Below are 144,179 nucleotides of genomic sequence, written 5' to 3' on the forward strand. Positions count from 1 at the left end.
TTCTTTACTGCTATGGCTACAATTTTATTAGAGGCAAGCATTCATCTAGCATTCATCTCAGAATAGCTACTGAAGAAAATCATAATTTCCAAACAAATGTCACTGTTTATTTGGAGTGAAAGAATTGTGCCTTAATAATAAAGTTTCTGGGCAGAGTAATAGGTAACAGTTTTTTTCTTTAAACAGATACTCTTAAGGAACTATCACTGTTAAATAAAAACTTTCTGAGATGTCTTCAGGATTTTTGTGAGGCAGCTTAAAGGACTGGTACGTTTCTATAATGATTGAGAATTTGTTATACGACTGCTAATTTACCTTCATTTACTTTATGCACCTGCTAATGGGATGGTAATATTTTGGGTATCCTTTGGAAATCATCAAGATTTTAATACTTTAGAGCAATCCTTTCTCGTCTTACAAAGCACAAATATTTTTAAGATGGCACCAAGCTCTTTAAAAGGGGAAAAGGGAAGGATTCCTAGCCAGCAACTTCTTGTGAAAGTTGATATTTCAAAATACAGGGTTGAAGAAAACTACCTGAAGCAAACAGTGCTAACAGTTTCTAAATGTCATGTGTTAGTTCTTTCTTTCATATTTTCTCTGGGCTTCTGACACTATTATTACTGTTGTATCATCACTTCATATGTCAGGTAGCAGGAAGTGTGGAAACTATGTAGCCTGGGGAGCAGTTCCTTGTTGACCTCCTGCTGCAGCACATAGGATGGACTGCTGTTCCCACCATCAGACTCTACGTCATCCCTGGCAAAAGCTGATGTAGTTTGAATATAATGTGTCTTGTCGTCTAGTCATGCCCTCTCCCTTCATGGCTTGGGTTTCCACATTTCCACTTTTCTCCCCACTTTGTTCACAAGCAAAATTCAAATGATGAGTTTGCAATGGTTGCTGTTGAGCTAGGCAGACGTCTCTCCAGATTTTAATGCAACGAGTTCAGAGTCATCTATGTATCTTCCATTTAACTGTTCGTTGTTGGAATCATGATGGTATAAGTAAACAGGGACCTCTGTGATTGATGTTGCCGTGTAGGAGGTAGACCGCGTGGAACAGTGCTCCCGGCGCCTTTGACCCCACTGGGTTTTATACTGCGTCCATTGTCTTTTCAAAGCTCCTTGGACCTGTAAAAGAAATGCATAGTTAGGGTGAGGCATAATTGTAACTCCTAAAGTTGCACTTGAGCCAGTTCTGTTTGCTGCAGTGACACTGCGCTTGTGCTTTGGAAAGCCATTGGCTGCAAGTTCCAGGACTAATCCCATCAGGCTAGCTCCAGAAGCAGGAGTATGTAGTTATTCAGCTCTCAGCCCTAGGTCCCTTCCTATCGACCCTATAGCAACCAGATTTTCTGCAGTCATTGATGCAGGCAAAGAGAGGGTATGGGCTAGCTGTTTCTATAGGAGGCAAATGTGAGCTAGATCGCTGTACAGGAATGCAGGATGCTGCTGCTGTGGAAGGGGGAGACGAAGGGAGGGATAGGGGTTAAAACTCAACTGATGCTGCAGCTGGATCCTTGCCCCTGGAATGGCTAATATATTATGAACTTCTGTCACGAAGAATCTTAACCTTGAGTAAAATTAGCCATGAATGGCAGAATATAAATACACTTTATGAGCTTGCCAGGACTACTTTTGTACAGAGAAAGAGTGGGAGGATTAGTACAGATGAACAGAGATCGTGTTCTGGTAATTTATGAACAGGGTTTGGTAGTTCTGTGTTGGCAAAAAGTTAGTGTTGGTCATAGCCCTCTGTGTAGCAGAGAATTTCAAACTTTGGACATGCATCTTTTGGGAAAAAAGTCTTTTATTCAATACGTATATTAAGCATAATGTTTTTTATGGAGCTAGGATATGATTTAAGCTATTGAGTTGTGCCAGGGAATAAGAGGAGTCCCTTCTCAGGTTGCACGTTCAGGCGTACTGGAACCTGCTAGCTCTTTCCCAAAGGAAGTGTTGAGACATGAGCAGGGGGTGGGCAAACCCTGACTCGACTCCTTCTGTTCAGCCATACTAGCCAATAAAACACAAGAAAGGAGTAGTTTGCCATAATAATCTGCTATAAATTGCTTCCTCCAGAGGAAGGGAGAAGCAGGTGAGGTGCTGGGACTTGCAGGAGTGTCCTGGAGTTACAGTACACCTGCTGAGGTGGATGTTGTATGACATTTTTGCTCAGGGAGTTTGCTCAGCAGTCACTCTCTGAATTTTGTGCAGAAAGGTATCTTTGATTCATGCAGAATTTGAATGACTGTAATATTTCCCATGTCTCCACAATTCCAATCGTTCTATTAATATGTATATAGTAAAATGCTATCTACTCACCACCCACAGCTGCCTTCAAGAAAGCTGTTTCATGTCACTTAAGGACAAGGCTACAGAAGGAATTGCTATAAATCTGAGATGCTTACTGAGTGTGCAGTGGGACTATGCAGCATGCCAAGAATAGATATTTCATTTGCTTAAGCTTTTTTATTTTCATGCCAAGGAGCAAGCCAAGGTATGAGGACTGATGCTATAAATCCTTACTCATGCAAGTGGTTGCACTGACTTCAATATGACTACTTTTTTCTGAGTAAACAGTCATTTGCTGGGGTAGTCATTTAAAACTCACTGAAAACTATATCCACGCCCAGTTTCCAATAGTAGTTGGTTTTTGCTATCATTTTCTCTAGACAATGTAGTTAGGGTTTTTTTCATCTAGAAAAATGTATTGCTATTCACCTTCTCATGGCAGATAAAGAGAAGAAACCAAATGGCTGAATGTAGGTTAATTAGATATCAAGCACAGGAAAAGCATATGCTTATGATGGAACTTTAATTACTGGCACTGTGAACAAAGCTTACTAAGCTAATGTTGAGATTCAAAGTTAAATGGCTGCATGTGGAGATGTTTCATGTCACACCATTGCCAAAATTTATTAGTGAGAAAGAATTATTGCATGAAGGAATGACACATTTATAGTACATTATAGGGAAGAATTATGCATAATGCAAATCCTGTATGGATTTTAGTCACTTAAAAAATGTTTTCTGACATGATAGTATTCCACATGAATACTGTAGCTTCATCACCCTAAAATCTATAGGAAGGAACTGGAATAAGCAATCTTCACAAGAATTAAGTTGGAGAATTTCCCCCAACATCATTCCAGGGCAACAGTTTCTGAAACCTGTTGGACCTGACAGAATGAGGGTAATGCAGGACCCTGATGTCTGCACATTGGCTCTGCTTGCCAGGAGCCAGTGCTCTCACGCTGCAACAGTGGTCTATGAGCCTCTCTAACCATGAACACCTTTGGCCATTGCTGCTCCCTGAGGCTAGTACTGAGTGTGTCTGTATTTCACAGGAATTCATCATTTCAGATTAATATCAGTCTTTAGTAAAGGAGAAGATATTCATGTAGCTCTCCTCTTCCTCTCCCAGCCCACTCTTTCTCCATACCCTACGCAGACCATAAGGTCTCAGTGCATGCTTTGATTGCTCTCACACGGTGAGCGTGGCTACTGCAGAGGCGATGCGCACCTGAGGAGCTCTCTGCTCTCAGCTCAGCTGCAGTTTGACAGGCTGTTGGGCAACCATGGGTCTGGGGATAACATGGGCAACTGAAGAGGGTGCAAGGGGTTTCCGATAGAGCTGTGTAAAAGCTGCAGTGAGGAGCTCATGGCTCTGTTTTTCAGACAGCAGTGACATACACATGGTTTGGGAGAGAACAGGCATATCCTTTCCAACACAGCCCACGATTAGAAGTGCTGGTTGTCAGGTTTAAAAAGCTCCCTGGATTGTGAGAGCATGAAGTCAAAGCAGCTGTATTTTTATTCTCCACTGAACTGCTGGCTTTACAAGAACCTGACCACAAATGAGTAACGGACAATACAAGCTGCTGAGCCTGAGTAAAGCAATGCGTTAATCTATATTTCTCTGCTAACTCCAAGGATCTCAGATGATCACAATTCAGTGCCAACTAAAACTGTTCATGTGTGGGTTTTAAATGTGTAAGCAGCATTACTGAAAATCACATGCACAACCATAATATATTAATAACGAAAGACACTAGTTGGGGCTGGGCAGTGCCTCCCATGCTGGTCTCTGTGATGGCAGATGGAAGAAAATAAAGCCTAAAGAAAGGAAGAGCCTAAGTTTGTTTACTCTGCTCTTCAAGACTTTAGAGTGTTTTCTGTTCTCTATTATACACTCACGCCTCTGGCACACAGGATATATAACTGTTTTTTTTTTTCCAAACAGACTTTCCATTTTATTGGCCAGCCTTCCAGCCTAGAAGTAATCTCAGGACTGGAAATATGGTCTGGAGAGCAGACTGTTGTAGAGACCCTATATCATCCGTGCAAGGCTATTTTTATTGGACAGAGAAACTACAGTGCTACTTGACACTGAAATTTTATAAGAAAATGCATGAGACGATCTATCATTTAAAAAGTCCTAAAAAGGACATTGTTTATGTGTTTTTCTACATTAATGCAGAGAGCATCTTATTCAGTATTTTGACATGTCTTTCTGTAGGTGGGTTTGTTGCGGTACTCAAGTGGGGTAGGTGAGGTAGCTTGCTGCAAACACCGATATAGAGCACTGTCAGGTGGCCCTGAGTTTAGCATTGTTTGTTCTGGATAACTTTCACGTGTTTCAGCCTTGAAGTTAAATATTCCAGCAGTAAAAAGTAAATCACTGAGTATGCAGCCTCCTATGTTATTAAAACTAATGTTGCCTCACACTGAATTTTCCCATGCTCTATGGCCCTGGCAGTGGATAGACACAGCAGCTAGCACAATTCCCTGCCATGACTGAAAACCAGAGTGTGGATTTGGTCTGCATCTATTCATACCACATTCAGCAAAAATGCTGGGGGAAATGAGTTTAATTCTCTTGGTCAACCTAATTCAGACTAGTACATGATGGGACACAGCTCCTTTCTCTCCCTTCAGGAGTTCCTAACACCATCTTGGTGTCTGTCTGTTTCTACTTCTCTAAAGGTTTTATGCCTTATATAGCTGTCCCTTGTGTATCTGCAAGAAAAAATGACACTTTGAAGAAAGGGGTCATAATTCTTTCATTCTCTTTTCTGGCATGGTCCATCAAAGCTGCTCTAGTACATGAACTGCACAGCAAGTTATTATGCTTTTTATTTATTGGTAAAATGCTAATGCAAGTACCACCAGATTGTCTTGAGTCCTTATGGTAGAGGTGTCACCTTGGGTTTCCATCCACATTAATGGGAATTACTAAAAAAGCTTCCCTTATCATCTGGTGAATATAACTTCTTGTAAGAAAATAATGAGAGGGTTTCTAAGCACCTCTGTCATTGGCTGTTGGACAATCTGCATGTCTGCAGCAGATACAACAATTTTGGAAGCTGGAGTAGTGGTGAAAAGCACCCATGTACCAACAAAAATCACACTTCACCTGACTGCAAAATCTGAAACCCCATAGCTGACAAACATTCCTGATCGGTCATGTCATGAAGGATTTGTTAATTCTCCATGCAATCTGTAACTACCTGGGAGTAGCCAAGGTATCTGCCTGATTACTTACGGGAGCAATACAGTAGAGATCTGGAAGACACATTTCAACATCAAATTCATTTTTTTTAACCGCATCTTGTGCCCTAACCTGTATAGGTAAGTGTCTATTGTTATAAATGCAGCGGGCCTCTGAGATGTCTCCTCAGTGATGCCGCATGGACAACTCAAGTATCAAAGGTAGACCTCCAGGTCAGAGTCTTTCACAGGGAGGAACTCTTTCTCCTGTGGGCTGCCAGATGTGTTAGAAAGGCTTTCAGAGGTGACTAGGTGCTGATGACTATTGCTATTATTCAGAGTTTCAGGCATCTTCAGTCTGTATATGGAGCCAGTTGCTACTATTGCAGATTCCTAACAGCATCTCAATCTGATACAGAAATCCACAAAATGTAGAGTGCATCTGGGATGGAACATCCGAGTGTTGTATGTGAATATGGTACATTTCCTTAAGACTTCCGTATGCTATATCAAATGCAATCTAATACTTAGTGAATAAAGAAAAGTTGTGTTATTTTAGACTCAGTTTCATTTCTGGAATATGGCTTTTGCTTTTCTGCCTAGAACACTATAGGCTGGTTAAGACAACAGGTAAACTCATTCATATCCTAGCAGCTAATTTTCAGTTAATTGATACATGTGGTCGTGATGTTGGCATCATTATTGGATACTTTATAGATCATATTAATGGAATTGTAAAGGTAGATATGTTTTTCTGACACTACAGCACTGACAACAACACTTTAAAATTAGAACTATCTGCTGAACTTTACCTAAAAATCAAGCAGCCTTTAAGAAGTTTTGTTTTCTGTGCATTTTCTTGATGCTTTTTTTCACTTTTAGCATTGTTACAGCCTTTAGTCTAGGCACAGATCCATATACTCTCATCACAGTTGGAGAATTACAGAAGAATTGATCTTTTACCCTGAAGTTGTAAAATACTAAACAAGTATGTTTCGCAAAAATTAATCTACAATATTTTTGAAGTGATGCTGGGGGAATAAAGGGGAAAGAAGGCAATGTTTAGGACCAGGATTTTGGGGCAACACATTCTTTGGAGGCAAGCAATGACATGCAGGAACATTGCCTGTACATAGCTATGTAGCTATTTCTAGGGGGAGAGAATGTTTCAAAAATTTCCTGGCTGGTTTCTTCTTACTGTGTGCCAATTCTTCCATACTAGAGAGAATCAGAACCCTTTACTCTCCATATTTCATGGGTATGGAGGTTGGACTGTGCCAATAAGCGATGAGTAAGGTAGTAGCCTGCAGATCCTGGGGATGGAAATGTGGTGTGAATAAGCTGTACACCTCTGGAACCTTGTTTAATTGGAGATGTCTCTAGAACCAGAGAGTGAACTACAATAATGTGATATTTAAGGTTATCATTTCATTTCAGGTTCTGGTGTCATTAACTGCTCATGGTTTGCCATTCTCTTTTATGTTTCCTGAGAAGCCATGCTGCGGAATTACAGTGGGAGGCATCTAATCCTTTGTAATATTGCATTTCTCTGTACTTTTACTCAGTGGGCAAGCCAGAAGGAAAGGTATAATGATGCGGTGGCAGAGTTTAATGCACTGTGTCCTCCTGAAAAATAGCAAACCAGTTGGTAGCACCTTATGAACAAAACTCACTTCAAGTCACTACAAAAAATCAGTGTGCTCACATCATTACTGGGAATTTGCTACTTACTGATAACACACGAGGATACATACAGGTACGAATATCTTTAGGGTGACACACTGAATGTTGGCATCACAAATCTTGCTCTAATAAAGGAAGATGTGAATCTAATTCATCTGCATTGGACTGAAAATTAGCTTTTTAAAGAGCTTTCTAGCTTTTTAAAGATATACAGTGTTTCTTTTCACTACAGTTAAATACTCCTGATGTATTGAAAAACATTTTCCTGCTAACCATGCTTGGAAAATTGCTTGTTGTAGGAATTTAAATGGCTCTTGAAATGCTTTAACCAGCTATTTTTATTAAAACAAGAAAAAGTAGTGAAGTGGACCTAAAACAAGTTGTAGGAATATAAAAAATTGATCCAGTTGTAAGAGAATGGGAGACATCTCCACTCAAGGGTTTTTATTTCTCAATTACTACTTGAGAAACACTGACCTTAAAAAGGCTGGTGCTAATCCTCAAAGGAGTGAAAGTAATTGCACTCCTTCAGACTCCTCTGATCTGACAGCACTACCAGTGCTGGCCTCTCTTTCTGCTCTCCGATGCTCAACCCAGCGCACCAGTTCTCCAGGCAAACCCCTCTCAAAGAGCCCTACTGCTTCTTTCAGGATATTGCAGTCATTTCCTGTCATTCACCCAGCTATTCTGGGGCTAGGGGTAAAGTTAAATAGTAGGAAAAGGAGGTGAAGTAGATTGCTTTTCTCCTTTTACCTTGACCTCTATTTTAGATGAAATTGCGGAGGGCAGAGGTGAAAATTTCCTGACGGTACCTCACTTAGTGTGGTCTGCTTTGTCAGGATAACACTCCCCATTTACCCCTCAGAGAAATTCAGGTCAGGCTCTGTAGGGAGCTTTGAAAAATGCACAGTACTGCTTGCATATGTAGACAAAAAAAAAAAAAAAAAAAAAAAAAAAGAAAGACTTCGTGTTGTTTTAAGGTTTGTAGCTGGATTTGTAGCTGGACAGGCTTTTTTTCTGTATTAACAACAAGCTGACAGTTTATCAAGAGTCTGAAGTTCTGTTCATTTACTGTATTTCACATACTTACCTCACCATTGAAGAAGCAGAATATAGTTGCAACAAGCAAGCCCTAAGAGGAAAAAAAATAAAAGAGTTTTACAATGCATCATTGTTACTGGGCTGTTTGGCAGTTTAGACTTGAGAGATGCAGAATTAAAAACGTTAGTCCACTTCCTCCCCGTCCGAGCTACTTCTTGTTCACAGTTACATTATTGTGTTGATTTCTCTCTTTTCACTGTATTTAACGTTTTCTTGCAGCTATACGGAGAACAACAGGTCAACATACCCACCGCTCCCCGACAAGCGCGAGGGCCATCACTGTGTCCCTGGGACCCCTGCCCACATCACCGTAGGGCTCCCATTTCTCTGCCTCTGCAGGGGCAGCTCAATGGCCTGACAAGAGGTACAGCCTGGGCACAAAGTCCTTCTTCTCCCTTTGCTTCCTGGCAGGACTACAGTAATATACAACAGAAGATAAATTGAGAGGGGGAAAAAGGACATCTGAGCATGCTTTCTGCCTTCCTATGTGCCATGGGATCATGCAGCCAGTCCACCTTGGTGGAAGAGACCTCTCATTTGCAAATGTCAAAGTGTTCTCATCTTTGTTGTTCGAGTGTCACTTAAGCACCTGTTGCCCTTCTTTGGGTTGAACGAATCTGAGGACCTCCATTGAAATGACAAATGGCCAGAATAAAATTTGTTTGGCTTCTCTGGGAAATTTTTTTCATTGTCATTTGCACAAATTTGGGCCAGTTGCCTTCGAAATTAGAATGCTTTGTTTAGCAGTAAAATCACTGAGAGGTCCCCTGGAATAAGGTTGGAGGTAAGTTTTTTTTTTTTATCTTGGACTCTGCTATATATCAGTATGTCTGTATTTAGGGTCCCTACATCATGTTCTGCAACAAAATCTTTTATCCAAAGAGCTCATGCCCATACACATAACCCAACTGAATGCTGGGAGAACACTAAGGACTGTAACCATGCAGCAGGTATGAGTGAACATTTTTTAAACTCTGATGAGGACTTATGGCAAATGGGAGTTGAATGAGGACGCGCTTGAAGGAGAACAATGAACAATCAATGTAGCATTTTCTGGTTTACAGATAACTGGCTATGGGATTGGCCAATCTGTTGTGGAAATGCAGAAGTGATGTTCAGGCAACTAGTGAACACTTAGGATGAGAGCAGGAGAACACATGCAGCAAATATTTGTCAGACTAAAATTGCATATAAACTGCTTGTTGTTTTTAATTAGAGTAAATACTAATCTGTATCTTGCCTGAATTTTAGCTCAGGTCTCAAGGCTTCAGGATGGTGATCTTGATTGAGAGTTGCCATCTCACTGGGCTTTGTCATATGCATGTTTCACTATACAAGGTGTAGCTCTGGCACTGCCAGATCCTTATTCGCCCCCATGACACCTTTACCATAACATCCAACATGCTTTCAATCACAGTCCCAAAGTGCTGCTACAGGAACAATTGCTGCTATTTGTATATCTATTTCTATTTGTTATGCTTTACATGTAAAATTCTGCCAATAGCTCAGTACTACGTGTACCTTCAGCTGTAAAGCTAGAGAGCTGCATCAGTAGCAGATATTAGCTTTGTCTTTTCTGAGCTAGAGGGCTGCTAACTTTACAAAATATCAAAACATATGAGCGACTGAATGTGGATTACATATTTCATGGTGGCTGACAGGTTAATTCTTACATTTCTTTTACATAAGTCTTCCTTTGTTCCTCCAGTTGTTGCTGTTTTTTTGCACAGGGTGCAATCCTTGTCGAGAATAGGATCTCTAGGTCAGTTATATCTCTCTGCCACTGTAGAGTTGTTAAACTGACCTGTGATATATTGGCCACCAATAATAGCCGCCAATAGACTGTGGGATCGAAGGCAAAGATGAGGAATACATTTACTTTGAAATTAAGGCCTTCTGGAATTCTTTATTTTATTTCTGGAGCTTTGTGAAGACCAGATGAACATGGCTTTCTTCTGAATCATGCCTTAGGGACTGTCCAGAGTCTGCAGCTCTGAGAACTTCATGTACTTTATTGACCAGTTAGTGTGTTTTTCCCTGCATTTAAATGCCAGGATTGGTCCAAGCACATTCTTTTTTTGACAGCTATTTTATTTGATATTCACTCTCTTACAAGATGTGTGTCTTGAAGCAACTTTCCAATAATTTGCTTAGTTAACCCCCCCCCCCTTTTTTTAGATTTAAAAATTTAAGAACAATTTTTTTAAAAAAAGATTATCCAATGCAGATGATACTGCAAATTTAGATAAGTTTTGGATACCTCTCTGATACCACATTTGGGTTTATTCTGTCTAACTAATGTCTCCATAAAATCGATAAAGATCATATGTATACTTATGACTAAATACCTGTATGGCCTTGATCTCTGTCCTATACACTAGTTACATACTCTGCTGCCCTATAGGCTTCAGAGGGATGCTGTATTCATGGTTGATGGTGGATCATGACTGATGGTAGAAGCTGAGAACAGAGATAATTATACCATAATATTTTATAAAATATTTTATATTACATTATAAAATTGTATATATTATAAAATACATTATAAAATATACATTAGAAAGTATTATGTGGCCATAATATAAAAAAAACAGTTTCTGATTTTCTGTGTGGGAGACTGGAGAAGGCTTTGGTCCATTAAAAATACTTAAATATGGCCATGGTGAAAAATTACTCAGTGAAGCACAGCCATTCTCCACAGCAACTTTTCGGCAAAGAAAGCACTTTGAGAAAAGCAATGCTGGGCTCCTGATCATCCTCTGAGGTAAATGATTGTGTAATAAAGCATTCGATCATGCTAGGTTAAAAAAGCAAAGCAAAGAGCGTGTCTGTGCCATTTCTATTGCTGCTGAAATGGCGAGATTGTCCTGAGAGGTCTGAAGATGACAGTTCACCTGTTGCAAAACGATGGAAACGTCCCATCATGAAGAGTTCATACTTTTGCTTCTTCTCCCTCTCTCTCTGCTGAAAGTTTCATTACTGCCATTTTGTACACTAATTTTTCTTAAAGAATGGCACTTTATAATATCTCACTTTCCGAAAACATTCTCCCCCAATTTTTATTGGCTCAAAATACTAGAAAGTTTTTAAATTATTAATAATTCAAAGAAAAAGAGAATAGGAAATGAAAGAAAGATTTTTGTTATAAAAAGCAGTCCTATGCCCTTAACTTTACACAGCTGGAAGAAAATTTCTGTCTGCTTTGGCATCAAGGAGGATATTCATTTCCCTTTAAATGAAGAAACACATTGAATGTAAAATGGATTGAAACATCTCAATATTTTGAGAGGTTATCTTTAATTAGGCTAATTTTTTTCTGCATAAAGCTGCACAAGAACTATCAGCTGGAGTTAAGTGTTAATGTTTAATGTAAAGCTTCGAGGTAGGGTAGATATATATATGTCTCAAACTCATGCCTAAAAAAGACATAATAACTTTTATACAAATCAGGCTCTTGTGAGCTGGATCTTCCTGCTCAGCAGGGCAAGTGCTGTAGTCCTGAGGGTATTTCCTGGAGGCTGCTGAATGACATAGGATTAATCTTATTTGAGGAGAAAGAGAACTTTATCATGCTCCATTTAATAGAAAATGTATTTTACTTGCCAAGGATAACAAAGCCCATATGCTGAATAGCATTATTATGTCTTCTTATGGACAGACTTGCACATTTAAGACCCTAGTCAGCAAAGAACTGAGAACATGAATAATTTTAAATGCATGCACGCTGCTGTTGATTCAGGGGCTACTTCTGCACTGCACCGAGCAGACCTCCATGGCTGTATCTTCTTTGGCATGGGAAGCTGTCCCACGCTGGGTGGTGTGATACTATCTCCAAACCCAAACGCATTGTGCTGGAGAGCGAAGTCCACGAGAGGGGAGAGCTGGTGGAATGAGCTTGGGAGCGGGAGTCAGGGGCTCCTCGGAGAGCATGGGGAACGAGCCACATCGGTGCTGCCCTCTCATCACAGAGACCCAGCAGGTCTCGATATTGTTATATTCTTCTTATACATAAGAAACAGAGCTGCTGCTGCTCCATTCCTTCACAGGAGGCAACTTATTTGTACCATTTTGTCTTTGCAAGGGAGCACAGTAGGACATTTCAGGCTTTTAAGCGAATCCAATGGAGATGTTGTTGTGGGAGAGGTGTGCAAGGAGCCGGTGCATCCCATGCTGTAATGTTTTACACCCCGAACAAAAGTGCATCTTTCATAAGCTTTCAGCATCATCTAATGGTCTTTTGAAAGTCAGGTCCTCTAGAGAAAATCTGCAAATCACTTACTGTTCTGTAATGCAAATGTTTGCTTTATGGTGCCCACTTTAGGCACTCTTTCTGTTTAATTAGCTAGCTGTGTGTTCATCAATCCATCAAAAGCATCTCACTCTGTGCATAAGTTATTCCACTTAAGGACTGAAGTATCTTTTTTTTGCCTGATGTAATCTTCATTTCAACACAGCCTGAGACTGAAGAACTCATCCCAGTGACGGTGAGGGGAGTTATAAACCTTTCTATGGATTACACCACAGGCTGCTGGGTATGGTGAAAAAGTATATGCTTTCATATTAGGAGCTCAAAAACCAATCTTCAATTTTTATAACTTACTTATTATAGATCCACTCTACGGATCTGTTAAGAGGAATCAGGTCTATGTGGAATAAACACCACAATCCGACGGAAGTGAGGCATTTGTGAATTGCTCATAGCCATATTTGAAAAAAAAAACCCTTCTGCTTAAAATGGTGAGCACTGAGAGTAATATTGCAAAGAGGGCAGAACAATTCAAAAGCAGAATCGACTTTAGCAGAGGAAGCCTAGCAGGTAACATCTCATTGCATTTTTTTTTTTCAGCTGGGAACATCACTTTCTAAAGGAAATACTATTACACAGATTCATCCAGGAACAAATTCTCTCTAATTCATTGTCTTCAATCATCTGATCATTACAATAGACTGCAGTGCTGCTTTGCACCTTTCCCTTGCGCATGGAAGAGGTAGGTAATATGTCAGATCACTGTGATCACTTAAAGCAGGAACACACTGTCGAAACGACTGCCTCTTTCTGGTCTAGGAAAGGTATAGAAAAAAATCATCGTTTAACCAGTCAAGAGATGAATGCAGAGTGTGCTACATTAGCTAGATGAAGAAATATCACAATTACACACCCAATGTCTGCTTGTGTATAACTGACACCACTGGATGCAGAGACCAACAGACTGCTGCTGCTTTATGGAGAGGCGGGCAGCAGTGCAGCTCCTGCGGGTGAAAGAGCCAGGGAGGAATCGAGCCATTACACACGCTACTACAGTATCTGCTAATTACAAAATCACTCCTAGGAGGAAATGAGCACCGGAGGAAGGATAATGTAGCTGGCTATTTTAAATATGCATGCAAGAAATGCTTGGGAAGGGAATAACAAAGTTTATTTTAGAATACAATTTTAAAAATCTGCTTTAAGTGGAAAAGGGGGAGTCACCGTTAGTTAGAGGTAGTGGGTTAGCTGCACAGCTCTCATGAAAGACCGGTTTTTACATGCTGGCAGGTAGCACACTAAGATTACTTTCCTGAGGTTTTAAGAGCTCCTCTGTTGGGTCAGGAGTTGGTCTGCACTGGGGTAACACAGATACAGCTCTGTGTCACCGCTCTCACTGGGACAGCTCTGGGTGGTGCCGTCGTGTCCACACTGGTGTCCCCAGCACGGATACTGCTGACAAAATGGCCCATGAGGAGTGCGCAGTTAGGTGTTCAGGGTCACTAAGCCTGGGACAGGCTGCCATCGACGGCTGGGACAAGAGTAGAAGGAGCCCCTAGACTGTCTTTACTTTAAGAACTGTAAAAAAAATATTGTGTAAAGCACAAAAATAGACAGGCCACTTACTTCAGTTATTCTATGCATGCAGGAGCATGTATGTCCACATTTTTGGAGGGGTAAGGGGAATTTTTATTGCAGCATGATGCAGCAAGATGATCCAAGGTGACAGGATGAATAGCTTCTGTTAGTATGATTTATCACTTAAATTCAGGAAACGAGCATGACTGATTTTTTGTAGTTGTTCACTTACTGCATTAAAACAATTTCTGCACTTATTTCCTGCATAAAAAAAACTAAGAAAGTGCATCACTGTGCCTGCCTATGTTGTCCACTCCTTGGAACTGCATCTGAAATCTGCCCTTCCTTGTAAACATTGGACTGGATATATTACAGACAGAAAACCAGATAAGCAAGCATTTAAAATCATTCAGTGTTAAAAAAAAAAAGAGAAATCAAAACTATCTATTGTCTATTGAATAATGCTGTATTTTCAAAGCATTTATAAAATCAAAATGTCAGTATTATATTTTAATTTAATCTCCCTAATGCCAGAATTTTAACTCTTAAATGAAATTTCACTGTCTTCACTGGACATTCCCTTCATACAACAGTTTTAATACACAACTAATTTTAATATTAACCTCATGGCAACAGTTTCATTCAGTTTGAATGCTCTGGCAAGAATAATGGTTTGAACATTATTTAAAGCCGTCTCTGATCACAAGTTTCTCAAATTAGAAATAGTGCTATCTGATCATTTTTGCTGCATTTTTCATTGTTTCCTCTATCTCGTGATTGTTCTTTATGCAACAATACTACTTTTTCAGAGGAAGATAATCCAATAATGTAAAAGAGACTGGGAAAGAAACACAAAACTACAATCGTCACACTCATTTTCATGGCAAAGCAGCTGGCAGCAGCATCTTTGCCTAAATTAACCTCAAGTACCTCATCTATATAATAGCCTAAACTGCTATTATATAACATACCTGGTAATGCATTAATATATGCATGATGTAATCATATATTTCTCCGGCAAGTCGGTTTTCTGGTCTCCAGGGAATAATAACAAACTGAATTCCTAGCAAGGGCACCAGGATTAAAGTAGCTCTGACAGCTTTCATATACATGTTGGACTCAGCACGGTGGGTATCTCTTAGCTTTGTCACCAATACCCGGACAATGTTAAGCAAAAAGAAAAAATTGACCTGCAAAAGAGAAAAACTTATTGGCAAATCATTCAAATTAAGCAGGCACTCAAGATAAAAATACAGAGCATATAAATGACAGTAAAGTATAACTTTCCAGCTTAACTGAAACTCATAATGGGCAGTTCCTTGATTGTCTGGCCTTGGTAAGTACCCTTCAGGGCTTTAAGACAGAAGGTGTTAAGCAGCTCTACATGCATCCCTCAGGACCTACCTGAATGGATGTGTCAGAGAGTTTGATCTTGCTTCTAGAAACACTGAGTATTTTGACACTGCTGTAGTCAAATTTAGGAATTTCAGGGCACAATTCACCTTATATCTACCCCAAAGTCTAATACAGTGCTGATGAATTGCCCCTAGGACTGGCTGTTTCCTGACTCTGAAGATGGCCTAGCTATCTTGCTTCGTTCTGCACTGAGGTCTACAGCCAGGTGAGACAAAGCCCTCACTGTGTTCCTGGGCACATGAGATGTATGCAGGCATATGTGTTCTCCAAGGAACTTGCGCAGGCACACATAGGCCAATATTTCAAGCTTGTGCCTGCCCAAAGGGGCAAAGGCTCTTGAGAAAAGTCTAGGCTTACCCTTACCTACACCAGGCATAAAAAGCCCATGGTATTTCATTCACAGGTTAAAGCTAAAACTGCTGGCTCAAGGCAGAAAGGCTGAATTTTTCAGAAAGTTTTGACTCTTTTGGTTGGGAATTCTGACTAGCTCAGTATCTTATTTCCTGAGTCATTTCTGGAAATTTGGGTTGAGTTGCAGACACTCAGTATATGAAAATCTGCTCTTGACTCTGGCTTCATGTGCTGGGAAGTCAGGGCAGGAATAAGTTTGGTGGGTGCATGATGAAAATGAGTCCAGTGGGTACTTGCTGGATGTAATAGATATCATAGGCTGCTTTTCTACTCTATTACAATAATTTATGCACATATGCTTCTGAACTTTAAAGGACTCTTTCCATATAATGTTTTAAATAAGTATTGCATAAGTTACATAGTTATTTTAATAGCCTATATTCCATAAATACATGAGAAACTTCATCTGGACCTTTCAGAGCAATAAAATATGAATCAGGAAGCTTCAATAAACCATTTCATAAATTCTTTGCCATTGAGAAATCTTTCAAATATTTTGCATTCATACTCTACTTGAAAAAAAGGAATAATAAATGACTTTTGAGTTCTTATTCAGCATTAAATCTAAAATTTACTTTCCATTCTCCTCTGTCTCTCTGACTTCACTCACTCAGCTTATCCTTCACTTTTAGAATTTCTTGAAATAATTATAAAAGGTGGAAAAAAGACTTTGCAAAGGTAAAAATCTTCAGCTCTTTTGAGTCAGTCTGTCACTATCAGATTCTTCTAGCAAATCATGTAGGTTGTTCTCTAAAAAATGTCATTTTGACCAGAAAAATCTGACTGGAAATGGCATAAGCACAAGCCAGAAATTATAAAGCTTTATTTTAAAAACAATTTAAGATTGTTCTTTATCCATAGAATATAGACTTTTTTTTTGTTTGTTTGTTTTTGTTTTGTTTTCATTGTGGTTGAGACGTACAAACTTGGAGCACGGTGATAAAAATAAAGGTTAAAGGGCCACCCCTATAAGCCAGCATTGTGACAGCAGAAGCAATCCATCTTGAACCAACAAACCCATAAAAAATGTAATTCTCAAAGAATGGCAGAGAGGTTTCTGCTTCTTGGTATTGCTGACTTACAAGATTGCTTCTCAAAAAAGGGTATAAAGGTTTCCAGACTTTTCAAATAATCTTACACAGAAGCTTGTTTCTCTATTTAGAGATGTTCCAAGTTTTCACCGCCTCACCATTTGCTCTCCAGAGTAATTATTACAAGTATATCCATGCAGATGTTTGCAAGCAAGTGGAAGCTAGAAAGCTGAAAGTGCATCTTAGGTGAGACCGAGATGGGCTTGGGGCTTGGCCTGAATAAAACTTTCCCGCATGTTTCAAGAAGTGCAACTCCACTGCACTAAACAGGGCACTGCTGGCATATATCATGCTATATATGCACATTAGCATGTTGTGCCTTTTCTTGTCTTGCTCCTACTCATACATCCCAGTCCAGGCTCTTTTCTGGTCTAGTTTAGCTTTGGACCTTTGGACCATATAGTGTAGAGACCAGTATAACCAGCGCTGATCAACTTGCTTGCATTCACTCACAGTCTATTGTTCAGTACTGTACGTTTGTCGCAAATAAGTTACCATGGAGGACAGCCACAGCTGTGATTTTCAGAAGCTGTTAGTGATTTTCTTTGCTTCAAGATCTCATTCCTTATTGGGAGGTCCCCTTACAGCGCTGATTTTTGAAGAATATTGAGAACCTGTTCTCTTAACAAATATGTCCTTTGCAAAACAGAAAATCACCAGCTACTTTTCAGTTTTTACCAGAATACTTAAGATACAGAAACTTCTATTCTATGCAGGCTACCGGCATTACTAAAATAATTATTAAACTGTTGAAAGAAAATAATATTCTTACCAATAAGGCTGCCATTACAGGTCCATGAACAATATAGAGCAAGTGAGTGTCAACACTCATCCAGCAGCTGGAGGGGAAATGCAACATTAAGCATATACCATTAATTCAAATGAATTGTGTTACACAGCTAATTAAAGCTAAGTAACTTAAAAAATTGATGTACTACTCACTTGTCGTTGAAGTATTTGGCTCTTGCAACGGCATGAATAGATGCTGGCACTAAAGGGAACCCTGAAACGATTAAAGGTGTAATTAAGTCTTGGTATCTTTTTGGCATAGATTTCATGTGACCCACACACATATAACCCTCTTCTCTTTTAAACCTATATATATACATATATGAAATTACAGCTTTTATGAAAAAATGGTAATCCCATTTCACTCAGGGCCTTGACTGTGAGATACAAGAGGGAACAACACTCAAGGCAGGCCGATGGGAGAAGCAAAGCATACGGGCAATGCTCTAACAGTGCTCCCCAAGCAGCTGCTGGACACCCCTGTTCTGATGTGGATCATACAGGAAGGGGTATGAGCAGGTACGTGGGAAGGAGGCAGGGAGCATTCAGTTCTCCATGGATCATTCCTTTGGGAAACCATGGATACTTGTTATATGTATATGTAAATCACCATTATGCAAACTGGAGGCAAATTAACTTGCACACCAGATCATGGAGCAATAACAACAGAGCAAAGAGCTGCTCTTTCTAAGCCTACGGCAACAGAGAACATGTGGAGCCAGGCGTTGCATGGGAATGGGATCTGGGATGTTTGCTCTCTGTGAGTCCTGCTGGTCCCCAGCACCCTCGCAGGCAGGTGGCCCATCCGTGTGCACTGGTCCCAGCGTCGGGGAGCTGCAGGTGCTCTGCTGCCATGTTTCCTGTCCTGGATGTGAGTCTCACCCTGCATGCGAGGGGAGGTCCCTATCCTGACGCACAGCTGGAGGGAGCATTGGGCCAAAGGCTTGGGCATGTGCCGTCCTACATGAGCGTTTCCAGCATGGGAGGCAATAGCAGCGTCTTGAGGAACAGGCTGCAGCCCGTGAAAAAAACAAGCCCTCAAATGCTGGTCTGCAAGCCCTCGGGGCCTGGCCCCTCTGGACCTTGAATCATCTCTGCCATGCAGTTTTCCCGCTGTAATGTTAAGTTTCTGCCTGCTTGTACGTTTTCTCCCTTTTCAATAGGCTAGAAATCTGAAATAAAGCATCTGTTCTGAAACACACCAGTTTGTACAACCCTGTACATACCAAGAGCTGGCCAACAGGCAGATGTTATACTGCCTAGTGCGCCCTTTGCAGAGTACTTTGTGGTCACATTTGGTGTAATTGCCGTTTGTTCCCTATAAATCATGCATGCTTGATCTGGGCTGTGGATATTTTATAGCTATAAATAAAAATGTGTGAAACTGTCCTGATGATGCTGTAATTAGTCACAGAGAGAGGAATGTTGTTCCCTGTTTTCTTGGGTGTTGGCAATTTCATAAATACTTTCAGAAGATGTAGAGAATTCTTAGCCAAATTCTCAGGAATTCTTACCTCAGGGCACAGGCCAGCTAACGCTAGAATGAGAATAAGGTCAAAAAAGTATGTAAATGGAGCACTTTTGTGTCCAGGTATTCTTACACAATAGCTTCTTACTCTGCTGCCAAAAGCTCTTACTCTGATTTACCTTGGGATGACAGATTGCCTTCCCCTTTGTATATTGTTAGTAAAATGAGTCCTTGGCGTCTGATTGCAGAATGCCTCTTCAGCGTGATGATGCATGGCAGGGAAAAAAAAAAAAAAAAAAAAAAAAGCTCAGAGCAGAAAGAAAGAAGCTTCCAGTCTTAGGGGGAGCCCATGGGACTGAGAAAATCCTTTGATTTGGAAATGGAGCAGGTCTGATACTGTTTTGTTGACAGACAACATAGATGGGAGAGCAATTTCTAAGGGGTCATTCTGTAAGAGCAAAATGTTTTCCTCTGAAAGCCCTGGCCTGTCGTATTGAAGTAGAGTGCTCCACATGATGAAGGGATTTTTTCTTCTGTTAAATGCATTAGCCTAGAATATTTGGCTCAAGAGATTCACATGCATATCTTAAGAACACTACGGAAAGTTTTCATTAGTCAGCTACAGGGCAAGAAGCTCATGACTGTCTGGAGCTCAAATTTCCGGCTGCAAGCCAGTCTGTAGGGCTGGACGTCGATTTTCCCTTGGGAAGGGCCAAAAGGTGGCAGCAATGAGAAGTAGAGCACCAAGAAGGCCTGTTGGGTCTTGGTTGCTTCACAAGGCAAAGCTCCCAGAAAAGGGTTGTGAAAAAGGGAGATAATAGTTCAGCTCTGCCTTTTCAGAGCAGAGTGAATTAGATGCAGCCTGGAGGAGAGGGAAAATTTGTATAATCCTTGGAAAAAAAACCCAGATGTTGCAGGCAACATGGTCATTGAAGAGACAGTGCACATCTTTAGGAACAACATATTTCACACCAGTCGTCCCACCTACGCATCAGGGGCGTGAGCCATGCAGAAAAGGTTTCACCCCAGCCATCACAGGAACAGGTAAGTCATATCCCTTTAAGTCATGCTGGATCCTCTATGGCATAGACTGGAAATTATACTTAATTGCATTTCCTTTTGAATCTAGAAGGCACTCTGTTTCAGCACTGTCCAAATAAACAATTCCCTTTTGAATTCTAGGTGGATGACGCTGGCTGAAGCAGCCAGACTGAATGGACTGTAACTGGATGAAGACATTTGGTACTATTTTCTGGCCCCATATGAGGATGACTTCCTAAGCAGAACCAATGACGACTGAAAAAGGACATCCCCAGCTGCATATGCCAGAGAAGGTGTCACCTGAATATATCAGGCTTGAAACATCTTGATACATCCATTCATCCATGTCAAATTATATTCAGACATCTGAAACTTTTGGGGAAGTGTTTGATATTTGCTTAGACTTTTATTTTCCTTATAAAGCTGTTTTTAAAATGTCATTAGAGATTTTTCCAAATAAAATAATGCAAATATTCTTGAATAGGGATCAGCCATAAAAGTGAATAATGACTATATTCATGTTGTGTTGTACATTTACCTTGATCCTTTCAATAATAATTGAGAGCACAGCCTGCTCTAGGTGCTCTGGATTGTCCTTTGGAGAAATGCATCTCTTTCTATTGATTAATAAAGGCAGCTGCCTAAAGTTAGACCATGTGACTTCCACTTCTGGAATCAATGGAATTACACTGATTTATGCTAACTGAAGGGACAGTCAGACAGTCTTAGATCATATTGCTCTTAGTGATTTCTACCTCAGAAGGTGTTAATGACTTCTTTTTTGTGTTAGGTATGGATTAATAAGGCTGCAAATCAAAGATCTGTGTTCATTTTTATTAACCTTTTCCCTGCCAAGATAGTGTCATCTTCTTCCCACAGCCACTCCCGTTTGCTTTTGGGGCAGTGCTGCAGAAACTAATCAGGATCTTATCAGGCATCTTTGCTGAATTATCTACCATGGTGCTGTTCCCAGCAATAATACAGCCACCTCATAAGCTTCCACTGCAGGCCAGCTGCACCTGTTGCATTAAACTGTACTGCCTAAACTGAATGTCACCTGAAGGATATATGTTTATGACCATTCTCACATGATTATTGGATAGGAAATGCCACAAACTTAGAATCGCTTACACTGCAAAACATGAAAATGGCAAAAGTTTTACCTAGAAAGAAATATTTTAAATGACCCTTAAGGTAGGGCTTCCACTTCAAAAGCAGGGCTTGTTCTCACTCTGTATATTCAAATATTCTGAACTATCAAAATTTTGTGATACTGCAGCTTCTTGCTCCAGAGAGGACTTGGCTATTTGGGTTGACAGAGGAATTCTGGAGAGATGAAGTCAACTTGGGGTTCTTTAGTAAGATTTTCTTCATTTAAGATCTCATGGTACACTTTTAATTCTAGAAGCACCACAGGTCCCTCTTTTCTCAGGAAAGACACCATTCTCCTACAAAAAATCAAGATGGCATTCTCATAGAAAAGGAGCTAAATTTCAAATGAACACAAGTGAACGTCCCTAAGTGCAGTGGGACGATGGATAAAGAACCACCACTTGCTGCTTTGCTGCTTGAGATATTGGGATGGGCTCACCATGAACTGGAACGACGCCATAAATTCATGTCATGTTGCCGAACTGGAAAAAAGCTACTGTTAGTAATGACTTAATATCAACACTGTTGTGGACTGGATTTCCAATGGTGATTTAAATGAGAAAGGGTCTGCACCTCACTGTCATATACCGGTTGTAGATACTTGGCCTTCTTTTGGGTCAAACCATCCAAAGGTTAAAGATCTGTTGTTGCTACTCCCTAGAAAGCAAGATCTCCCTTAGTGAAAAAAAGTAGAGGCCTGCATGTTTGGAAATGAAGGACCAGACTTAGTGAAGGGCAATCTGCATGGGAGCACATAGTTTGTATTCATAGTGTGTGGGTTTGTAACTTCTCCCCAAGAATATCATTGAGATTTGCTGAGACCAGACTTAGTGAAGGGCAATATGCATGGGAGCACATATAGTTTGTATTCATAGTGTGTGGGTTTGTAACTTCTCCCCAAGAATATCATTGAGATTTGCTTAATTGACACCTGCATGTTTCTCTGAAATGCTTTAGAGCATTACAGTTATTAGACAAACTCAGACCTTACAGCAAAGCCACAGCAGAGCAGAACTACTCCTATGTAGGTAACATGGTATCTTTAAAATAGTATCTGCTAAAGTATATCTGATAGTTTGATTCGGCTCCAGAAGGGCTCTGGTTCCTTTTGTATGTGTTGTGTTTTTTCATTCTGGGAGACAGATACTGATTTTCCTCCTCTCCATTCCAGAATAAATATAGTTTTATAGGTCCTGTGATGGATTAATATTTTTGCAAATAACATGATAAAAATAGAAAAGTTTTGCTCAGATGAAAGATGTTTTGGGATAGAAACCAATTTCTCGAAGTTTTGCTTATTAAACTTAAATATTTCTTTCAGCAAATCCCAAGATCCAGAAAATAATGGATAATAACTCCTGTTGATTTTTATGAGTCTCTGGTCCCATCCAAATAAATGCAGTTAAATCTAGGACTTAAGAGCTCAGTCTTAGGCTATGATCTAGCAGTAGAAATACAACATTTAGGAGTGTAAATACTAGAAGAATTCAAATGCTTTAAAGAAATGACCAAATTGCTACAAATTATAACATACGTACCCCAGCCCAAGAGGTAATACCAATGCAAACGCTGCTCTTCAGCAAACACCGCCACAACAATTAAAGTGTGAAGATAAATGCCTTCGCAGAGCATCCAGAAGTAGTTGCAGCCCAACATGTACTGGTGAAAGAACTGCAGCACTTTGCAGCTTACCTGTTAGACACATGAGATAATGTTATGCACTTGACCTGAATTTTTCATCTAAGCAGGCAAAGACAAATGCTAATGCTAAGCTATAAGAAAATAAAGTAAAATAAAACTTCCTAACTTTTGCCAAGTTTGTTCACCACATATCAGTGGTGGGGATTTTAAACTTTAATAAATGAGATCAATAGAAAAAATAAACCTCAAAAATAGTAAATATATATATATATATACATATATATAACAGCACTTCAAAAAGTACTATGTAAAAAAAATCAACTTCAAAATTTGGCAGTCTGATAGATTTTAAAACTGAAGCGAGGCACTTGTTCTGCAAGTACAAGAAAGGCTGCAAAAAGGAGACTTAGAACTCCAGTCTGGATGTTTTCATTTACTTTTAATCACAGTTTTCTAAGGTTTGCTCAGCTCCCCTATATGAGTCAGAGTCATTCACTCTTTAAACTGCAGCCAGCTCAGAGCTTGCTGCTTGGCAAAAGAGAGGTGCTATTGGCAGTGGAGATTTTTTTGGTAAGGTATCAGGAATACTGTCTTGGCCTCTTTGCAAGAAGACAGCTTTACTTTATTTTGTCCACATAGCAATAAGACACATGAAGATAAATGGAGTCAGTGAGGTAAAAATAGCCAGGCTGAGTCCAGCTTTGGTGTCACATTTTGAAAAGGCTCTTCTTGCCTTTGCAATCACTGTGCAGGAGCTGAACTTCATTTGCCAGCTTTGAAAACACCTGGGCTGCAATGCCCTTGGGTTACATCCAGGCACCCTCTGGGGATAGCCTTACCCTGCCCATCTGCTAAACGTGCACCCTGGGGACACAACTGGGATGTGTCGTTACTTCTTTTGGACTCCCTCTTGGGCTTCTTCCCCATGGAAACCAGGGGATGTGGGATGGGGACACCTGCTCCAACACAGACTCATGATGAAGTTCATGTGTGACAAAGTTCCTAGGTAAATCCAGGAGATGGGAAGCGGTTCCTGCCTGCAAATACACCTTGACAAGAGATTGTGGCTTTGACTTGCTGAGAAGTGGGCAGGTTGTGTGGGAAAATGTGTCATGTCCGTTACCTGCTTTTCTCCTAGAGAGCTAGTTGGTGTGGGACAACATCATTTGTCCTCCAGTGATGTCTACCCACTTCCTCACAGTAGGCAAGCCAGGCCTAGTGGCTCATTGATGGTAAACTTCACGGTGCGGTCTATGGGTACTGTACATGTGGACCTCCTGATCCCCAGTACCCCAGAGGCCCAGTATGAGGAGAGTTATTGCTGGGCCTGCAGAGGCCACGGTCCTTGGGGGGGACCACATGCTCATCAGAAATCTGGTCACTGCAGTGATGGTGGCATGGCAGCTGTCATCTGTGGCTGGGGGAAAATACTCCTTCTCCTTCATTTCTGAATTGACTACTTTGACTTAAAGAGATGGTTTTAGGTTTTTCTTGTCTCTTTAAAGGGATGTTTTGTCTGTTAAGCAAGTAGAATGCTGCACGTGTGTGGAGGACCCAGGCTGCTACTCTGGACCAGAAAAGCTTGCTTCATAGCCATTCAATGAACCATCTTTTTTGCTAATAAGCCCTCCAACCACAATTGCCAGAAGATGTGCATTTAGCTCTCTTTTGATATTTAAAGTGCAGTTTGGTGCCCATGAAAATTTAGGACTGATAGGATGAGCATGAAAGACCGATTTTTTTTATAATCTTTTGTTTTTTCCTACTCACTATACAGGGCAGAGTGGATGGTCACACTTATTTCCACAGTGTGTCTGAAAAGTATGCAGAAAGAAGGGTTGTATGCAAGTGGTCTTTAAAAAAAAAAAAAAGGGGGGGGGAAGAAAATGAATAAATATTTGCCTCTTTTGCTGTTGGCAAATGTATTCATTAAGGCTCTTAAATCATGCTTGGGCTGTTTTTCACAGATCTCGGTCAATATGCCTTGTGTGCTCGGTACAGGCTCCCAGCTGGCCGCCAGCCTTTCTCCATTCTCCCCTTATCGATCACCCATCCACCTGGACCAACAGATAACAAGGCACTTCAAAAAGGCTGAATCTAATTTGGGTAGCACTCTTCCTGACATAAGCCAGTTAATGGCAGTGTGTAAAAAGTCAATTAACTTTTTGGGTGAACATACTAGTTTGCCAGACAGGTTTGATAAAATCAGTCACATCTCAGGTTTGACCTGGGCCAGTCAAACACTCTCCTCTGAGGATTTCCTCGCAGAAGTCGCAGGTCGGGAAGTGGGTCCAAGGGCTCCAGCTATCATTTCCCCCAACAACAGCGGGGCAGGACAGCGACAGTCTGAGAGAGTAGCTATTCCCATGGGAACAACTTGGGGTGCCCACAACTTGCACATGCACAGATCCTACTTTCTTCCAGAGTCTGGGCAGCCTCAGCTTTCCATGCAGCTACATGGGCTTTGGAACAGCGCCGCACTGCAGCCCCGGCAACCCGAGGTGGGCAGAGCTGCACTGGTGAATTCTGCAACAAAATCTACAACATATTCTCACTTTCTTCATTTTAACTTAATGCTTCCGCTGTTTCATATTTCCTAGGTGAAAAGGAGATGAAAGATGAAAAGGAGATGATGTTTGCGATGTTCATCAATGCTCTGAACCAAGATTTACTGAACATGTAATTTGAACAAAATGAGTCCTTGCTGAATTTTTATCTGTAGCTTAAATATATATACATATAAAGCACATTTCCTGAACATGAACAATCTTTGTTTCTTGAAGAACTATATACCTAAGACTTAATTTCCTCAATATTTCTTTCTTTTCTGTGCCTTCCATGTGAACTATCAATTGTGGCTTTTAAAATAAAATTATGTATCTATCTTTCAAAGTAACGGCCATGCAGACAGTTCATGACTGCTTTGAGGAATGCACTCACTTGCCATGCAGTAAGTTAAAGAATACCCTTGACAAGGCATGAAGGATGGATGTGATTAGTACTTAGATCCACATCACATTAATTTGAGAATGGATGTGAAAAAGTTAGCATGAATAGCTGAAGTACGACAATGCATCAAGATGAATTATGTTAAATTCATATTAATCAAAGCACAGTGAAAATCAATCCTTGCTTAGGATGAGCTAACAAATGCAGCATGTTTTCATCTGTGGCTAAGTGGTGCAGTGGAAATATTTTCCTACGATCAAAACAGAGTGTTTTCCTTAGATCAGAGTATGTGAAAGAAAAGAACCTGCTACCGAAGAAGAAAATTTCCAACAAGTCCCAACCTGAAGCCATTCATAACACGAACACAATATGAGAAACGTTACAGCATATCTCAGTGTACGTTAGTCTGAGCAGGAGAACTGCAAAAAAACAGTAAGTTTTATTAAGTATTTAGTTTTTACTGAAAGAAGTAAAATGAAACTGCAAGATGATACAGAAGCAAATCTTCCATTATTCCTATGCTTGATAATGGACTGACTGTAAACTTTGAGACAAAAAAAAGTAGGTCTAGGGATTTTGTCTTCTGTTGAAGTCAAATATATTTTGCTGCCAGTTATTTGAGGCAGAGTATCTGGCCCTGCTGCATGTTGTAGACTATGCAGCACAGTCAAATCCAGGACTCAAAGGATTGGTATTACACATATTACATTGATATTACACAATATTGATACTATTACTTCTATACTGCAGCTACTGACACTGTAACTCATACTATGAAAGAAAGTAAAATATCCTTGGCCCTCAGTCTGCAGGTTTGCAGGTGACTTAAGCTTTAATTCACAATTCGTAATCAGGGAACTCTGATAGGAAATAGCTGGTCCTTTCCACTGCAGTTCAGTAACTGCTGCTTGGGCTGGTGTGTTTGTCTCCTAAATGGAGGAATAACAAAATGCTCCTTTCTTTAGAGAATGTGGAGACTGGCAGCACTGCGCTGCACCGGCTGGTGGCTCTGTGGGGAAGCGTGATACGGACAGTTATTAGGAAAACAACCAGAAAAGTCATGTAACTACCTAAGGCAGGAGCTTTTTGGTGGCTCTAGGAAGAAGACCAAGAACGAACCCTTTTCTGGCAGTGCTTCCTGGAAAGAAGCTTGGATCCATGAGCAAGGAGATTGCTGCTTGCTATTTGTTCCTACTGCACTGCTGCACCGTGCAAATCTTGCTAGAATTTGTGCAGTTCTTGGGAACACCTCAGCTGTGATACATAATGAAAACACTTCGAAAGGATGCTGGAGCTTTTTCACACAGAAGAAATAAAGTTTCCTTTTACAGGAAGGAGCTGGAACTGGGTGTCTGTGATGTGTTCCAGGATTTATTGACATATTGTAAATACTATTTAATGTTCTACCCCTTTCAAAGGCGTCTCAAAGGTTCATCTGCCAGTGCAGGACCCAGCAATTGCACTGTAATAGAGCGGGCATGACACTCTCTTCGGCTAATTTAACAGCCCTTCGTCACATATATTTACCACTTCTCTGTTAAGACTTTCCTTAGTCTTAAGCTAGTTAATAGCTTACGGACAGAGAGCAGCACTGTTAATTGTCATTACTAGCCATTATGGCAAATCAAACCAAAATACTCAGACAAAAATAACAGAATACTGTCCTCAATGGCAAAACCAAAATGTAATATTAAATAAATTACAAATTGTTATTGAGCAGGTTTTCTAGTAATTCAGTCAGAATAAAAAGACCAGCTCCATTTTGGGCTGGGAAAGGAAGATTCCTGTGTGCCCCTGTTCCCTTGCGTTTTCCCTGCTGAAGGGGCTCACGTTGCCAAGTTAGGAGGTCTGTGTTTTACACCAGTCTTTGACAACTCGGAAGATCTACAAAAAAGGAAAGCAGTGTAGTTTTTCAGTGTGCATAATAAAACCTCTTTTCAAATGTTCTGTAGTGGCTGAAATGCCCCATACTGACATTTGAAAGAAGTAAGTTGGTGAGAATAAGTGAAACAAGGTTAGTAATTTTAAACCAAGTCAGTTACATGGATCACCACTCTAGCTGTTCATTTCTTTGTTTAAAGGGAAATGAATATACTTGACCTCACCTAAGATCGACTAGGGTGGCTTTTCTTCACTTCTGTGAAAGTCCATGGTGCATAGCAGCAAAGGGCTCTCCTTATGGAGAGTTTGTACTGCTCACCACGGGGACCAGACATGATTTATTTGAATTCAGTTTGAAGGCAATAAAATATATGCACAGACATTCTTAACATTTAAAGGAGTAACTTGAAGTTTGATTACTGACCTGCCTTTTTTTCTGGTTATATTAGATCACTATTCTATGAAAATAGCTTTAAATTCCAAGTATCCATATGTTACACAAATAAGCAGTAAAAGGACTTTCCAAAGCAAGACCGTGCTAGGTAATGTAGCTGTAAATCAGTGATTATCAGAATGTCATAGCATTATACAATATATCTACTATGAGTCATCCATTAAAGTGTGTTCCAGTCATAAACCTGGCACACAGGAGCTCCGACTAAGATTAATGCTTTAATATACTTTTAAACCATTTACAGAACAAAATGTACAGTTGCTCAGAGGGACCCTAGGTTTTGGGTTACAAGAAAGCAAAATATGAATTTAAATGACGGGATATTTTTAACAGCGTCTGTGCCCATGTCTATGCTATAGAGAAGCAGTCACTGAGTCATCTCAGAATTAGGAGTTCTGGATGGGAATTACCACAGCTATATCCATACAGCCTTGAGTCCTGGCTACTGTGGCTATTGCTCTTCCGGGGTCCATGCTCTTAACTCTGCACGGTGCTTCCCGGGGCTGAGCTCTCTTGGGGTTTGGGGAGTACCTCCAGCAGTGCTGCTTCCCACTGCTAACACACCATGCTAACATTGGCAAGGAGTGTGCAAGGTGCTCACAAGGTCTGTTACTATCTTCTCAGATGAAGGGAGGTTAATCCCCAATGAAGGGGAATAAATCATTCCAGCCACATGCCCCAGGTACCTCTTCTCTGCAATCACACCTATACCACAGTCACTAGGCACAGGAGGATCGAGCAAGGCACAGGTTCCTCAAATATGCAGTGCTGATTTTGCAGCCCTGCCTGAGCTCTGCTCTACTCTGGATATGTTGTGATCACTTCCCAAGCCAGACTAATTAAAACTATGTGGAATGCATCTAATACCTGATGATACTCATGCTTAGATTTGAGATATAAGATATAGAACTGCAAAGGCATTTCCTGATGGCTACATAAGGGTACATAGATAATTTTGATGACATTGACATAATCAATCCATGATTCAGATAAACAGGCATTTTCTAATGGTAGGACTAGAATTTGTCATACTAAATATAGACACCTATACTGTCTTCCCCGTAGTCAAAAGTTATTAAATCTATGCAGCTGATGAAGATTACAGCATAAGTTAGCTCATCCTAAATGAGATATCTAAAATAAATCAGTTGGACTATGCCCTAGATGTGCCTGTGTCTATCATTAGCTGTAAAGGGAGCATAAGCATAACTCAGCTGTACATATCTACAGACAGGTGTCTAAATGCAGGTGAGATAAATCTGGCTTTAAATGACTATGGGTGTTTTAACGTCTATAAAACTTATAGATGCATTTAGACTCTGCTCTTTCTGGGGGTGACATGTTGCCAGGTGGAGCCATCAGCCCTTTGAAGGACATGGGGGTACTCCTAGTAGGTAGGGAGAGTGAGCACAAGGAAATTCAGAGACCAGCTAGTTAAGTGTAGGCTACTATAAGCAATTCAGAGGGGAAATGTTGAGGAAAAGAGCTTGATCCTCCAAATAACTTAGCCTCTAGCCTTTTTCCTCTTCCTCAAAGTCATTATTACTATTTGTTCTCACCTGCTTTTACCCCATCTGCCTGGCTGTCATCTATAAAGATACTCTGGTGCCCTTCCATTTGTTACTCTTCTGTTTCAGGCTACACTGTGTTTGGTTTTAAATACCTTTAAGCGGAGCTAGATGGCTGGGCCTTGATTTAAAATGAGCAGTAATACAGGTCTGCACAGCAGTCACCAAGGGCAGCTAACCAGTGTGGATGGCATTCACACCACCTAACTCAGATGCTTAACTTTGCAGTATAGATGTATAAACCAAGCTAGTCCCTGGACAGCACTCCTCATTTAATTTGTCTGACCTGTTTTCACCATTTACTTTAGAGTGAGATAAATCACCGCCTAGACTCAGATAAGGGTGCTTACACTGGTATCACTGTCATTTAATCAGACAAATCCCAATGAAGAAAATAGCTGCAGCAGCTATTTTTTTTCTGTTGGGAGGTCTGTATCAGAGAAGATACCTTGTTTTGGAAATAATCATGCATGCTACACTCCCTCAGAGAGGAATCCCTCTTGGAAATATCTGAGGATTTTTGAAAATAGTGTCTTCTGCCCAATTTAGGTTCAAATTTCTGAAGTTTTAGGTGGCTTCTTTTAAAGGACACTTAGAGGGGAACCTCAAGTTTAATTTGAACTATCTTGAATTAGGAGTTGTTTCTACCTCACCAAAGTTTCTAAACATACTTGCTTTATGTTCCCAGAATAATAACAAAACCTATGGTGCTTAAGTGTAGAAGTGTAGATTCATGTAGAAGGCATATGTGGAAGGCACAGGAGCAGGAGTTTTTTAGAGGATGTCAAGTCCATATAGCACAGCACAAAATTCACTAACAAGGCAACTGCTAGCATTTGAGCTTTTTGCTCTGACACTTAAGAATAAAAAGTTGTTAAATAACATTTTCATGCCTGAGTGTTCAGGGGCTAATGACATACCATCTATTTAGCTGTCTCCAAATGCAAAAGGAAACAGTACAATTGATAGAAATCTATGGTCACCTAGGTCTCAGCCTACATTTTTGTCTTCACTAAGTAGTTATAAACATCTCCAATCTGTTGAGGAAAGTCAGAGGAAAAAAATGATTAAAAAAAAAACCACAGTAAAGTATGGAGAATTGGCTTAGTGTCAGAATTTGGTCAACAACATCTCCAAAATATGAAATTCTTACAGTCTTTTAGGGACAGCTACTGCTCAAGTCTTAGGCTAACATAAGTATAGCTTCCTTGTGCAGCAGTTTGGAATGAACGTCATGAATTTTAGCAAAGCGGATGCGGTCATATTACATCTACAGCCAGCATGTGCTTTGCTGCAGCAACCTCATACAAAAACCCCAGTGGCTGCACATGCCCAGTGCTGCCAGAGATTAGGACTGCTGGTTCAGCTGACGATAAAATGGCTGGTTGGCACGAGTTATTAGAGAGCAGGCTTCTTATTCTGGCTTCTGGCCTAATTTCACAAGAGTTTAACGGATCTGCTAGCTATGAAGTATGTTAGGAAGGATTTCCCAGGAAATAACAGTGGGAAATAAAAAGAAAGCTCTTAAATGACAAGACCGGGATGCAATGACTTTGCTAATTTTGAAACGGCTGTCCTGGGAGTGCTTACTTCTCTCTGCCACAGTGGCAGCATCTTCAAGGTCAAACAGAGATCGTGGAGGTGTGTAATAATTAGGAAGAATGACAGGTTAAATCAGTCTTTTCAGGGAGAGAGTCAATGGACTGTGTGGTCCATTCAGCTGTCTCCACATCTGCAGCCTCCATCTACGCTGTGACTGAGAGTATGGTTCTTCCTTAGCCAAGCAGAAAAGATGCATCCCATGCTCTGAAAACCTGGAAACAATCCTCATGGCTCTGGGGACCACAACACATTTTGCAGTACAAGATCCTTTTCTGGAGTCACGCTTATGGAGGAAGTGGCACTCAGCCTACTAAACTATAGGGAAAACACTGCAGAAATACCATCCACACACGCTGATGTAATTTGTATTGTTTTGATATGAGATACTTTGGGATGTGGCTACCTGAAAGCTCTCCCTTCATGATGCTATAACAGTTTTGAGATGCTGAAGCTAACAACACTGCTTCAAAAGAGAAAGCAAACTGCAACGTAGATAGAATAATTCCTGAGGAAAGTAAGATGAGGAAAGCTGGCCCAAAATACATCCATACTTGGAGTCTTAAGTCATTTTTTCCTCCTTCCTATGGTAGCTCTTAACTTGATGGTGCTTCCCATTCGAGAAAGCAACTGTAATAACTTAGTTGAAAAAGTTCAGATCTTTCTCAGAGGTGATAACTGACTTCTATTCAGTCTGAATTCAGTACTTCTGTATGAACCACAAATGCTCTTCACCGAAATGACATTAACGAATGCTGTGAATGTCCTTTTAACATCCATGCTTTGCATCCAGGACATAGTATGCCATCCCAAAAGTAAATCTGATACCATTGGGATTACGTAGAAGTTTGTGTTTCCCTCATTTCCCCAAGAGTCTGGAAGATATAATCAAGAATATTGAAGACCTAGGTCACAGTCATTCACTTCCTCAAAGGAGAATCACACTCACTTGGAGAGAAATGTGCCTTTGCTCACAGGCCCTGAGCAGTGACTGTGCATTGGTGTACCTGGGTGCAGAAGAAGAGAGTGGAAGATCCTGCCTCAAGGCAGCCTACAGAGCTCTGCTCCAACTCACTTGCTCCTGTGGCTTAGCAGGGCTGGACAGGTCTGGACATTACTTAGCAAATGCTGTTAGGAAACAGAGTTATTTCCCAAGAAGTGCAGTTCTGTTGATATTAGAAAAATGCAATAGTAACAAGATGAATTATTCCACTTTATGTGTCAGTCCTGTTCTGTGGGTCAGGGCAGAGGAAAATAGAGCAGGAATTTCCTTCTTCCCATCACCTCCTGAGAATCATACGCAACGAATGACTCCTCTGTAGCCACATGCACAGCAGGAACGTCACTGGGGATTGTGCTGGCCTGAACCTCTCACAGTCTCAACCACCATAACAAAGAACCTCAAGGCTGTGATATGGGCGCTTTGTAGTCTAATTCATAAAAGTTCTATAGCTAGGCCAGTTTCATTCTAAACTTGAGCACTAGAGACTGGTCTTTCCTTCTCTCTCTTTCTATTGTTTTCCCCATAAGCAATGGGATCCTTTTCATGTAAAGAACATAGTCAGGCGTTATTAGAAGGATATTAGTGACAACACTGGTTTCTATTTCAAAAGATAGTTTGTGATTTCCCTGTCTATGGCATGGCATTTACTGTGTCAGGAAAGAACTTGTGCCTTGTGAGTGTCTGCTCCTCTTCTCTGCTTTACTGGTAAAATTAATTAACAGACAGGTAGCTGTCACGGGAAAGGAGAGTGATGGAAGACTTGAGTTCTGAATGCATCAGCCCAGCTTCAATGCTTGTTTGGATGTACCAGCTCATGGAAAGGAAAACTAATGGGATTTGGGTATTTATTTTTAGATGTCAAAAATGATTGTCCTGGGACATCTCCAAAGTTCAAAGCACAGCCTCACTGCTTTGCTTGATGGATTAAAGTGCATAGTTCACTAGCCCACAACAAATATCTGAGATCATCTGAGAGTCTGAGTTTCTTGGGTAACTGAATGATCTACAAGGGGCTGGCCAGTGTGACAGAAGAGTTAAGGGAGAACTCTGTCCATCTGGGGCAGAAGCTGGAGATCATCATCTCAAAAGGGATTACATCTTTGTATTCAGACCCAGAAGACTAGAGTGCTTTTCTGCTTGGTTACACAGAATCACAGAATCATAGAACGGGTAAGGTTGGAAGGGACCTGTGGAGATCATCCAGTCTAACCTCCCTGCTCAAGCAGGATCACACAGTACGCATTAGACAAGGTTGCGTCCAGGTGGCCTTTGAATACCTCCAGAGAAGGAGACTCCACAAACTCTCTGGGCAACCTGTTCTAGTGCTCTGTCATTCTCACAGTAAAGAAATTCCTCCTCATATTCAGGCAGAACTTTCTGTGGTTCCCATTAGGATGTGGTCCCATTAGGATGTGACAAAACTGGAATTGCAAAAGCACTGCTTTGATTATCAGCTGTTCAGAGAGTACAGTGAAAATACTTTGAGGCAAACACAGGGCTAGAAGTCATTCTGTAACAAGTCTTCTCTCTATTAACAAAAGGGATGAGAGCGCATGGGTTCCAAGGGCAGCCCCATTCATTTATCCTATGCTCACAGTTGGGAGAGATGCCGAAACTGTGGAAAGCAGACAGGCATGAAGCACATGTGCAAAGTGAAGAATCCAAGTCAGCAGAAGGTAGTGTGTATATGGTGGTGCTGTGCTTCACACAAATGGGGGGGTGTTGGCTTGTGAGCTCCTTGGCCCAGATAAAAAAATTCCATTTGACCATTTGTAGCTCACTGCATCTGGGGAGAAGCCATGGGAATTCCTGGAAGCAGTGAGGGACTGACAAAGTGATGTCCACTGTCTGACACACTCCTGTGCGAATGTCTTTGCTCAAGAGTAACAGAGGCAAACAAATACCCAGCTCTGGTATTTCCTTCCTCTCCTGAGCAGAGTGGAGTGGAATTGTGAAGGTTCATTCTAAATTCAGTGTTTAGCATGGAGTAGAGATGAGAGGATGCTTCCTAATATGTATGTTTCTGTCTCTGAGGCTCAGTTTCCTGTTTGCTCCTAGCTGTTTTTTAAGTGCATTCTGAGCTCCTCTCTATGTTGAGTTCCTTATGCTGTTAGAGGACACTCATTTGGTTTTGGATAGAAACTTGTAGTTGTTGATTAAAACAAAAATAGAAGCAAAACTATTTGCAGGCACTTTTGCTCTTTATTTTGGAGGTGAACAAAAAATGCTTTTTATTGTAGAACATAGTGAACAGAAACACACAACTGGTGGAAACACTTTGATTTCAGTAAGGCTTAAAATGGGTGCAATGGAGAATGACTTTGGCCCTCTTTGACTCACACAAAAGCAACTAATGTATATTTTTTTCTCCAAGTGAGGTAGACATCCTTGCTGAGCCAGTTAGTCCTAGTGAAGTCAATGAACAAATACAATTACAAACATTTGGCCCAGACTTGTCAAGCTCCTTCATTCCCGTGCTCAGACAGCAGCAGGACAGTGGTTTAGATGGCCATTTGGAGTCTTCATTAGGTAAATGGCCCAGTAGTAGGCAAGATAACACATAGCTTCATAAGAACACTCACCCTTTCCTAATGAAGAAGATGTGCTAGAAGATTTAGGAGATATGATCATTAGGCACTGGCTTGTAATTCTCTGCTAGTAGTTTTGTCTGTGATTACTTTTGAATCTGGAGTGTATGCTAGGATAACTTTGAGTCATCTCTGCGTCTAAACTGGTTACAGAGGCCCCTGCAAGTAAGTTACCTGGGATGAAGGAAAAAATATACTAAGGAGAGGATTTGGGGGTGCTTTGACAGTGACAGAAAAGTTCTGGAAATAGATACTTGAATAAAGAATCAATTTAATTTAACAAGAATGGGGCTCTTGAAGTTTTTTTCCCCAAACATAATACAGGAAACAACTCCCAGGATCAAAGTGCCCTTCTCCTTTCTGGAGCTCCCTCTTTGCTGCATCTAGTAGGGGTTGCACTATGGAAAAGGCCAAGCCTAGTGAGGCAACACAAGTCACAGGTGACAGCAGTTTCACCATTCAGTAGTCATTCTTTTTGAGAAAAATATATTTAAAAAAATCCCCAGACTCTGCCAGGCTACATAAGAAGGAACTAAAAATAACAAAACACAAAATTCTGTCATAAGGAAGATGATATATATATGGTAAAAGACCAAAATTAACATTGTTTCTGAAATGCTGTGAATCTTGGTTTTCTTGGCTTTCATTCTCTGTCTATTCTTCTGAGAACAGAGGAAGTCAACAGTATTGTAACCCCATAAATTATAGTAACTACCCTTTCTGCTCTTTGTTTTCACACTGCTCATCTTTTATTTGCTTTGTTTTAGTCTGATAGGGAGGAAAGCCTAATATGCTTGGAGAAGTCATGGTATTCATTTGAATTAGTCAATTGTGAGATTATTTATAGTGCTCTAGTGTGCATAAGGATATTAAATTCTCTAATATTACTTCTACCATGGCTTTGCTTTTAAAGACTCTAATTCTAGCGGACACCCCTTTTTGTGCTTTCCTTTTCACTTTCGATTGGTTTTACTAATACTACTCAGTTGGAAGTAGTTTGCTGTTTTCTTCTGAAAACTTGTTTCTTGCCAGGAGATGGGTTTTGTGCAGTACAGACAAACTGCGTGTGCTTCGTCATCCTACCTCACACCCACAGTCATAGAAACTTCAGCAAAATGTGTGAGAAGGAAAGGGACTACACACTGCTGGTCCTGGGTAGAGGGAGAAGGTACATGATGCACCATCAGTTAGGGCTGTAAAGAGCTCAGGCTCTTTAAAGTCTTTAACGTACAAGGAGGCAAGAACAGGCTTTGCCAGCGCCACTGGAGCTCAGCATCACACTATTCACACTCTGTTTGGCACCAGCTGAGCTACTGGCAATGCTGGTGGGAAGGACTGTACCATCCTCAGTCCAGCCTGTACCCAGTCTGTCCTGGCTGAGAAAATGGGTGTATGGTGCTCGTAATAAAACATGGACTGCTTTGGACTCCCACTTACCAGCTCTAGTGCTGTGCCCTTGCTTGCAGGTTACAGCTTTATTTACGCATTTGGGCATAAATAACGTGTGGCAGATGGATGGGACTTGACAGTGAGACTGGAGCATGCCTGAACTTACTCTCTAACCTACTGTGGCCATGCACGAGAGCCCACACAGGGCTCCCAGGAGCTCCCAGTGGAGCATTGGCCCCTATTATGGACTCTCTAACACTGCAGTACAAATCTAAATGTTCTTACCACACAGTGCCAGGTGCAGTAAGCAGCAAGGGGAAAACTACTGCTCCAAAGATGAAGAGACTACAGAATAGGCTGGAGAAAGAAGACGACAGATACCCTCTCCATTAGAAGGACAAAGTGATAAAAATACAGTAAGATTTATTAAAGGTTTTCTGGAAGAGTTTCAAATCAGCCAGCTATTACTAATTGGTGACTAAGCTTAGTCCCATCTACAAACATATTTATATTGGTGCTCATGGAGCACTCTGTGCTAGCTGATAAATTATTCAGTTTCTCATTAGCAGTTATCCCTCCAGTCATTAGCTGCATTTTCCTTTACCTCCATCAGTATTCAGTATTAAAATTACTAGGTTTGTGGAAAAAGAAAAAGGAAAAATACAGACCTGATGTGCAAGACTACGTTAAAAGATAAGGTAGTAAGTGTTTTATTTATATTTCCAGGCTTTTTAATGGAGAATATAATGTGTTATTCACAGATCATCCTTCTTTTGCAAGTCAGTCTCATTTAAGAAAGTGATAGAAGATACACCTTCCAATAATATCTGTAGTAATAGTATATTTAATGAAGTAGTTAGTTTAGATACAATATGCAAAAAATTGACTTACATAACATTTTTAATATACATATTATATATGTTCATTTATATCCTCCTGGGTTTTTTTGCCAAGTGTCTCTGGACATTTTGCTATGCTTCTTTGCTTCCTATACGGATACCTAGAGTCATAGCTTCTTTCTCTTCCATTACTTTGGGCCCACATCAATCCGAGAGAGAGAGTGAGAGAGAAAGAAAGAGAGAGAGAAAAGAATTATATAATCAGAAAAGCAGGAACAAACAAGAAAAAAAGGCAAATTAAGATATAAGGAAAAAGTGGTTTGACTTACCATTTTCTCATGAGTAGAATGATCATGACAACAAAATATATGTGAGTGAGGACAGGACCTCTCTTCACGTAACTGGTGCTTTGGATTGTCTCATATTTTTGTATCTTGACACAGAGAGAATCTGGGGTCTTGGTCTTAGGGATGAATTTCCTCTCTGTTCTTCCTGTCTTTCCTCTTGAATGTTCATTTTATAATAGAAATTTCTTTCTTCTTTCAAAATAATATGAATTTGGTTGATATCCTCATAAGTATGCCTACACAGTAAGCATTTTTTTGTCCTGTATTGCATATTTAAATTGTTTCTGAAATTAGGCAGGGAAAAAAGCTGGAGCTATTGGGGTGGAAAAACATTTATTATTGTGCAGAATAAATACCACCAACTTCATATCTGTATATTGTCATTAAATAAGGGGTAGGACTGTTTGAAATTCCTTCTACCCACTTCTGTATTTCTGTGTATTTCTGAGGTAGGAGCCCCACACTCACAAGCCTGTAAAGCTCTGAAGACACACAGGAGGAAAGAGGATAAATGCAGCAAACTACAAAAACTCAGAAGTAGTCATTTTCGAATGGACTTAATAGAATGGAAGATACAACATGGTTAGACAAAAGTAAACTAAAAAGCAAACTACAAAGCCTTCCTTTGCTCTGTTAAGCAGTGTTAGTAAGAAAATACTAAGGGAATCTGTCTGGTGGAATAAATAAAATTTAAACATAAATCCTTTAATTCTGCTTATAATCATATATAGCTAATATGTATTATCATAATGCATTAAGGACTTACCCCTGGTAATTCATTTTCTTTTTCTAACCATATATTTGCAAATTTATTATACTCTTAAAAGAGCAGAACATATTTTCTATTAAGAGTCTGTACACATATTAGGATATCACTTTTTCTTTTTTTAAGGAAGGAAAATACAGAAAGTAGGGTAAGATCAAGTAATGCACATACTCTCATCCCATACTTCATTGTAGATTAAAAATAGAAAATTCTAGGTCTTCTGGTCTCAGATTTTATATCTCAGCTTCTTAACAGGAGTTCACTGTCAAACATGCAAATTTTGTTTGGGAGAAGAAAATGCAAAATAAGATCTCTGTTCTTCAAAATAATTAAATATATTCCTAGATATTTTGCTAAAGTCAGGCTTGCTAATATGACTATATTCAGTATCAGCAGAAGTATACTGGTTTTGATGATTTCTGTGTGTTTCTTTTGGCTGAAGACTATGTTCAGTGTTAAGGGTCCTTTTTATCTTACGATCTGATATCTGAGAATAGTCTGCAAACAGAAACCTTCGCACTGCTGTGGGGCTTTGCTGGTTCCAAAGGCAAATACTTATGTAATTTCTATAGTGTCTGTTGCTGTAATAGGGGAGGTTGGGGTTTTAAGTGAGTGATGTTCAGCATCCTGCTTGCTGTCCTGTGGCTACACGGATCTACAGCAAGAAAGCTCGGTCCACTGAAGCCATGGGGAGCTTTGCCATTGACGTCACTGGGGTCAAGATTTCATTTCAAATAAGGATCTAGCCCAAAGGCACCACAACACAGCTTGTTTATGAAGTCTTGGAGTACAAGAGTCCTGGATGTGAACTTTTATTTTAAACCACTTCAGTTCAGCAAATTTACTTCTGCTATCAGGAAGTACCATTCTTAGCCTTGAGGTAAGATCTCACTTGAATTAATGTGCCAGCTTTTTATCTTCAAATATCAAGTGTATTTTCATCACACCTTTTGCACAAGTTAGGTAAACAGGATGCTATGCAATAAGGATGAAAAATGTGTGATTTTTTAAATTATTTTCTTGCTGTTCTATTTTTTTTAACCTCCAGATGGTCCCTGGAACTGGTGATATTTTCTTTAGTCTATACGTTTCCAGCCTTAATTAGCTTACTTACCTGGCAGCATATGCTTGAGAAACATATGAAACACCTGATAATATCAGGTGCTAATGCTTAATTGCTTTCACAAAATTAGAAGCAGACCAATGATTAAACCATAAGCAAATGATCTTACTAGAAGACAAGCTGATCAGTGTTGTGCTATAACTTCAGAGGTTCCCAGACTTGCATTAATTTCTTGTCAGCCTAGGATGCTCTGACAGCGTCAAGCACAATGTGATAGCTCCATTAGTGAGTCCGATCAGATTTACTTTACTGAGATCTACAGATGCAACACGTATTTACCAACTGAGGGGTTGGCACGATTTGCCAGACTAACAGCAATGAACTAGGCTACTGGTTTGATTTACCACTTCTGGAGAAAAAAAATGCCCTGAATAGATTTTTTTTGTTGGAATTTTGGAATCAGGGGCCAGATTCCCACCATCCCCACCCCTCCAGGGAGTACTTGCTTGGGAGAAAGGAGAGAGGGCCTGCGAGGGGATTTCTCTCTTCAGGGACTTTGTTGGCAAATGTCAGGTCACCACTGCTGAGGTCAATCGGGATCTGACACAAGTCCCTATGGACAAACAGACTGGAGCAAGTCTGAGTTTTTTTTCCTCCTGTGCCATATTCAAAGATTTCTTTTCTAATTGCTCAGTGAAGATTTGAGTAAGGCTGAGTGAGGTTGAGCCTCAAGGAAGGTTGAGGTTGAGCACCCTCGCTGGGGGGGGGGGGTCACCAGTTCCCTATCGTTCATTGATGAATGGTGATGGCTGTTTCTGGAGTAGCAGCAGTAATTTTACTTGGGTGTCAAGACAAAGAAGAGTCACGCAGTACTTACAGGATCCCTTTTTACAAGGCCCGGATTAGGCACAACAGCAATGAGGTGGGCAATTGTAAACATGGAGTTCATCACATAAGAAAAAAACAAATTCTTGTGCAGCGTTATCCTTTGACAGCTGAGGCTCCTGAAAAATATGTAGCACACGTTGTAAATTAGTATTTTCGTTCTGATGTCACTTTAACAAGCACATTCTGGCAGCAGTTTCTCAAGAATGCTTTTTGGCAAGGCATAGTCGGAAAATACATGCCTTGCATGGCAGCCATAACCCCTGACAATTTCTTTGTTTTTGTTTTTACACCTGTTTAGTACCGCATGCTTTTCAGAGCATGTTGTAAAGAGCCATCCAGTTACATTCTCAACCCTTGATGTCTTTCTTAATTTAATGGTAATCAAGATATTAAGCGGTGAAGCAGAACCCTGAGAATTATTACAGATGTGCATGATGCAAGTAATGAACCTCAGGAATACTGCTTCATAAGTAGCTGTTCCATGGAGACTCGATATCTCAAATATTCAGATGAAAGTTATTTGCTACTTCAGGAATTAGTGGTGAGACAGGATGGGAAATTTGGGCAGGAATTCCCTTAAATTTCAGGGAGATTTGGGTTGATATGATATTGGGTTGCATGTTTCTTAGTCCAGCTGAGATTCCAAACCAGAAGAGGTTGTTTTCCTGTTCAGAGGGAGCAGCAACCTTTTCCGAATTTTCTGATTTTTTTCAAGATTTCTGCTAATGTGGGTAGACAGAATTTCATAAGAGATGTTCAAAGAATTCTTGTCCAACTAAATCATGGCTGTAGTTTCAAACCTGAACTGTCTCCCTTTTCTAATTCATACTTGAATCCTAATGCCACCCCTTTGGCTGCTTCTGTGATACAGAGAACGCCTCTGCAGTGCTCCACGCCCGTGAGCTCATCCTGGGGCTGTCAGGAGGTGACTGCAGAAAAGCAATCACGGAGCTGTGAGATCATGTTGTGATGTCTACATTTAGCAATCACTGGGAGCAAGCAGGCAAAATGGCAGGTAAAAGAACAGCTGGGAAGAGCAAATATCACTGCCTCACTGAGAAAAACCTCACCCTGTGCACTTAGGAGTCTTTTACAGTCTGGAATTGGCTGCTGCTGTGACTTTCTGTGGCTGGGTGTATGCAGCTTAACGCAGAACGCACTCTCCATCTAAAAAAGCTACCAAAACTAATCTAACCAGCTACCTTCTTTTATGTTTGTTTATCCTTTTTTTTTTGTTTGTTTTGTTTTTTCTTTTCCTTTCTAGTTCCTTGGTCATCTGCCATTTATTCTTGGTTCTCCTCACACTTTTCTTCTGAGTCACTGAAGGCAGTTCTTCCTCTAGCTTTATACCATCCTGCTGGTCACATCTTGATCCTGCAATGCTTATCGTTTTTGTTGATCTCCTTAATTACCAAGAGTCCCTCTTTGGTTCAGGATGTCTGTGGGATGCTGGTCACTTCCTAGGAGGATGAATACTTTATACATGCACTGATTTTATGTTATTCCTTTAGCATCTGCTACTGGTAACTGTTGGGCACCAGATGTAGGGCTAGGTGCACCTTTACTCTGATCCATGTAGGATGGGATACCAGACTGAACAGACCTTTTTCTGGACTGACTGCTCCTACAGTGTTCTCATGCTTACTCCTGCTGCATTTCACCGCAGCACAAATCCATACTTATGTTCTTTTTCTGCTCTTTCTACTCTGCCTACACTACTTATCCCACCTGTCTTGGAACACTACTATGTGCCCATTGTCCTCCTGTCTTTTTCTTGCTCTTCTGGCAGCTCCCATGCATCTCTAAGAAATTAGAACTTCATCAATTACAGAGGTCTCTTCAGCTCCTGGCCACAGAGACAGACCCTTGACTCTCCAACTGCCTTTCCATGTGAGCATTGGTATAGTGAGACTGTATTTTGTGACAGTCATTACCATGTATGTGTGCTGCCTTACTCTTGTTATTCATCACTGCTCCTCCAGGCTCTTCTTAAACTTATTTCTCTATTAAATTGGACAGAGTTTTCCTATGTGTTGCCATCATCTGCTGTCCAGATTCCTTTCCCTGCCTGTCTTCCTCTCCTAGTGTTACTCCTGGATTGCTCGGCCGCTTTCGTCAGTATCTCCTACTTTTTTTCCCTGACTCAAGCTTTTATGTTAAGGACACATCAGACTCATTAAGTGCCTATTTCCGTATCTCGCTCTTTCATTTGACCCTCATTGTTTGTCATCAAAATGGCAAAGGCACCTGCCTGACTTGGTCCACACTGAGATAAGAGTCTTCCCTCTGCTCTGCCTGCTGCAGTTCCTTCTCTTACAGCCTCTCTTCTTTTCCGCGTATCTTCTTACTTGCCCCTCCCAGTCCATCAATTATGCTCAGACTAATCCTGCTGAGATGTTCGGTTGCTGATTCTCCTTCTGCTTTCTTCCCATTTATCCTTCCTCATTTTCCCACTTCAAAGTCTACCCTGCCAGCTCCCCAATTTCACTATCCTTCAATATTGACTGCTTTTGTCTGAGTTCTACTTTTCTGGTGGAAATCCTTTGGCAAATCTGAATTCTCCCATTATAAAATTATTCACTTTTCCCTCATTTCTGTTATCTCCCAGGTAAACAATTTTACCTCTTTAATCCCTTAGCTCCAGCCCAAGCTATCTTTACACCTACTTTTATTTCTCAGTCTAGCCTTTCCCTCTACCTCTCCATCTTTCTGGGCACAGGGTTGCACCTTTTTCATCCCCTGGAAAACCAACAATTAAAATTATTTTGACCTTCCCATGTCATTGACTTCTTTCTCCTCTCTATTTCTTTCTGCAAGTATATCTCTATTGCAGATATGGAATAGCCTACATGCACTCTCCTTGTCTAATCTTCCCACTTACTTTTGTGAGCCCATCTTACCCCATCCCCTTCAATGCCTCAGCCTTCTCTTTAACATCTCTCTCTCTCTTCTCAAGATGTCCCCTTATAATAGAAACTTACTTTACGTTTTCTAATTTTGTATCTACATCCACGGCCCAGCTTATCTCCAGTTTCCCTCCTTCCTTTTATGTTTCTTCTCCTGTTCCCCCCTTAGCTCATTCAACAAATTGCCTGCAACTGCTGCCTGGTGATCCTCTTCCCTGGTTCCAGTCTTTCCGGTCTCCCTTCTTCTTCTTGCTCTATACATGAAACTGCTCTTACGAGTTTGTGATACTCTCTTCCTTGCAAAAGTCAAACCTTTATTCAGTCCCTCTGCTACTTTTGACAATCAGCTGTGATTTTTTCCTTGTCCAACCTCTCTTGGCTCCCTTCTTGCCTCTTCCTGCCTCATTAATCACTCCTGCATCCTTGAAAGATCCTCCTCACTCTCTACCCATCTTTCTGTATGTTTTCTACGGTGCTTTATTAATCAGTATGCAACAAGACATCACCAAGCCCATTACCTGGGTCTAAAACACAGATTTCCCTTGTGGCTTTCTCTGTGTCACTATGCCACTATGTATTGTATCTCAGACTTTCAGAGACTCCTATGTCTTGTTTGAAAGATATAGCTCCTCCTATATATTTCCAGAATCTCCCTGCTTTTTTAATGCCTAACTTCATTTCTCTATTTCACATATATTGACTTCCAAGGAAATTTTGGCATTATTGGCAGTATTTTCTTCATATATCTGCTCTGTGAATCTGTCATCACTTCTCACTCATGAATATCCACAATACTGATTTTCACCCTCAGTCAGTTATTTTCCATCCTCTAGCCTTTTGTTTAGTTTTCAAACAATTATTTTCAGGCTTTCTACCATGCTCTTCCTTATCCCTGGGGAAAACTCACCCAAAACATCCAAAAAACTATCTTCATTATCCTTCTTCAAATGCCTTTATAAACTTTGGCAACAATTAGACTGGAGGTATGTTGACACCACCACCTATTACTCTGGCAAGTCTAGCTATATTGTACTCCCCATCTGTCTGCATCCAAATGTCTTTGTTTTAATAATTCAGTTGGAAATGAATTAGTGCCAGGAATCCTTTTTTAATTTTATGTTTTATCATATAAGATAATAGGATCTTAGATGGTAATTATAAAAATAAAAATTATAAAAAGATCACAATGATAATATGACGCATGTAACCATTAGAGACTCCACTTTACGAATATTCTGTCTCCTGTTACGAATTAGTATTGCTTAATACAGCTAGTCACTACTGATACAGTACTCACTTCTGAAAGTACTGCAACATCTGTGATACTAGATCATTATGAATCTTTATACTCAAAACTAAAAAGAAAATAAATCTCTGCCAGGAAAGACTTGTTATACGTGGGAAGAGTTTTCTCTCGCATTCTGAGGCAGCAGCCTCTGTAGCTCTTGCCTCTACAGTCAAAGGCTGTATTGTACAGCTCTGAAACCTGATGTTGCTATCTAATTGACCATCTGATTGACATCCTACCTTCTAATGAAGGTCATATAATCCATCACTGTCATATCCAGATGATAGAAAACAATTGAATGTATCATCAGGCTTGCTCCCATACGGCTTGATTCTCATTTTCTTATGATCTTAGTTTGGTTTCCTCTTCATCCTCCCATTTTGCAGTACTTTATTTTAATTCCTTTCTCTACTTCTTCCTGTAATCTTTGTGTCAGGGATTAGTCATGGAAGGGAAAGGAGAAGCGGAGCAGGAGAGAGAGGAGGAGAAATTGTGTGCCTGTCAGGAAGCCTGTTGCAGAGATGAGTCTTTTGGCACAGCTTGGGAATGGCCAGGCTTGTGAATTGCCCATGACTCGGGCCAAGGAGTGAGTCAGACACCTTGGTGCCCACCTGCCTAGCTGCAAGGTCTCAGTAGGATATAATCACCTGCTGGGATCATTCTGGATATCTGGCTTAACCAGATCCTGTCTCTCCTGTTCCATACAGCTCTTAATCGTGGGTATAAGATTTCAGATCAGATTAAACTCTTCCCAGGTTTCTTAAAACATTTCTCTGGCTGTGCTTTCATGCTCTTCACCTTCTACATAGATGGGAATGGAATTCAGTAGCCCATTGCCCTTGTGTAGAAGGTGCTCCCTCATCAAGGCTCGATCCGGTTGATGATCACGTAGGTGCTTAGTACTACTGCAATAGTCTGACTGCAATAATCTGACCTGCATTGGAGATAGTGAGAGGAGATAACACACACAAAGCACCTTCTTACAGGATCAGGCTGTGCCTGGAAATTAAAGCCTGCTATGGTGAATATAGCTTTCTCTAGAAAACAAAAACATTAAAACCACTTATTCTGGTTTCTGCACAATTTACTTTCTTTGTGTGAGGAAGAAATCCTGACCTGTAACAAAGTTTCTTCAGTGGTCTGTCATCCCTGAAGCACCAAACATTTTTCCATCCTTGGAGCACTTTGTTTTCTACCCTCTCAGCTTTCTTTATATCTGCTCTCTAATTTTAATTACTTAAGAAGTAAAAGTACCTCCACAGCCTCCGTGCTAATTAATTGAATCCCTCTAGTTTCGGATTATTTGGTTTCATGACCTGAAACTATTTAGTCATGTTACAGTGGAATAAGAAAATTCAGACCTAATTTTATTCGTGAATATGTGTATTTCTATTATTTTGCCCATTAAAGACACAAAGCCAAAATCTTAACTAGTGTAAATTAGCCTAACACCAAAGCAGTTAAGCAAGATGCTGATTTACATGGAGTATCTGTCTAAAAAAAATGAATCTTTAGCTCTCTGTAGCCATTATTCCTCTAATCAAAAGTTTCAAATGACTGCCACCAAGAGTGAGCTAGTCCCTGTTTAACTGAACTAACTTTCCTCTTATACTTGAAACTATTTTTATCATTACATTCCAAAATCACCTGTTGCCCACTTTATCCCTGATTAACTACTTTTTCTTCCTCAGCCCACTATTTTCTGCCTCACCTTTTTGAACAAATCTTTCACAACAACCTCCATGGCTGCTTTAAAATCATTTTCCAAACACTTTGCAGGACTAGGCATATTAAGAATGGCACAATAATTTGTCATCCGCAGGTGGGCATATCTGTATTCTGGCATAATCAACAATCTTAACTTGAAACAATTTCTTACAGGTAGGCTACATTACAATCTCCAAACCTCTACAGCTGGTGAGCATTTTCCCTGTCTTTGGTCATGAAGTGAATATCTGGCCCTCTGATTGCAGATAACTGATGTACCTTTGCTGAAATCAGCAAGACTACACCATCCCACCTGGGTCATTTTACCAGGTTTAAAAAAAATCCTGTCTTTGTCATTTGGTTGCATCAGAATATCTGTAAATGGATATGACAACACCAGTTTCTGAAGCTTGCTATCAGTCCTGGAAGTTTACAGTTTATAGTGGTGTAATGAAAGTGCAATGCCACAAAAAGATTACCTAAGAGCTACAAGGAGTATACACTTTATCCAAGTCCTCCTAGCTCTCTGTGTGCAATAGCTCAGGGCTTTGCCAAGTGGTTATTCTTGAATGTTTTTGCCATAGTAAACTCCCTCTTTCATCTAACATACAGATGTATTTACTGTGACTGGCACTGAGAAATCCTCTGTGGCTAGAGTATGATTTAAATATACGACTTTTTCATGTGATTTGAAAAAAAAAAATAAAGAAGTGATTAAGATTTAAGATCTGTTAGCAATGTGGTGCGTTGTTACTTTTTAGTACTTACTGTTTCCCTGAGCTGGAAACAGAAGGCCATTCCCTGAAAGCCCGTCACTACTAATTGCAATTGAACCTGTGATTATATGTCTGAAGGCAAAACTGGGCTCTTTCTGCTTCTTCACTGCAGACACATTCTGATAAATAGTGTGCAGCAGGCTCTCTAAGGTTAAGATTTAAATGCTCTCGTTCAGTTTTTGTACAGTAGTTGCAAATATTTTTGGTTAATATAGGAGAATTCACCCTCCTTTAAAGTTCTCATACAAAACATCATTTATTTCCCCCTAATGATGACAGTAGGCTACGTACTAGGTGTCACATTCAGCCCTTACTGCTGAATCTTGGACATGCCTCCTCAGTCTTTTGGTAATGGATGGGAATATTCCCATCCCACAATAGTCTTGTCTCACCCTCAGGGAGCAACGGGCTCCAAACTTCTGCCCTTACCATCATTTGACATTGCAGTAGCTGGCTGAACCCTCCCAGGATCTACAGGCAGCTGGTAAATGAAGGAAGCTTGCTGAATCCCCAGTCACACCATTTCTCACTTTTATGTTAGTCTTGATAAGTGTTACAGCACGCTCTTGGCGACACACCACAGAGAGATGTCCCTTTGGTGAGGTGACCCTGTGATAAGGCTATGTTACCAGGATTATATAAAAAAGTACTGAGAAGAGCTACTTCTCACTGCCATGTCCCCTTCCAAGCTTTTCTTCGCTTAACACTTAAGATCCCTCAGGGAAAGAGGAGTGTATATAAAAAACACTTACTTGAAATAGAAGAAAATTGCCAAGGAAATCAACAGGGATGTTATAGACAAAGCATGGCCAACGATTGCCATATAATAAAGTATGAACGCCATCTGCAATTTAACAGAAAGAAAAGGAAACATGAACAATTTGCAGGCATTCGTTTATGTCTCATTGAGGAACAGTCTACAAAATCAACTTTCTGTTTTGCATTTCTGTACTTTCAAAGGTTCTTTTGCAATACATTTGAAATGCCAGTAATATGTTAAATAGCATCAGTCGAGGTTTACAGATAAGTGTTTCTTATATAAGTTGATCTGTTTCTGCTGTCTTGTGCACTGAAGCCACTGACAAGATTCCCATTAACTCTGCGCCTCGCTAACTTTCCAGAGCTCTAAGACAGCACAGCGGACATAACTTATGTGGATTTTCAAAATAGCCCTTGATAAGATTCCACACCAAAAAAATATTAGAGAAAACAGGTTGTCAGGTCATTTTATGGTCTGAAAGCTGCTTAAGCAGGAAGAAATCTTAATGGTTATTTTGGGATGGAGATCAGTCAGCAGTGAGGTGCCTCTGTGACTGGCATTAAGGCTATTTTTTTTCAACATTTTAATGATAATCTTCCCCAATGACCCGTGAGAGGAGAATGCAGAGAAATCTTTGAGTTTCTTAGTTCTTCCAGATAATAGGGAAGGAATTCAGAAAGGCCTCAAAAAACTAAATGACCTTAAAGTGCCATATGAACTTCAAAATGGATGAATGTGGGGTAATACATCTAGGGACAAATAATTTAAACCAATGCTGACCTCAGAAATGACAGCTAAAACTCAGGAAGAGATTACATTGTCATCCTGGACAGTTTTGAATCATTGGCTCAACATATAGTGACAGCCAAAAGGTCAACAGGATGCTGGACATAATCAGGAAAGGTACTGAGAGTAGAACAACATTTTGCCACTATTTAAAACTTGGCACTCCCATATCACAAATGCTTGTGTATTTCTGATCTCTACACCTTAAGAAGGACAGAGTGAAGCTGGACAAAGTGCAAAGAAGATGACTAAATTAATTAGGGGGGTGGAGCAACTGCATTACGGTGAGTGCTATAAATGCTGGTATTCTCCCATTTGGAAAGCAGAAATTAGAGGGGGCTTGTGGCTGAGGCCCACAAACTCATGAAAACAACAGAGACTGAAAACTATTGTGCAGCTTCTACTACACTAGAACAACAGACCCTGTGACAAATTCTGTTTTTGAGACTAATCCAAATCTAGCTGGAGATATTCAAGGCCTGCCTGGATGCAACCCTGTCTAACACGCTCTAGGTGACCTTGCTGAGCGGGGAGGTTGGACTAGATGATCTCCAGAGGTCCCTTCCAACCTTACCGATTCTATAATTCTATGATTCTGTGGAGGGCAACTAGCTAATAAGTCTTACATTGCTGTAAAACTGTTATGCATAAACAGAGAATCAGACTTTAACTAATATCACTGAAATCCAAGATAAGCCTATCCATATTTTATATGCCAACACTGAAATAAAATCGCAGGACAGCACCTCGACTGCAGAATGCTGCGGGATTTAAATGTTGTATTTTGGCCTCAGCTGAGCTCTTAAGCATTATCCAGCTTCAGAAGACTGCAGGAGGCTAATGGCATGCCAGGCTTTGCCATTTTCTCCTTTTCTGAGAGTGCTAATATATTATCAGCCTGTAGTGAAGAGACTGCTAGATAGCAGGTCTTAGCTACCCTGCTGGATTTATTTTGTTAGCTCAATTTCATTCATTTTTCTTGTGTTATGCATGAGTAATTTTTCTTTTCAATGATCAGATGAATCCTTTTAGGATCACCCTCCTCCCCGAAAAGCTCACAAGTACCATTGCAGCATTTTAAGCACTGTTTCTATATTCCTCCTCCTTCACTTCTTTTGTGAGTCTTTAGCAAAGTGTGAAGAATAAAGGGAGAAGGCATGTTTCATGCAGTTCTTTCAGTTCAGACATCTTCAGTTAATATCTGGCTAACTTCTAATTGGCTTCTATAGTCCTGATTTTGCTGGTCACGCTCTTTTGCAGATTCCAGCTCATGTTAAACTTTCAGTTGGAAACAAGGATGAATAAAATTCAGAAAAGAAAACCATTCTTCTTAGCACAGATGTAAAGCTTCCAGTTTGTTCTTTTGCCATTTTACAACTTCGGAATCAGCTCCTGCTCTCATTAATGTAGATGATGTGGTGGCCTGATTCATATTTACACTGAAGTCACATTTACACCATTCTAGCTTGTAGAGTGGACACGAATATAAATACCATTCCCAAAGTTATGGAAATCCATGAATACCAGTTGGAAAAACTCTAAGGTTCCTAGTTTCCTTCTGCAGTGACTAACCATATCTCTGAGTGCAAATGCTTGACAAGCTGTTCTGACAGCACCAGCAGCTGCAGGAAGAGTCAACCAGACTGCAGGGAAGACAAGACAACTTTCCAAATACGGAGTAGCAGGAGAGGCTTATACACACGTGCACGTGACATTTCTTTCATTGCATAAAAAATGATTTCCATGTTTTTTCACTCTATTAAATTGAATAAAAATTCCAAGGCTGAATTTTATTTGGACACCAGTTGTTTATAATCTTTTTGCTTTGTGTTGCCTGAAACAGCTATAAAGTAGGAAAGGATTCTGGGTAGCTCCATGCAGGTGTATGTGTGTGTGCACCACAGACGACTTACAGCTATTCAAACTATCTGTCTTTCATCACGCAACTGCTAAATCATTTTAAATGGATACCTGGGGCTCAGCAACAGCATTTTTTTGACTACTCCATATAAACTTACTATTGTAAGCTTCAAAAAAGTTTTCCAAAAATAATAATGAAGGCAGATCAGAATGAACTGAAATGTCAGATAACAAAAAACATGGTGTATCATTGCACTTTTAAGAACTGGCTGCAATATGTTTTTTTAAATGATCTATCTCACAAATAGAGCATATTGATTTTTTATGCAGGAGCTGACATTATTACTTGTTTGAAGTTAGTAGGAAAAATCAATCTGTCATATCTCTTCTGCCATATAGGTTTTATAACATGCTGATTCACCAATTTTTTTACAATTTATGCAGCTTTTTTCATCTTGGACTCGGAAAATGTCTAAAAGAAACATTTAAATGTTCCTTTTTGCCCTCATATTCTTCACTTGAGAAAAGAGAATTCTCCAATAGAAATGCATCCTACTTAGTTAATTAAATTGTCTGTAGGTACATGGAAATACCCTAGAAATAAAGCATACTCCTGGTTTTTGAAAGCTTGAATTAAAGGTCATAGTCCAAGTTGGCATTACTGTAAAGTTAGATTCTTTCTGCTTTTTCCATTATTTTTTATTTCAGAAAAATCTCAATGTACGTATAATTTTCCCTTGTGTTCTATCTCCACTTTGCTTGAAAGATGTTCAAAATTCTTCTTCTGGAAGGCATGGATAATAGGTAACAGAACTACATTTTTTGCATCTCCACATGGGCCAACATCTGGAAAAAATATATTTTTATGGTGTTTCCATTTAATGCCTTTGTGATCTCAGATTGTTACTATTATTCTCTCCTGGTTACACAGGTGAGCCCTATTTTACCACAATAGCTTTCATGCCACAAAAACTTTTAGAATTTACCTCCCATCTAGTCCATTAGCCTTTTCCAAGGCACTTCAAGCTGGATCATTACTAAATATAACCATAGACTGCTTTTTGGCTGTGTAAATAAAGATCCTCCAACACAAACTCCAAATTAAATCACTTTCTTACTCTTTTCCTTTCACAATTCCAAAGAGCCACAAATTATTCTGTCATGAATCTGTAATCAGATTTTCCTGGAGCTCCATTCACATTTGAGAAATATGTTTATTTTCATAAGCTTCCATAACTTAATTTTTCAAAGCTTTTCTCAGATTTCTCTCTCCTTGTTTCTTTTGGTGCTTTTATACTTAGTTCTCCTCTTTCAGCTGAGCAATTTGATTTTGGAAATATCGATGCAAATACTTAATTTAGTAGTGTAAGTAACCTCATTGACTTCAATCAAACTGTTAAAGTTAAATGTGTTCAGGCTTGTACAATTTCTGCCATAATAGTATCTTCATAAATATTTTTTTTTCAAAGGGAGTGAAGATAGAGTGATACTATTTGCTTATAAAAAGTGATTTTAAAATGATATTAAAATCTGTAAACCTGCAGAGAAGGCATCAACAGCTTGGGAGATGCTTGTTATAGAAAGCCAAAATGAAATTGTAAAGGATCACTTTATAACTGTGGAACAATCAGGGAAAATGACAGTAATTAAAAATGCATTTGAAAAATCCTGCAACACTGGTCATATGAATTGCTACGAAATTACCTGCAGCAAACCCATATTTAGGTTTGAATATTCATCAAATAATTTTAATAAGTTAGCATCTCCAGGACAACGCTATTAAATTCTTGTGCAACAAAGAAAGCTGAATGCTAAGGACTATTCTGACCTCATTGATATGTATCCTGCTGCTAACCCAGCCCCAAACCATTCTCAGATGATCACTGTCTTCGTAACTGTAACATACCTTCAGTTTTTCAGAGGTGAAAGAGTTGCACAGAGTATAGTTGGACCAAGTTCGGTTGCTCTCAGGATGTCTGAACCAGTTTCCAGTTTCATCACAATATTTTGAAGCCCTTTCTGAAGATAAAATGCAATAATAGTTATTTTAGCATGTGCATATTATGCTTTTAAGCATTCATCAAAAATAAACAACATGTTTGGAAATAAAATGCCTGTGTAACAAAATCCAAAGGATTTTCAGCTTGTCCAATTAATATATATTTTCTGGTTTCTTTTTTTCCTCCCAGAGATTTATCTGTCAGTATCCTTGTTTTTTATCTGTCTCCTTTGGTCTTGAATGAATGCAGTGGAGCATAACTATCAGCCTTCAATCAGAAGCAATTATTTCTGTGATAATTAATTTAAAGCAGCTGTTAAAACTGTTTATGGAAGAAGTAATGGTAAGCTCAGACACAGAACCTGTACAAGGTGTACACGTGAAACACAGTGGTTTCTGCATATCTTCAGTTTTCATGGCAGTCTACAATATTAACATTGGAAAATGGATGCATGCACTTGCTAGCATGTAAATCAAAAGGTTTTGATTTCAAATGTTTTTTTTTTTTCACTCACAAGAAGACACTGCTATCACTACACAGACACAGATAGACTGAATCTTGTAGCAGGGTTTCATGTGTTACGGGGAATACCTGACCGAAGGAGAAGCCATAAGGGAAACTAGCTCTCACTAGTCCTGACGTGGTGCTCTGCCGCTCTCTGTGCAGAGGTGCCCTGGAAGACAGCTGGGGCAAACGTTATGTATCGTTGCAAAGTGCTTCAGCGGTTTGAAACAGTCTTTTGAATCAATAGTTAAAAATACTGTGTGGCAGAACTGTGGCAAGCAGTGGTATAAACTGGAGCCTAGGAATCAGAGAAATGGTGGTACAGTGGCACGGTAGCACTGCTTTAACGCAGATGGTGAAGCGTCCTGCCCAACCTCTGCGCTGGCTAAAGCCTGCCAGAGGCCAGCGGGAGCCCTTTTTCTTTGCTCTGAGACTGTAAAGCACGCAGACACACGGAGAAGTACACTCGCAATGGATGGACGCTTTGGCATAGGTCCCAAGTGTTCATTTGGCTCCGTTTAAATAATCTGATGAGTTCTTGGCCTCCCCAGGCGTGCATCGGGGGCTGACTTCTGCACCACAGGTAGCTGTGACAGCCTTTCCTAGAGCCGTGCAGTACAGATAGCTCATCAGGTTCGTGTTTCTTCACACGTGCCCCTTTCTTGTGGAAGAGGGACTCTAAGGATTTCAGAAACATGTAGCTCTGACTAGGCTGAGGGATGTCTGGAAGCACAGATGTGTGCTGTACATGTGTCCTCTCAGCCATGCACAAATTTCTGTCTGGGAAACCCTGGAAGCTGAAGTGCAGGCAGTCACTTCTAATCACCTGTCAAGATTTGGACTCATTCCTTTGGCCTTTGCTCAAACTTAGCCACATGGGAGTCCATGGAAAGTTTGCCTGAGTAACAAAAGCAGGAAATGCATAAGATCAGACACGTTAATTAGTTGATGTTTTCTTAGATAGTGGTACAGCTTTTTTTTTATGAAAAACAAAGTATTTCACATCTGACTTTTTATCTAAGAATACAAAAAGTCCACCTTGGCTTCCCTTCACCTATTTTATCTTTACAACTGCATTGGTTCTATACATACCATATTAGCATTTTTTTCTGTTCAAGATGTGCATTTATTTTTCTTAAACAACTCTGATGATTTATGATCCCATTAATTTGTAAGATTCATATTCCCTCTTTACACCATAATTAAGAAAATCTATTGATCATATGGGCAAGGTGAAGTTTATATAAGCTGTACTCTCTTCCTCTGACTTGAAATAAACTTTATACAGCACCATGGCAAAAAAGGACAATTCAGTCATCCAGAAAATAGCATGCTGTTGAAATTAGTGTGAGTTTCAAATCATTTTGGGGGGGAGGGGACTTGCTGAAAATCAATACGTGCATCAACAGCGAGAGGAACAGTACATGTTATCTCAGCCTTCCATCATTTCGGCTTGGAGATAATCTTATGCTGCCTGTGCAGCAATGTTCCCCTTGTTCTCTTTGCCAGATATTATCTGAAGATGGAAAAAGTTTTCAGTGACAGATAAAGATTAATGGTTACTCTAGCAAGGAACACGGTGTACAAACATTGTACCTACTATCCTATGTACTGTGCAATGCGCATGGCCTTTGTTAATATGCTATAGAACATAATGCTAATGCCATCTATCATCACTATTCTTTAACGTCTAGGTAGGCTTTCTGCCTCAGCTTAATACAGCCTCTGTAAATTAGAGGTAAATCTGTTGCCTCATACTTTTTCTTGAATCTAGACAGACATAGCTGAGCCTAGTTTGGAAGCTGCTTGTGTTGCCACAGCCCACTGATTTCTTACTATGATATTGTCACAATATGGGCTTGTGATAGACTTGCTAACCATGATGTATAACTTTTTAAACATTTTCTTCACAAGATGACAGTTAATTCTATGAACTTTATCAGGAAGAAGGATAGAATAAACTGTTCTCTGCTCTTGGAAGATTATAAATAAAGAGAGTCAGTCTCGGGTACCTGAGTCTCCTCTACCCAGGGTAACTCTGAGATGTGATGGGTTTAGTGAGTAGAACTGGCTTCTGAAAAAGTTTACAGAAGAAGCTGTAGTAAGCTCAGAAGAAATACACAGATGTGTAAGAATGGGAAAGACTATTACCAAGGCAGAATGGAAGTATGTGCTTTAAGATTATTAAAACATTATGTGGACACTAATCATCTAGGTTGTGACTATGCCCTATCAGCTTGGATCGCTTGTGTATCACATTATTCAGAGTGTAGGAATTGTGATGTTGGGTGGGATCCATCTCACCTGACTTTAGTTACTTTAAATTATACATTTATTTAAAGGTAGTTGCGCAGGCTCTCTGTAGTTCCCTGGAATGACAGACACTTCAAGAGATATCTTGGCATCAGATGAGAAAAATCTCCCCCACAATGGCAGTTTCTTGGGTGTACTAAAGTGTCTAAAAAGGTTATTACTAAAAAGTAATAATAATTTTGCATGGGGTTTGAGCTACTGATAGTACCTCTATGAATCATATTTTCATACACAACAACTCAGTCATTTATATTTCGCAAATATCTAAACCCAGTAAATATGAAACAAACATGACACTTCTATGAATCAGGTTGTTTTACAATTAGAACAACTCTATAGCTAGCAGATGCTAAAAGAGTCAACACCTTTTTTATTGTTGAGTTACATGTTGGTAGCTAACAGACGTCTTCCTCTGTTGTAGTGCATGCTCAGCACATACCTGACATTGGATTGTTTGCCATTCTTTGGATAGATCTAAATAGTACTTAGTTTTGCAGAAAAGGAATTGGAATTGCTAGTACTTCTGTAGCACATCTGATTTACTTATATCTTCAGTAAAATATTCTAGAAGAAATTATTTCAAAAACAAAAAACCCTCTGATATAACACAATGGAGCCCATAAAAGAACTTCAGCTCTGAGGTCTGTAACTGAAGAGTGATACTAATAAAATGCCTCAGTCAGCAGAACTGGAATCTGTATAATAGAGTCATGTGGTGTACCGTGGGAATAAGAAATGGTATTTAAAAGGTAGCTATTAAGCTGGCTAAGAAGCACGATAGAAATGCACAGAAGAGGAAGAGGAGAAAGAAGCAACTGGACAAAGAATCCAGCTGAAGAAACAGATTTGTTTTATTTATCACTGTCTAAATGATATCACTTCAAGATAGCCAAATAGGACCTGCAGAAATTCAGAGCTGACTGCTTTTTAGCATAGCAGATAAAATCTAATTTTGTGGCAGGAAGAGAAGGGCTCTCTGTGGCACACTCCTTCCTGCTAGCAGGTCCATGTGGCTCCAGGGCACCTGACACCGCTTCCTCCTGCCTCCAGCCCGGCTGCAAGCACAGACTCGTCACCGTGTGGAGGCATAGCGCGGGTGGAAGGAGCGCAGGATGTACTAGGCACATGGGAGTGGGCTCACTACCTGGGGGATCGCAGTTAGGATGATGGCTGAAGCAGGAGATACCTGCAAAAGTGGCCTTCCTAACTGCCCTGAGCCAGGAATGTCAGATGGAGCTGGCACCCAGACGGTCTCTCTCTGTCCGGTTTGTGTAAGGTCATGATTTCTTGTCTGAAATGACTGTGCCTGTCAGTTATGTATTTTACTCAGCTTTATACATTTTGCCAGCTGAGGAAAGGACTAGTCTATGTCCATCATATCCAGTCCCTTGTAGCCACAAGCCTTGGTGTCATAGCTGCTATGTCCAGAAGGATCCATAGAAACTATTCAGTGTGTTCCCCTTCTCCTGCATGGGACATCTGAAGATATTTTTTACAGAAGACACAAGGTTTCAGAGACTGCAAAATGGCACAAGAAGAGAACAGTAGTGAACAAAAATACTGCCTGGGCCTTTGCCATCTCTGCTGCCAGGATGGTCCTCAGATTGCAGTGACAGCAGGGAGTGAACCATGATCCATGCTGCAGAGTGAAGGGAGCTCATTCCCTCCAATCAGTGTCAGAGTAACAAGGTAAGGCTCTACTTCTGTGATTTTCAGCCATGAGAGATAACAAGATATCAATCCTCCTCTGATGTAATTGCTTATGCATACACATATAGATCTGTTTTTGAATTGTCATCATAAAAACTTTGCTCTTGGAGCCATGTGGAGAATTGCGAGCAATTAGTTTGTAATAGACATTAAAGACATAAATAAACTAATCAGTGAACTGAATGGAGCTTTGGTAAGAGCAGCCTTGGATCATTGGGTGAGTCAGTTGCCTGTTAGCCAGCCAGGCTTGCTCCACGTTGGATGGTTACTGCTCTTAACCATACGCTTTTCTAAAAGAAGAAAGGGAATGAAAATGAAGTGAAAATCATGTGACTATCATAATGCATTTTGTACATTAGACTGTATTGCTATATGAGGTTGGGCCAAATTCATCCTGACCAGGAGCAGAAAGCTTGCGTAGTGAGGTGGGTAATATAACATTCCCCTGCCATAAAGCAAACTGCCTGTGCATCGTGTGAGGCACTGATCTGCACCTCATAATACCCCCAGCAAATCCATCTCGGTAGAAGGCTATAACATCCATGATATATTTTCATTCTATTTTATTAGCAAGAATATTACCAGAATGAATTATGTACTATAGTCCTATCAAATGCAATTCCTATCAATTTCAGCATGACTGAGAGTTATTCCAAGGAATTACACCAAAGATTAACTTGGATAAAATATGAATATAAAATATAATTCAAGGGAAACTGTATATGATGTCTGAATGTGGGAATATAAAACCCAGCCCTGCTCAGAGATTCACAGACTGGGATAGATGAGACAACGAAGTTCCTGCTGTCACTGGAATTAACCCAGTAGGTCTCCTTATGTTCTTCCACAACATTGATTTGTTTTTATGCATTATCACATTGCACATGCTGGTCATTGTGAGAAAGAGATTGCTACAAAAGGCAACAGTTGTCCCAACTTGCAGAGAGGGATTTCTGTATGTTTATTTGCTTTAAGATACTAATTTCCTTTCATGGAATAGATCTGCATCCAGGTGGGAAAAAGAAGTGTAGGAAACCCTAGTTAATTAAGCAGACTAGATTTTTACAGTGGTCCTTTCCTGTTTCAGAACTCAGATTTCTGTCTTGTATGAACTAATGTAAGCTCAGTGAAATAAGTGGAATTACGTCAAGTTGAGCTGGTTGTGAACCTGTCAGGCAGAAAATGGACCGAGCACTAAGCCCACTGGAGCTGTCTTTCTCATCTTACTTCTGGGCCATTTTTGCCAGAATATGATTTCACCTTATTTACTTTCTAACATACTGTAAGAATTTCCTCTCGGCATCGATGCTGAATGTTATCAGGGGTTTGGATATGGAGATCTGTTATATAATATTCACAGGTGCAGATGGCTAGGAGGATCAGACCTTATGTTGCCTGATACCGTTTCACTTTTCCAGTTATGAATGAAGTAAGTATCAAAGTGCAAAAAGAAAGCTTCACAATGACTTTTTTCTAGGACTCAAAGTTATACATGTCCCCAAGCAAAAGCAGTTTAGATGTCAGTGGTCTGATACGCACTAGTTCTGCAGATAGTGCAGTTCAAAGCAGACTTGTTTTTGAAGTCCATTTAGACATTGCGTGTCTAAAACGTACGTTGAGGTGGTTTGATACCATGGAGCCTTAGTGAGAAGGAAATCTGACCAGCACTGCAGTTTACATCTTGTAAAACTATTGTTCTTTAGGATTAAATTTCTCTTTCTTAAAATGGAAATCTAGCTGTATTTTGCTTAACAAGCATAAGTTACCAAATAAAATAATGACTTGTGATAAAAAAATCTGACATACTTTCCACGGGATGGCTGAACTTGTGCTTCTGGTCACCTCTAAGTGGCAGCCACTTCCATTAGCAGTTGAAAGATTTCTAGTCACCACACAATTTTGTCTCCTCCTACTTTATTAAGTCCCCATGTGACGATCAGGCACCTAAAAGCAAAGGCCGACTAACCGCTGTCTTTATGCAGTAGCTGTAATACGTGTTGAGGTACCTGACAGATACTCTAGGAAAGTGACTCTGGCTGAAGCAGGAGCCGCCATCGTGTCACGGAAACAGCGTCAGTCGGCTAGGACGGAGGCAAGGAGGCAGACAGAGGCGCTGACAAAGCAGCAGAGACATGTCGGGTTGGGGAGGCCGTATTTGTCAGTGTGTCAATATGACAAATGAAGACACCGTTCTTAAATAGGACAGTGGCAAAAATAGCAAGAAATTGCCAGAGACTCCCCCCCCCGCCCCACCCCAACACAGTGGCTCTGTAGAGATAACAGGAATTAAAAGAAAAAAATTAAAAATAGATAAGCTTTAAAACGGAAGAAAGAATAACAAGAATGCCTGCACAGTGAAGAGCAGATTCTGCAGCATACGTATAAGTACCTAAAGGAGCCATCAGCAATCAGCAGACCTCAACATTAATAAGCATTAATAGGAAGAGTGAGGTGCTTCTCTATGGATGGTTTAAAGTGTTACTTTGAAGAGTGTTGTTGTAATGGAGAGACTGGCTCAGAACAAGGCTTTGGAGATAAGAAGGTGGGGAGAAGAACTGGTAAAAGGTGTCCTGAGAACGAGGAGGAGAGCTGCTCTATGATTACCCTCATTCATCCTGGGATGATGGTCTAGAAGCTGTGGAGAGAGTTCTGGGACTTCATAGCTGCCCAGTTCTTACTTGTGCTACGAGCTAAACACAAACCAGGACTGTTAGCACCACTCTTTTTCTTTTCTTTTTTTTTTTTTTTTTTTTTAATGAAAACCTTGGAAGCAGGGAAGGCAGATGACTTGTACTGAATTGTCCTATTCCTCGGAGGAGTGGTTGCCACCTAGAACTGCTTGTTTTGAGACAACATGAGGATGACATAATGAGTGAAATGGGGAAAATAAACTGAAATGGAAGGTGTAGACTTCATCCAAGAGGCATCTCCGCCAGGAATGTAAGCAGACCTTTATAACTTCGGAGCCTCTTTGAACTCTTTACTGAACGTGGGCACCTCTGTCAGAGAAGTGAATGAAATTTGTCCAATTCTTTTAAAATACTATTACTAGCATCTTTTGTGCAAATAGTCTAACAGTTAAAGCATTTGTTTGTGGAGTGGAGACACAGGTGGAAGGCTCCCCTTAGCTCGAAGGGTCTCAGCTCTCATCAGGGTGCCCCAGGGATTAGCGTGTGAAGTTGACCCCATGGCAAGACTCTCCAACCTGCTTTTGAAACTATGGTACTGTATAGAAAAAAGTTCAAGACTGAGTGTGTCAGTTACTAAATCAGGACACAAAAGACAAGAATTTGTGATTCATTGCTCATGAAGTATGCCAGGAATGTTAGTTATCGTAAGAATTGTGCTGTAGGTTTCAGAGTATTCCCATACGAGCATATTCCCACGCAGCCTTGCTCACTCGCTTTCTGGGGCAATGAATCCTTTCCTGTCCAGTGCCCATTTTCAATGAAAAGGGGAAGGTTCCTTCATCCAGGTGAAGATGGGGATTTGAGTCCTTGAAAACTGGGACTGATACTGAAGTATCCCACCTGCTGCATGAAGTCTCTAACCATGGCTTGATTTTTTAAAGATCAGAAAAACTGACAAATCTGGCTGCTACTACAAACAGCATTCAACTAAATACATATTGGGTCTTATTCAACATGGAAACTCCTCTGTTTCTAAACAGGCAAAAAACTCACCAAAACCTTTAACTATTGGACTCAGTAATCAAGACATTAATTTACAGCTCTGCAGTAGTCTATTTACTTTCCAATTAGGCACATAAATTTTGTTTTAACCTTGTTGAAAATGTTTAGATTTATATGTCCCCTCCAATATTTTTTATTAGCAATTGACACACAGTATCTGTGCTTGATCTAGCACATTGTAGCATGAAACATTTCCATAAGCAATATGTCCTGGGTTTGGAACATACAACTATATCTTTCATCAGGTAATATGCTTTGTGGTGTTTTAACAGTATCTAATATTTCCTCATACTTATTTATTAGTATTTCTGTCCCCCTTTTCCCTTTCCTTTTAAATGAATTTTTAAATGACCTTTTAAATATTCTTGATTTATTTCTCTTAGTCTGAAAGACTGCAAGTATCTGCATGAAGATTTCAATGAATAACAGAAATTGTGGCTGAAAGAGCATTATTTCTGCTTGCTTTCTTCCATAAAGCTGTATTTTCAAATAAAAATAGAAGACAGAAAATGCTGATATACATTTCATGCATAGAATAATATTTTCAGCATTTTTCTCTTCATTAGAAAAATTTAGAATTGTTTTAAAAAACGTTTTGATAGCAATATCAATATAAATAACAGTCATTGACTAAACAGTCAATATTTTCATAAAATAGATCTCAGAAATCCAAGAGTAAAATTTATACAAAAACAAATACATTTAAAATGTTTTAAAAATTCAAATATATAAATTTTGCAACCCTATAAATGTATATGTTTTCATCTCAGACAAACTCTCTGAGATTTCACAATGTCATAAAAATGCCTTTATAAACTTGCTTCCATTTAATGGCATGAATGTTCTGAAGGGCTTCCTTCAAAACATAATATTATGAAAAGTAATACTCTACCAGTTGGATCAAAGTCTGGAAAATAATCTGGACAATTCTGAGCAGTAATTCTTCCAGCAGGTGTGTCATCCCAGCACAACCATCCGTCCCAGGTTCGGTTACAGAACAGACCTAGACGTTCAAGAGGAATTCAGCAATTAATTTAACAAATAGTCACTCTGAACACATTCTGCTCTACTCTCCCAAGGAATAGTGGCATCTGCAGTTAATAAAGTGTTTTGTTTTTGCAATAAATAACCTTATTATCGCTACACTTTGAGTGTCCTTCAGATGCTACAGAGTTCTTCTGGTTGCTGACCAATTGATGACAATCAATGGTGTTAGTTTTACCGGAAAGAAATGTTTTAAAGCCAGTTGAATTGAACTTCAAACGTAGATCTAATCCTATAGATTCATAGTCCTGATTCCAGTACCTTTTTAGCCCTAGTTACATGCACTAGTGGTAAAGGGGGCCTGAATTGCCTGGATCCTTACAGACATCCATGCTTCATTTCCCCTTCTGCTCTTCAGCAGGTCTGAAGACCAAGTCTTTGAAATGCAAAGCTGGAAGAGCTTTCAGGGCTGTCCCAGGTAAAGACAACATTTGCAGAGACTGGTCCCTGTAAGCTTGTTGCATTGCCCAACACTAAAGATTAGTGTGTGTCTTTAAAGCTGTAGCTTGTGACGCCAAGACTGCAGTAGCTGTGAAAACCTGTAGATCCAGTGAAGTGAGGTGTAAGATCAAAGGGTGTTTGCAGCTGTCTACAGCAGGCTAACTCTGCCCCCTGAGGTTGCCCGGGGAAGGCATGTAAATCCTGTCCTCGTCCTGCCCCTTCACGGAAGGCAGCGCTGTCCAGGCTATGTCCCTTACTAGCGTTGTTCCCAGCCCCTGAAAAGATGAAGAGAGGAAAAAAAAAAAAAAAAATCCTTGATTTCGTTTTTCCCTGCCATGCTAGAAATACATTATATAGCTCATTCTTGATTCCCATTACAGAGAAGTTACATACTGCTTAACTGAAATTGTACGGCAAGACTGTTTGCTGTAACGCATTTTCCCCACTCATTGAAGATTTAGTCAAGTAACACATTAAAATAATTGTACTTTGTTATTTCCCATTTTAAATCAGTTTATGCTGGAGAAAAGATATTTATCATCATGACTGTCAGGTCAAAGGGAAATACAAGGAGAAAACACATCTTGCATTTTATGCTCTGGTCCCAAGGAAGTTTTAGAATTGCTGTTATGATCATGTAAGTTGTTTTTGAAAGACTCATAAGGAAGTTAGGCTCTAAATAGCCACTGAAAGTTAATAAAACATAACCATCTAATCTCTCCTGGTGCCTTTAAATTATCCTCAGATAAGCTTCTTCTTTAAGCTTTCCTTAGAAACAACATTTACAACAGATTTAGAAAGCTGTAAAAAGATACCTGTTATTTTAAGTCAAAAGAGTTTTGAATTAAAAATTGAAAGCATAAAACATTCTAAACTAATGTTTTCCAGGTTAGTATATAACAAAAAAGATATTTTTATGAAGACTTTTTCCTTATTAGCTAAGATTTTATGCAGATACCTTTTCCCGTTGTCAAGTTAAAAGTGCTAATGCTACATGCTCAGTTCATTAACAAATCGTGATATCAGCAGTTTGTTATCTATCTTTCAGGCACTCTCATATTCTTCTCTGGCTTTGAGATATAGTTTGATGACTTTTAGGGATTATTTTGTAATGTTAAAGAAAAAGACAGGTAGAAAATGGATGCAACTTGAGCGTTGTATCTGAGAGACACTGCAGAGTGAGCTTGTCAGGAATTTCTCCCTTTTGTTTTAAATCCTTTGCTTTGCCGTATAAGGAAAAAAAAATTCATTGGTGTTGATCTATACATTGTAGAATGTGTATTTCAAGGTAGATAAATGGATATAGATATGTATTTTCAGAACTGGTGCAGGAAATAAGCCAGTGTAAGCAATAAAACAGAAAAGGATGAGGAGCAGGATACTGGTGCGCAACTGGCTGAAAAGATTACAATTTTGGATGGCTAGGGAGGGAGGGAATGCAGCAGTGCCCCCGAAGGATGCGACTTCAGGGGCTACAGAGGTCACAGGAAAAATTTGGACACATCTGGGCAGGGTGTCTCAAAGCAGTGCAAGCCTTTCTGGGAGCTTCAGTTAGAGATAAACTTCATAACTGTTTGCGCTAGAACCTTGTAATTGGTACATCCCTTCAACCAATGTCTCTTCTCAGGAGCTGTCCCACAGTTGTCCTTTGCATCAGAATTTCCCGTCTCATCCCATCTTCTCTTTCAAATTTGCAGGCAAGACATTTAGACCCTTGATCAGTTCCAACACTTTAGGAGGTATAAATGTTGGAGGATGAGTAAGGATTTAGTTGTGACTTATAGAAACTACAGTGAAAAGATGTCTTCAGTAGTGTCATTCCCTAACCACCCATTATCTCCATTCTGAGACAGAAATTAATTAAGAGCATGTTGCCATGCACACAACAGTCCCGAATGGCATCACTTAAATCTAGCTGCTAATCAAAGAATGCAAGAATTGCTGCGCTGTGTCAGGTTCCCGCTGACCTACAATAACTGCTCTCCTGCGACAAAGCCTCCCTTGAGAAAACTACCTGGAATTCGTGTCTAACGAGAATTAGTTCATGCAGGGCAAATGCTTCAGGAACTAATCACACGATTAAGGGGCAAAAGAAAGGGGAATCCAGTGGAACTATCCATGAACGCAACAATTACGTACTTATAGACTGAAAGAGCAATCTGAGCAACTTTTTCCTTATCAAGTCCAGCAGCTAAAGGCGTGTTTATGTCTGAAATATGAAGGTTTCTATCCCATAACGTACCTGTGGTTCTATTCATTCCAAAACATCAAATCCTGAGCATCTTAACATCTAATCATTCTTTTAGCCTTACAGAAATTGGTAAAGTCTTTGTGGTAATGAGTTATAGAAATGTCTTTATTCTTGTATTATGAAAAAAAAACATGATTTCTCCACCCCATTCATTATGTTGGGTACCTTTATCATGTGCCTTTAGTATATCTTCTCTTTAAACTGTTACCTCAAACTTTCTGTTCTTTGCTTGCATAAATTCTTGCAATACCTCCAAACTTTTTTTTCTCTAGTTTCTCGTAACTCTTTCATATTTTCTGTGAGAAAAACTGACCAGAACAGAACACTCAGTCCCAGCTAGGAACGCTTCTTGATTTATACTGTGCCACTGTAACACCACTGTTATTTGCCATTTCCCTTCTTATTAATCTTATTATGTACCTCATATTCAGTAAAGATATGTCCTCAGTGGCTTATAAACTTCTTTTTTACCAGTGTTATTACTGAATGTGAAATATATAGACCATCTGTGATAGTACAGAGCACAGACAGGTATCAGTCAATACACAAATGAGAGCAAAATGAAACAGCGAAGGTAGCAAATAAAATGACACTTGTGTTCGAAAGACCATTCATCAGAATTAGATCTTTGTGTGAGCTTAGCAAAAGGAATCGAACTGGTAGTTCTGGAGAATCATATTCCCTAAGTGGGAACAATGGATATTCAAGCTGCAAAACGCTGAGCCAGAAGGGTACTTCATCTACGGGAGGGAGGTAGGGAAAGGGGAGGAAGGGAAAGCTGTTCATTCCCTCTGCTCATTTTAGGCTTTTTCCTTCTGTGGCTAATAAGAGGATGCTAACTTAGTGTGACTTTGACTACTGTTTACTTGGAAGACATCATACCTAGGAAGACCATGTATTAATATACAGAAGAAAATGTTTCTTTGTGGTAACGAATATAAACAAACATGGCAATATCCAAACAGATTTCTTTTTGCTTTTTACCTTTTTTCCTGTATGGAGGAGCTCTGTTCATCCTCTCATAGCACTTGAACTGCGAATCTATTATCTTTTGTCGTATGACTGAATTTTCAGTTACTACAGGCTCTAATGTAGGATCAGTGTAATTTACAGTAGAAGTAAGACTTGGAACCATTCTCTGTACAGAAAGGAAAAACTGTTAGAACAACTGAATAAACAAGTAGGATAAACAAAGTGACGATCATAAATCTCTATCATGCATTATCAAGCACATATGTTTAGCATTATGATAGGCCTTTTACTGCTTGCAAAGGAAATGCTGAATTTTTACTAGTTTACCTCATTATAAACTCAAGATTTTAACCAAGCCCTTTTAAAATCTTTAAAATCTTTTCATATGGCATAAAGGTCTGCAAAAAAATGTTGTATGTATCTCACCAAAGTTACATGCACCTATTTCCTCTTACTGGTACTGATTTCTCTTTAGACTACCCAGACAAAATACTTCAGTGACACAGTCTAGAAACTATCTGGTTGTTTCATATTTTATGCCATTTGCTTTGAGCTCCTTCAACTGTGAAGGTAATAGAAATATAAGGCAAAGTTTAAACCTCACTGTCTGACCTTAGCTCTTGGATAGTCATCCAAGTGAAGTGTTCCTAAATTTGAGCCTGAAAGGAAAAGTTCCCTTCAATCAACTGGTATCTTCCAAGCTTTTCCACTTGGAGCTCCCTTCAGGCATACAGAAGGATTATTGCCTCTGGTAGGCAAACTGAGGGCCTCAGGTAGATGGGTCAGTTAGATGAGAGTTGACCTTTTTCCATCCCTACATGCAGGCTTGGTCTCTCTGGTGCACAGTTCAGGTCTACCAGCCAGGGAAGCTTCAGTTCAATTCTGTTCTGCCTCAGTCCTGTATCAGGACACTTGTCCACATGAGGGTGGTAGGAAAGAATTAGTCCCTCTGCTTCCACAACCAAAAGCAAAGCTGCTGTGGCACTTTTCCTGCCTGAGCCACTACTTTTTTTTTCCTGTAAAGCTGAACTAAAGCCATCAGAAATGCATACAGAGTCATCTGTAGGCTGCTTCAAAACCTGAGATTCATGTAAACACACAGGTTTGACGTTCTGGGGACTTTTTCTCACTCAAAGCCTAGATTTCTCTAGACAACAGTCATGTAAACAGGCTTATTAACATTATTATTTTTGCAATATTTTTTTAGTGTAAAAGGGATGTCTGGGATTTCTAGAAGTATATTTCATATTATATTGATCACCTTCAGAGCACATTCAAATTAGTGTTACACTGGCACTGAATACGAGTACCCAGTTCTTCAAGTAAGCACTTGTTCAAACTGAAAACATGACAGGTTTCAAAGCACAAAGAGCATTTTATTTCTCAGATTGGTACTTTTCCTTTTATCCTATTCCACTAGCAATTCCATTAATAATACATTACTTTTCTATTAGCACAACTAATAAGTCTTGGTAAAATCCATAACAAAGACAGTATGTTTGACTTAGACAAAATAAAGTAATTACTTTATCATTATATTTCTGTTCCAAATCATCACAGTTTAACCTTTTTATGCTTTTAAATTTAACCAGTGTTTTCTGGAATCTAATCTAATCTCATCTCATCTGACACTAATATTTTCATTTCCACCTGCATGTTATTTGAATACCATGGAGGATAGCGAAGGCAGCTGACATCATTGCATTTAAATAATTACTTGATATAAAATGGGAGGAATAAGAAGGAAGATACTTTCTAGTAGATACAGTTTTATTTATATATAACTATATATTACTGTATATATCTATATAACTATATTAACCATATATAAACTATATTAACCATATATAACTATATATATGTATATATATATATTACTATATAAAACTATATCCATAACATGGACTGAGAAGCTATTTGGATCATTTCATCCGGCCACTAAAGTGAAAAATCAAACATTTAGAAAGCCAGAGCAATTCAACAGAAGCAAAATCAAGCATATCTGCAATCCATGATTTATGAAAAATAATGGAGTCCATAAAGATCATTTAAAGACCAAATGAGCAATGTCCCATATCCAACAAGTGGTGTGGGAAAGTGTAGATGAGTTTCACAGGATGCCCTTTAGAGGACCTCAGACCTGGGGTCTACGGGTCCCTATACCTCTATGGGCTTTAGTGCTTCCCTGAAATGATCCATAGATATTTCATGCTTATTTTGGATAATGCCTATTTCAAGCTGTTTGGATTCAAAAATGGAATAACAGTATCACCCAAGAAAGCTAGGGCTTCTGTGGGATTGCCTCTGTCATTCTGAGTGAGTTTGGGAAGACATCTGTATTTTGAAAGCATAACCATCTGATTATTCTGGGAAAACTGCAAGTTTCTTTCAATTGAAATAATGTTTTCATCTGATTTTTGTTTTCTTCTAGGAAGGAGTTTATTTGTCCTTCAGATATGTTTGACCAAAAAAAGGTCAACATTTCACATTGACAAAGGGACAGAAAGGTCAGGGTCCTTGCTCATAAACACTGTTGCAGTTTCATTTGCTTTATCTATACAGAATAAAGCTCAACACACATATGAAATAAATGCAAATTATAGACACATAGATGGAAAGTGTAAGTATTTGTTAAGTATTTCAGAACATCCCTCTCTTACTCTGATTTTTGGATCCTCTTTTAAAAATATATTTTTTTAAATGACAGTGCATTCCCACAAGATTGCACAGTATAGAAACATATAAACTGACATCAAAAGTTACATTGCCAGTGGAAAAGAAATGGTCTAATTCTATATTTTAACTGGTGACGGTGTAACAATTTGTTACTGGGGTTGGTAATTTTTTAGGGTGTGATATAATTCAGTGAGTGAAGACACCTTACTCTTAAAAGCCAGTTCCATGACTTGCTTGCTATATGTAAGAGACTAATCCAATTCCTGAAGAAGTCATCTCTCATTGAGTATAGATTGAGGAGTATATTTTAATATTTGGTGGCAGAAGGTTTATGTGGAGGTGGATGGGATAAGTATTTTGTATTTTGCACAAAATTATTTAAAGTACTCAACCATGTAATGAAGATGATTCTATGGTCTCTGAGGAAAGCAATGTTTGCTTTATTGAAACTACTAGCAAAATTTCTATTGCCCACATTTCAGTCAGGAATTCAGTTAGAGAGATTAAAAAGGCAGAAGAGACTATGTCACCAAAGCTCTATGGAAATTACTTCACCAGTGGAAATTACTTAAATATAAAGCATGTTTGATAAAGACTAGAATATTTAATACTAGGTTACAGCTACCTCTTAAATTAACAATTTTTTCTTATTACCAAACACAAAGAGTCAGATTTTTTAAGTTAGTCACATACAAATATTTACATGCACTTTTGATGTAATCAAATATCTTGTGCTTGAAGTCAAATAAAGAGTTATACATAAGTGTCTTACTAGTACTGTTCATACACATATGCCCTTGAATTTGAATACGCCACTTGATATCTATCACTCTTTTCTATTTGCCTATGTTTGAAAAGCTGGCCCATGGAAGTCTGAATAATATTTTCTCTGTGTTAAAATCTGATGAGCATTTCAGCTAACTAATGAAAAGTAAATATGGTGGCTGGCTGGAGTCTCCATTTGCAATGTTCGTGGTTTCCAAAGTACACAGGAGAATAACGTCCACCACCACTTTGATGTAGGGAGCTTAAAACCTAATCTCCCTGAAGCTTGTGACAGTCTTCCCACTCATTTCAGTGGGCTTAAGATCCAACTTTGAATATCTAGGACTTAATCAGCCAAAAATATTAGTATGGTTTGTGTTGTTAGATATTAATATTAATTTTTCTTCAGCTCCTTACCTTAGGAGTCTGGAAAGGGCAAATAGTGCAGAAATAAATATCTGTGTTATTATTCTCTTATCAGAACTAGAAGAGGCCTGGGCACGACGGCACGGAGGGAAAAGCTTAATGCATAGCATGCTCATGTGAGACATTGGGAATGTCCCTGTGCCCCCACACACACGAGAGGAAAAAATGATTACGAACCACCTCTTTATTACATTTTGATGATTACACCTAGATATTTGGGAAACAAAGTTTTAAAACATATGTTTTTACCATAAAAATGCCAAGACTAAGCCATTTTCAACTGGTTAGTATCTACAGTATTGGAAGAAATTCTAAATTTTCACAGCCCATTAAGGCAAGGTAAAAACCTTTCCCATTCTTCCATCTGTTATTTCAGATGGAAGTATAAACACTGTTGATACAATAAAGTAGAATGCCTCATTCATTTAAAATATTCTTTATTAAAGAGAAATAAATAAATTACAACTTGTGTGGCATAGCCTAATAATAATTAGTGTCATTTCTTCTGAAGAAAACTAAGTGATGTCTCATGCAGCAGTTTAGCAGCCGTACATATGATGTCACTCCTAAAAGTCCAAGTAAATGACGTCATACATACGACCACCAAGCCACCGCGTGACAAGTGACTGTTATAAGATGAATTATCACTACAAAGAGAAAGAACAGACTGCTTGGAATGCTGAAGATCACTTTGCACCTAGAATTGATGAAGCAAAACAATTTGGATTTGTTATTAATCTATATTAGAAATTAACCAATTAGTGCACCAATTTCTGTAAGACAGACACTTCTTTTTAACTCATGAAAGATTTTCCCCATTGCTGAAAGACATAATCCAGATAAAGCAAGCATAAAATTCAGTTGTTTCACAAAACATCGGACATGATGAACAAGTATTCCCAAATGTTTTTCTTCCACTACAAAGAACTTTAAAGTGTACAAACTGTTAACCGTATGTAACCTTTAGGATACTAAGGTATCTTTCTGTAGCTTTTTTTCCTTCTTTTTTTCCTGCTTCCATTAAATGTTTTGCAACACTTATTGTTGAGCTCAGTCAAAACATACTTCAAATTTGGATGCTGCAACTATTCATTACTGATTTTGAGCACTCAAAAATATATTTTGCTTTAAAAATGCCATAACCACCTTATGCCCTTCAAAACATCATCTCCCTGAGTGAGAGCTCAGCATGACTAAGCTTAGTTGCAGAGCCCTGTTGCACCTTGATTGTGTTTGAACTGCTTTTCACAGCTACTAGCATTAGGACGGTGAAAAAAAACCCACTATGATGTTTTAGGAAGGTCATTAGTGCATGGTAATCAGTAAACATAACAATAATTTTCTATCCATCAAAAATGTGCTTGAAAAAGGCAGACAATTTCTTTGGGGAAATACCTCAATGCAGTATGTTTTGTTTAACCATTGAATGTTAAAATCTTTTCGTACTCAATTGCTGTTGAAGCAGGATGGAAAGTTATCTCATACTGAGATTCCATCCAACTTAGTGCAGATTTTGGCAGCTGTTTAAACAAGCAAGACATTATCACGAGCAGAGGAAGACAAGGCCCATTTAATTAAAAACAACTCATGAATCTCTTCTAGTTCTTTTCCAGTGCTGCAGTATTTGTGCACACAAGGAAGCTTTACTCCCAGGGTAACTTGATGGAAAATATGGGCTTAAAGGAAGGCTGCAGAAGGCTTCAAATCTTTTGGCTGCAGCTCTATTATCTTCTTTTAAGAGTCCTTTTTAGGGTAATCAGATGCATAGCAACTTTAACTTCTTCTTTTTTTTTTTTTTTTTTTTTTTTTTTTTTAAAAAAAAAAAGCAAAGATGGAGACAAAAGTCCTGATCACCTCTGAATCTTTTGTGCTAACTTTTAGAAGTTGCCATTCCTCTCCCTGATGGAAAACCATCACCAGTTTGGTTCTGAAAGTAAATCTCACCAACTGTAAAGTATCAGCAACATATTTACTTTCACTAATTTTCCTTGTGTGAGAAGAGCTCTTGAATTTGTAAATTCACTTCCTTACAGCTGGCAGCAATCCACAGTTACAAAGGGAAATATGCACTTCAGAATATCCCTCTCAAAGGCAATGTCACAGAAAATGAGGCTCTGCCCCTGCAGATATGAGTTGGGAGGGCAACAAGTCAATGAGTAAAAGTGTTACCCGTAGGCCACAAGAAGCTGATGATCTGATGATGCTGGCAGAGATGTGCCATCAGGAGTTTCAGCATACTGAACAACCAGACTGTCAGCTGGGCATGTCCTGAGGAGCTGGAGAAGCCTCTGGGCTCCAGAAAATTCAGAAGGGAGGGTAGATGTTTCACGAAGCTGGGGAGACGGTGACAAAACTGTGATGCTCTTTCTGGCCAGTGACGGGTGAGACCTGCTCTGGGCTAGCTGCTGGAAGAGCTGCTGTCTAGGTAGGGAAAGGCTTATGGTGTGATTAATAATTATCTGCTGTGTGCCTCATAGCATCTACCCAGATGCTGTTTTTAGAGACTCATGAGTTTTAGAAACTTTATGTAAACTGTTGATCTGAGAAGATGGCAGGAGCCCAGTGGAGCACACAGGTGGACTGCCATCTCTAGGGCCTCTGTCCTACTCATGGCTGCCAACAGCAGCGATCACATGGACACACCATGAGCAGTGCCCTCATTCAATGGCAAATGCTTTACTAATTGGCTTCTGGGGATCTAAACCTTTTGTAATCATGTTCCAAAATATACCAGTTTTTGCAGTTGCATAAAATTACAAACTGATTTTTAGGCTTTCACTTAACTATTTTTCCCTGTTTTGTGAATGAAAATTATTTCAAGAGTTCATAAGCCTTTCAGGATCTGACATCATGTAAAAAATTGCATAGTGGCTGAGGCTTGGTACTGATTACCCAGATTTGGACTTAACGAACCTATGCAATTTGTTTCTTGCTTAAAATGAATCTATTTTAAAATACAGTCTTGGTATAATGGATCTAATGGAATAACAGTGTGACCTTCATCTGGAACATTCATTTTGTCTTTCCAAAGCACTTTGTGGTTGGCCTAGGATGACAAAATTAGACTATGTGAGAAAATCTGCTTCATTAATCCTCTTTTACAAGATAAGATTACATCCTCAGTCAGATTCTTTGGCTTTGAATACTTACTGAAAATTTGACAATATCAGGAATAGAGTGAACTAAGAAATATTCCCTGAGAAGAATTGTTGAAATTTCTAATGGAATTCACTTTATCTGAAATGCAGCAGAATACCTGGTGATGGTGGCACACTGACATTACTCTGCATCTAAAACAAGGGAAGTCATCAAAGAGGAAGGCAGTAAGAAATTAGTTTTATATCTAATACATGAGTTTTGGAGCAACTGCTGCTCCAGAACTAATAGCTTCTGTTAATAGCTTTTAAATAGCTTTTGTTTGGCAAAGGAGCGTTATTATGACCTTTACACAGAAGAGTAAAGTGCTATTTATTCTACACAAAAATGAATCGTGTAAGAGAGATGGCTTCTATCAGAAAGCACCAAAAAGACTTGGTGATCAGTCTAAGGCTGGAGATGGTGGGGAAAAGGTCTAAGGACACTCTATAACTGGGGTCTAGGATAAAGCTGTCAATGAGAGACATGGGAGAGAGTCTTTGCAAAGTACTGACCCTGTGCACAGGGCGAAGTGCTCCAGCACTGAGGGTGTGCTACCGAGTCCCAGCTACTGGGGCACGAGGAGCTAACAAACACAGCACAGCTGACAAGAGCAGGTATTCAAAGCTTTCTTTAGGAACATGAAGGTTAGTTGAAGAATAAGGTGGCACCAAGTAGCCAAGTAACTCAGACAACACTGAGGCAGAGAGGTGCTTAGTCCCAGTGGCATCATTACACATACCTATTGCTCTGTAACTGAGGCTGATAATTACTAATTGCTTGAAGTTTATCAAGCAGAGACCAGAGAAAGCATTCCGCTTACAGGAGAGGTATTCAGTTAAATAGAAACTAATTTGCTACATATTTAGAACAGCAGCTATTCAGCCACGTTGCACATGCTGGAATAAAAGAACTATTGAGATTAAACAGTTGAAAATAGAGTTTGAAGTGAATAAGTAATCTTTATACTGTTATTTTCCCCTTTGGTTGCTTTCCTCGGAGCAGAATAACTACAAACAGGGAAAACCCACAATTAATTAGGTCAGTCTGTCTCACACAACAATGTTATGCAAGTTTTCAAAAGTATAAGTTTCCATGTCACTGATACTATATAGTCTGTAAAGCATGTGCATACCTCTTCAGTCTTCCATTTCTGTATCACCAAAAAATACTGATTTCAAGTTAAAACTTTTATGAGATATCTTATTTATGAACTTTATTAACTTTATTACCAAATTTATCAGTAGCAGAACTCATTCCTTGACCTGTAATGTACAAGAAATATAACTCAGTACCCCTTATTTTTCTGAACATCACTAGAGGTCTAAATTTGGCAGGATGCATGAGCAGTTCATTTTTCTCATACTTACAATTAGAAGGATAATCAGTAAGAAGCAACTGTGGGTTGTTCTTTTCATTGTGGATTCTTTCTGGAGAGACACGTTGTAGCTGACACTTCTGGGAATCAATCAACAACAAAAAACAGTATTAGACTTTATTCTGATAATCTTTTCTTTATGTGTGGGCATCTTTTTAAAGTGTACTCTGTGTGTATGTATGCGTGTGTGTGTGCTTGTGCCTGATTTCACTGGAGACTGGTGTGCTTTTACTTCTGCCTCCTCTGTGGATGTCCTGGCCGTAAGCTCAGCTATTTAGGGTACGGTTCCATGTTACTATTCCCTCAGCAGATACGGTTTAAGTTCTTTCTTCACACTTGTTGGAGGCTACCTTAATTGTCTTGATTCAGAAGCTCCTAACCTACACATACAGCTGCAGACTTTTGTAAAAATTTTTGTAGAATGTGGATATTTAAAAAGGGACCTAAAAAAAAAAAAAAAAAAAAGAGGAAAGCTTTGGTCCACAGTGAAGCATAATAGCAGCAGAAAAGGCATATTTATGGGGCATATTATGTTCATCTGCGGTGAGATGAACAACCAAGTTGGGCAGAAAATGAGAGAGAAATAGGGACAAAGGAATGCTGCAGTGGGGTCTCACCCTCCTTGATGCGTCTGGCTCAGCCTGACTACAGACAGACACACTGCATATAACCCTCAAGCCAAAAAAAGTGACTGATTCAGACGCACAAATGACAGGAGAAGAAGAGCATGGCCAAAGCTCCACAGGCTTGAATGGGACTGCATCGGCAACCTTTTTCTTTTTTTTTTCTTTTTTCTTTCTTTTCCTTTAATCAACATTCCTCTGGCCTTTCTGGGAGCAATATCCATGGTTCACCTTATATCAACATATTGTGCGGCAGTTGTGGGCGTTTAAGCAAGTCAAGCCCTTTGCATTAGCACATCCTTTCCAGTTTCACAAAAATCAAACTTTCATATTAAAGTCAGAAAACCACTTTTGTTGAAGGCACGGCACCTTCTGGTAGCTTATGAACCATCAATGGTGCTTAGGCCACAAGTTGAGCAACACGACTATACAGCATCTTCTGCCACAGCAAGAAACTAAGCAGCCTGTCATACCTTAGCTATTCAGACAACTTAGAAAACAACAGTGAGATGTTTTATACCTGGGCAAATAATCCAGTGAGCACTCTAAGTATCTGAAACCCAGGAATTTAATGGAAAAAAAGGCACACGAACTTGCATGCTCAGTCCGGTTTACATATAGTGAGAAATACAAACACTCATACAACATTTGTCTCAACAATAACACTGGAACAGCATTTCTCATGCTGAAATGGTCTGGAAAGTCACCCATTTACAGAGCAGAAGTAAAATATGAGATCAGTTGTAGTCCTTCTCATCTGAAGAAGAAATATCTCAAGATGTTAAAGTACTTTTATTGCAATGTAATTTAACTGGATGTAACCTCCTACCAGATGAGAATGTTAGTGCTGCGGTCATATGCCACTGAGATTACATGAAAAACAAACTGATGAAGAAGAGAATTCAAAGGATTTGCCTCTCTGTAGGCAAATCTGTCTGACAGTGACAAGTAGCTTTATCACTGTCTGCGCCTTGCCAGAACCATTCTGGTGTGCCAGACGTAATGGGACAGGCTTATGACACAGAAATAATATGCAATTACAGTCAGCTGCATATTTGCGCCTGGTCTGAAATAATAGGCAACTGAATTGAAGTAAAAAATGGACATCTGTATCAGAGGAAAATGCTTGGAATTGTTTGCATCTTCTTCAGAATATTCACTGCAATGGGTATCAGTTCAAAATTGTAAAAAAAGACTCATAAGCGGATAAGATATGGGAGTTGGTCAGCTGCCTGATCAGCAGATACACATGCATGTATGTATGTGTCCACGTGGTTTTACAGTGTAATGTAATGATTCTGTAGTGCATTGCAAAGACCCCAGTCTTGTAGGTGACTTTATATTATTCTTTCTTGTCTCACGTACTTCTGCTGCACCTAGGGGAGGCGAGAAATTGTGGGCAAAGAACTCCTCCTTACAAGCTGCTGATTCATAGATAGTTTTAAAATATGCATCATTTGCTACAAATAGCACAATGACACTATTGACTAATTACTAGAGATCAACACTACATTGTGATCTAGAAAGCATGTGCAAAATCAATAGCAGTTGAAGTGATAGATCTACTTCTCCCATACTCTGTGTTGGAAGAACTTGTAGCATTATTTTGTGTTTTAACTGTTGTTGCAGGTAAATCTTCTCCTAGTGAGAGAGTGATCCTAGTGAACATTTGTTATTATATGCCAAAAGAGCTATTTAAAATGCTTCTTGTTCCCATCTCTCCTCCCAATTAAAAAAAAGCCATCTGTAAAATATTTCACACATTATTTTTCCCCTCTGTTAACCGCAATGGCTGTGCCATACGCTACTATATTTGAGGAAATGAGTAAGAATTATTTCCCACACTAAATCTTACATGGTCTTGATATTTCTAGTCTTTCTTGTTTTAGCCAACTTTAACCACAGGAATGACTGACATGCTACATAAAATCCAGTACCTCTTTTTTCTTCTTCTTCCACTGAAGTCTTTTCCAGTGACAACAATTAGGATAGACTCTAACTATACAAGTTAAAAAGCTTCTGACTGAGAGTCAAGACTGGGTGACTTTTCATTACTTTATGGGTCATGAGAATGGCCCTAGTACTGCAACACTCTTGGTTTAGCATCAGTATTGGACAAAGGATGATGATCATATTGAAATGAAGAGGCATGTGCAGGCAAAAAGCGTTGATGAAAGGACAGGGCAGAAGCAATGGGCAGGCAGAAAGGTTCACAGAAAGCGAAGTCTCTTTGACAGGCCCTGTCAATCTCTAGATGGAGAACCAGAAGATCAGCACCACCACAGCTCTGCTTCCATCTCCTGCCACCCATGTTCAAGTCTGACATGACAGATGGACTTGGATGTGCAAAGCAGTACACTCAAGTGCACTGGGGTAAGAGATCTTGTGTTACACAAATCACTTTTCTATAGAAACTTGCACTACTACCTGTGGATAATCTGGACATGGAGATCTGATAGAGACTAGGTAGCCTAGAGGAGCCTCAGGCAGAGCGTAGCTGTGCACAGCAGAGTCTCTGATGTCCCAAACACAGGGATAAATCAGGAATGAATCTGGTCCCTACCATGATTAGCCACATACTGCCTTTGATGGCAGCCATCTTAAAATAAGTGAGAGCTCATCTCCACTTCTTATTGACACCTTTGCAGCAGCATCTCTTGATGTGCTGCATCCTGACTTCTGGTACTCCGACAGCTGTTTAGGGCAATGTTATGAAGCAGATCAGGAAATTAATTTTAAAATGCATATTTTTTTAAGCAGAACACATATTTGTTACCAACACAGAAGGTGGAACAACAAGTTCTAATCTTTCAAGTTGTTTTATGCTTTGGTATTTTAGAGGGCTCCACATTGCAGATGTTTCTAGGTGTGCATGAGGTTTTCCTCACATGATGCTTATTGCAGGAAAACACAGGAGATATAAATACCAAACTGCTAGTTCTTACAATCAATGGAGTGAAAATAAGAATGGAGATTTTTCTTTAATATGGTTCATAGAGACACAAAAATTTGTTCCAAATGCTGAAGTTCACAAGTAGATTTTATGTATTGTTCTGATTCCTATTTCTATACTCTTTATCCTATTTTCCATAAGTCTAGCAATGTCCTTGCTTGAGGCTAATATAATGTGCTTCACATATTTAACTTTCATAACATCTATATTTAGTGATTAATCATAAGCACGTTGTTAAAGTCCAGTACTTTTTCATGATCATATTAACTTCATCCTCTGTTGATTATAATAGCTATGTATGAAATAGTCTGTTTTTTAAACTGGAACATTGTTCTTTATTTTTTTGCTAATGTAGCATGGCTTATTATGTGCTGAGATATTCCTCCTGTTTCAGTTATTATAATAACATCATTGACCCCTTTGTATTGGTCCTGAAGCTCGTCTGAGGGCCATCCTATTTAGTAGTGGCATCTCTTTTGGCCCCACCCTCATTTCTAAACTCGCAATACTAAACCAATCAGAGCTTTAATTACAGTTATCATAGGACTACTCAAAAGGTGGGACAACCCTATCCCCTTAGCCATTTGCACAAGCAATCTGAGCTGGCCAATAAGGAGGTCAAATTCAGTCAAAGAAAGAGAGATGTAAGGAAGAAGATTTAAGGAAGAGCAGTAAAGCAATATATTTTTTTGCTGAGGTCTGAGGAAATACAAGAAAGACCTTTTGGAGGAAGAACTGGAGAAACTTCTCATTTAACTATTCTGCCATGCCATACTTCACAATATTGTTGGCATACCTTTGGAGGAAGAAAAGAAAACAGAATTGGGGGTTGTGTGATTACATACAGAAGTGTGATGCAAAAATATCCTTTCTTCTGTATTTGCCTTACCCCCAGGAGCTTTTACAACTCACTTGCTACCTCCTCATTTGGCCTGCAAGTTCCTTCCACACCTTCATTTCCAGCTCAGGGCAGTTTTCTCATTATGAATAGCTGTGTATCCCCCTCCAATCTCAAGGTGTCTAGAATTTTTAAGCTCATAGGAAGTCTTGCAGATCCTCTTTAGGTGCATCTTGCCACTCAGCACAGACAGGGTACCAACCCTGGAGCAGAAATGCAAGGCAGAGGCTCCTGGGCAAGACACAGGGAAGCCAGTAGGCCCTACTACTAAATGTTTAAGAAACTTGGGTCCAAGTTGCAGGTTGGGGGTTGCAGGTCTATTTGCATCTGTTTTGCCAAATGCAAAAACAGTTTGGGGGAAAGGATTAAAATCATCTCCTTGTTCCCAGCTGTACATCTTACTTCTGGGTTCCTAAATCAGGCTTCTGCTTAGTGGTTCACCCTCTGGGCTAAGAATCAGCTGTGTAATCACACTCCTAGAGACCTAAGAGCATTGGCCCCTTCCATTTCCTAAGCACATGCTCTAGCCATTAGCCTACAACAGTCTGCGAAAAGTTTAACTGGCACCATGATCTTCAGGCAGTCACATTTCCAGTGAAAATGGTGAACTCTGCTCAGCTACTTCATATACATGGGAAGGCTGGTGAGTGTCAATATCAGGAGATATCTTAAGAAATAGAGGCTCCAGATTCTCAGTTTCAGGTGTCAGGCACATAAAGGCACTGCTCTGTGTAATTTATAGACGTCCAGGTCAATTGTGGGATCTTATCTTATTCCTTGTGGTTGTCTTGGAGACGATTTCACTGTCAGGGAGAAAAATGCTCGGTTTCTTGATGATTAACTAGTTGTTACTGAAGCAGATTACCTTTAATTTCCATTAGTTTGCCTGGCTCAGATGGTAATGTGTCTGTAGTGCTGAGTAGGTGCAAATGGAAACTATTAGCTTTGGCAAATAGGCAATTTCAGAGCTACACAGATCAAGTGACAAAATAAAACTACTTTATCGATTCATTTGGATTACATAGAAGCTGCAACGTTTGATGCTTCATTTTCCTAATGAAAACTATTTAACAAGAAGGGGCTATTTTACCTTAGGCTTCTCTTTTTTTGCAAATCCTTGTCAATAAGTCAGACAAAAATTGAAAGAAACAGAAAAGCAGCTACAGACTTGGCTGGTATTTACTTTTAAGATAATCACAGAGTTTTGAAAAGCCCCCACACGACACATCTGAGCAGCCTATGGTGATCATAAAAACTCCAGAGAAAACTGAAGGTGATTATTGCTAGATGGAGTCACATGACAGAGATGATTATACTTTGAAAGAGCAAAAATTACAGAGGCCACATTACAAGAATGTGCTTTGAATGAGAATTATTTACCTGAAACTAATAATATGCAAGACAAATTACGCAGAAGATTTTCAGAAAAGATTGAACCTTTTCATTAGGCAAAAGACACTGAAGCATTAAATGAAGCTGGTTTTACTGTCTACCTGTCACAGACACCTGCCGAAAGCTGGGGTGAGGGACCCTTGGGAGGTTTCCATTAACTAAGAGTGGCGGTGACATAACTAGTGACATAACTAGCTCAGTACAGGCACCTCATTTTTAGGTCCCTGAAGTTAGATTAACTCCATTTGTATTTTATGTTGATCTGGGTATAGTATTTTTTTTATCCTCTAGCAACTAGTCCTACCATACTAGTAGCCAGAAAATTACAACTTTTTCAGTACTTAGGAAGGCATCGCTAATCCCCCTTCTGGCTGCTGGCCAAGAGGCTTTAGGTGTCTTAAAAGAAAGCAAAAGGAAAGAAAACACCAGGACTAAACTGACAAGTATTTTAATGAATTTGATGGTAGCAAAAGTTTGCAGTATTTGTAAGGATTAAACTGTATGGTTTCTTATAAAAGAATTTATTTTTTAACTTTTGCAAATGCACTCTGGGAAGGTATAAGGCATAAAATATTTTAGCAAGTGTTAACAGGAGAATCTGAACATAGGAATTCCTAGCATTTCTGGGTTTTAGGTTACTCAGGAACCTTCTCTGAAGCTTGTAAAACCATTCTGTTTTACCTAGGAATAAGTGTCTAAACAATGCCTAAGAACCCATTTTGTAATAATACTAATGAGTCTTCAGATTAACCCGGACATCAATTTATCCCAGGTAAACAAATAAATAACACATCTTGTGCTTTCTGGGGTGCTCTGGCCTTGGCTACACGTTTCTAGCTGTCCCTTGGGGTGGTGGTGTGAAAATGTGGCCCAAACAGCTATCCCAGCAGAAACTGAGCACTGCCCTATACAAGTGACTGGTTTTCTGCCTCTGCAACTCTCTGAACTGGCTGCAGGCTCAGGTGATACATGCACCAGTTAAGGGAAGGCGACACACAAACTTAGCTGGCAGGAGAGGAAGAGTAACCAGAATGTAACAGCCCTCCTATAGATCAATTTAAGCTGTTGTGGAATTTGAACTAAAAAAACCTGGACTTCTGTACTTTCACAACGAAAGAAGCAACCGTGTTTGCAGTGTGCAATTGAGCAACATGTGAGATTACACTTTGTACTCAGGATCACACTGTCTCTCTTGAAAATGAGTTCACTCTCCTCAGTCACTATTCAAGGATATGCTCTTAATATTATCTTATGTAACAAAATAATGATAGTTCATATGAGAATTAAGTCAGGCTCTCAGCACCACCACCCATATCAGGTGCAGAGGGCTTTCTTTTTTTATATACTCAGATTTGCATTGGCAATGTTCAATAAAAAACTGAAAATCAGATTTTAGTGGCTCTATTTTCAGTGATGGATAATAAGATAAAAACTTCAATTAAAAAGAAAATCCAACTATTAAATGCCAGTAAACATGTTATCATGTTAAAGTCAAATATTGTTAAGCTATAGAACAAAGTAGTAGAAAGCTATGTAACACAGGAGAGGAGTAAATTCTGTAGCAGAGCGTTTCTGCTACTCTAAGAGTAGTTGAATAAAGTTGAAGAAGTTTTGGCTAGTGGTCTACCACATGATGGATGAAAGCAACCGCATTTACTTGGCATAAATGCCAAGTTCATCACTAAGCATTCCTCAAAGCAGAATGTTTCCATGCCACTTAGTCACACTATGAAGCTGTGGTTTAGGATCTCACATAGAAAGACAATATAATTTTAGTCTTTTAGGCATAGTTGTGAAAGATCTTTTAGAAAGTGCTTACAATTTTTTGAGGTCTCTGCAGCAGTACCTGTAAAACAAGTAGGTATACAATTACCTAAGTGTGGTCACACTTCAGCTTGCACACATCCAGAAGCCTGGCATGAGTACCAGCCAGGTACCATGAGTACCAGTGCAGAAGTAGAGCAGTGACTTCAAGAGTCACACACATTTATGTCAGATCATAATCTTTTGCATAGCCTGCAAAATTAAAGTAGATTTTTGGAATGTATAGTCATCTGTATCTGTAATTTGCTTGGAGATTTCAGAGTATTTATCATCTCCAAAATAATCTTTGTGACTAGTATTAATAATGTTAATATAATTTACAACAAGAATTGTAAGGAAGAGAGATAAATAAACTGAAAGTGATTACAAGAGGTTAAGTCAAAGCTATCTGAGTTAAAGAAAGAGTCACTTCCATGGTTGCCTTATGACTTTAATCTGACTTGCATCATGACTGTACTGTACATTAGACCTCGGTTGTATGTACAGTACAGTCTATGCCAGTGAATTCATTTAGAAATATTTTAACAAGTAACCGAGTTCATACGGTGACAATGCCGTTGTAGATGGACTTTGGAAGCACAAGTGAAGAGTTCATAGGAGGCAAGAAAAACTGCAGGATAAGAGTTGAACTTAAGGGTATTCCTCTTCCCAGCTCCCACATTTTCTCTCCGACACATTATAAAAATCTTCTTTTAATTGGAGATGAATGTAAGCTCATATGTGACAGTCTCCCCTCTTGGGTCAATACCTCTTTGATTCTATATATTGGGATTTTTGTTAAAAAATTTCTTTCAGCTGTAGCATATATGTACAAGATCAAATACTGGAAAGAAAAATAGTTATTTAATATTCACTTGGGCCAATTCCTTCTCAACTTTCCATTCTACTCTTCTTCAGGCAAACTCCCACTGGTCCTTTTTTTGTAACCATACATTCCTGTAGATTATTTAAAGTAAGTGAATATTTTATGGCGTGGGCAAAAGAACAAGAAAAATATTATACTCCCTTATTATGTCACTGTTTTATATAAATCATATAAAGTGTGAAAAATCATGTGAGTGGATTGTTATAAATCAAATACACATGACACACTTTTTAAAGAGTTTTGTTCCCTTTTGGCAACAGAATAACCTATGCTATAGCTGGATGCAGGTTTCATTTCTATCCTGACAAAAAGGAGCCTGTGTCAAAACACTAACACTTCTTTCTGGAGTCTGGTTCTAATTTTATAGGTCTGCTAATAAGGAATAGAAATTCTGATTATGATTTGAAGTGAGGGTAAACGTGTTACCACTGATCCAGAAAGGCTGTATCTAGCATATTAAATGGCCCAGTAGAGACAGACAAGCTTTTGAGCACGCAAACCATTTTGGGACAGTGTGAAGATGTCTTTGTGTGTCTGAGAGCTTGGAAAGTGCTACAGATACACCAGCTGGCCTACTGAAATAGGTATTATCTCTACTGGCAAATCTTGCCTATGTTCTTAAGCTAATACAGCTACTGCAACACTGATATTTCTATTACCATATCTACACTACAAAGTAAGATAAACAGCAAGTTATCCAAAGATGCCTTTGTATTTTATACACATTTTATACACGATCTAATGATGTCCCTAAAGAATCAGAAATAAAGAAGCACAGGTAAGTCAGTAACAATAAGATTATCCCCATGAGTTATAGATTAATTAAATATTGCACCTGTAGTGCTTGTTTATTGTTATGCCCCTGTCAGGAATTACAGCACTGTAGACTGAATGCAACAGTTTAAATTCCCAGTTTCAGTTAAGGTAAAAGCAGCACATTACTCACTATGGCATTGCACATTCATTACAGAAGTTTAACAGGGTGATTTACATATGATAAATTACTACATTACTACTAAATTACTACTGATATTTTAATTCTGAAAGCACCAAGAGGTAGCCATTAGCCACTTAAATTAAAATTCTGTGAAGCCTTACACTGGAGAATTTCTACTGGGAACCTGCATTGAAAGATTGTCTCTCACTGATAACCAGGCAGGCAATGCTTGTTATGAATACACACGTGTTTAGGTTAGAGTAAATGGGGAAAATGGGTCCTATCATATGGACAGAAGGATAGTATTTTCTTTAAGTAGTTTCTTCTGCAAATTAGAGAGGATTAGCCAGGGATACAAAGGAAGGGGTGGGAATCACTGGAACAGTCAGGTAATCATTACTTGTGTAAGTAACTCACACATTCCTAGAAAAAAATATAGAGAAATCCTGGTCCTTCATCCCATATACCCTTTCAGGCCTGCAGTCTGGAGTCCAGAGTTTCATCCAGGTGTCCCAGTGGGATAGGTCGACCCAGATGAGACAAAAACTATTCACAAGTAAACAAGGCCCAGAGATGGCTAAAACAGATGGCTGAACCATGTACACAAGCCTTGTGAATTGAAAGGTTCGTCATGACTTACTACTAACTTCAACTTTGACCTCCCAAGGAAATCAGCTGCTTGTCCACATGCCATGCAAACAACAGATCTGTCCTGTTGCTCTTATATATTTGTAAACTGAGGAATTAACCTATCCACTTGTAGGGTTTAGAGTCTCTTCAGACACCTTTCACAGATCCTGAATACACTTGGATATCAATGGCCGTACACCTCTTATGGAAGTTGTACTGGCACATGAGTATTCAGGTCCATGGAAAAAAGCTTGGTTTTCTGGTGAATCAGAGGCAGATGTAGTGTTACCCCCAAAAAATCACAAAGCAGGCATGAGGAACATGCAGTACAGCAAGGAAATAAGACTTGCACCAGAACCATGCCAGATGATGAAGATGCTGGATCCTGAAATTGGAAAAGTACAAGTTTTGGACGTGTGAGTCTTTGCATCTTTCTACTAGGTGGACGTAATTTACGCAGTGTTCTCCAGGGCGAGTTACTGTTCCTAAGGAGTTGGTGAAGCCTTGCTTGTATTAAACCATAGTTATTGAAGATCTCTTCCTATCCTGCATTCTGAGGACAACAGGAGCTCAGGATTACTATGAAAATTTGGGCAATCTCTCAGATTACAGACAGACACTTTGTTCTTCCTGCCCACCATGCCAGGGGCAATCTCAGTAACAGATGCTGCAAAGTGCTAAGATTTTCACTGCCTTCAATAGTGTGTCTGAAACACAGACACAAAACAGAAAGATGCTTTTCTATGAGCCCTGGGTTTTCTTTCCTCCTTTATACATGTTAAGTAGAGCTGTGGGACAGCACTGTGGAGCTAATCTACCCCAAATAGGAAAATGGCACAGTATAGGAATATTTACTGTCACCAATACTCGCAAAAGTGGCTCCTCAGAACCTATCAATTTTAATATGGATAAGTTTTTAGCCTCTTGGCTTTGCCACTGTCCCGTTTGCTACACCTGTGATTATTTCAATTCTTTCTCTGATTTTACTCTCTTTTCATGCATAAATTCCTTACATGAGATTCTAGTGTGACAAGTAAATACATAGCATAATTTTGTCCTAGTCAGGGCACCAGAAGGGAGCAGAGAACTGGCCTGAAGCATCCTATTAGCCAGGAACAATAAGACAGCAACATCTGCTCTAGATAGTACCTGCAAGTACCTACTCCACTCTTACGTCTGTGAAAGCCTCTTGGGCCACTGAAATTCTCAAGTAGTTCAGTCAATCAAAGCTCATTTATGATCTCTTCCAACATAATATTTTTCTTACAGCTGCCAAAACTAACTCTGAATGCTTCCTTATGCCAAAATTTGCTTTTGGTAAAATCTTGATATATACTGGCTACAGTTTGTCCTTAGCAGGGATTTATTTTGCTGGGGCCGCAAAACTGAATTTCTGGCTCTAATACACAAGGAATTCAGAACTAACCCTGAAGTGTCTGCTGAAGTCACTAATGAGGATTAACCTCCAAGTTTTGAGTCAGCTGAAAGTATTGAATCAATTTTGCTTTTCTGACCACAGTCCAGATCTGTGCAGGTGCCATGGGGCTGTTCTTCAGTCTAGCCTATAGAGCATGCAGACATTTTTGTAACCGTTATGCTTAGGGTTGCCCCAATATCTTTTTTCCAAATCCAGCTGCAGAGACAAAGAATAATCTGGACTACAAATGATACAGTTAAATAGGAAAAGAAATCCCTCCAGTACAGCAGTCTATTTGTAAAGCTTTTCAAAATAAAAACCTGGAAGAAATCTGTAATTCTCCACAAGATCTTTCTTGTTGCCAAAGTTAGTATTTATTTCACTGGGAATGAGTAAAAAGACCTGAAACTTTAGCCTCTTGGTGCCGTTAATGACTTCAAATATCTATCCATGATCAAAAGCTTCATGTGGAAAAACAATAGATGGTCTCTTCCATAAAATACGTTGCCAGATAAGGTGTCTTCATATGGAAAGTACTTTATATAGCACATAGAGGACAAAAGGAAAGCCCATTCAGATGAGCACTGAGATTCATAAAAATCTTCTAAGGACTTTGGAAAGAAGTTAGATTAATCTATTCAGCAGCAGCTAAGGCTGACCTTGCTTGACACCCAGACTATCTTACTGAATCCAAGTGTGCGTGTGTATGTGTGTGTGTGTGCGCATATGTGTAAGCTTCTGCAGGACTGTGCAAAATCTCAAGATGTAGGGAATGTAACACAGTTTTGTTCATATAGGCTATGCAGTGGCTGTCTGGGGGCTTTTTGCCCTTTGTCTGGGGTTGATTAGGCCTTTTGGTGATCCAAAGAATTCAGGTTTTTATTTGCTTACAAGTAATTTTTAGCTTTTGCCTAAAGCATGCCATGTATGCCTCCTGGTGAAGCATCTGACCTTTCTATGCAGCACGTTTTTCACATACAACCTGTTTAAAAAGCCATGTAAAGTTTTCTCAAATAATCTAAATATTTCTAATTTTGGAAGGCAGGTATCTTCTGCACCACACTTACAGAGCCAGCTTCACTAAGACATTAAGAGGCCTAACTCTCACTGGTGTCTTGGAGTAAGATCTAGCTTTACATATTATATAGCTCACATATCACACATACACAGGCAGAAATGCAATGTAAAAGCCACATGTTTTACTTGAAATGACCATGAACATCAACTGATATTTTTTTTGTTTTGTCTTTTTTTAACTGAGATAAAAATACTTTTTTCTGTAAACTCATTTGATATCTGTATGCACAAGGTAATATCAGTTGCATAGCTTCATACTCTGACCCCATTTGAGTATTTTTTTTTTTTTTTTTTTTTTTTTGTAGAGCTATAAGGAAAAGAGAAAGTAATGCTTTAATAGAGGAAAATATCACTGTAAAGCTACAGATGATGTCAGGAGCGGGGTTAGCATTGGCAAATGAAGTTGTATGTCAATAGTGTTTGCCAGCATCTGATATTGAATGGGTGATCTTGTTTGGGAAGGAAAGAATGGAGGGATCTACAAAAGCAATGTTTCCCTACAGAACAATTCTTACACAAGAAGTTAATATTTTAGCTGTGGAGAAACATCTTACACATTCTTATTCAGGAATCCAACTGACAGCAATGAAGCAAGTAGCAAAACTTGGTTTTCCATGGATACACTAAAACCTCTTCTTCCAGACCTTACAGTCATAGTTCCTGCCCCCACATTTAGCACTTTCTCACTATCCTTTTCAGGTGCATTCTTCCCAGAAGATCCTGCTGCCACCTTATTTATATATATTCATAAAGCAGTCCTATACTGACAACATAAAAGTTCCATAGCATTTGGAAATAGAAAATCTGGTACATTACGTCAATTCCACCTGATGTCAATTAATGTTGTGCTAATTGCTTTCCATATTAATTCTGTAAATCTCTCATGTGGAATGTGTTTCAAAAGTTTACAGCTTATATAGCTGGCTATATTATGTGTCTGCAAAATCCCCAGCCCTTTGCTATAGAATTAGGCTGACTTATTGGACTCTAGTTACAGAGTTTTGCTCCAGGGATCTCATTACGCTTAAGTCAATAGAATGTACTTCCTCCGCTAACAAATGGAATCAGTAATGCAGATTCAATTGCAGTCAATGAGGAATCTTAAAATCCATTTGAAATCAGTTCAGATGAAACACTGAAAATACTAACACCAAAAAACCAAGCAAATGAACAACTCTGCAAATCCTATTTTGGCAAGTGAGTTCTGAAAGATCTGCTATACAAGGGATTAAAGACATTAAAACTGTACAGCTGTAACAACTGTTATAGAAGGAGTAGCAAAATAGATACATCTTTCTTTGACAGTCTAGTTAGCTACAGAATCCCCAAATCACAGTATGGTTGAGGTTGGAAGGGACTTCTGGAGATCATCTAGTCCAACCCCCTTGCTCAAGCAGAGTCACCTAAATCATGTTGCCCAGGATCACGTTCAGGTGGGTTTTGAATACCTCCAGAGAAGGAGACTCCACAGACTCTCTGTTCCACTGCTCTGTCACTTCAAGATCATCAGATAATTAGCTTCCAGTTAGGGAAACTAGCATAACACCATTACATGAGAGAAAGCTAGTGTACTACATGTTCTGGTGTTGAGTTTGCCAGTGTCAATGCTCAGCTCATGGTCAAGAACAGGGTACACAAAGTCAATGGCTACCTTTTCCCCTCTCTGCTGTGCATGGAAATAATCTATGAGAATTTCATCCCTGTTACATCTATTTCTGCCTTGAGCTGTGTAGCAAGTTGACCAAAAATTTATTGAAGTTTCAAGTGTGTAGTGAGAACAACTGGCAAGGAGTCAGTGACTGGCAGAGTACATGGAAGCAGGCCCAGCAGGTGAAACTACACACTGACCAAATTCCCACCAGGGCAAGAAATGCATATTCCACTTGGTCAACAATGTCTAGCTGCTTCCTGGATAGCAGGTACTCCAGGTTAGCCCAAGAAGATAAAGAGAGATAAAGAAACAGTTCTAGTAGATTTAAGGGGCCCTTAGAATACAATGACTCAAGTCCTGCCTGGGCATCTGACCTGTGCGTCTGACCCGTGCCTCCAGCAGCCTCCCATTAGCAATCCCTCTGTGTGGCTCCTGGGGCTCTCTGTGCAGCTTGGGAGTGCAAGGCCTTTATCAAATCTATCATGTTTAACTCCTTGTGAACTCTGAGTGTTTCTCTCTGCTGGTATCCAACCCTTTCTTGCCCACCTGGTGGTCACAGGTGCCTCACTAACAACTGAGTTGACAGAAAGAGGGTGTCAGGGAACACTCAGAGTCTGACAATTTCACCACACAAGAAAGAGAATCAATACCAGCAGCATGATATAGATACAGCAGAGGTTTCATTTGGCTATATTGGAGGTACAGAAGTGCAGAAATGTGGAAATGAGGTTGGAAGGGACCCTGGGAGAGGCTGTGCATTCATAGAATCATAGAATCATAGAATCAGTAAGGTTGGAAGGGACCTCTGGAGATCATCTAGTCCAACCTCCCTCCTCAAGCAGGGTCATCTAGAGCATGTTAGACAGGCTTGCGTCCAGACGGGCCTTGAAGATCTCCAGAGAAGGAGACTCCACAACCTCTCTGGGCAACCTGGTCCAGTGCTCTGTCACTCTCACAGGGAAGAAATTCCCCCTCACACTCAGGCGAAACTTCCTGTGCTTCAATTTCTGCCCATTGCCTCTTGTCCTGTCACATGGGACAACTGAAAAGAGTTTGTCCCCGTCCCCTTGACACCCTCCCTTCAGGTATTTGTACACACTGGTAAGATCCCCCCTCAGTCTTCTCTTCCCCAGGCTGAAGAGGCCCAGCTCTCGCAGCCGTTCCTCATAGGGCAGATGCTCCAGCCCTCTGATCATCTTCGTAGCCCTATGCTGGACTCTCTCCAGTAGCTCCATGTCTCTCTTGTCCTGGGGAGCCCAGAACTGGACACAGGACTAGAGATGAGGCCTCCCCAGGGCAGAGTAGAGGGTCAGGATCACCTCCCTCGACCTGCTGGCAACAGTCTTCCTAATGCACCCCAGGAGACCATTGGCTTTCTTGGTCACAAGGGCACATTGCTGGCTCATGGTCAACTCGTCATCCACCAGCACTCCCAGGTCCTTCTCTGCAGAGCTGCTCTCCAGCAGGTCAGTGCCCAGCTTGCACTGGTGCCTAGGGTTATTTCTCCCTAGATGCAGGACTCTGCACTTGCCCTTGTTGAACCTCATGAAGTTCCTCTCCGCCCAACTCTCCAGCCTGCCCAGGTCTCTCTGAAGGGCAGCGCAGCCCTCAGCTGTATCAGCCACTCCTCCCAGCTTGGCATCATCAGCAAACTTGCTGAGGAGGCCCTCTGTCCCCTCATCCAGGTCATTGATGGGACAGGATGGGACCCAGTACTGAGCCCAGGGGGACTCCACTAGCCACAGGCCTCCAACTGGACTCCACACCACTGATGACAACCCCCTGAGCTCTGCCTTTCAGCCCGTTCTCAATCCACCTCACTGTCCACTTGTCTAACCCACACTTCCTGAACTTATGTAGGAGGATGTTACGGGAGACAGTGTCAAAAGCCTTGCTGAAGTCAAGGTACACAATGTCCACTGCTCTGCCCTCATCTACCCAGCCAGTCATTCCATCACAGAAGGCTATCAGATTGGCTAAGCAGGATTTCCCTGTGGTGAATCCATGCTGGCTACTCCTGATCACCTTCTTTTCCTCCATATGTCTGGAGATGACATCCAGAATGAGCTGTTCCATCACCTTTCCAGGGATGGAGATGAGGATTCAGACTGACAACTGCAAAAATCAAGAGATTTTCTTCATGCTGAATGAGAATCCTTGGCAGGAGCTGCTTTAGTATCATCAAAAAAGATTGAGTTGAAGCCAGATAACAACAGACCAGACTTTCACAGGGAAATTCAAGTGCATGTCTCGGAAGAAGACAGGAAGACAGATGCTTGGAGCTCTTGTCACTAGACAAGGTCCATAGTGGCTGTGACCTCCCAGCGACTACAAAGTTTCTGGTAACAGATACTGAATTAACTCCTGAAGTAACTCCTTAAGCTGATGGCTCAGCTAAACAGATACATAGACTGGTATCCTGATACTGCCTATGTTCCTGTCTTCGAGAGGAATATAAAGGTTTAACCTAGTTTACAATGGTCATAATTACGGAGATGTACGCATGGCTGTTGTATCTTATACTAGCTTTCTGAAGCTTTCTGCCTGGCCCACCAGACACAGCATTATGAGCACTATCCCTTTCTACTTATGCAGCTCTAGACCTTCTATGGGGCAGCAGCAGCAGCAGATCAGCAGCTGAATGCTGTCTACAAAACTGAACAGCAGGCAGCCTCCATCACATGCAGATGCTATCTGTTTTTGATAACATCTGATGTCACTTGCAAGAAATCAGAGGATATTGCCTGACTGTGGGTACATTGCACCTTCACTGCTGTTACTGGATGGAAGACTTCCCCGCTTTAAACTCTTTGCTTGCTAAGGGGTAGGACATATAACTGACCCACAAGCTAGAGGACTGTGGTTGCTTGTCTAGGTATCAGGATGTGCATGCTTCGATATTGTTCAGTAGGATGTTTAAGTGAAGGTACTCTATTGCATACGAAACACATCTGCTGTTACTGACTTGACATAAAAGGTGGTGGTCCTGTCTTTCAAAAGAGTTCTTAGTGAAAGCTTCAAGTATACTTTACAATATGCAAATGCATCAAAGCTTTGAATATTAATCCTATGCAATCATATATCCAGTCCCTGAGTTGCAAGAAGAATATTAGTCCTCAACCAAATTCCATAGAAAATTAACTGCTTTTACCTTTCCTATTTTATTTAATATAATTTAGACTAAAAGTACGACACATATCAAATAAATTTTAACTTAAATTTAACTGAAGGCAGAAAATGTCTGGTTTTATGAGACCGAGCACTGTTGATTAAAACAAAAAACACGAAACAAAGCTTACATGAAGACAAAGATTCAGCCTGGAAGACTATAAACTTTTCAGATTCTTTTTGAAACAGAGTAATGATACTATTTTTTTTTATTTTCTGTAAAATAAAGAGCAAGACAAATATATAACTCAGTTCAGCTAAGATTATTACACTCTGAACTTCTAGAAACTGAAACACAATTGGGCTATAGGATTTGATAACAAATGACTGGGGAAAATCTTTTAGACTTATGTCCATCTTGAAAATAAATTCTGGTATTTATTTAATTTCAGAAATTAAATAAATGCAAAACTCAAATAAGTGAAATAAAGTTTAGAGACAATTACAAGTTTCCATTATAGACTAGCTTTTACATTTTCGTTTGGTCCTGTACTGTAGCTTGAGCAACATTCCATAGTTTTAAAGTAATACAGCACTGAACCTATTTCTTTTCAGACAGAAGTAGATGAGTTTAATCCCTTTGAAATGGAAGGAGTAAATTTCAGCAAAAAAAGTGTGAGACTTTATGGAATACTATTCCTTTATGACTAAGACTTATTTCTTTACTCAGGTGGGTATGACTGAGAGTGTTAATTTGGATGTGACCAAGCAATTCTGCATTATGCAACACTCAGCAGAGACAATTTGAGCAAGATATTTCATGAATAGACTGGTTTAAATATTTGTGCTGATAACCTCCAACCAACGCACTTACTGAATGCTTCAGTTAAATGTTACTGGTTTGATTTGGACTTAGATATTCCTTTCTCCATTTAGGGTAATTCCTCTGAAATTAATGATATTAAGCTGGTACAAAACTGGTGTTCAGACTATATATGAACTGGTATTAGCTTGTGGTGCATTTGTTAGCTTTCTGTATTTCTGTACTGGTTAGCTGAGAGCTGTAAACACTGTCCTCTAACAGCACCTACTGCTATGAGACCTGACGTTTGTGGTATTGCCAGATGAATAATTAAGCCTAAATGTGTTATTTTCCTATCAGCAGTCTCATATTGTTTTGACGTATTAATAACATAAAAGACTATTAAAAACAGTGAATTAGAAACAGGTTAGTAGGAGATGCTAATCGCTATTGATTTGATGTATTGAAAGATGTGTATCTGATCAGTCTTCTCACTTCTGTCATGGATAGAGTTATTTAAAGGGTCCAGTTATTGCACCTTCCTACATGCTGAATTTTATTTTAATTTTGTTTTTATAGCTATTGATTAAAAAGCCATCAAATTTCTCTGCTATTGTGAGATACTTTAGGAGCTACTGACAATTGGACAAAAGCAGCAAAATAATCCTTTTGTCTATCAAGGAACTTTGAAATTTTTCTAGAAAACTTCCTTTGGGATGTGTAAGCAACCTATGGTGTATATTGAATGTTGCTAATTTTAGCTAACATTAAACTGCTCTTGCATTTCATTTTTATTTTCAAAGGAGAGGCAATGAATACGTATCCCTCACAGGGGTTAATGCTATTGTGCAGTGATGATGCATGCTGGACGCTGAACGCGAGGGAATGTAAGCTTCTTCTTAGCAGATTCCCCCAGTGTTGTATCTTTATTAAACACTGAGTCCGTTTTGAAATGTTTGCTGTGACAGCTCTTTGGGAAAAAGGTGTATCCGGTAGGACTCATTTTTTGAAGGGCAGGACTGTGCTCTTTGGGGGAACAAGTCTGTATCTGTTTGAACAGGAGCTATTAACCATTGCAAGATAAGTATTGCTGACAGGACAACATTTACTAGGGTCTTACTGTGATTTTTTGTGCCAGGACAGAGGTCACTATTTCAAGCAGATGTTTATAGCTCTATAAATATCTTATATGACATTTTAATTATAGAAATAATGATCTTAGGCAAGACTGGCAACTTCAATTTTAATGTCAAGTTCTTCAAGAAAGTATCAGTATGGGATTTTACACACTGCATGGCAGCATGAACTTTTGATTCTTGGTTTGTGAAGGAGGAATAAAAACACCAAGAGATGTAAAATATCTGAAACATTGCCAATTTTCTGGCATACATTATTTTTCATTTTCCAAATGACTGAACATATGCACTTAATTAAATTGTTTTTTAATTGAAAAATATTTCAAAACAGATTAATTTCTAAGTGACTTTGATTGCATTGTTGTTTCAGGATCTAATCCCAGGTGTCAGTCTTTAATGATATCACATACAGATGCTATAAGCATCTGCCCTGTAAAATGTAAACAAAATATAACAACTTCTTAATTGATATTTGAAGTTATAAGAAATATTGGCCTTGCTTTGGGCAAATGGTGCTATTCAAAGTCAACAGTAGGTATTGATTTCAGTGGAAAGAAGTTTGGATCAGACAGAGAAAAAGAAGAATGTTGCAAAAGGGTGGTTAGTCTCCAACAGTGAGCAAACTGACAAAAAAACAAACACTTTTACTCATCATGGATTTCTTGCTAAACTATTCTCCTTGGTAATTGCAATTCGGAGCTGTAGCTCATAACACTGTTTCCACAAATGACCATGCTTTGCTTCAATCACATTTAATAATGAGGGCTTGGGAGAGAGCTAACTATCCTGTTTAATTAAATAGTCTTACAAACTTTAACAAAACTTCCATGCAGGTTCTCCACAACTCCTCTCAGCATCAGATTTGTTCTCCTGCTCCAAATTCTTTCCACATATTGTGCAAACTGCAGCTCCAGGAAAATCCAGCACAGGCGCCAGAGCCAAAGCAGAGTTTAGTTCCTGCAGTTTGCTAGAATCATGGGACAAACCGTCAGTGGTGACACAACTTTCTCAGGCAGAGGCAGATGAGTCTATGCAATTCCTTGTATTGGCCTTTTTCTTGGAATTCTGTTTCACAGGCAAAACTCCTTTGCTGGTAGCTCTCCAAAGTTTGGTGTCAGACATGGAAATAATCATTTTTATTCTCACAAGACAGGATGAAAAGACTCCGTGGATTGTGATAGTGTAATATTCAAAAGAACAGTTATGATTTCTAAAATTACCACACTACATGAGATAAACCATTTCTTTTTGCTGTCCTGACTACAGTTTAAGGATTTTTTTCAATTTACTATTTATGACTTGAAAAGGATGTTGCATCTTACTTCAAGATGAGACAGTAAAAAATATTGAAAAAACTACTCAATCAGCCTTGATATTGAAAACAAAATCCAAAGTGGGAAAGAAATAGTACTATGAAAACTAATGTAATTATCCACGGATATAATTCCATCAGACAATAACATTAAACATACCTTATCCATACTAGAAGTTAAACTAAATTCATCTGAGCTTGTATAACTGCTTTCCAAATTCATATGAACATAATGTGCTTTGATGCTTGTTTTCTAACAAAATTGTGTAAAATTCTTGCTTTCCCTTGTGAATAAAACTGAATGATGATTTTTGCATTTGAAGTATTCCTAATAAAAATTTCACCTTCAAAAATGACCTGGAAAAGACAGGTAGACAGAGATATATCCTGTGTATGTACAGTAGGCTACCTAGAGAGTCCAGACACTAAAATCATTTAAAGAATTAAATCATGGGAATTAGCATCATTTTAATGCTATTTAAGGGCTTCCAGAGAGAAATGTTTGTTTTGAGATGCATGGAAATATGTCAGGCTGCTTGTAGAATTATTATCAAAAAAGCACTGATGCAGAAAACACATGCTGGGCTCAGGCGTACTTTATGTTCTTTGAAGGTATGAACGCTGAGAGGACAATAACTTTTCCACCCATGGTGACATAGTCATTTCACAATAAAGGATGCAAATCCTGCGTCACCTCTATACTGCAATATTGTCTTAAAGCTTTCACAGTTGTTCTTGCTATACAAGGAAGGCAATAAGCTACTCCAGGATATGTGTGACAGTGGTGTGGGGAACTGGGTAGAGGTCTTGACTGAGGCGGGAATGATGCTGGGAAAGACGGTATTTTTCTGATCTGCTTCTTGTATGTTACAGAAACGCCTGCTCAGAATGCGAAAAACAGAGATGCAATGAGCTATGAGTTTTAACAGGAATCTGAAAACTAAGGCCAAAATAAGTTGAAATTATCATTAAATAATTTGCTTTTATTTAACTAAATTTGCATCTGTAACATATAGCACTGCTATGTAATATAAGAAATTCTTATCAAATCTGGTTTCTATCTATCCTTGAAAAAAAAATCCAACATAGTCTTTAGAAATCATGTTTTTCACTAACAAATATACTAGGAAGACATCTGAGAGGAAAAAGTTAAACGTTTAAATAAACATAAGCTGAGCGAGAGACACAGAAGGCTCATCTTGCTCTCTCAAAACAGACCAAATATTAATTTTTAACAGTGAACTTTAATGATTTTTAGTGCAGCTGAGATGCAATTTAACTTAATTAACTGAAACATTTTTAAATTAATAGAAAAATGATCCTTATTCTACCTCTTTAATATATATATAAAATGAAGACTGTAAACCACAAACAAAATGTTCTTGAAGTGCCAAAATCAATGAAGTTTGGTTCCTTAAGGATTCCATGTCCTAATATTAATCACAAGTTGCGAACATAGATTTTTTGTGATGGAGAGACATTTATTATATTGCACGTGTACTTTCTAACAACAAACACACACTGCAGTTTTCTCCTCAGTCAAGACACTTACAGGTCACCGATACTGGGATTTCTCTTAACTACTCCTCCACCTAGTTTCATGAAACTTGTATGGAAATATATTGACCTCTGGGACGTGTCCAGTTTGGGAAAAATTGACAAACAGATTCAAAAGTTATCAGTAGAGGACAGATGAGTCCATACATGTGCACACTGGTAGTGTCATCTCAGGAGTCTTGGTTCCCAAGCAAGGAGTACTGTTTTCTCTATTTATTATTCTAATTTTGAATACAGATTCTTTTTTACTTTTTGGGTCAAATTTTAAACTGACTTACAAACACGCAGTTAAAAGTGATTAAATTTCTACCTGCAAACTCTTTGGTATTCACAATGTTATGCATATAGCAATCCATGTTTTTAGCTAGCACTTTGTGTGCAATGTTGTGGAACCAATAGATTTGTTGGGGTATATATGTAAACATGTTTACAAGTAACAGGGACTCTTTGGAGGCTAATTGAAAATTTCTTCCTGTTCATCTGTTATTTGCAAATACAATGAGGTTTGGTACACCTGATTGATAGCAATATCTTTATTTTCTCTTTGAAAAATGTATTTTTTTTTTTATTAAATAAGACATAAAGAATGCAAGGGACATGACTGCTTCTTACTTTGTTTCAGCATAGTCTCCTCGCTTGTACTCTTTAGATGAACTGTTGTGCTACTCAGATGATGCAGATGGGTTTTAGCTAGGTGACTAGTAAATCTCCTGGTCTCATTTGATTTACATACTTTTATTACACTGTGCAAAACCTTATCTTTGGTGAGGCAGGAAAAGGTCATGCACCCCCCCCACCCCCTGTTTTTGAGCTTTTTGTCTACATGCAGAAGTTGTGGTGCAACCTACAGTGTAAGGTATGGATAAGGTAAGGAAAGGAAGGTAAGGTAAGAATCCTGTTTTTTCGGCCAGGTTAGGAACCCAAACTGTGAATCTTCCTATGCGTCTCTAGCCTGTATTTAACTACTTTCCATTGTACAGCAGGAGGGCAGCCATTAAGTCTCCTGAAACACCTACTGCTGGTAAAAGCTGCAGAAAAGCCACTGGATTAGTGGAAATGTATTTGACCGAGTGTAGAAATTCCAAATTATAATGTGACTAAACAAAATTTGTCTTCTGTGGGTGATATATATAGGAATTATTTAATTCCTAATACACGATCATTCCTATTGCTGACAGGAATAATAACAGTCCAGATTGTCTACTTTGCTATACATATGGAGGGAGATGAGTTATACATCATGAAGGGCATCAGAAACAGGACAGCAATTCAGCTCTTTGGGGACCAGCTGCCTAACTGCCTCCTGCTCTGGCTTCTTCTTGCTCTAAGAGATGGGGAGAAGACTAGCACCAGGATCTAAGGACCATGCACCTACATATGCACAGGTCCACGCCTATATGGAGGCAGCTAAGTGCTACATCCCACATCAAGCGGTCCCTATGAGAGCTGTATAAGGGGGCACTGTGCCTGTGCTGTGGAAGTGGATGCAGCAAGGCTACCCTGGGCTCCCCAGCACACGGTGCAGCACCGCTGCAGCTGCAGCGGCACGGTAAACTGCTCAGCCGCAGGGGGCTCAGGGCAAGAAAGAGAGGGTTTCCTTCTGGCAGCAGATCAGAGAGAGCTGAAGAGAAGGAGTCCCTCAAGGCATTCATTTTTCATTAGATTGTTAAACAAATTTACTCTCTTTCTGTCTAACATTTCTTTCTAATTCCTCTGCCAGAACCCTCAACATCAGTTTGTTTCCAGCTATAGTCAATCCCCAAATTACAGAAAAGTCAAGGGAGCTCTATTTCCTTTTTCTGTACATCCAGGGTAAAGTGAATCACCAGCACAGAACGCTTGCTTCAGTGGGTTTGTGAAGCATACTGACATGCTTTATTCAGTTTCCTGCCAGTATATCTGTCCAACCAAACTGCACTGCTTAGAAACTACCACAGCTCAATACCAAAATCTTTTTCTAAAAAATCAATGTTACAACCTTTCAAAAAGTACCAGTCCTGAAGTGCCACAGAGAATCTTTCTTTTTGAAGCCAAAAAATGAACAATTTGAAATATAACAGGGCAGACACTCATCCTTTATCTTAGGTAAGATGGGAATTAATTCTATACAAGTCAGTATTCCCACTGCTTGTAGAGATCTTTTCAGCAAGGCTAAAGCACATAATCTAAAGTGCTTGATCTCTTAATTAAACTCCGGATATATCAAAGAATGTGCATGTCCAGATTAATGAAGGCATGATGAGCAGTTCTCAGAAATCTTCCTTGGGGTTTAATTACAATTTCTGATATGAATCCCTAAATAGAGATCACTGTTTCACGGTCTGATTTCCTCCTTTCCCCCTGAAATGTAAAAAACATTGTAATCCACTCATTATACACTGGAGAATTTTCCCAGTCAAGAGAAGGACACGGCCTAAGTAAGTTTTTTTCCAGAATAAAAACATAAACTGTTCTGGTTCATCATCTTGGTTACTGTATCATAGCTATATTGTATATCTAATCCTAAAGCCTGCTCATGACAAATCTCTGGGAATTCACCTACTCATGCTTGTAAAATAATGGGGACTTTATATTAACTATCATTTATTACTATTTTGCGTAGAAGACAGAGAATTAAGTATTTGGGAGAGGAAATCAGTGCACTGTTTTCATAGCAAGCAAATCTTGGCAAATGGTATACCCTATAAATGTATAATAGCAATGAAATGCAAATTAGCGTCAAAAGTTGGCTATCACAGCAGGCAATGGTGGGAAAAGCTCTCTGTCAGTAATTGATTCTGGCACAAATGTGAGGAACTAATACTACTTAGATTATACGTCCCTTACCCTTTTTAATTTATTTGCACTTACTTTAACTTTTAGTGTTATCCCTGAAATTCTACATCTCTGCCTTGCAATGTGGTTAATGTTGGTACATCCTGACCTGGACACAAGCAGAGATGGTACACCCAAACCCTTTTCTTCTTTAAGGAGCTGGATTTGGATAGTTGGAAAATTGGCTTCAGCATTTCAGTGGACCAGTAGCAGTGTCCCCACCAAGATGGGGAAAAAAAACCCACTCAGACGCAACAGACTCCTCAGAGCTAACGAAAGTGGCTGGCAGGTATGGTCAGTCTAAATCACTGTTCCTTCCCAAAGCTCCTCCTGTTGTGAAACACCTGTGACGTTGTCCTTATCCAGACATAAGTGCACAGGTTTAATCTAACGCTACATAAATTAATCAACATAATAGATCCGATCCCTCAGGGTGAATTCTCAAACTGTGACTCATGCTGAAGAGTATTTTACTTCCCAGGCAGACATACTGATTTCAGTGTCACCATTCAAGGGATAATGGTCAACTCAACATGAGCTAAAGGTAGTGAGATCTGGCCAACTTTTCTTTCTTTCTTTTTCTTTCTTTTTTTTTTTTTTTTCTTTTTTTTTTGATATTTTAGACATAGCTGGAGTATTCAGATATTATAAAGAGTGCAATTTTTTTCAGCAAAATGTCTTCCCATAATGGGCCTGACATTGCTGGTAATGCAAATTACAGTAGTAAGTCAATAAAGAAAGCTGCATTGTGTTGCTTTATTCTTCAACAAAAGTGAAGTGATACAACTATGCTAATAAATTTGGGCCTAATTTTTGTTATGGACTGATCCCTTATGTTTCTAAGATCATGTTCTGTTCTCCTTTGCACCTTCTCTTCTCTTCTGTCCACAAAGACCCTCTTGAAGGATGTCTGAATGAAAGATATGGACCCAGAAGTATTAAATGCCTCTCTCTGAATGAGGCTTGCACAATGAGGTCCTTTCTTGTTACAGTTCTTTTGAAAAGGGGAATCTTGGAAATACTACAACTTCTAGGTGAGATTCAGATCCTGTGGCTACTATAGGTACTTTAATACATTCCACACTAGTCTTTGCAATCAAGGTTTTGAACAGTATAATAGACTTGAAGACATCAAATCAGAGTTTACCCAAATAACAGACTTTTTTTCCAAGAGAACAGCCCAAACAACTGAGTGTCGGCTGTGTGATTAAGGATGCAGTGATATGAGACTCTATACAATTCCCCTAATAGGGCAATAAAGACCAATTTAAGCCACATTCTTATGGTGTTTAATTTATTCTACCTACTACCCGAGTTTGCTAACTCCTGGACTGTGATACCATCAGCTGAATGAGAAAGGAGAAATCCCTAAGTTAGGCAACTGAGGAAAGTAAGGCATCTGACCACTGAACTTTTCTTTCTCTTAATAGGGAGCAGGTATTTAAATCATTTATCATTCTTGTGAACTTGATTGATTGCCTCAACTTAGAGCTAAGTCTTTTATGAGCTCCAGACTGAGCAGCCCAGCTACAGCCCTTTGTCCTTCACTTCACAGCAGCGCAGCCTGAGCACCTTTCATGCCAGGCAACCAAGAACCCAATCATGCAGAGAACTGCCATGGAAAACTTAGTTTGGTTGAACAGAGAATGATTAGGAATATCTAGGTTTGGAAGCACCAGAAGGAACAACTGACAGCAAAAGGGCTATGGGAATGACATGGGCTGATGGTACTTACTTAGCAGGTTAGCAAGATGGCAGTAACAAAGAACAGACTGAAAGAAGGTACATCCTAAAACAAAGGCAACCTACACATGGACTAATGCAAGGACTCAGTGCATTTAGAGATGATGGTGGGAAGACAGTGAACAGAACAGGAGGCATAAGACACCCATAGAAGGAGACAAAAACCAGCTAATAAATCCCGATGTTTCACAGAGATGACAGAATAGAGACAAAAAAGTCACAATCACTATCAGCTCCTAAAGGGTACAAACAGACAAACCCAATACAAGCACGGGTTTGCAAGCTAAGAAGCACCCAGGAGACATGAGAAGGATTTGACAGCTGCCATCCCTTGTCCTCCATGTAATTGCAAGAAATCCTGGACAGAGCCCCCCAGGTACAATGTGGTGGCTGCATGCTGAACAGACTGCTTGGGCGTATCTGTAAGTGATATAAGAGTGTGACTGAGCGAAATCAGTTTTGTTTCTAAAAAAACCACCCTCCTTATTACTTTTTACAATCATGAGAATCCATCTGTCTCAATTAATATTTCACTGCTTATACAGATGGCAGGATTTTCACAAGGAGGACTAAGACTAGCTAAGAACTAAGTGGTTAGCACATGCATCTACGCTGTAGGTGACATCTCCAGCTTTCCAACGTGTCTGACTCAAACTAGACCCTTAAAATCTGCCATATTCCAGTGTCTTCGCAAAGACATTTAGCCTTTCTATCCCCTTCTGGTTTTGAATAGTTGGTCCATCCTGAACCTAAGGAACTTTTCTCTGTAAAAAAAATTGTTGAAACTTGTATGCGCCTGTAGGTTTTTTATTTCAACAAATTGGCATTGTCCAACAAAATGAAATGTTTTACCAAAACATTTTGATAAAAATACCCCCAAAATTTTAGAAATAGCAGAAAGTCCCATTATCCTACTATGCCTGATTCAGACTAGACGTATATTTACATTCCCAGGTATACAGGGTTACTTAGGAGACAGCAAATAAATTATAATAATTTACTATAATGCAGTTTTATAAGATTAAAACCTCAAATGAGCTATCTGTAGAATATACATGAAAGAAATAGTCACATTGCATTACCACACTCCACTGTCAAAGGGTCCAGCAATAATCTGTTCATTGGTTAAAATAAAAATACCCATTTCATTTTTCAAAAAAACTGTACAGCATAGAAGCTGTATTTCTATCAAAGATTTCCAATACCCTTTTGAACTGTTCTGAACAGAGCTTTCATTCATTCATTTTACCTAGCCTATTATGTTCCTAGTGGAAACAATTTCCATTAAAAATGTACTTTTGTTACTATTGTAGGAAGAAAGCTCTAATAAACAAACTGAAGTCCAGATTTCTCGATGTTAATTCACAAGGTCTATTATTTCAAGATTTTTCAGGTAATTCCAATTAAATACCAAGAAATGGATGACTTATTAACCTTCTTATTTATTCTATGCCATTTAACAGTGAGAAAGTCATTGCACTGCAATTATGCATTATACATTATGTGACGCTGTTTACTGTTCTGTCTCATGGATATATCTATTTTTAGTTGCAATGTGTTAGTAGGCACAGTGGGATATGCAACACTGAAAAGTAAATCACAGTGCCAGTGATGATATTCAGTTTTACTGGGAGGCCAAAATGTGCAAAGAGGTGAAAATGACAGGATCAAAAATAGCTTCAAAGGTATCTTTGCATTCCTCCCAGATAAATGCTGCTGGATATTGCACTGGTACTTAGAACAGTCTGTAGACCTCTGCTTGGGGCCATCCAGCAGGATTTGGTGTTTCCCCATCCATCTCTATGCTTGAAATTGCAGCTGAAGGAGCTCCTGAAGGGCTCTGTGGCACTACAAGCCTTCCTAGAGCAGGTAGGAGCAGCTATGTGGTCAATAGTCTGAGCAGGGCAGCCTAACCCCAGTGAAAAAGTTTAGTCTTCCCTGTTGAGACACAATTCATAATTTAGTTCATTACTCTCCTTGGACACTGTGGAAAACATAGCAAAACTTATTGCCCTAATTTTTTGGGTGTGGAAGCTGAGGTCCAGAAAAAAATGCAGTATTATGTACTAAGCTGGTGTGAAATCCAAAATAAAATTTGTGGCAGGTCCTGATTCCAGGAGTTGTGCTTTGTTCCCATAAACTTAAGTTCTTCTTATGACAACTTTTAGTCAGGCAACTACAGCTTGTAAACTTTTGCTGGCAATTTTTGAAGGCAGTTTATAGAGAATTCCACTTACGGAAACATGGGCTTTGGATGTGATTCTATTTCTGGAATGTGGCATTTATTCTAATATTAGAAATATGCTGGTGTCTGAATTTTCAAGGACGGAAAAACAGAGTTTTATAGGCAGGATTCTCTGTCAAAAATATTCCTTTTTCTTATGAAATGTTTTTTTGCTCTCTTGTTGAAGTAGCTCCTTGTCAGAATAGATCCTTTGAAAAGTGTAACAATAATGCTGAATTTAAACAGACTGGCTGAAAACACTTGAACAAACAAATTGGCATTGCCTCCAATTGATTTCCAGCTTCATCTCAGTCAGTCAATTGAGATTTCACTTGGTGAAACATTCAGATAAGCAAGATGTTTCTATTTATATTTCAGCTCATGAAATTTGGAAACCAAAACATCAAAGAACAAATTTCTAAGAAAATAAATCATTTTTAATGCTGTCCTTTTCCTGGAAATTCAGATGCTTCCTCTCTGATCTACAATAAGCTGCAGATAAGAAACTCATGCTCCAGCAGGCCTGTATGAGTAGGCAGCTTTTTTTGGATGCTCTGTTTTTATAGAAATAATGGTTTTAGGCTCTATTTGCTGAAGATGAAGAAGAAAAAAAATAAAAGGAGAACAACAGATCACAGTGGCTGGGCAAACAGCTGTACATAAAGATATTGGCAGCTTTCGGGTTTGCTTTCATCCCATGGTTGATGGGTGCATGGTGTTGAGTATAGCACATTCTTTCAAGTATACTTGTGAGACATATCTGTGAACATCTGAATGGTTTGTGAATAGCTCTTTTCACTCTGTCAGATCAGATCAAGAGATGAGACAAAGGCTGTGCTGCTAACTTGTGGTAAAATAAAATCGAAATAAAATTGTAGCATCTATGTGCCAAGTTTCCATGCACTTGTATTAGTTTGTGGCACACTGCTTACTCTATACTTAGGTACCTATAAAATCTGATAGTCAGAGATAGGACTCTATAGATATGTAAATATTCAGATAAGCAGCGTGCTGCAAACTACCACAGATACATGGGAAAACTGGTATTCTAGGCTTATATATTTGTAAATGAAGCTTATCCACAGTACCAAATATGTAAGAACACCAGTAGAAGTTTGGGTTCCTCTAATATCAGTAGCACTTTGAGGATGCCATCTTTAACAAGATATTACTTGTTGCTCCAGTGGAAGGATCGCCTGTTGTCCAGAGGTGTCCGTATGCGAACGTGCTGCAGCCAGTGCAAGGCTTGGATGAGCCGAACTTTGTGCGGAAGAGTTGGCGTGAGGCCCTGCTCACAGGGGGTTGTTCAAGGCTTGATTCGTGATCAGTGAACATCCTGCCACAGGAGCTAGGCTTCGACATTTGGCATATCCCACTAAGACAGGTAATTCTCCTCAGTACTTTTCAGTGATCCCTGGGTCTGAGACCCAGTTCTCCCCTCAGTGCATGGGAGCTACACACGAGCCAGGAAGACACTTATGTCCTTTAGGGGACTTAGCTGTAACCTCTCATGAGACATCTCAAGTGAGACTGCCTAAATCTGGCTTCCAAGTCATGCTTCACTTGCTAATTTGAATTTGTGTGATCTGGAGAATATTTTGGTTATTGACTTCATTTCTGGGCATTACCTGACTCCAATCAGAATCTACCTTCCTACTTCACTGAGAGGTGGACTGTACATTCTCTGTCTTTAACAAAGTTCATGGTGAGATCTATAACATAAGTGATAAAACAATTATTTGATCATAGATACAGGAAAGGCTTTTTGAATATTCAGACCGCTTCATCAGAACTTCTTTCTGATTACTTAAAGCCTTGTCTTAAAGTCAGTGGTGCATATTATACATGAATATTAGGTATATTCACCAACTCTTCTCTAGGGAACAGTGCTCTTCTTTTATCTTGCTAGAATTTAATTAGGTGAAACATTAGATTAGAATCCTATAGCATATAAACTCAGCAGTACAATCTGTAATTGGCTACATCTCAGGAGACTGAAGGGAGACCAATGAGATAAAGTAATTCTTTTCTTGCTTGCTAATAACTGTGCATCAAGCTGAACCACCAGACCAAGAACTGGTAAGCCATTTCTAACCTTCTTTCCTCTTTTAGTCTTTATTTTCCTCTGAAAGTCCAACCCCTGCCTATCAGAAATTTCCTTTATGTCAAGAAGTTTCAAAGAGTGAAAGGCAAACACTGCCAAGTGACAGCTGTACTCCAGAGGAAAGCAACATTCGTTCTGGAGTCAGCCGCTGCATTTCATGAATCAGTCAAGTGTTCTCCTAGGAGCCATTGGTTCAGTCAAGCTTTGGGTATATTTATTTTGAAGCAAACAAGAGAACATATGTTGTGATATTAAATAGCAGCATTTGCTAGTTGAACAGACTGCAGTACAAAACTCTTGTACTTTAGGTACACATCCACATTGTGGTGTAGAGCCTGCAGTTTCTGCTAGGGATGTGATAAGATGAGACTGCCTTGAACTTACATCAGCAGCATGCCTGGCTTAAACCAAGAATAACTGGCATCAGGTCTTGGTTCTATTAACAGGAAAAATAAAAAATTAAAAATGAAAATTAGTTCATTTTAGTTATGGTTTGTCTGAAAAATAGTGAGTTCCAAGAAACATATTTATAAAAGTATCATATGATGAATTTCTTGATGATAATGTCAGCATAAGTTTCATTCATTAACATTTAACCTGTGCCTGAACTGAAAGCCTGGAAGATATAAATACCAGCCATATCAATTCCAAAGGAATATGCTCAGCTCCTCCTTCTAAGAGAACAAAATGCTACAATGAGGTCCCATTCTAGCTTTCATACTCTGATTATTTCAGGGTAGTTATTCTTAATTCCACTTTGTATTCTGACAAAGATGATTGCCTGACAAGAGCCAAATCCTAATGTCTTCACTCATTTCTGAAGCAAATCTCAGTATGAATTTAGTAAAATCGGTAAAGCCTGAATAGAATTTAGCCAAGAGCATTTTTAGTCCTCAAATCTGTGAGCACTTTTGCATGTATTTTGGTATTTGAACATGAATAGGTGTGGAGATGGCAAAAGTTAGTCTGGATTTTTTTTCCCCTCCTTTCTTATAAATTTTACCTGCCTATTTTAACTGGAAAAGCCTTGACCTGCTAAGAAAAGAGAAAAACAGAATGTTGGTAAGTATGATTTTGAGAATTCAGAACAGCCAGAAGCAAGCACAGAGGGTTTATTTGATGATTTTTCTAACATAATACACAGATTATATTCCCTTTTACAGGAAGTATTCAGAAGAGTGACTTTTTCTTGGTTACAGAAGAAGTAAAATGCTTTCAGAAGTCTAATGTTTTGCAGAGTAGTATAAAATATTCTGCATATTATTCGTAAAGCATTGCTCAGATCCAACACTTACTTAAATAAGTCCATCAGAGTAGTTAAATATGCCTACTATATTTAGAAGTTAATTTTATTCTTGCTTGAATTATTGTATTTGAACTATGTTTTCTGTTTTCTGACCCACTGAAATAATTCCACATATAATTCCCAAATAAAAATCAATCTAACAAAATCAATTTATATTTCTTTGAAAGACACAATCCTTGTGATTGCAAGGATAAAAAATAGAATACCCCTCTTGCAGCATTTATTTATCATAACTTGGATTTTTTTTTTTTTTTTTTTTTTTGCTTTATGAAAGAAATGATTGGCTTTAATTTGGCCAAAAGATAGGGAAAATGATTTTTTTTTACAACATTGAGTTAATTTTCTAATACAAATATCAGATACTTCTGAAATGTGATTAATAAGATTGTTTAGTTTAAATCTTTCTCACTATCATTTTGTCATTTTTAATTACTATTGGGTGAACAATTATTTTGAAAGAAACATTTTCATTTGTCTTTTCACAATATTTTCAACACAAGATTATCTGCATCCTCTACATGTCACCAGCAAGATTTTCTGTTAGTGAAAACTTCTGTAGTTTTTTACTAATTTGTGGCAGTTGAGAACTTGAAGCCATAAATTAATTCAAATTATCATTTAACTGAATTATAGCTTTTGTAAGAATAGATTCACAAAAGAGATTGCTGCGCCAAAGTACTGGTTATTGACTTCCTTGATTTTTGTAAGTAAGTAAGTTTATAACTATAATGAACTATTTTAACAGCTCACCCAACAGTAACACTCATGCTACTTTGCTGATTAGATATAGCATTTGTACTATAATAATCTGATTAAATCACTAGTGATGAGCAACCATCTCCAGTAGGCTAGAAGTGCTAAAGAAAATCAATTCAAACATTAATAAATGCAACCTCATTGAATAAGGCCATTCAAATATGCAGCTAATCTAATAGCTTTTTAAGACAATTTCAGTGGGCAAATATATAAGTAAGATATATAAAAAAGCCCTACAAGAAATAAGGAGTCTTAAAGAAGTTCAAGATTTCACACATTCATGTCTGGAATATCTCTAATACAGCATTTTTATGTTCCTCTGATGGTAAATAATTAATCTGCTGTTGGGTTAATCATGTGAGCCTGATGAGTATTAGCAAGCCCATGAAATGCATACAGGAAAGAAAAGGCCTAAACATTTCTGGAGAAACTGTTATTATATTCTTGTGCATAAACCACATATCACACACAACTGGATGTTTCACACCCTGTTGGCTACTAATAGTATAATCAGTAAAATTCTAGACTTGTGCATGACATCAGGTCCATGTGTATAACCATCCTTGAAAAATGGAAGAATTGTTTACTTCCTAGAGGTACACCCCAGAGCGATAAAACCAGTCAGTGAAATAATTGTATCCCAAGATGTGAGAAGATCATTTTGTACAAACTCTCCTGCAGCCAAACAGCTCTCCACCTCTCGCTCTCACGCAGCCCATGAACGGCTGTCCTGCTGCGGCCAGCAGCTGCTCCGCTCAGCCTCTTCCCATGGGCTTTCCCACAGGCTGCTGTGCACAGCTCCTCTCTGGGAAAGAGGTGGGTCATGGGACTTGTCTATCGGGTTAAGGTAGATCGGCGAAGGGAAGGAGGAGTTCGAACATTTAGCTGACTCTAAGGCTTGCTTTGTATTCCCAAAGTTCTTATTTTACACTCAGAGGGATACAAAAGAAGTGTGATCCTTAGAGAACCTCTGAATATTTAAAAATAAAGCAAAGCAAAGCAAAACAGAGTCTGCCTTATCTCTAAAGACAGATTCTTAACTCCAGCACCATAGACCTGAAAAACAATCATAGAGAATAAATGAATTGTTTTATTTCTAGAAATGGCTTTTCATTCTATTAGTTTGCCAATTTACCATCAGTCCAAACAATACAGCTCATGACTGCTTCTGCTTCAGAGTGGAAAACAATGTGAGCACAATTAGGACATGAGTATTACTGGGCTATAAATTTTTCATTACCATAATGACAGAGGCCTCAATATTAGGTCCACAGCCCCACCATGATAACTGTGATACAAACTAGTACAGAAACCTATCTTAGAGAGTGACAAATAACTAACAGGACACAGATTATATAAGACAAAAGTGGACAAAATAAAGGAAGAAAAGAGAGTAACAAAAAAAACACAGCTCACAACCCACTAGATGGTTACAACTACACAACTTCTTTAACAGTAGTATTCAGTTCTGGCTGTTTGCATTGTTTATTGTTATACACAGCGGACACACTTCAGAGCTGCTCAGAGCAAATGGTGTAATCTATAATGCCTTTGTATTTACTATGCTGCCTAAGAAGACTCAAAGGATGAAGAGGCTATACTTAATTAAATTAAGTGTTCAGTAAAGGTTTTTTGCTGCCTTGTATTGAGCTGCTTCAAGCTACAAATCTGCCAAAGTTGCTTAGAATAGTTTGCCAAACTCCCCCTACTCGGCAATCAACATATATATATAGAAAAGGAGAGAGTAGCAGATCTCTCTTTGAAAAAGAAACGGCCTTCACAAAGAATTTCACATTTTGACACATTATCAAAAGAAAGCTGGTTAGCTGATACACCTCTGCTATATACCTCAATGCAGTGAGAGTACATCTCTCCACAACCTCAGAAAGGCAGAATGGTTTACAAACAGTTCAAGCCCTCCCTGGTGAACTTTGGGGAGCACAAAGCACAACCCTTTTCTTAGAGGTTGGTTTCCAAAAATGTCCAGCATAATATCACTTCACCTACTCCCTAGAAAAACTTTGGAGCAGATAGGGGAAGAAGGTGAAAGACCTAAAGATAGAGTTATTTAGTATTAGTACATCTTCTTTTGACACTTCCGTGAACTTTGTGAGAACCTACAGAGAGGGATTATATTAGAAAAATTTGACAGTAAGTTGAATTTTCAACAGCCATTGATCCATGCCTCAGAGTTCATCACTCAGGTTTTTATTCTGAAAATATCCTGCATCTTAAGGTCTTTTCCCCAGAACCTAAACACCCTTGCAAAAAGGAAGAGAAGGTGTTTCAGCAGCAGGTTAAGACAAAATTTCAAGGGAAGAAGACAGATGACAGCCCTCAGAATAAGTACAAACAGTGAGATAAGAGCAATCTATATGGCTGCTCATGTTTATAACACTAAATCCTTTTTCTGGAACTGGTTGTTATAACTTAGCCCATTGAAATCAATGGCATTTTACAATGATTTTTATCAGTTTTATCAGTATTTGTAATCTCTAGCACAGCAGGGAAATATATCTTTATCTTCAGAGGTTCAGTCCATCCCACAGCTACAAGACTATCTTTTACCATACACTGATATAATCTCCATCCTTTCCCAAAGCCTATCACAGCCTGAATTCAGTTATAATGCAATAGGCAGATTTAAAGAACTGAATCACTGGAATATATTGCAGCACAGTGTATTTAGATTGGTATCTTGTAAGTCTGGTACCTTGTTATTTTTGAATGTTGTAAAAATAAATTGCTCTACCATTTAATATGTAATTTTAGAACTAAACATGACAGCAATAATTCTAGGAATGGGAGTGGTATTTACTGTAAACAAATCCACAGAAAAATGAGATAGAGCACCACCTGGAAACCATCAGCATTTCTGATGTAATATAATAAGATGCTATGAAGAATGTACCACTTACAGTGTTAGAAATGGCAGAAGTGACACCCCTAGTAAGTCAGAGTCCTAGACTGGGACAGAGTTCCTCAGAGCAAATGCACTCATCCACACCTCAAAATACAGGGAGAACCTATAGGCCATCCCTTGGCCTGGGGGCCAGGGTGACAGTGGTGTTAGCAGTGGGAGATGTGTTGTGGTGGAGTTGCTGAACTGCCAGAGGAAGGAGCCAAGGGAGGTGAGCAGACTGCTTAACACCAGTTAGGATACACAAAAGACTGGCCAGGTATAAGAGCCCAAGCCCCATGTTGCACAGGAGGAGGTATGGCCAGAGGATGAGGCTGAGGACTTCCATCATGAGTAAAGTTGAAAGTCTGTGATTTCTGGAAACAAGGAAGCTCCTCCACCTGCAAATGTTCAAATAGGGCCTTGATACCACAAAAGAAAGAGCAGGATCTATCAGGTGAGGCATCTAGGCTGGCCATGCCCAATCTGCTGATCAGAAAATATGACAGATACTTGTGGCTGGAGACTCCAGCCCAGCCGCTGACCAGATTGCTGACTCAGGTCTGATGCTTGCTTCAGGCTTGAGCTCAAAACATGGCAGAGAGACTGGTGGGGCTTATCTGGTCCTTGGACTTTAGCTTCTGTGGACATGAGAACCTCTTTGAGGACAAGGTTTGCTGGGGAGGGAATGGATCCACCTGACAAAGTGGCACAAGAGTATCTTTGCTAACAAGCTTACTACAATAGTAAGGAGAGCTTTAAATGAAGTTCTTCAGGGAATTGAGACCAAAGTCCACAAATAAATGATTGGAAAGGGCAATGGGGAGAGCACATGTGAGACAGGAGGGTCTTGTACTCCCACATGAAAACAATGTCACTGAAGCCCATCTCAAGTGGCTACACACACACACACAGAGAGAGAGAGAGACATAGCATGGGAAATAGGAGGAATTAGAAGTCTGTGTACAGCTGCAGAGCTATGATTTTACTGGGATTAAGAAGATCAAGATGTGGTGGGATTAGCTGGCACAACTGGAGTGCTGCAATGATAGACTTAGGATCTTTGGGAAAGACAGGCAGGGAAGACATGGTACAGGTCATGCCCTACACAGGTGTTTCAAATGTGGAGAGCTCTGCGATGACAGTGGTAACAGATCAGCCAAGAATTGATGCGTCAGGATCAGACAGGAAGCTGACAAGAATTGGTAGACATTTGCTACAGACTACAGCATAAAGAGAAAGTAGATGAGCCTTCTTTAAATAACTGGAAGAAGCCTCATAGTCACAAGCTTTGATCTTCAAGGAGGAATTTAAATCTTGATACCTGCTGCAAGGGCAGTGAGCTGTCCATAAGATTTATGGAGAACACTGAGGACAATTTTTTGGATGGGCCAAATAGACGAGGTGCTTTCCTGGTTATGCTACTCCGAAATTAGGAAGAAATATTCAGGGATGTAATAGTTGATGGCAGCCATGACCATGAGTTTAACATCTGGAGGCAAGTAGCAGACTAGAGACCCTAGATTCAAGTGAGTGAACTTTGGCTTGTTCAGAGATCTGGTAAGAATCAAGGGAAGAATTTTGCTCTAGGTATAACTTAAGAAAACTAGTGAGGTCTGAGATAATGCAGGATCATCTTCTTTCCTTTATTCTAATCTTACGATGAATGATAGGCAAAGCACAGCAGGATAAGATCTCAGCCGATATCTCATGAAAAAAAATCCTCTACTTCGGAGTTGCTCTGGTTGTTGTTCAGGAACAAGAGTGGAGATCCCAGACCTCTGTGTGAACACTGCATATAGACTTGTTGCTTTTAATAGGTATTAAGAGGGTTTGCCCACCACAACCTCAGCTGAATTGTGGGAAGTCTCTGTAAGATGTTGCCCTACTGGCACATCAGAAATATCCACCCTGTAGAAGTAGTGACCTATGGCTTGCTCTTCTCCTGCTGTTCACAGGAGAATCATTTCTTACTCAAACAGACTCAGAGATGGAACTATAGCTGCTACTTTACTAAAATAACAGACTATGGCAATAAGAGAAAGGGGTAAAAAGACTTGCATATTTTTATAAGGTGGAATAGCTGCAAACAATACTGAATTCACATTGTATTTGTGAATAAACCAGGAAAGGAAGCCACAGCTTTTAAAATGAAGGGATTTATTTGAGTTACATGTTGTTATGTTTAGCAATCTTCTGACGTGCATGCAGACTATATCTCTGCATGTATATCTCTGCACCTTTGCTGAGGATACTTCCTGGGGATATAAATTCTGTATCTAAATAATTGGGGAGAATAATTTACATCCAAGCCTACAGAATTCTATAGAGCTTTTATGGGATCCACATTCCCATCCAGAGACAGCCTGGGATAGCTATGACAACAGCAACTACAGGGACTACCACTCTGTTGTCAGGCTGGCTCTGGTGAATCAACTAAGTAGATTTACTGCAGCAGCCCTCTCCTTCCCTCCCCAAGGATTTGAGACATATATATCTTGTTCTGCTCTAGTCCCAGACTTTCTCAGGAGAAACCACCTGTCTGTTCTTTACCTGGACATTAAGCTGGAATAGTCTGTTATGTTTTAATACGGACCTGCTGATGGGCCTCCTGGTATTCAATCATCAGTCACCACAGGGCTCATGGTCCTTTTTTCAGAGAGTTCTTAAAACTGGATCTCTTCAGTCCCAGAACCTGCCTGCTCTCCTGCACTTAAGAGGCCAAATTCTAATTACTATGAGGATGACTTATGCCTTTTCTACCTCATATTGAGGCATCAATACCCCAAAGCAAAATGCTCCTTGCAGCAGTGCCTTCCACAAATAACACATAAGAGAGGAAGGCACACGGCTTTAGGCAAAAGCTGAGTAAACACTAAGACTCTGAATTGGAAGAATCTCAAACAGAAATGGGTCTCCAACATTGTTAAAGTCAATTGAAAAACTTTATTAAAGGGTAGGAAAGAGATGGAAGGGTAAGGGAATATGCCCATAACTTATGAACTGGAAAATGTGAATGCTAGAGCTTTTGCAAACTGAAAAAGCAGAAGAGACATAAGGAAGGAGTCCAGAACAGAAGTGTGTGGGAAGTAACATGGCCAAACAGTACAAACAGCAACAGGCCACACTTAGGACTAGTGTTAATAGAATCTGACCATTATAGCTTAACTAAAGGAGGAGGCACAACACCTGAAGATCTAGAAAAAGCAACAGAGGCCCAAGACTACTTTCTAGGAGAGAGCTTGGTGTGAGCCCACACAGCCACCACCAAAGCTTCTCCTCAGCTCTGGACCAAGCTTCTCTCTCCTCTGATAACTCTTACTGCTGAACGAACACCTGGGCCAAAGGGTCATCCGAGATTCTCCTGAGATTCTACCAGTCTGGATCAAGGTAGGCTGGGGACTACTGCCAGCTGTGCTGGGGGTCTCACGCAGCCTTTCACTCACAGCTTCTATCTCCTCTCTCTCTCTTCTGTTTCCTTGGCAGTGCATCCCCAGCAGCAAGGCTCCAGACTCCCAGTGCAGGCACTGTTTACTGCCTGCAGCAACATGGAGATGAGATACTACCATAACGCAAGGAACAAGTGCAGCTCTTCATTGGAAGAATCTGTAGAGGAAAGAAAAGCAAACCTTTGGTTCTTGAGTGCCTACCGTTTGTGGCCACAAACATTTGGCAGAGCCCCCAGGTTTTTGAGGACTTGGTGTGGGCAGAGTGGGGTTGAACCATTTCTGCCCCTTTGAGGGGCAGATGAAGTTGAACAGGATGATCCTCTCGCCCTCAACCCTCATGTACTGGTAGGTTATCTCTGTGCCATGGTCAAGGCTCTGCCCCAAAAGACTGTGTATCCTGTGAAACTGTTGTCCTCTGTAGCAAGTGATAAGGGAACTAGAGGCTTCAGACATTATAGTGTTGGGGAACAGCAGGGTAGAAAGTAGGTGTTAATTAGTGAAAGCAGAAGGATGCTTCTAGAGGAACACTGAAACCTCACTTTGATTTTTATCCTATACTAGATGGAGAGGGGGCCAGGAGCCACCTGCTGCTCCAAGTGCCCCTAGGGTAGTGGATAAGACTTGAGTGAGCAGGGGTGTCCCTGCAAGTGTTTGCTGTGACTGTGCTCCCACCCTTAACTGCCTATACGAACTGAGGAACAACCAAGTTGGGCTTTGGCAACTGTGTGCATCACCATAGGCTGGCCCTCTGCAGGCCTCAAGCAACCAACTACTTGGTATTTCTGCCTACACAAAAGTATGCCTTCCTCCTCTTCTCTCATAGAAGGAGAGATGAAGCATCCTCTCATGAAACCCTGGTTCCTTGTCATTGCCACGGCTACTCAGTGCCAGCTAACAGCTATGGAGGTATGGGAATGGCTGTAGAGATCTCAGGAGCAAGGTTGCACCATTGCTGCCCATCCATGGTTGCATACTCAAGGCAGGCGACCATGGGATTTTTTGATGGTACGTGTTTGTGGGAGAGGGAAGAATAGCAAAGCAAATGAGTGCTATTTTTACTCCTCCATCTGCCTAGGGTTCCAAAACAAGAGAAACCCTCCCAAGATGCTCTTCTTGGCATTTGTGGGACAGGACGAGCATCTACAGTTTTACCACAAGTGATGTCATGTGGGTAAATGGCCTCCTTAATCTTCTGTGCTACAGAGGGAAAGAGTCATGAGACAGGGAGGGTTATATTATCATAAGATACTGCACAGGACAAGGGCAAAGCTGGGCAGACACAGCAGGCAGTTTCTAATTTAGCTACTCTAAGATTTCCTTCACAGCTCACAGCCCTAGGGGAATTTTATGCTTCTAAATGCATTTTTTGTGCTGTTAAATGCACGGCATTCCTGTTGGGCATACAGCTTATACAGAGCTTTGTCTGCCACAACTCTGAGCCCAAAACCCAAATTCCACTAGAAGCCTCAGGCATTGCCCTATCTTTTCAATGCAAAGCCACACACAAAACCATAATTCACTTACTCAATCTGGACTCTGGAGTGCTGCTTCATGGATTTTTAATGCTGGCTCTGGCAGGAGCTGGCCAAACAGGGGTTCCTTGATGTGCAGTCTTCAGAGAGAGTCAGGAAGAGAGGGACCCTATAGTGGCAGTGGAAGACACACTCTTCTCTAGATTTTCCCCTATGGTGGTCCCTGGGCCCGTGCATGGGATTACAGGTGAGCAGGAGGCATTGTAGTACCCTCCCATCCAAAGATATTTTCAGTCTCTCCATAATGGGCATATCTGCTATATTAGTCCCAGAGTGCAGTGCAAGGGTGCACCATCAAGAACACAGTCTTCATTTTCTTGACTGTAGTATGGCACTGCTCAGCTGTCCTCTCCTATCTCCTAGTGCTCATGAGGAGCAATCTCCTGCTGCTGCACAGGGTTATGCTGCCACTTGAGAAACTTCTGGCTTTCCCACTGTACAGATTTATGAGCTGTTCTATTTCCCTAAGGATTTAGGCTACATTTTATGAGGTTTCTGAGAGACTGGAGGGAGCTATCTCCTGCAATCATTGTTGCAGGAAAGAGGAATAGAAAAATGGTGGTAATTTTTTTAAATGGTAAAATAAGAGGTTAAGCATGTGAGGGCAGATATAGAAGGTAAAGAAGGATGAAGATTTAAAATCAGAAGGATGGATGGATGAGGCCGGAGCAGTGGAGTCTCAAAGCACCGAGGACTTCAAGTCAAGGGCATACATAACTTACATGAGGAAGGCATATATAACTCTTTATCTTATCTGTTATGGAGCATAAGAAGTTGTCTTGGGAGCTGCTGATGGTTAAGGAGCCTTTTGTGGACACATGTACATTAGATATGTACTTGGGGACCTTGTGGGTATACAGGCTACTTGTATGTTCAGACCCTAATGTTCCCTCAAGTACTGAGGCATAGCTTCCAGTTTCATTTCTTGTGTAGGATGCACATGTTCATGCTCATCAAAATTACATTTGAGAACCAGACTAGAGACATAATGGGGCAGAGGGAGAAAGGCAGAAGGAGATGCTCCAAAACTACCTGATTGTTCAAATGAAATCACTAGCAGAGATACACCATGATTGATCTCCTTTCTGAGTGGAGCAGAAGAAATTGTACCTCATCAGCCCTGCCTCCCCCCTTTCTTTATTTAGAAGAAAACAGGAAACTGTGAAGGCCATAAGAAGCAAGATTTCTGGTCATTTTTCAGTATCTGTTGAAGTCAATTGGAATCTGCTCTGTAAGAATATTCCTTTTGAGGCTAGCATTTACCCATGCAGAACTCGTTCATCCAGCTGTGCCACAGATGGAATACCAGATTGGGGAAATAGGTTTGTCTCCATAGTGTGGTGATGATCATGATTACAGATATAACCCCATGCTGATGAAAGACAGATTAATGTAAAAGCAGATCTGGAAAGCCTGTTTGCCTGTTCCACCAGCCCAAGCACCCTCTCAGACAAAGGAGGAGTTCAGTTCTTCTCCTTAGGCCTGCAGATTTGCAGGTCACTGACTACAGAGAAAGCCACATGCCAACATCCATTGCCCTAGGATTAAGTCTTTTGTAACTCACTGTAACTAGTGGTAAAGGATGGGGCAGAATTATAGACTTTGGTGTTAATAAGCCAGTTTCTGCCTACTCTTACTAATAGTGCTGCTCAGGAAAAAAGGAAAAAAGAAAACCTTATTCAGTAGATGTAAATGCATGTTTAAATCTAACTATGCATTAAAGTCTCCTTGCAATCAGCAAAGACAGAGATAATTCGAGGAGATAGATTTAGGCCTGCATGTTTGTGCTTTCCTAAATTAGAACCGATATTTAATGAATTTAATAGTAGTATTGACCATGAACTGGGCCATTACTGTATATTTTTGAACTCAGCATTGTCTGCTCTGTCCTTCATGTTCTCATTTCATCATATTTTCTTTCCTTGGAGACCTTTCCTTGAGCTTGCAGCATGGGGGTTGTAAGCACCAATTAATAGATAAGTAGAAGAAATACAATTGACTTAATTTAGAGATAGCAAATATTTAATACATACATATAGTACTCAGGTTCTGTTCAGCTGCCATTTTCACCATCATTGTTTTCCGTGAGCATGGCAAGTCTCATAGTCAAATAGTTTTCCTGTCTTAACTAGGAGACATGCATATATTATTCTGATTTATTTAATCTCAGCCAATTAATTTCAATCTTTCTTCTCAGATAGACTACCAGCAGTGCCAACACTGGTCAGAAAGAAGAGCTACATCCCTAGGTCAGTTAAAAAGTGCACCAGTGCCAGGATTCAAAGATCCAGGTTCTTTGTTTTCCTTGCTATGGAGAGATAAGATCTGGGATTCAGGTTACAAGGTGTTTCAGTAGACAGTAACATCTAACATATTTCCCATACCCCTGAAGTATAGGCCAGTCATTTTCAAATTCTTTCGTTTTATCAGTGTATTAAAACCAACATTATGGTCAGATTCATCAAATGATTGAAAGATGAAATGAAGGGAGACACTGGCACAGCTCATCTTCCACTGCATCTGCTTGGCAGTGGTAAACTGGCATATCTCCACTTGGAAGAGATGCTAAAGGCAATGTGTTGGCAGTGGCATGCAGGGAGAAGGAGGACAGGGAATAGGATACAAATACGTAAGAAGGTAGATTTTATTATTTTGCTCCTCATGCAAAGAAGTAGTCTACAGAGCCAAGATTTTGCAAAAGAAATTCTTTCCACATTTCCAGCCTGTATTCTTACCAAACCCTACATCTTTTGAAAGCATGGCTTGCACTTCAGCAGGTGCTATGGAATTTTCTGAAATCTCATATTTCAACACCCCTATTGGAAAGACAATGTCAATGAAGAAATGGACTGGATCAACTTTTCCTCATTTCACTAGGAAACCTGAAGTCAAGCAGAAGATCTGAGAGACCAGATAAGCCACAACAGGGATGCAAGAGCTCTTTCTCCAGCTATATCCAGAACTATTAATTTTCACTACTGATGCTGGTAGCCACTCTTGGTGCCTTCCATGGAGCACTGACTGGGAACGAGAAGTGCCATCTTCCAGCAGGCCCCCATTGGGAAGCAGAAGTTTAAAAGGCAGACTCTTTCCATACAAAGAATAAAAACTTAGATCAGGGTTTTCAAAAGTGACTTCTAATTTGGAATGACTCAGTCTTTGGACAACAAATTCAGGCAGATGACTAATATTAGTCATGTATATAGAGCTCAGAAGCACATATTTGATTGAAAATGGAACTCTTGATTAAAGCACTGTCCTAAAGTCAATAATGTCTTAAACAATGTATTTTTAAAAATTCCTCCACTGCTGAGTCACAGATACTCTATTTTTCTCTTTAATTTATTGGGAAGATTGAAAGAAGCCTTCTTAGTACTGCCATGACAGTGCATTCAAATTGGTTGTCAACAATACCAGTTTCCCTCTGAAACAAATTAGCATGCTATTGTAGTTGCTCTACACATAGTAATTTTAAAACTCTTATCTGTGTTCCTCTACTCCTAGGAAAACAACAGATTTCTCAGATAAAATCAAAACAAAAACTTCTGGAATCTAATTATTTTTGAAATGTAAATTACTGAAAGTGGTGAATTCAAGCATTCAAGGATATTTTCAATTGAGTATTTTTTAGTTAAACAAATAATGTTCTTTATAATTGCCATACAGTGAGAGGTCGTATTTTGCAAAGGATAATCAGAAAACTTGTTTTGGATTGACCAATCCAAACTAGCAGTTATCCATACACCCACACAATTTTATAGAATGATAATGATTGAAACCTTGGTCATGTTTGGCAATTCCTAATTAACTTCATCAAGATAATACATTTCCATGAAATATTTGGATTTTGACAGAGTAACATTTTTAACAGAAAAATACTCCATCAAAAATATTTCAGACAGTCCTAAAGAGCTATTCAACTATTTCTTAGCATCAGGGGAATAATTACTTTTTTTAAACCAACCAGAATAGTTTTATGACAGGCTTTTTAATCTTTAAAGATTTCATTAGTGAATAAAAATTGTGGAGAATAAATGAGTAGCTTTACTTTTGAACAGAAGAGATTAGGTTTGAAAAATGACCTAAGGGATGCTGAAAAAAGGGAAAACACCGTTCCACAGCAGAACTGAAATTGTTTGGGTTACCATCAGTTCAGTTCTGTTTTCTATGCTTTTAACTAAAAATAAATGAATTTAAAGTAACCTGCAATGGTAAACAACTTAGCTGAAACTTTTACTTGCTCAAAAACTGACTGACTGCTGCAGGAGACACAGCTGGGCTGGAAACATCTTATAAATATGATATTCTGATGTTTGCAACTCTTTAAAAGACATAGAAATATCACTTATTTTCTCCTTTTCTGAAGAGATAGATTTATGTCTTTTTAAAGAAATAAGCAAGAAAAACTCGAGTACTTACAGTGGTGGAGCACAGCATTTTTATACTATCTGTAATATTTAGTATAGGATGGAAAATTTTGTGTTTCTAACAGTGAGAATTGCCATGAAAGCATAGAAACATTTCTACAATCACAGACTTTAAGCATGTTTATTTTAACTATTACTGTGATAATTCTTAAAGGCAAAAGTACAGATAGGGAATGAGATTTATAGAATTGTCATGAGAGGGACAGTTTATAAGAAAATATTTTTTCCAAGAATATTAACATATTAATATATGTCAGATATACTAACATTGCCAGGGGTTAGTTTTATTTTAAATTATATAGAGGCTTTGAAATATCGTGTCATAATTAATTTAACTGATTTACAGAGGTACAGTGTAGTGTTGGGAGATGGTCTGATTTATCCAAATCACCTGATATTACTGGGATCCAGAAGAACTCTGAAAGAACTCAAACTGCATTTTTAGAGAAATAAAGATGCATTATGGATAACTGCATTTTCACCACACTGGAAACTAAGGAAATAGCATCTTCTGTTTTAAATACACATATTGTTTTGGTTTTGTTCTTTTTTTACCACAAAATTTTGAGATTTAATATACTAAGCAAGTCACTATAATCACATTTTATTTTGTTTTCACTCTGTAGACTGATCCTTCAACTCCCCTATTATTAACCATTATTAACCACTATTTGTACTATTGTAATATCCAGGCAACATAGTCACAGATCAGTAACCCTCTCTGTTTAGCAAAGTAAAAACATATAAAGGTAAATCTGTCCATGCACCAAATAATAACTTAACTCTAAGTACTTGACAGGAGAAAAAGTTCAATACAAAGGGACTGTGTAGTACAAGGAAGAAGACTGTCAGTGTAATAGCCAGTGGTCTCAAGAGCCTAACCACTGTCAAGTTAAATAAAATCTCAGAAGAGGAGAATTTGTATGAAAACAGCAAAATAGGTATTCACTCAGTAGGGGGAACAGAATGAAGGGCTTCTCCCAGCACTTAGCTTGTTGGTGCAGTACTTGAACGCACTAAGATTGTTTAAACGTAGAACCGATAACGCCTGAGACATGAGACTCGCATGAGACTGCTACACAGCGCAGGCCTAGAAGAGAAAGCGAAGGCTAAAAAAACTGAGCGTGAGCAGGCTGAACAGCCATGGAGAAACAGGGGCAGGGCTGATGTCCCAGAAAACGGTGGAAGAAGACTTCTTCATAAAAATAGGGAACAGGAAGATATTGGAGAGATTATACAAGTCAGCCTAATTCAGGTAACTCACAGATGCCATGAACAAAGAATCTCCAAGACCCATACAAAAACCTAAAGTGAGGTGACTCCAGAAGAAGGCATGAGAACATAGGAAATGATCTACTTGGTCAAACCAATGGCCCATCTAGCTCAGCTCTGCAGTCTGTTCCCTCATTTCTTTCTCCCTCATACCTAGGATCACAGATATTGAAATACAGATTTTTAGCATGTGTCTCCTTATCCATGTCTCTTCCTTTTAGCATCTGTTTATCAACCTGCTGTCCATGAATTGACCTCATCCCTTTTGAACCTACTAGTAGTGTCTGCTCTCCACAGCCTCCTGTGGCTACAGCAAAAATCCAGAAATTCGCTATTTGCTTTTATCTGTTTTAAAATACTGCTCCCAATTTCTAGTCTTGTGGGATTTGGTGAGTAAGAGTTTGGCACTCATTTCATCAACAACCTTCATGATTTTATAAACCAGGAACATATTCCTACAGCTTTCTCCCCTCCAAACTGAAGAATTCCAACTATTTTGGCTTCTCCTCAAAAGGTGGTTGCTTTAGTCACTTCAGTCTTCAGTTACCTTCTACCGGATAATGGATCTGAATGATAGGTAGCATGGGGACAGGGTATAACATATTTGTAGGGTGGGGAAGGTTACAAGCTATGTTGTAGCCATGCTGAACTAAACGACGTCTTGTCTTCTACACTCGTCATATAATTCAGGGAAAACATAATAAGCAAAAATGGTGCCAAAGCCACACACATAATGCCAATGAATGCCTCTCTTCTTGTTCTTCTATTTAACATGCTATTTACTTTTTAATTGCATTTCAGAGAAACACTTCATATTACCCATTTCAACACTAGCAATATTGTGGCTTAGGGTTAACGTCATTTGCCCTTTGGCCTTCTGTTTACAATATCAATTGAGCCAACCTCCTTAAGAAAAAGAAAAAAAAACATTTGTGTCCCTTTGCTAAGACACAACAGAAGAGGGCATTGCAGTATTATAACCAGATGCAGAATAATATTTGGCTAATGGGAGTGGAACTGAAGTGAAAATAGCTCTCCATCATCAATTCAGCTAGGGGAAGAAGTCATGAAATGGCAGAGGTTGAATAGCTTCCTTCCCTGTATTTACTGAGCATTTAAGCTGGTCCTGTTTATAACTTCAGCTTTCATTGTAGTTTTACTGTGAGAGAGACTTCTTGGTCAAAGAAAATCAGATCCCAAAAAGACAAAGAGACAAAAGTACCAGAAAAAGAATAAGAAACTGCATTAGAAAACATTTCCCAAATTTACTCCCAAACTATATTAAATAAAGGGTCTGACATTGAAAACAAATATCCTTAAAAAAATGCATTGGGGTAATGTTGACAACTCCTATGAAGAAACAAAATGTGAAGTTTTAAGAAGCATTTCTAAGAGTTTTCTACAGAAAACTAAATACTAAGAAGATTTGTATCACTACAGCTACAGAGCATCCCATGAAGACGTGGGATACATCTTGTACAGATACATGGCTCTGAGGCTGGATGGGGCTCTCTCCTGATTAGAGTCAGCTTTGCTCTATCTCACGTGGTGGGGGGAAAGACAGCACTGCTGTGCAAGTTCCCTAGTCCCTGCTTACTAGGTGTTTAGTCTGCAAGTGATGGTGTACTTTTTATTTCTCTGCCTTATTGAGATGACAACTTTAGCAGAGTAGCTTTAGCTGGATGCACAACCATGACACCATTCTTTGTTTATCCTTGTTGTCCCTTAATGAATGACAGATGAATACAACAGCCTGCGAGCATGTCCCTTAGCAGCAGAGAGCAGTTTATAAATGACATTAAAAGCCTAGGAGAATAGCAAGGTTCCACTTCTCAAAATCAATAACTTGAATGCACTTAACTAACCCTGCTGTACCAAGCACAGACACGTGTCGGGTTTGCTTCTTATTTACAGGATTGTCACTTTAAAGTGTCTCAAATAAGAATTTAAAAAAAATGCCAATGACACATCTGTTTTGAGATATTTGGTCATTTTGTGTCAGTACCTAAAGTTTGAAAGAGTTTGTATCCCATCCTCATGGTGAAGTACCTTCAGTTGTGAAGAAGGGTAAGTAAGCAAAAGACTCCAGTGGACTGACAAGGATTAAACCATCAAGTTGTCCACAGCACTAAATAAATAAATAAATAAATCTGTCTTCAGAGATGGCAAGCAGTTATTATGCTCATCAATTCTGTGGATGTTTTGGAAGCTCAGAGGTTATACACAGATACCTAAGCTAAAATAAACCAACTGAATAATGCAATTTTGCAACAAGCTACCATATAAAGGCAGATTTTCTTCAATATTTAAAAAAATTAAATTATCACACATTAAGGAATGTCTGACACAGTAAGAATATAGATTAATATAGCTTAAAAATAATTTATTGCTGTAGAATTAAATTGCCCGTTGTGTCCACAAAACAGAAGCTGTGACAGTGATTAGCAATGATTTAGGAAGGAAGAAATACAGAAAGACAATAAGCTGGCCAAAGGTTCTGTGACTATTAGTGAAGAAGTTTCATGGAATTTCATTCTTACAAAATGTTTGGCTCTGCAAGCACACAAAACTACTACAAAACTACTGTTGTTTTTAGCTTAAGACCTAGCATTTTACATCTTTCAGCAATCTTCAAATAATTAAAATCTAGCCACTATTCATATCCTTTTGCCCCTTGAGTTCTGTATATCTACAACCTATAACACTCATGGAAAGGTACACAGCTGTAAAATCAAATACCAAATAAGAAACAAAGCTGATGTATTATAGGTGAATGTTTGTTAGATTTTGTGGTTTCCAGAGTCCTTTCTGGCACAGGTTTTTATTCTGTGGAAGTTCATTTGAATCCATTCCTTATGTAATCATTTCTTTACACAGGAAGGGTTGTTGTATACAAAGCATCTTGTCATCTTATATGTCATCAGTGAAGACATCTTGTCATCTTATATGTCATCAGTGAAGACTGGCAATTTAGAAATACATCTGTCATTGGCTGACATAAATAGGTATCTATTCCCATGTTCATAAGGATACAATAGAAGGAATTTGAATCAGATAGGGAAAGTAAACCATGAGCAGATGTCTGGTGTTAGGGTCCTGATCCAGAATTCATCCAAATCCCATTTTCATCTATGGAAATTTTCTCTGGCTTTACATTGTTCACAGGCACATACCCTCTTTCTCCACTGCTACTTATCATATTAGGCAAAAAGAAGTGGACACTAAGGCAAGATTCAGAAAAGGACTCAGGTGCACAAAGTATGATCCAGTGGAATTCAGACATTTATTTTTTGGACACAACCACACTTCCTCAAAGCACCTGAACCTCATCGACACTGTTCTTATGTGCTTTACAAGTCCCCGTATACCTAGAACTGTGGATCTGCACCTGCTTGTGACTATCCAACTCCTGACATAACTGAGCAACTAATTTGGTGCCTATCTCAGATCTAAGCCTGATCAACATTCAGAATTTATCAATTCCTCTGCCAGAGGCCACTGTGACTACATCTGTAGTTGTAATTAAAATAGGGCCAGAGCATGACCCAAGTATTGGCTTGCAATTCCCCAGTCTCTTAACTGTTTGAATGTATCCTGACTCTTGCAAACTAACATTCTCCTTGAGACTGTCTTGGTGCAGATCTTGAGGAATATTTCTACCCCATGGGATCAGGGCTCCCCTCTACAGGCCCAGCACATGAAGTGAGATACGAGAGTGCTAACTTTTCAACCTCGGCATTGCTGACTCAACGCAGTCCTAAGTTAAAAATTACAAGAAGGGTACATGTTTGTCTCACAATGTTGTTTTATGCATAACTTTTCATTATCAAGGTTTTCCATGCTGTCTCTAACATCCGAGTTAGGACTTTATGGCCTTGATGAGAGTACAGCTGGACAGAAAAAAACAACTGTTTGGATGGTCAGGCTCTGAGATTAATAGTTAAGCTGTCATACACTATCTGGATGCCTGTGACAAGTAGACCACCACGAGTCCAACAGGAACCTGTCCTGTTCAACATCTTCATCAACAACATGGAGAAGGTGATGGAGTGCACTCTTAGCAAGTGTGCAGATGATACCAAATTGGGGGAAATAGTCAATATCCTGAGGGCAGGTCTGTCCTTCACAGGGACCTATTCAAGCTGCAGAAGTGAACCAACAGGGACATTCAGCAAGGACTGCTGCTCCAGCTGCAAAGCCCTGCACCTGGAGGTCTTGGCAGACAGCAAGCTGAACACAAGCCAGCAGTGCGCTCAGCAAAGGTCAAGGGTATTCTGGGCTATGTTAACAGGTGCATAGACAGCAGATTGAGGGAAGCAATTATTTCCTTTTACTTGGACCTCATTAGATCACATCTGGAATACTGAATCCAGTTTTAGCCTCCCAGTTAAAAAAAATGGCATTGATGAATTGAAGCAAATTCAGCAGAGGACTACCAAGACAGTCTAGGGTTGGGGCACTTGCCCTATGAGGAGAGGCTGAGGGAACTTGTTAAGCTGGAAGAAAAGAAGGCACCAGGAGACCAAATAGCATCCTTCCTATTTATTGAGAAGACAGAACCAGGCTCTTTGTAGTGATACAATGGTGGGAGGATGAGAAACAACGAGCATAAATTGAAACAAGAGAGGTTCTTACATTATATATATATTACATATCTTACCATGAGAACAATCAAGCAGTGGAGCAGGATGCCCAGAAAGGTTGAATAGTCTTCACCCTTGCAGATTTTCAAGATTCAAATGGATAAAGCCTTAATCAACCTGGTCTGATCTCCTAGCTGACATTACTTTGAGCAAGATGCTGGATTACAGACCTCCTCAGATCTCTAACTTGAATCATTTTGTGATTCTCTGGTTCTATGATTCTTCATTGCTTTAAAGCTGAAGTTTTAGCATATGAATCTGTGGGCTTTACTGAAAGAATTCAGCATTCTTCTACTTTCTTTTGGGTCATGTAGTTTGAATTAGAATCATCTTATTGTTCCAAGACTCAGTGGAATTGTTCTTTTTGACAAAGAAGACTGGAAGTGCTAATTAAGCAGATGCTTTATGAGTTGTCAGTTTGCATCTCTCAGCTGTCACAGTAACACTGAAATAAATTATATGCATTATTAAAGGGTGAATATCATCAAACTCATGCTATAACTAAGGAAGTCTCCAAAGAGAAGACTTAATTTTCTCATTTTACTTAAGAAAATGAGCTATATTCCCATAACACAAAACATGAATTTTAAAACTGCAACCAAAATTACAAAACTGTAAAGGCTGATTTTAAAGAACATACGAATGTGTTCTTAGGAATTTTGGCATATTTTTAAGGTAGCAAAACCCGCTAACTTAGTAGATGCGATCCAATTTATGTTACCTGACACTGAATATGGGAACCCCTTAAACAGGGGGGGCAGTAAGCAGATATGCTTGACATTTTTTTTCTAAAAGATAGAGACAAGGAAGAAAAGGTAATGTCAACTAAGACAACAGTAAATGAGACCAAATAATTGCAGAAGCTCAGGATAATTTGCAGAAGCTACAGGATGCACTTAACCATCAAGTACCCACTTGATAGGAGCTATTTATGTATGAAGTGTTGCCTGAGAGAACCCATAAAAAAAGGTCTGAGCAGTAGATAGAGATGCAGCTAGAAATTACAATCAAATTCAGGCAAGATCTGAGGACTGGATGAAGAGAAGAAGATGAATGGACAAAGAAGAGGACATGAAGAGTATGGATGAGCACTACAGTGAGGAGGAAGACACAGATCCTGGGAAAGGAACAAAAAATAGTAAAAAAAAATGTCATGGGCAGCAAGAGAAAAAAAAAGCACTTAAATGTGTCTCTGTGAACAAGAGTGGTGTCTGGATGATTTGTCTCCCAATGTCATTTATCTGTCTGTGGATAGCTTTGAAACATTTGTGGTAGATGAGTTTTGGTGAGGGAACCAAAATAACACTAAACTGAAGAAAACTCCTGAAACATACGTAATGAAGATGTGGCAAATTTCAGCACCAGCTAATCTGATCTACTGATTTACTCTTGTTGTACCAAATTACTTGCTAATGTAGACACAAGTATCAGTAAGAGGACTGACAGGTCTCTCCCTCCAGATGCAGGAAACAGAGGGGTGTGTTTGTTGTGTGTCAGAAGCAAAGATAAATAACGTGGGCTTTTCAGAGTGATGAATAATTCCTATAACTGCAACATGTAGCTGATAGGAAAAACATGCCCAGTTGTAACTACTGTTCTTCATAATGCACTTAAAAGAGAATATCATAGAATCATAGAATCATAAGGTTGGAAGGGACCTCTGGAGATCATCTAGGCCAACCTCTCTCCTCAAGCAGGGTCACCTACAGCATGTTAGACAGGGTCGCATAGAGCCGGGCCTTGAAGATCTCCAGAGAAGGAGACTCCACAACCTCTCTGGGCAACCTGGTCCAGTGCTCCATCACTCTCACAGGGAAGAAATTCCCCCTCACGCTCAGGCGGAACTTCCTGTGCTTTAATTTCTGCCCATTGCCTCTTGTCCTGTCACACGGGACAACTGAAAAGAGTTTGTCCCCGTCCCCTTGACACCCTCCCTTCAGGTACTTGTACACATTGATAAGATCCCCCCCTCAGTATGCCTATCTCTTTGTTAAGACAGAAAGAAAACACAGATCTAGACCTGTATCTTTGGCAAACACAAACCAGAATGAAAGTCAATGCAGTTATATGAACATGTATCAATCGTCTAGCTTCAACAGTCCTTTCAGAACCAGCTATAAATTAGACGATCTTTTCTGATGGATAGAAGATCTTTTTTTGGAAGATCTTTTTTTGTATAAATGTCTTGGGAGTCATCAAATTAATTTCTGTGCCAATACTAGGGAAGTAATAAAAGGGATGTGGATGTAGCAAAGTGATGCCTGGCAGAGAGTACTGAAATGCCAATTGTCATAAGAAGAACAACAATTTTCACATGCATTTCAGAGTGTAGTCATTGAGCTAAGTGCATCTTTTTTTATGAGCTTTGCCATTATCAGGCTCTGCAAAACAGTGCCATAAAATGAGCAATCAAATGAAGCCTTAATCCTGACATAAACAACATTCTCACAGACAGTAGTGAGAGACTTATCAGAAAAGTGTGTCCAAAACTTGACCTCCAAAAACGAATACAGTGTTGGTGCTACCTAGTTATAACATCTTAACTACCACAATAGAGGAATGGAAGCATTAAGAAGCAAAAAGAAGTCAGATGCTGCCAGATGCCTCAGTTTTTGCAAATGTTATCCATAGAAATAGTATTTGCTTATACAAGAAGCTCCATAGCATACGTTAGTGTCACACAAGTATTAGCTGAATTCAGATTTCATAGTAAAATCTTCTAGAAACAAATTAAGGCAGTGTATTAATCTATTTTCCAAGTATGTTTTATTTTGGGAAACTTCACTGTTTTTTACTGAAGACATCAAGGACAAAATACTTGTTTCAGCCAGTTTAAAGTGTCCTTTTAAACTGAATAGCTAGCCTTGCAATCTGTATGTGATGCAATATATTCTTTGAATATATCCTTTGAATTCATTAGCAGTGAAAGTGAAATAGAATGTTGATGTACAGTCAGATTTTAACCATTTTAAAATGACTTTTTATACTATATAAGCAGTTTTCTGTCACTGGAGAAAGCTGCTATTTGGCTTTATGCTAGAAGTTCTCAAATCTGATTCAAAGCCCACTGACATCATCAGGAATCTTTTCTCTCTGACTTCAGTAGCCTTTAGATTACTCCAATGCGGTATTCAGACTGCTATTATGCAGGACTACCGGAACCAGTCAACCCCCGAACACAATGAGAAACCTCTTGCTGACTTCACCAAGTGTGTGACGGAGCCCATGGCTCTGGCTGGTGATCAGAATTCTGCCATTAACAGCCAACATAGCTGCCAAAAAGAGATGTCATGAAGAGACTTTAGCTGACTGTCATTTTCTAGGCATGGCTGAAAGTGGGATTGCTGAATCCTTGTTCACTGGCACAAGCTTAGACCTGAATGTGCCCTAAAATTCGTAGAGTTTTATTTCAAAAATATTTCTCTCAAAATAGTATCTATTAAGAAGAAGGAAAGTTACAGTGAAAATGACAATTAATTTTATAAATATACATTTAAAAATGAAAAAGAGAAGCACAAAGGAATTCAAGTTTCTGTTCTTCCCAGCAGTGGGAGGAGACAGATCCCAATCCTTTCTGTTTTGTTACCTCAAGAAAGACAGAGTAGATGCTGGATTTCATTCTAGGTAGTGTATCATCTGCATAAGATATATATATATATAGGATTTCCTGAGTTGGGGGAAGTTTTATAAGTGACCTGAGCTTCCTGGGAAGTTTATCTGTGAATCCCTTAAACATATGACTTGTTTTCCAGGAACAGAAATTTGGGATGAAAAGCTCTCCTGAAAGGGTTTGTCCCATGCTCCTGCTACTGGAATGTACAGACAGCAGCTGTTTATGTCATTTTTGATCAGGTTTGTTTCAGGTTCATGAAAGTTCAGCCAATTCTCATTAACAAAGCAGTTTATTACTATGAGGATCTGAATTTAGATCTCCTTGGTGAAATGTAAAGCACAACTAGTAATTTGGATTTTGTGTAGAGTATGTATACTTTCATACATCTTTGAGCACACTTTCAGAATATCTTTGCAAGGGCCTCATCTAACTTTCTAAGCACAGACAGAACTCACTGAAGAATGAGACTCTTCTTGGCACAGTTTTTCCTTACTGCTTGCTAATATTCTACATATCATTTTCAAAACAAAAATATCAGAGGCTTCTGATATTTCCCATAGGACATCATTAATATTGGACATATGGAAATCTATAGCACTTCAAGTGCAAGGACACTTTTTGAGGTTCTGTTGTTATTGATACCAAAGAAACTAAAGCCAACTAGTCAGAACCAACGATAATTAATTAAGAAAGCATACTCTCATATGAAGGCTTTATTATCTCCAGTGTCCTAGGAAATTAGTTATGTGTTTTCAATGGAACCGCAACCATGGTGCTGTCATTCCATGAGCAATAACAGAAAAGACAGCAAGCAATGAGTGCAATATTTTTAGTAATTACAAATTCCGGGCACTTCTTTCTTACTATGCTTGAATATACAAACTACTGTGTGGTGAATGGTTTAACATGATGCCACTTTCTTGCTTCTCTTTTATGGATTCAAAACTACCTGATTCAATAGTAGCCGCAAAAGGAAAGTACAAATCCCATTCTCTTCAGTGAGATGTGGGCATCAGAATGCAATTGAAATATTTACCTGTTGAATTGATTCAATAGAAATGTGATTCATTAGACACAAAAACCTCTCCCGGTGCAGCAGGATGTTCAGCCACACTGCACATGAAGTTCTATTTTTCATGTTTACGGTCAAACTTTCAGCACAGCTTTACAGTTAGACTGCAAATGTATTCCACCGCAAACGGAGACTCTGCAATAGTACAAAATCAGGCTTCAGCCACATTGCATTTTGTTCTGATGTCCATATAATTGCTGGAGGAAGACATTTTATTTATGCAGCTCTGCTGTATTTTATAAACAGAGGATGATTCTGACTTTCTAAAAGTTTGTGGAGAATTATTTAAAAGAAAAAATAAAAGCAGATTCAAGATCTCCCGGGTCTGACTTGTCCTATTTACAGGTAGCACCATAAACTGCTGCTTTTGTCTAGATGCTCTAAAAAGGGGACAAAGTTTTTTTAAGGACAACAGGTCCTTAAAACCAGCAGGTTGTTATCTGAGCACGGCTGCATCAACCACTGCTAAAGCAATATGTTCAGTCTGCTCCACTGCATAATGTATCTCCTACATTAAACATGACACAGTAGTTTAGTTAAAAAATATGCAAAGATCATCACTGCAAAGCAGAGGCAGCTTCTCCACCACTTTTTTGGCATTGGTATGATGGACACTGCTGTCATCATTTTGGCTGTCAACACAGCTCACAAGTGGAAAGGCAGGATTTTAATTTTAAGTAGCATTTGTTTTCCTCAGATAACCATGACCTTTATCAGAGATGCCTTCTCCTCATTGTGCTTTATCAAGAATGATACATTTGACTTACCTCCTAACAGCTTATGCAGAAAAGATGATCTGATGTAACAAAATCCCCTGTCATATTTATGTTTAGCATATTGCATCAATGGAGAGTTTTAACTCGATCTGTTAGCCGAAGGTCTTTCAGGCAGCTGAGTCACACATGATTAATTCTAACAATATTTTAATTTCCTTTATGATTAGGTAACTAATGATTTGAAATGAGATTTGGGTGTTATAAACTGCATCAGTATCAGTATTTTTTTTCTTTGATGAATTAATTATAATTGATTCATGAAGTGTCACTCTCTAGGGGCCTGACTTTGCAGGGCTTATTGATGAGGCTAAATTCCCATTGAAACCAATGAGCAATTTTCCTCAATAAGCATTGAAGGACCTGCCCTTAAGACTTAGAAGGTATAACTAGTGCTAGCTGTTGTGTTACTCTGAAGACTATAATTATAAACACTCAGAGCCATAATCCTAAAATATATTTTGCTAAGAACTGCAGCAGAATTTCTGAGTATTGTGTACCTGGAGTTATCCCAAGAGTTTTATGTCTTTCCATTAGAGTAATATATTACCAGCTAAATAAATGTAGGAATTTGAGTTGGAAGTAAGCAAGGAGTATACTCCTAAAGTCTTCTCCAGCAAAGCAACTGTGAACTACACCCTGTGCTGATGCAATTCAGTTATCTCCATGCAAATAAAAGACACTGTAGCTGAATACCAGTTCCTCTTAGGATATTTTCTTGTGATTTCCAGAACAGCTCTCACAATCAACATTAGAAGGCTGACAGCTGGGATGAGAAGTGGTGCAAAGTTAAATCAATGCAGTGTTTTTAGTTTTTTTCTTTTTTTAATGAGTGATTCTCATTATTAAATAGCCCTATTTGTATTTTATCCAGCAAATGGATAAATGCCATTTTATCCAGTAATGTTGTTAAAAAAATCTCAATTTTATTTTTACAATTAAATATATTGTGATTTTTTTTCTATTTTCTCAGTCAAGGTGTTGGCCTTTCAATATCCTCTTCTTATAGACTTATTAAGAAGTGAGTCCCTGAAATATGAAAATGTTTCAGAACCATTTTGCTGAGATAATTCCAAACTGCTTTCTTAAGCAATTTGCCAAGTATTTCGAGTGGAAAAATCCCCCACAAAAGTGGCTGTAACACTCCAATATGAGAACAATTTTAAAAGGCAATTTATCAGATACTAGTGTATTTCCATTTTTGAACCAGCTGTTTTATTAAATCTGCACATGAGTTAGAGCACCTGTCATCTTCTGAGGTCATTAGGTTGCTATGTAAGGATCTGGATGGACTTTTCTCCATTGACATCAGGGGGTGTTGAATCAGCCATGCAGTCCTGTGGGAGCTGAAGTTTAGTAGACTGAGAATGACCCCTTAAGTCTCAACATAACTTTGGTTTGAGTTTCAAAGCGTTAAGAGATTTCAACTCTTCTAGGACTGATAGTGACTGGTGACAGGGGCAGAGAAAGGGGATTTGCACTGACACTTTATAAAGATATCTCAAGGAGTTTTAGAAAAAGATGGACTATCTGCTTGTGTCATAGCTTCCCTGCAAAAAGTAATCACTTCAATACTGATTTTGAAAACAAAAACAGAAAACAGAGGTATGTCTCTAGGGGGGGAAGGTATCTGAAACTCAAAAAGCTAATTTTCTGAAGAGTCAAAATTTTGTGTAAAATTAAATGTTTTCCAAGAGCAACCATGAAGAATGAGTGCTATTTCTGGTGCTCATTATGTAGCCAAATAATGCTCCATAATTTTCAGGAGTGCAATTATTACTGCTCATTTCAGCATAAACATATGTCACGTAGTAGTACATGGCTGTACAATCACTGCTAATATAAAGACAAACAGTAACCTTACAGACTCAAACTAAGTAACACAAATAAAAGATCTAATCTTATCTTCTACGGTAAAAATAACTAGATATTATCACATCAGAAAATAAAATCTGGGAATCCCTCTGGAATATATCGGCAAACTACAAAGATGAGTCCACATATGACTCTGTTTTTTTATATTATTGTCCGATTATGGGGGCATAACTTCACCCTGCCCTTTAAGGGTAAGTAAGAATTCCTTATTGTACCCTCTGGATGTTGCTGATCACTGCCTTGTAGCAACTACTGCATACACAGAAGTCTCCTCTCCATGTCTTTACCTCTGGAAAAAAAAAGGGGGGGATTTATTTTTATGCTCTTTTCCTGCACAGATCAGAAACTATTCCCAAATAAAACAGAATATCAAGGTGACAAGGCTGGCAAAATACCCCAAATAATACCCAAATACTTGAAAACACCTGAAGTCAGATTTTGCCTACTTTCCATGGTAAATTTGCAGTATCTTATTCTGCCTGAAGCCAGTGGCACTTGCATAAGAAGGCACTGCTCTGTACATAGTCAGGGGTCTAGGACAGGCATGTGTTTTGCAAGGGAGACCTGGGTTGCTTGCGGTAGCAGCAGCTCCCCAGACTCAGGACGGCGTCACCAGAGAACAGAGGCACAGTGCCGTCGCGGTCCCCAGGACACCAGAATCCACCTTTTCCACGTCTTCTAAGAACTCTGGGCGCTTACTCTGAACACACTAGGAATTACAGTTGTGAGTTTCGTATCTTGTGACAGTTGACAATTCACTGGACTGAACTTTCTTTTCAAACAATCCCTGATAATGACAACATTTTACTGGCTGGTTTCTCAGTGCTAATGTAAATAGTACATTCCAGCCATAATTGGTAAATGCTATTTGTCTAGACATGTTTGTCCGGCAGATGTGACAACACTCTCATGGCTAGGACACAGGACTAAGCTGAGACCTCAGGAACAATCTACTACAGCAGAGGAGGGCAGCAAGTCACACCTTCTGCAAATTAGACCACAAGTTCACCAGACAGTGACATATTTCTTTTGTTCAAAGAAAGCTTGTCATTAAGATGTATTCCAGATGCCTCCCAGACAAGGCCCTACTGATGGGAATGGCTGTTTTCTTGGCCAGCACATCAGGCATTGAACTGGGGATGGCCAAAGCCAAGAATATAAATGCTGCAGTTTAAACTAAAAGATCAATCCTGTGTAGTGAGTAGCGTAAAAATTAATCTCCTCTACTGGCCTGCACAGAGTGAGCTCTACAAACATGCTTGCAAGAAAAGCATATAAGAAATTCTGAAGATGTTGCTATTTAGGTGCTATTTATAGATTGAGGAAGTTTGTTCCACACCTATGGTTGCTCCTTAAAAAAATGTTATTGTACTTTCTGTCACAAGATGAAAGCAAGCCTCCATCAGCCGGATATCTCTTTTGCTTGGGATTCAAGTAATTTGGATATTATTCTTAGTACTGACATTTAAAATCAGAACTGTGTGAGCTGAGTTTTAATATTCTAAATATTCAGGGAATTGGTATCAAGCTCTCTAATTCAAATGTTAATTTGGTTTTCTGAAAAGTGTCAGGATGAATTCTGATCAGCATTTCTGTGTTGCTTTCTGAGCTGACTTTTAGTACCATAGGGGACTAAAAGGGGAAAGAGCTGATCTAATGTACAAATTACTAGCTGATTTAGAAGGTCAACATTACATAGATAAGTTGCCTAAGATCAGTTTTACATCTTCAGCCTTGCATTGGCCTGCAAAACTGGATCTCAGTTGAAGAATGAAAAACAGGTATTCTCCCAGAAGACTGATCTGTTTGTTGAGTGAAGCTGGCTGAATAGCAGGATTTCTAGTTTGTGGATAAGTTTTTGGGAAAAGCAGAGAGGGTTATTTGGTTTTGGTCTGAATCAGACCAAAAATATTTTTTTTTTAATTTCCCATGAACTGGAAACTCGGAGAGCATTTCTGTTTGACAACACCAACACATGAGACTTCCTAAAGGAAATAATCTCACTGCAGCCAGCAGCTGCTCAGTGAAATTGACATTCTCGTTAGTTTCACGGTTGCTAATAACCAATGTCAGTTTCCCGGAGCAGCTGCTGGGGCTCCTCCAGCAGCCCCGCCGACCCTCCCAGAAACACCGCTCGGGTTCCTACAGCCCCCAAGTCCTGATCTCACAGCAGCTCAAGATCCCAACAGGGATTCACAAGTCCTTCAGACTCCAGACTATGGAGATTGAATCCACAGAGCTTTTAGGTTCTCAAATCTGGGAGAAAACAACTCTGGTGCAAGTGGCTCTCTCAGTGCCTCAGCTCTTCGGTTTTCTGATTCACCAGTCCTGGGTCAATCTACCTGGTGCAGCTGAGTGAAATCATTTAAAATAAATGCTTGCAGAGAAAGATTTTTGATTCAGTGAAAAAGAGTCAGTCTTCAGGTCTCTGGCATTCACAAGCTGTAGTGGCAGGAAGACCTCCTGCACTCTCTAAATCTTACCCTCTCAGTCTCAGGATGGCCTCATTTCCCCTGAAGGCATATGGACACAAAGAAGAGAAACGGATCCTCCTCATTATAGTCAGCTTAGTGTTGAAACACATTTCCCCTAAACTTGACAGAATTTCTATGCTGGATTCTACGGTAAGATACTTGAGCGTGACAAAATCAGCCTATTCATTCTGCCTTTCAGAAGTCATGATAAAATCCTATCAGTATAGTCCTTGATTTAGAACTGCAGAATGCTGTATTCCATGGGGTATTTGTAAGGCTTTGAGTTTGAATCAATATTAGCAAGGATCACTTAAAAAGATGGATATATATATACACAGTGTAAAGCAACATTAAAATTGTTCAAGATCACAGCCTACAGAAACAGAAAATTGTTAATGAAAAGTTGGAATGAGCAAGAAGCAAATGCAGCACAGTTCATGACACCATGATTACCTTTATACTAGTAATTTAAACATGCTCAGGACAGTTCCCTGGAACCGAGGCAAGCAATAACCTTCGTCCTTGCTTTACACTTTCTTAACTTTCAAAACAGGATTGTCACACCCCAGATGACTCTTGTGAATATCCTTGGCCCATGATAATTTCCAAACTGCACCCAACTACTCTTGGGAGAGTAGTCCCAAGTACTCTTGGGAGAGAGTCTAAGCTGGCTGAGGCCAAAACTGAGCCAGGGGCTGTTCTAACAGATTTAAGCATGATGATGTTCCAGTGCCCAGGAACACAGGCTGAAATGTCTACTCATGCAAAAAGAGCTCTAAGTTAATTAAGCATCAGAACTGCATAAATAGGAATCAAGTATGCAATTTCTTATCACATCAGGAAGCCACTGGAGGGTCGTATAATCTGAGTGAGGTGGGAAGAATAAGACACGATAACTCTTAATTTCAACCTTTCAAGATCTTTCTCCCCTCTAAGGGCAATTACCCACTCTAGAAGACTGAGTCAGGAATTTCTCTTTAATTTTGCCATGGCAAAATTATTATTTCACCAAAGAATTTTCATTTTCCACTGGGAAACATCATGATTCCCTTAGGAAAATCTAAATGCTTTTCTGTGGGGACATAAGGGGGAAAAGAAGTATCAAATTATTTTTGCTGTTAAATTAAAATGAAATATTTCTTGTCTGATTACTTTGACATTTATCTGTAGCTAGCTGAGCTGCTGTAGTCTCATGTGTGCTGTAGATCAGATTCCTCACATTCTTATTTTCCTCTATGAGCTAATTCCATTCAATAAACCGTTGAAACATTTTATTTGGGGATATCAAAAGGTTTTGCTACTGCCAAGTGTTGACATTTCTGATTTATGGTTATTTAGAACTTTTCACTCCCTATAAACTTCTGTGAATATTCTGAGTTATCATAATTTTCCACGACAGAAAATCTGATTGCCCAACAGTTTTCTGATCCCATTTTCTTATTTGTCTGGTAAAACCATGAGAAGAAATTAATAGACTTCTCAAAATTATTGATTCTATTGTTCTAACACTTGTACAGTATTCAGAATTCTGATCTCAGTTACATCGACGACACTTCATAGAAGTCAAAAATATGGTTCAGGTTTTCAGTGCAAATGATTTTTTTGGTTTTGATTACATTAATACCAATATAAAATTATCTTGCCTATAATTAATACAGAATTTTGCAAAATTTTTTCCCTTTAATACACAATTCATTAGTATGACAGACAAGAAAGAATTAGAATGAACAAACGTGATCAAATCTTGCTCACAGAACTTCAAATAGTCTATTGATTACACGATCACAAGTCTCCTCCGAGCATAAGAAATAATAGACAGGCTTAATGAAATAAAATTTCTTGTGCGAAGTGATAAAGTAGGTCAAAAAGACAACCTGAATCACATTACTGTTAATGCCACTCTGATGTGCTGGCATCCAATATATTCATTTATGTCCATGTAAGCACACAGATGTTGTAGACTAATTTTCTAATTCTGCACATTTAGCTAGTCATTAATAACAATTTTTAGGCTTTTATAGGACCCTATGACACATACCAACCATCAAAGCCATTTATCTTCAATATAGTTTTACCAGAAAACAAGCACAAACCCAAATTATCTTCTCTCTGCTGTCCACAATCCATATAGGAAATGCTGGAAAGAACATCTCTCACTATGGCAAAAGTAGCAAACTGCATTTTTTATAATTAAGACACACTTATTTCATTGATATCACTACGTATAATACAAGCCTTTTGCCATGCCTGCAGACTCTTTCAGTATTCCTATCAGAAGATAACATACATAATTATAGGATAAAAAGCATGACGATGATGATGGACAGAAGCTTTACACTAGAAACACTCATCAGAGAAATATGAGCCGCAGGGGGCTCCTTTTACTCAGTAACATTACACTCAGTATAAAATGTCGAAGATTTTGTAACCTATTCCCTAGAGAAACTTATTAAAATCAGACCACCTGATTTTAATATTTTATTTTAGCTTCAGACACAATCTGTATTAAATCACCAAAGCTCAACCTGAATTTAAATGATACTACAGAGAAACCTCTATCATAATCAAAATAAATTTAATCTGCACTGTTTGATGAGAGGGGCAAATAGTTCTTGTTTCCAAACTGAAAATGAAGAGTTCAATCAAACTAAAACCAGGTTTAAATATAAATTAAACTACTCAAGGAATATTTTACTGTGAGGAAGTTAATAAGTTGTTACAAGACAGATTGTTGATACACAGTAAAAAAAAGTTATGGATAATAAAAAATATTTTAATTCTAATTTTACTGATCCTTGGCTAGGAAATGGTAGAGTTTCCATTTTCCTCAACTTGCATTAATAACAAAATCATGTTCATTAATGCTGATGATATCACCTATCAATGATACAGAAGTGTGACTTAGCAAGTAACTTTGTAATAACATTTCCAGATATCACTTCACCCAAAATACAAAATTACAACAGTCACCATAACAACAGTATTCTCTAAGAATTTTTTTTCTTGGTAAGAATTATTATCAAACTTATGTTCATGGATGCATAAGGGCATAGATTACAATCAGTTCCCCTGAATAGCTGTCAAAGAACACTGAAAAGTTCTAAGGATGTTTGAGTTACTTTGGTTCAAATTGATCTTGAGAGTCCAATGGGAATCTGGTGTTTGATTGGATTTCAGTAATTCACCAATATTGTGGCTTTAGCCATGATTTATGCCAGTCAGACAAGTATGATGGCCACTATAGATGCAATATTCTCACACTGAAGCTAAAAAATAAGAGAATTAAGGAAAAAGGGTCTAGGAAGGAGAATGGAGTCAAAAAGATGTAATCCACATGGCAAGATTAGGAAGAGCCTTGGGAACAAAGAGGAATGTCAGCACATGGGCAGGCCTGATAGACTGAAAGCAGGTACTGTGTTACACGGGCAGATACTCAGTTAGGGACAATTGGTCATATGCTTCCAAAGAAGGCAACCTTGTCACATATGTCCTGTCAATTCTCAACAGTAAAGGATTTTCTAAGTCAAAATAAATCCATTTGTGTTAATGTTGCACCTGGGTCCCTAGTTGGTCAAGATGATTTGGTGCACGATACAAACTGGGCATGGTTTGTTCTGGTAGAGAAGATGATCTAACTCTTTGTACATAAGCAGGGAGCTCTGATGAGCTTTTACTGACAGAAGATTTCAGAGAGGCTCTTTAGACATTCAAGGGGCTAGTTATAATTTCTACAGGCTTTACAAAAATGAATTTCAAAAAGTACTTCTTGTACAGGTGAGTGCCACAATTGCAATGATCTAACAATGGCCAGTTGTTTCTAATTTAAATTTTGATGTAAACAGATTGTTATTAATTAAAAATCAATCGCAACCAAACACCTAAGATGCCAGAAACACGCTACAGCTTCCCTTCTGATCATGAACCCAACTAGCTTTTACTGCTGCACTGACTGAATGATCAGGAATCACCACCTCACCTGTAGTAATGTGGTGGTAAAGGAGCAGATATGTCTTGACACAACTCAAAACTGAAGCAGAGGAGGGGAATTGCTTCCCTTGCCCCAGTCCAGGCACAAGCAGCCCAGCAGCGACTGGTTTGGTTGAGCAAAACCTTTCTTTCAGCACATAAATTAAATAGGCACTTTGGATTTCTGGCTATCAAGCCCCAGTAGTTTTTTTCCCAGAACAAATTTTGAACATAAAGACAATCTGAACAGAACTTCCCTTTCTACACATGACTTCAAAGATCAACTTCCTTCCTATTCAAGATTTCACAGACCTCATCTTCCTTCTCATTTCTGAAATCTGACAGCTAGATTCCTACACTGGTTGCAATTTCAAAAAAACACTTCTATTCCTCCTCACAATCTGATTTACCCTATGTTAGCCACATCTATTGCTCACGTGGAAAAAATGAATACCAAGAAACTAATGTATTTTTAGCTGACTGTAATGTGACTTAGCAGCTGGAAACAAGGACAGCTTGTTCCATGAGAACGCCACTCGGTACTCCATATGGACACCACTTAGGAAAGTATTGGTACAACTTTAAATAACTTTCTCCAGCCAGACGTGCTTTCCAGGAACTTTTGCCATCCCCAGAGATCCAATCAGGCTTCACATACCATGTAATTTCAGTTGTAACAGCTTCCTCTCACACAGCTGTCAGCAGCAAAGTGCTCCCACATCAGTTGATGAGCCCTTCTACGCTGAAGTGGAGGAGGTTCAACAAGGGCAAGTGCAGAGTCCTGCATCTAGGGAGAAATAACCCTAGGCACCAGTACAAGCTGGGGGCTGACCTGCTGGAGAGCAGCACTGCGGAGAAGGACCTGGGAGTGCTGGTGGACAACAAGTTGCCCATGAGCCAGCAATGTGCCCTTGTGGCCAAGAAAGCCAATGGTCTCCTGGGCTGCATTAGGAAGAGTGTTGCCAGCAGGTGGAGGAAGGTGATCCTGCCCCTCTACTCATCCCTGGGGAGGCCTCATCTCGAGTCCTGTGTCCAGTTCTGGGCTCTGCAGGACAAGAGAGACATGGAGCTACTGGAGAGAGTCCAGCATAGGGCTACGAGGATGATCAGAGGGCTGGAGCATCTGCCCTATGAGGAACGGCTGCGAGAGCTGGGCCTCTTCAGCCTGGGGAAGAGAAGCCTGAGGGGAGATCTTCTCAATGTGTACAAGTACCTGAAGGGAGGGTGTCAAGGGGACGGGGACAAACTCTTTTCAGTTGCCCCATGTGACAGGACAAGAGGCAATGGGCAGAAATTGAAGCACAGGAAGTTCCGCCTGAGTGTGAGGGGGAATTTCTTCCCTGTGAGAGTGACGGAGCACTGGACCAGGTTGCCCAGAGAGGTTGTGGAGTCTCCTTCTCTGGAGATCTTCAAGGCCCGCCTGGACGCAAGCCTGTCTAACATGCTCTAGATGACCCTGCTTGAGGAGGGAGGTTGGCCTAGATGATCTCCAGAGGTCCCTTCCAACCTTATGATTCTGTGATTCTATGATTCTAACGTACTGCAGGCCATCCACTCCATGGTGGACCACACAGTATGCAAGGAGATTCAGGAACTCAGTAAACGTAACAGGAGTCATGCACTTTAATTGTTTCTAGAAAGAATGAAAAGAATCTGTTCACAATTTTAATGTTAAAACGAACAGAATCAGATACTTGCACTATCTCTTCAGAACATGTATAGGACACTTTCTGTTTTTTTTTGTAATTGCCAATAGCCATCAGTAATGCATTCACAAAGCTCTCAGGAAGTAAAAAACAGTAAAGGAGAAGAAAAAACCTGAAAAACATATAAACCAGCTGCATGTTTTACATTTACTCTGAAAACACTTCTAAAGAAACCTCTGTCCAAAGTTCACCACCTGATTTGCAGTGCTGCTGATTATTTGCTCTGATTCATAAACCCTCAACAGTAACAGTTCATAGGAAATACTTAAAAAGTGTTTCATGCTATCTTTTTGAAAACTAAAAATAATTGCTAATATATCTATTATTATGCATCTAACTGCCTTATCAACAGCAATAAGACTCATCTCATATCTGTCCATGAAGCAGGGCTTCTGTTATCATCTTATTTTTAGAAGTCAGTGATTTAGATGAGAAATCTGTCATAGAATAGGGAAAAGAACTCTGCTTGCTCTGTGATGAGTTTTTCAATAGGCAGTGAGAGAATAAAGACAATGATATGAGTAACTTTTCTGTACACCCCTTCTTGGTACATTCTGCATGGCTTTTTTTTCAAGATATCCTTCCTCAAAACCGACGAGGGACCATGCCAACTTTTTGAAGGTAACAAGCAACACTAAGGAGCATCTCTTGCAGCTTTTTTTCCTCCTTGCAGTGATTTATTCCTGGTCTTAAAAAACAACATGAGTATGTACTCAAGCCTGCCAAGAATGGAAGACATACTGTTTGATGGGCTTGTAATTAAACAGACTATTTTGATTATATTCACTCCACTGAATACTAACATGAGTATCATCTCCATCTCTAAATAAGTCAACTTAGTTACCATCATCTTCCTTGTCCTTTCTTTTCATATTGTCCATCAAGGTAATTGTGTTTTCCAGCAAGTTAGATATGTTAATTAGATTTTATTTAATTAACTAATAGCTAATTTGATATGCTGGCAATAATTTCAAATGCTGTGCTTTCCTTAGCATGAACAACGAACAATAAAGCTCTTTCCATGTAAAAAATGAAAAAATAGCATTAAAGTCCTATGTGCTAAATTTCTACTTAAAGAAAGATCACTATATCAGTCAAGTAACTACAGAAGTGCAATGTTTTACAATATCTAAAACTGCAATCACATTTGGAAAACGCTGTTAATGTGGGAGAGCAAGGCCACTTCAAGTCTGATGGTGCAATTTGCCAGCAAGTAACGTGCACTTCAGCTTGTCAAATCCTACAGTTATATGTCATTAGAAATTATGTCTTTTTTATTATAACATGTTCAGACAAACTGTAAAGTGAATACATATGTACATATATACATATATGCACACTCACACATATTTATATAATTTTAACAATTCCTGAGATGTCAGATGAATAAGACATTATTTTCTAGCACTATGTAATATTTGATTGTAAGCCTTCTTGTTAATTGCAAATATGTGGCTGTATAGATATTCGTTTAGGACACGTTTTTCTTCACGCTTTTCCTCTAGTATTCCTACTCCATATTTGTAATGCTATAGACCTCTGGCTGTCATCTGCATAAAGCTTCCTCTTACCTTTGTGCTAACTAACAATGAGACACACGTGTCAACTTTTCAGTTTGCAGTTGTCTTAATAATAACTTTTCAAGTTTCCAAACTCTAAGCTCCTTTCCACCCAACATGAGAAAAGCTGGTCATTTACTTGCTGGTGTTGTGGATTTTATTGCTGTGTTTCTTAACCTAAGTTAAACAAAGGACCACCTAAGCGTTTTGAAGAAATATCTGGAGGTCATTTTGGAAAAAGTGCTTTTCATTTTTCAGATGAAAACTAGGTTCAATTTTGCATGTTCATGCATTTTTCCCAGTTGGTTCTTTTGCATATGTGAGACCCTGGAGGCAAAAATGGCCATTATTTCACCCTCTACATTATTTCACCTTCTATAGTCTCATAGACAGCAAGTGGCCCACAGTCATAGCAGCTGTGCGCTGCAGGTCTCAATTAATTTGGCAAGCAGAAAAATAGTTATAAGCTAATGTAACGACCTTCATAATGTACTATCGCAACCTACAACATGTAAATGACTCACAGTTGGTGAAGCTAGCTAGACTGTTCGGATGTGGTGTTAGATGATTCCTGATGCAAAGTTGAGATGTACAAAATACTAAAGTCTCATAAAACAACTGGGTAGGAAAGATTGTTCCTCTTTCTTCAATGTTTCTACTATTCTATTTACTTAAAGTATTTAGAAAACTTTTCATATTAGTTATAGATTTAAAATGGCCATTCTTCAATTCTGTGCCATAAAAATACTGATACTCACTATCCATGTTTTTCTGCCGTTCATTTTCAATATGGTGCAAGTTTAAAACTACTTGCTAACTGTTACAAATGAGCACAATAAAAAGTTATTCTTGTTGATCAGTATTTTGAAATGATTCATTTTCCTTCTAATGCAGATCAGTCAAGTGCCAGCCAACAATCTCTTTCCATTTGCTGGAGAAGAAGCTACATTAGACTCAACAATACCTTCAGCGAGATTTGTGTTTCCATCACAGGAGCAGAGTCAGTTGCCTGCGGTTGGCTGGGATACCTCTAATATCAGGAGAGTGCAAAGCAGCCATACGATGAGCTGCAGCCAGTAACTGGCAAAGCAGAAGAGTATTGCACTTTGGAGATCTCTGAATAGTAGATGAGATTAAAATGCACTGCCTGCTTAATATTTGTTTTTGTCTATACTAGGCATGTAGTAAAGTTTACTGGTGAACATTTTATAAGTTAGCTGCCATGTGACTAAATTAAAAAAAGAAATTTAATCCAGCTGTTCTGGATTCAAGGCAAGACCAGAAGGAGATTAGGGCAGGGTTGGCATCATGACATGTTTCTGCCCCCTGGCAGACATCGAAAGGCCAAATCTGGTGACAATATAACCCAGAAATGTTTCAGAAAATAGCCTAAAGACTGTGTGAAGCTGACTGTGCAAATCTGACAATCTAACCCAATTTTAGCAGAATATGTGTTCATATTTCAAACTCAGAGTATTATTGCACAGCAAAGCTAAAGAGCACATTAACTTCTCTTTAGTGATCCTAATTTGTTTCAATCGCTTTTCCCATCTGAAATTTGCAATTCAATGCAATCAATTTCACTTTGGTTAAACACTTCTATGTGCTCTGATAAAAACAGGCAATTGATATTCTAATTCTGTTGTATTGAAACTAGCTGCTGTATTATGAACACATACGATAAAATGTAGAAGCACTATGGCAGTTTATGTAGAGGAAGCTCCCTTCTCCCCTGTTTGTATAAGAGAGATAAAATATCAGTTTGTATGGTACTTTTAATTTCAAAGGATTCTAATGTGCTTTCCAAATTACACCCTTAAATACCAAAATCACTTCACTTTCCATCTGCTATTAGTATGACATGTCAATGGAGCCTTCTAATGCTTTACAACAGTACCACATCATGATTTAAGGACTAATCTTGCAAATATTTTTTGCATACACTTAACTAGGA

General features: G+C 39.2%; 1 protein-coding gene across 1 annotated transcript; it reads right to left on the reverse strand.

Annotated features, from left to right (window-relative positions):
* Positions 1 to 911: 911 nt before the first annotated feature.
* CALCR (calcitonin receptor) lies at positions 912 to 73,894 on the reverse strand. Its single transcript, XM_062567752.1, has 12 exons — positions 73,829 to 73,894; positions 65,469 to 65,622; positions 61,641 to 61,751; positions 52,436 to 52,548; positions 47,876 to 47,967; positions 40,436 to 40,562; positions 23,010 to 23,163; positions 17,964 to 18,024; positions 17,794 to 17,860; positions 15,075 to 15,293; positions 8,269 to 8,310; positions 912 to 1,133 (listed from the first exon to the last, which is right to left on the reverse strand). The coding sequence occupies exons 1-12, from the start codon at positions 73,874 to 73,876 to the stop codon at positions 912 to 914; spliced, it is 1,410 nt and encodes a 469-aa protein (XP_062423736.1). The 5' UTR covers positions 73,877 to 73,894.
* Positions 73,895 to 144,179: the final 70,285 nt, after the last annotated feature.

This window comes from Rhea pennata, chromosome 2 (genome assembly GCF_028389875.1).
Source record: "Rhea pennata isolate bPtePen1 chromosome 2, bPtePen1.pri, whole genome shotgun sequence".
NCBI classification, from domain to species: Eukaryota; Metazoa; Chordata; class Aves; order Rheiformes; family Rheidae; genus Rhea; species Rhea pennata.

Coding starts and splice junctions, on each gene's coding strand:
- CALCR (XM_062567752.1), bottom strand. CDS start 73,876: ATGAAAAGAACAACCCACAGTTGCTTCTTACTGATTATCCTTCTAATT. Junction 23,164..40,435: donor GCCTTGTAAAAAGGGATCCT/GTAAGTACTGCG, acceptor TGTGTCTAACAG/GTAAGCTGCAAAGTGCTGCA. Junction 1,134..8,268: donor TCTGCTTCTTCAATGGTGAG/GTAAGTATGTGA, acceptor TTTCTTTTACAG/GTCCAAGGAGCTTTGAAAAG.